This window comes from Schistocerca piceifrons, chromosome X (genome assembly GCF_021461385.2).
Source record: "Schistocerca piceifrons isolate TAMUIC-IGC-003096 chromosome X, iqSchPice1.1, whole genome shotgun sequence".
Taxonomy (NCBI): domain Eukaryota; kingdom Metazoa; phylum Arthropoda; class Insecta; order Orthoptera; family Acrididae; genus Schistocerca; species Schistocerca piceifrons.
The window spans coordinates 515105684-515249862 of NC_060149.1; the positions used below are offsets into that span (position 1 = coordinate 515105684).

The window sequence follows — 144179 nt, forward strand, 5'->3', positions numbered from 1 at the left end:
CAGTTCTAAGCTGGTGAGGTGTTTCTCTCATTAACAACTCTTTAATTTTTGTAAGTACATCATGTCACATGAATCCTGTCAAGCAGTGCTAAAATTTGATACAGATCACACATGGGAAACAGGCCGCTTTATGCAGAAATATTATAAAACACTCTCAGATGTAGAATGTGAACTCGCCACTATGTTGCAGGAAGAATGGTATGAGATTTCCTTGACAACCAAACAGGACCACCATTCATCCATTGTGAGATGACTGGAAGTGGGTTTGAATGCCAACAGGTTTCCTACAGCATATTAGGAATGCTAATGCGTTGTGTTTTTGGTGTTTCCATATTTTTGTCCAACCCTAGATTGCTGTTGGCAATCCTACAATTTGGATGCTTAATAATAAAATTGTCAGATACTAACCTGAATTAGTCTGCAGATGGTAAAAATGTTATGCTAACTAAAGAGATTAGTAATGTTTTGGAAACAGTAACCAATTAAATGTTAATTCTTTTAACCACTACAACATTATTAAAATTATGGAATGGCTTATCACAGTTCAAAATCTTTGAGAGACATCCACCCATAGAAAAGATGTTGATATGACCCCACTAAACTCTTTGGAATAAAACTTCATAACGAAGTCATTTAGACAGCACTTACCACAGAATTACTGAAACGTTAAATGGAACCCTTATCTTCAATGTAGATTTTGACAGATATGAGACACACAAAAGAAACATTATGATGCTTTGCTCATTCTTATTTCGTGATGTTATATAGTATTGTGTTTTGGGAGTACACTACAGTTCAGGGTAAAAAGTGTTCAAGTCCATAAGCATGTAATACAGTTAATGGAGGGTATAAATTGAATATTGTGTAACAGAAGCTTGCTCAAAGGACACTGTTACTTTCAGTGCTTTTGTCTTAAAGACTAGTGTCATAAATAAGTTATCCCAGTTTGCAAACAACAGCTCAGTTCATAGAAAAAGTTCTAGAAGATAAAAGAAATGTACAATAAAATATGAGGGTACACACTTTCCATAAATAATTTATGTCATGTAGAAATAATTTTCCATAGATTACAAGAAATGGTAAAACGTTTGGTGAATAATCAAGTACAGTGTATGAAGTATTTGTTTTGTTCAGTTATGGCCAACTCCTTCCAATCTGTAGAGGCACTCCTCTGCATAAATAACTGATGTATGTACATACTCATAATAGCATTATGTAATGTGAGTTATTTGTAGCATTTTACCTCTGCAGATTTTATATAGACTAATATAATTACTGTATGTAAATATTATAAGTACTTTTCCATGTACAGTAAATAGCTACAACAGCCAGGATATTAACTTGCATGTCATTTATTTGTTTATGGTAGCTATTGTATTAATCTACAAATGAAAATGTGTTGAACATTTTGAAGTATTCCGTATCTCGGCAATTCACTTCACTGAGACTATGATGAATTCACAGAAAACCTAAGCATATTACTACTTGTGTGATATACACATTTATTGCCATTCTACATTTTCCTGAAATATTCTCCAGAATGTACAACTGGTTTTGGGTATATAAAATACATAGAAAGGCATAGCCAAAAGGAGACTTAGCTAAAATGAGAATTTGGATGGTATTTTTGTTCTTGAATTAATACTAGTGCATACAGCTTTGATTAAATGACATACTTGAATTAACTGGGTTGAAAATTGATGAAATTTATATTTCACTCATTTTTGATGGAGTGTACAGTCACTCATTATAATTAATAACTGATGGCACAGTATGAATCCCATTTACATAGCTGTCCCTTTTTGGGAATATTTGCAAATGAACGTTGCAAATACTACCCAACTTAGCATCCACATAAATGAAGCCCTAGCACCTCTCTGAAAGAATGCATAAGTAATTCCATAATTGACTGCTGTTTAATAACTGCCTTCTTTCAGAAACCCTATATATTCTGCACATCTAAAATGAACTAATGGGAAAAAATTGTAATAAAATCCATGTGATGTAGTGATTGATGATGTATTTATTGCCTTTTATTTTAAGTATACATTACATTTTACTTCCTTGTTACTCAGTATCAACAGACATGAGTGATATATGGTAACAGGACTGAATGGCTGTGATGATCATGTCATGTGTCTGTTATAGAAATTTGTGTTTATATTAAAGAATAAATGAACCATTTAATATTCTATGTATTGTATAGCTAAAAAGTTCATCACTATGAACCTTTGTGGTTTATTAGCATAAATGTCAAGTTTAACTGACCATAATTACATGGTTGAACAAAATACAATAATCAGTCTAAATTATTTGAGATAATTTATCATGTCTTGTACCTTTAAAACATTAAAAATAGTGCTTTTGAGGTGCTGTTTACATCAATTTGCAAGTAGCCTTTGTGGAAGAAAACAGATAGTTAATATCATAAACTCTAATAACATTGTTCACTAAAAGTAAAACTAAACATTGATTGTTGCACAGAGCTCTATTATAAATTTTATACTTTCGACACTGACCACCTTTCTGAGCACATAACCATGCTAATTTTTTATGTCTCAGTAACACAAAAATTCTAACACCCATGGTAAAAGCTTACTTTAACTGTAACTGAGAGTGTTTGTTGTGTAAAAGTTTATTTTGAGGGACATATGATGTTAATAAACACCAAAAAGTCCTTCACTAGGATCTTTTGCACTAGTTAAAAGAGTGTTATATCTCACCTATTAATACATGTTGGTAGAAACAGTATAAATACATCATATTTAATAGACTGCATATCAACAACATATTACCCTGGCAATTGCATATAAGAATAGTGGCAAAGAAATTCATTCACTTACTGTGATAAGCAAGAGATATAACAGACATCCAAAAGCATGTCATCTGTGTTCTACGCCTGTCTGATATAATGTATGGCCTGAGTATCAGAGCAAATAGCTTGAAAATCAAATCATTTTAATATAAAGAAGAAAGCAGTAAGAGTGATGAAAGCAAGTACACCAGTATTTATAATAGCTGAAAATAACGCCACAGTTTTTTTTCTTTGTATTGTCAGTAGTATTTATTACACGTTATAATCTTCCATGAATATCAGACAAATACACAGATAATAGCTTTTATTATGTTAGAGAAAGGAGTCAATTACTGCACTATTTAAAATTGTATGTAAAATGAGGAAGATTAGTGTTAAAAATAGGCAGTCTCATTCCATGTAACTTTATAAAAGTCAAAACTCTAATGTAGTTTGAATGTCATACGAATAAAAGTACCGGTAGTTAAATTAATGCCTATGCTCCCTTAAAGGAACTCCCAGACGCTAACTTTGTCTTTAATTCATGTGTTCTTTAACTATCCATAAGTTATGTTGAATGACTGCTTATTTAAGTACTGTAATAAAGTTCCTCAAGACTAGAATCTTGCATTTTAAGTAATTTTTTGGTTTTCATTGTTAGTGATGTACAGTAATTAAGATTTATATCCATCAATAAATGTGAAATGTAATAAACTCATGTATTAACATATACATTATATCAGCTGTACCATTTATCTACTGATCTGATCTGTCTAATAAATAATAGCTGATTAAAAATGAAGTGAATTGTCTACTTCAGAATGACTCAGTAAATCCACATAAAATGTAACAGAAGTATACATTTCTCTGTTTGGGTGCAATTGTAGTTCTTTATATGAAGGAGGTGGCATTAGTACATATCCAGTACCTATGTATCAGCTTCAGTTCTTTAAAATGTGCAACTTATTTTCCATTAAAGCAAAATGTGGGTGAAGGAATTATAACACAAACAGGCAAGCTCAGCGTGTCCTGATGTTGCTGTGTCCCTTTAGTCTCCTACCTCTGAGTGTTATGTATGCTCTAGGATTCTGGTTTCAAAGTGTCATCAAATCATCTCTGTTTTGAGCTTTCAACGACATGTAGCATCTGTTACAGTGTGCCTTCCTATGAAACTTTGTAAAATAAAAACTGCTGATTGTTCTGTGATATTTCTCGTTTGTAGTGATGAAAAACATATTATTTTCAACAATATTAAACTGCTGGTAATGTATTTATTAACCTACCTCAAGCATTTCGTGCTATGCCAAAATATCTTAGATTAGATTAGATTAATACTCATTCCATAGATCATGAATACGACACTTCGTAATGATGTGGAACGTGTCAGGTTAATAAAAGATGTCTGTACAAGATATTAGGTTACACAAAATATTGCATGACACTAATGTTTAAGTTAGGTTTTTTTTTTACCCCCTCCCTTAATTTATATCCAAAAATTCAGCCAATGAGTAGAAGGAGTTGTCATCTAGAAATTCTTTTAATTTATTTTTAAATGTTGGTTGACTATCTGTCAGGCTTTTGATGCTGTTTGGTAGGTGACCAAAGACTTTTGTGGCAGCATAATATACCCCTTTCTGTGCCAAAGTTAGATTTAACCCTGCATAGTGAAGATCATCCTTTCTCCTGGTGTTATAGCTATGGACACTGCTATTACTTTTGAGCTGGGTTGGATTATTAACAACAAATTTCATAAGTGAATATATATACTGTGAGGTTACTGTGAGGATCCCTAGATCCTTAAATAGATGTCTGCAGGATGACCGTGGGTGGGTTCCAGCAATTATTCTAATTACACGTTAAACAACAAGCATAATAAAGATGAGTATATGTAACTTAAAATGTGGGTTAGAAGCAGCAGCAAGAATCATAACTAGAATGTAAACACACAACAGCAAACGAGAGTGTAGCACTGGAATATTTGATATAGTAGGTAGACCCTGGGATAATAAAACCACTGATTTAATTTAAGGCATAAAAACACGTTACTAATCAATAAAGAGAGTAGTATATCTTTTAAAATAGGCTGGATAATATGGCAGACAAACATGATCACAAAATGTTCCACGGACTAGGCATACACCATATTTACACAGATCTAATATGCCCTTGAATGTAATGTGGACCCCGATTTTAAAACCTGAAGTCATAAAACAAGGGTTTGTTGGCACTTCATTGGTAAGCTAAATTTATTTTACATGTATGAACTACAAAACAACAACATATGTAAAGGGACACAGTCATTGTTAAAAACGAACACCTTTCTTCGTTACCTACATGATGTGGAAACAAATATACCATAAATTACAGGTCCTGCTCATCATTATTCACTAGTGTCTGTCTACATTACTGGTATCCTCAGAGGAGTCTACATCAGAAAAAGCTTCATTTCCTCTTTTCCCGTCATTGTTGTTTCAGCGCACGTCATCTTCATTGCCATCCAGAGAATTTGAAATACGGCATTACTTGACTGGTTTTGTGGTCATTGGTGCTTCAGTGCTTTTCCACCCAATGAGCAATAATGTTGAGTGTGGAATGCTTAATTTTTCCTGTTGGAGTCAATTCATGGTTTGGTTCACAAAACGATTTTTTGTACTGCTCTTGAATGTAACTTTTATTTGTACTAATGTCCAGGGTTTGTTACACAGTAGTCATTCCTCCAGGAAGAATAAGGTCATTGGCTAGGCTGTGGATTCAATTTTTTACGTTGTCAGTGAGATAATCGCGAAATGCACCAGCAAAAAACATTTATGGTAGTTAGGAAATCTCACCAGGACAGAGTTCTCGTACTTTGTAGAGCCAGTCCAGCATTAAAATTTCAGTCACCCATTCCTTTTCTTGATTTTGAACAATGATGCCATGAGAATACAGATTTTCATTTTTAGGGGTCTTGGCGCCTGTTTTCCACATTCAGATTAAGAATGTAGGAAGTCTGTTCCCATTTTCTGTGAGTGCCAGTATTACAGTTATGCAGTGTTTCTCATACGCTTACGGTTTGATGTTAACTTCTCTTGTTCCTTTCTCATCAGTCATGTCTTTACGTGGAATACCAAACCAAATTTCTGTCTCATCAGCTTTTTCTGTTTGGCCCACTAAAAACTTGTCTTTCTGAATTGTTGTGTTATACTGCTGATATTCTTGATGTTTTTTCTCACAATCCCGTTGAAGCTTTTGGCATATTGTTCTGTGGCGTCATAGAGAGAAGCTGGCCCATTTCATAAAGCGATCAACTCATCCATGGCTAGCCCTGAACATTTGTCTCGGTGTATTAAGAAGTGCAGACATCTCTTTTGCTTTGTATCTTATGGAGTAAGTGCTCACAGATTGCTCATTCTTCATCCTTTTATACACAAATTCCAAAACTTTTATTCCAGTGTCAGAATGTCTTTCTTTCTGAGGGACAGTGTAATTCTTTCCGGTAGTGGTAATTTTAAATAATGTCGATTTCTATTTCTTCCATAAGCAATCGATATTCTCAGCTACATTAAGATCTCACCCTGTCCTATTGTTATCACATTTTTCAGCGTAAAGAATTGCTTTGTGCTTGAAAGCAGCACCATACAATGTTCTTTGACTGCCATCCATTTCATGACTATTTAATGCAAATGCACTACGCAGTAATAAGACAACAGTAAAGTAACAAAGTTGAGAATTACAGCAATACATTATGACATAAAGATTCAAATGCAATAATGTTGCTGGTGAAGGGTGGTTTCAGATTTTTACTCGAATGTATTCCGCCACTGCATGTTATGTACAACGAATCTTGAATACTGCATATGGTAGGCCTAATAGAAATTGCGCAGTAGATTCATTTAAATTCAATACTTACGATATTTATATATAATAACTTTGGCTGTAAGCACAATGACATGGATACCATTGCATACACTAACAAAAATTAAATACTACTTCTAAGCGAACACTGGTCTAAACCGTGTTCATTAATTTGTTTGATACAGTAATAGCTCTGTGTGAAATAACTGCGATACCTGAGCAACGTATCTTTCTTTTTTCACACATCATTTAGTCATCACAGTGCAGTTCATGACTGTTTTGAATGATGCATTCACATAAAAGTCACATATGCATATACACAGAAGTACACAGTCTCCCATCTTCATGACTTTGGTTCTTCTCAAATAAATTTTCGTTAAGTATGGAATGAATACAATGTCTCATTAAGTTTAAGCTTCTGATTATCTCAATAATATTGTTTTTACTCTCTTTGAAATATTTAAATACAGAAGCCCCCAAATGTCTTGAAAACTGACAGAGCATTACTTGTGACAAATCTTCTATAATGTGCTGACTTGACAGCTTGGGATACAGTTGAACATAAAATGAACACATTTCACTACAAAAAGATTTTTAAGGTATGTAAATGTACATTTCCATTTCTGGTTTTTGTAATGCTAAACTAAAATTTCTATCTCACATGTTGCATCTTAACTCATGTTATGGCACATACATATTCCATGTGTGCGCACTTTGTTACAGAAATGAAGATGACAGCAAAGTCTGTCAAAACCGGTTGTCTAAAATGAAGAAATATTTTATGAGAGCTAGCTTGTTGAATGTTTTTAGGAACTAAATCAGATCGCTCCTTCAGTAGGGCCTACTCTTAAAACGAGAAAATTCAACCATTATTCTACAACTCGTTTTCCATTCCCCTGTTTGGTGGCATAGTTCTTATATCTCATCATTAAAATGATCAGAATCATAATCCCAAGCATAAATTTATGTTGCGGTCTGTTAACTTCTTCTTGAAATTGTAATGCATTATTATCGGAGGTACATTCACTTCCTTTTGTGTGATGAATGTGTGACTCTTGATATGCATAAGCCTTTTAATGTTCCTGTAACTTGGCAGATTATGTATCAAGGTTCTTAACAGTTCACTGTAGGTAGAGATGATAACAGTATGTTGACTGTTGTGTCAGATACGATTTGTATTGTAGAATATGAGATACTAAGGAGGTAGAGGACGAAATCCAATGCTAGCACAAAGCCTATTCCTTTTGAGTTGCATCAAAACTGCCTCCAGACATTACATGCCCTGAAAATTAATGTGTCCATTAACAGTATCTGACGCTTCCTGTCTTAGAAACAATAGTGGTAGATTGTAAATCTGATGCATGACATTGTTCTCGCAATGTGGTGATCAGGAACTGTTTGTCATCCATTACCTCACCCCATCACATTATATAAACACTGATGAATTTTTTTCGGTAACGAAACCAGGTACTGCAGAATTGAGTGTCACTACATTACTGTGTGTCAGTTACCGCATCTGTGTAGGTACGAATGTAATTAGTGAACTACAGAATAATTTACTCTTTATTTGCAGAAACATAACAACATATTATAACAATCTTGTTAATGTGGGTTATAGTGGGTAGCCCATCTGTTTGTTCATAATAATTTCCGTCGAACAGAAAGTAGGTTGACGTAAGCAAGATTTCAAATAACTTTGTTAGTGCTGGCCCAAGATTTTCTCCTATAAGGCTTATGGAGTCTAGTAGAGGCACCGTTGTGAAGAGAGATACCATGTTGAAGCTGACCATGAGGTATTCTTGGTCGAGCCGGAAGTTCTGGAGCTGCTGAATAAAATGCCCCGAATTTCGTCTGTGAAGCTGGCATTTGCCCACAAAGGGGCTGAGCATCGCTGTCAAGTATTCCGTTAATTCATATCTTGGTGCGCCAGTGTTGCTAACGATTGGAGGTAAGAGACATTTCTTGCTTGTAGATTCTAGGTAGACCATAAAGTCAATGTGGACGAAGTTTCTTAACCGTCTTCTTGTCTGGGAATGTGTACTGGAGAAGCTCGATGATGTTCCTCTTCATTTGGTTGGTGGGATAGTCTTCATTTCTCCTGTATGTGTCGTCCTCTAATAGCTCGTACAACTATTGTTTGTTAACATGACTTGGTAGCAGGACCGCAGCATATCCTCTGTCTGCTGGAAGGATGACTGTCTCAGAATCTTCTCGTAGCCGCTTAAGCTCTTCTCTCTCTTTCTTGAAGATTTTCGACTTCGGTGGAGCTGCCCTGATAAGTGTACAGCATCTTTCACGTCTTATTTCCTCTGCACCATCCCTCAGAAGTCAAAAGCAACCTATTCCACAGCGCTAATAGATTCCGCTGTTGGTGTATTCGTCGGTGCCGGCCATGGTGGCCGAGCGGTTCTAGGCGCTTCAGTCTGGAACCGCGCGGCTATTACGGTCGCAGTTTCGAATCCTGCCTCGGGCATGGATGTGTGTGACGTCCTTAGGTTAGTTATGTTTCAGTAGTTCTAAGTTCTAGGGGACTGATGACCTCAGCTGTTAAGTCCCACAGTGCTCAGAGCCATTTGAACCATTTTATTCGTCGGTGTTTGTGCGAAATTTAGCCCCTTTCCTGGTACAGACAAGGTAACATCGTCACTTAATTTCTGTGTACAGTTAATGACAGTTTTTCCAGTTTCTTGCTACGGCTTAGCTGCAAGGCGTTCGTATTATGCAGTCTGTCTGCGGGTGGCTGATTGCCATGCCTTGCTGGCTTGAGACCAACTAACTTCATCTAGCCTCTCCCACGAGTCAGGGGAGAGCGTCAGCGCCAACTGCAGGTGGAGTAAGAGGAGTTCTCTCGAGGTGTACCACGTCACGGCTACAAACAGACCCATTAGAGGACGACGCATACAGCAGAACTGAAGAAGAACTTTTTAACTGAGTGAAAAGGAAGATCATCAGCTATCTCCAACATACATTCTCAGACAACAAGATCATGAAGAAACTTCGTTCGTGAACAGCAGCGTCACTTAGACTTAACAGGCTACCTAAAGTCCACAAGCAAGAAATGTCTCTTTGTGCAATTGCTAGTAACATTGGCGCACCAACATAAGAATTAGCGAAACAGCTGACAGTGATGCTCAGCCCCTTTGTCGGCAAATGCCAGCACCACATACGAAATTCGGCGCATTTCATTGAGCAGTTCCAGAACTTTCGGCTGGGTGAAGAACACTTCATGGTGAGCTTCTACATGGTATCTATATTCACAAGTGTGCCTCTAAGAGACTGCTTAAGCCTCATAGGAGAAAAGTTTGTGCCACCACTAAGAAAGCTGTTTGAGTTCTTGTTTACGTCAACCTATGTTCTGATCAACGGATATTACTACCAAAAGAACTAATGAAGTCGTGATGAGCTGCCCACTGTCACTACTGATGGCCAGTGTGTTCATGGGGACATGTGGAAAAGAAGGCGTGCTGTAGGTAGTTTACAAACCCTTCTTCTTTTTTCGATATGTAGACGCCACATTCGTAATCTGGCCACGTGGAAGACGTCACCTACAAGACTTTCTGCAACACCTGAATTCGTTACAGCAGAACATCAGATTCATGTTGGAGACGAAAGCCATCAACTTCCATTTCTGGATGTGCTCATCAAACTGAGACCAGACGGCACGCTAGGACATAGTGTCTTCCGAAAAACGAAACTTGCAGATTTGTGCTTGCATACCTCCAGCTCTCATGCCCCTTCACAACGAAAACGTGTTGTAAGCAGAATGGTGCACAAAGCACGCTAAATCTCGGACCGTGATAGTCTAGCAGATAGACTGCAGTACTTACAAGCAGTGCTCTGTAAAAATGGTTACAGAAACCGCGATGTGCAATCTGCCTGAAAACCGAAGAAGCCAAGACTACGGGTGCTACAGAGATTTTTCCTTACGTCGGGAACACATGAGCAAAGGTCGGAAGAATACTCCGAGAACACAGCATGAAGTGAGTGTCTCGTTCACCATCCAAGGCGAAAACTTTATTAGGATCGTTCAAGGACGACCTAGGGTCCCTGAAACCTGAAGCCTACCGCATCCCTTACCAGTATGCAAAAACGTATGAGTGCCTGGTATCTGACCAGTACAGGAGAGATGCAGTAAGCATAAACGTCACGCAGACATTCAGCCGACGAAGTCCGTTGTGGCAGAGCATTGTATCTCCCACAGAGATACCATGAAATAAGGCAAGACCAAGTTGTTACCACAATCTAACACCTTTTTCGAATGTATTCTCAAAGAAGCTGTGGAGATGCGGCTGCATGATGGACAAATAAATGAGTACAGCAGTTTGCTATTGAGCAAGGACCTGGACCCAGCCTTGCACATGACTAGAGCTCAGCGACAGTCTACGTTGATGTCCAGAAGATGGCAATAAGTCAATTTGCCAAACTATCCCCCGTTTTAGACGACGCCACACGGCAGAATATCGACACTGGAAAAATCTAAAATCACAGCAACAGGATTAATGCAGGAAGGACGGTATCTGATGTTCTGTACCTAAAATTTTATGGTGTCAACTAACTCCATATAATTTGATCCATATTATGGAAGATTCTGGGTGTTTCTGTGTTGTATCACCTTGTCTGTAATACCCTTACACATATCCTGCACTTAGAAAAAAGATCAATTCTTATTAAAAGACTCTCCTGTTAGCCCCTGCTTTCTAAACATTTAGGATTCTTTGAGGATTTGGGGGACGGGGAGAAATATCTTCTTTCTATGTTGTTGATACTAATGTTTCCCCCGACATAATATGTTAGTTTACATCACTATTCTTTGGAGTTACCCATGTCATTATTAGTATCAAGAACTTATGGTATAAAAGTTTCTACAGTGTAAGAGAGATTTTGGAGATACATTAGAATTATACATATATAGTATACTAGAATATACGCTCTAAGACAAAACAAAACAGCACACCACAAACAAACAGTCCATATGCGATGGATATCTGTAGATGTGATATACAGTCTGTGACAGAATTAGTGAGGGTAGCGACTGATGATGGTCGAAGTAGAGAGGATATAAAATGTAGACAGGCAATGGCAAGGAAAGCGTTTCTGAAGAAGAGAAATTTGATAACATCGTGTATAGATTTAAGTGTCAGGAAGTCGTTTCTGAAAGTATTTGTATGGAGTGTAGTGATGTATAGGAGTGAAACATAGACGATAAATAGTTTGGACAAGAAGAGAGTAGAAGCTTTCGAAATGTGGTGCTACAGAAGAATGTTGAAGATTAGGTGGGTAGATCACGTAACTAATGAGGAGGTATTGAATAGGATTGGGGAGAAGAAAAGTTTGTGGCACAACGTGACTAGAAGAAGGGATCGGTTGGTAGGACATGTCCTGAGGCATCAAGGGATCACAAATTTAGCATTGGAGGGCAGCGTGGAGGGTAAAAATCGTAGAGGGAGACCAAGAGATGAATACACTAAGCAGATTCAGAAGGATGCCGGTTGCAGTAGGCACTGGGAGATGAAGGAGTTTGCACAGGATAGATTAGCATGAAGAGCTGCATCAAACCAGTCTCAGGACTGAAGACCACAACAACAACAGCGACGAACCCATGCACGAGAGCAAGCTTGGAGTGTCTGTGCTCTGTAAATAACAAGGTTTACCTCCCGTTCAGTCACATCATCAACGGCGCCTAGATGCAACTTTCACCTCCACTCGGCAGTTTGCGACTGCGCTCCCACCCGATCACGTCAGTATGTGTGTCTAGGTGAACACGTATTTGGATAGGAATTTCTCAGAGATCAAGTATGAAAGGGATGTAGCCGCCGCATACCTGAGGGGACCTGTGTGTGGTTTGACAGCTGATGGCCACGTGACTTGGCAGGGGTTGCCGCTAACCTCCTATGCGCTCCAGTGGACAGGGGACGGTGTCTGCATACGTTGTTTGCATGTCTGTTGCATTATTTTGTGAGCAGGTCTGTAGGTTGTGCTATGCATTATTTGGACAGGTTACCAGTACTGTTCATGTCTACACATCAGTGTACTACATTATTTACGAGTAGTCTGCAAGTGTGTACTGAAATTATTTCGTTAATTTAGGAGTTGTTTGCGTGTCTGCTATGTAGGTTGGGCTCAACAAAATATTTTCGCATTCGGAAGAGAAAGTTGGTAACTGAAATTTCGTAAATAGATCTTGCCGCGATGAAAAACGTCTTTGCTTTAATGACTTCCATCCCAACTCGCGTATCATATCTGCCACACTCTCTCCCCTATTACGTGATAATACAAAACGAGCTGCCCTTTTTTGCACCCTTTCGATGTCCTCCATCAATCCCACCTGGTAAGGATCCCACACTGCGCAGCAATACTCTAACAGAGGACGAACGAGTGTAGTGTAAGCTGTCTCTTTAGTGGACTTGTTGCATCTTCTAAGTGTCCTGCCAATGAAACGCAACCTTTGGCTCGCTTTCCCCACAATATTATCTATGTGGTCTTTCCAACTGAAGTTGTTCGTAATTTTTACACCCAGGTACTTAGTTGAATTGACAGCCTTGAGAATTGTACTATTTATCGAGTAATCGAATTCCAACGGATTTCTTTTGGAACTCATGTGGATCACCTCACACTTTTCGTTATTTAGCGTCAACTGCCACCTCTCACACCATACAGTAATCTTTTCTAAATCACTTTGCAACTGATACTGGTCTTCGTATGACCTTACTAGACGGTAAATTACAGCATCATCTGCGAACAACCAAAGAGAACTGCTCAGATTGTCACCCAGGTCATTTATATAGATCAGGAATAGCAGAGGCCCCAGGACGCTTCCCTGGGGAACACCTGATATCACTTCAGTTTTACTCGATGACTTGCCATCTATTACTATGAACTGCGACCTTCCTGACAGGAAATCACGAATTCAGTCGCACAACTGAGTCAATACCCCATAGGCCCGCAGCTTGATTAGAAGTCTCTTGTGAGGAACGGTGTCAAAAGCTTTCCGGAAATACAGAAATACGGAATCTACCTGAGATCCCCTGTCGATAGCGGCCATTACTTCGTGCGAATAAAGAGCTAGCTGCATTGCACAAGAACGATGTTTTCTCAAACCATGCTGATCATGTATCAATAGATCGTTCCCTTCGAGGTGATTCATAATATTTGAATACAGTACATGCTCCAAAACCCTACTGAAACTGACGTCAATGATATAGGTCAACACACATTTTGCCGCCATCTTGTATTACGGTACTTGCGTCACCAGCTGATGTCACGGTAGCGCCCTCTGGTGGTGGCACTGTGTACTAAGTCAGTTGGGCTCTGGACCTCATGACGAACACCCTGTTTGGTGCTATCTTGGATTACATCACAGATGAGAGTGCCTTCTGGTGATGGCGATGTGTACTAAGTCAGTTGGAGTGAAGACCTCGTGGTGAACACACCGGTTGGCCATACTGCATGGAATTGTTTAAATAAAGACTTATGTCCAAGTCATTTTCCCACGAATCCTTAGGAGGTGGTGGCGGTCGGACGTGTGACGTTAGTACAAGTGTCTTTTCTTTTGTGCCATTTCCTTAGCTTAGTAGAGATATGCAAAATTACATTTGATTACTGCCAAAATTCAAACTTGATGCCAGTTTGTAGGAAGAGGTGATGGTCGGGTGGATGTAGGCCAAGTGAGCCCTCTGGCAGCGATTTTCCCTGCTTAGTAGAGATAACCGGGGTGTGATGTATTTTCCTGTTGGAATTCAAACTTGGCACTAGTTCGTAGGAGGAGGTGGTGGTCGGGTGACTTAGGTTAGTACAAGTGACCTATCTTCCCGCCATTTTCTTATATTAGCAGTGAAACCCCAAGTGAGCTTTGTTTACTGGCAAAATTCAAACTTGGTGCCAGTTCATAGGAGGAAGTGGCGGTCGGGTGACAGGTTAGAGGGAGGGAATGGGGTGCGCGGCACTTTCCCGCCAAATTCAAACTTCCCACCTTCGGATGGAGAGCAATGTTCTGGACAGAGAAAATATGTTTCTCCTGCTTTAATATAACATGTCTGTATGATGCTTATATCGTCTTTGTCGGAGTCAGAATTACGAATCTCAACGTAGTTTAGAGGCAGATAATTAAAAACGTCTGCAGACACAAGATAGCTGATGGGCTTTTCTCCGTCTTGAGTATCTGGAAGATTACTTGTACACCAATAATTTTGTGGGTGTTCTTATTATCGCAGTATACAAACTGCAGAAGGATATTAAACACAATACAACAACGGTTCTGTAGGTTATCTTTTAATTGACGCAACACGGAAAAAAATGGCACAGAGTAAAGCGGAGCACATTGTAAATACTGTTTGTTGGTGTCTAATTTACACATAAACACTCGTGGACAAGGCTGAATACACTATGCATTCTGTAGTTGTATATTGTAGCCTCCAACCTGGTAATGTCATGCTGCTTAGCCAAGGAAGACCTGAAAGTTTCTCGTAGACGTATGTCTGGATACTTGAGTTGGAATACTCTGTGTAATGCGGTTAAGCTCCAACTGTAGAGCAAAGATATATAACAAATTTATATGTCAAATCACAAGTTCAGGAGTGAACAAATATATTGGTAACCACATGATATATTTTATAAGGTATCGAGACAGGGATCTATGAGAAACTTTCAGGTCTTCCTTGACTAAGCAGCATGGCATTACCAGGTTAGAGGTTACAATATACAACTACAAGATGGATCGTGTGTTCGACCATGTGTACGAATATTTACGTGTATTAGACACCAAAATACAGTATTTACAATGAGCTTTGCTTTACTTTGTGCCACTTGCTTCCGTGTGGCGTCCACCGCACATTACATCCATAGTGATGTTGTGGTGCAGTTCCACAACACGTCACATTCGGACTAATGTTTGAAGGTGGATCTGCTGCACATTATATCTGGAGCAATGTTGGGATGCAGATCCACAACATACCACATCCAAGCTAGCATTCGAATGTTGATTTGCCACACATTATATCCAGAGTGATGTTCAGAGGCAGATCCACACTTGGAAGATGACTCTGGCTTACTCTGGGTCATGGGAGCCATGCATGACACATGCATAGACACAGACACACAGAAAAAGGAACAAACACACAGCAAATGTAGAATGTGTGGTTGGGAGTAATTAGATGCATTCGAGTACAGTGCAATACTATGCCGCCCGATCAGAAAAATAGTGCATTTCCGCTAGGTGTAGGCAGCTCTGCTACATTTAAAAGCAATTTTAGAATATGGGAAGAGAAAGGAAGTCATGATCCCACGTGTAGAAGTGACATAAAATTGGCAAAATTACGAAAAAGACGAAAAGTACGTATAAAGTGATGGAAAATACGCCGAAATGTGGGGAAATCGAGGGAGTACTTGCATGTCATCTGCTTGGCGCTGAACAATTCTCGTACATTGTAATGTGTATGTAGCAGCAAGAGGAATATGAGAAATCGATGACATGGAAGGGCCAGAATCCAGGAAAACTGTATTGTTTTTTGTCGAGGCAATGTTCTACTGTATGCCTACTCAGGCAATAGTAATACACGTGATTTGACTGCTGTCTTTGATGCTTTTCTGGAAAAAACAGAACCATCTGCCTCGAAACTTACTTGCATCTGTGTTAAATGATGACAGAGAGTGGATGGAGTGACCAGTTGAGATGGAGTTGTAATGAGGTAAATAGATGCTGCATTCTAGAGAGAGAGAGAGAGATGTTGCTGCAGATCATTTGACCATTTTTTCCCATTGTTATGACAGGATGCATCAGTCATGTGACATAGCTTGCATTCGAATTGTGTACAACCACATGTTCTGTGTGTGGCTTAGAGCATTGTCTACTTGCGATCGTTAACTGCAAACCTCTCGGTCTCAGAGGACTTGCATCTCATGTGTGATGAAACACGACCGTCATGTTTCGACACATTCTTCTAAAGGAATGAAGATTTATGCGACGTACCTTACTCCCCTGCCACATCTTGGGTATAAAATCGAGTCTTCAGTTTCATAACTAGGGTGATACTAAGTTAATGACTGGTGTTTGTGAGGACTGCAATCCCCATGGATACATGTGCTTGACAGACGTCCTGTTTGCAGAGTTAGTGACAGCATGACGTGTAATTTCGCATGTCAAACACTGCTGCTAAGCGTTTTCCTCTTTCTATGCAAGGGACAGTCTCCGTTACTAACGATCATTTTATATAGGACTGGTGCGAGCATAGTATAATTTCTGAACCGTGATCGGATGTGAACAATGGGCTCTATACACCTCAAATAGGAAAGCTTCACTGTGAATGTATCACAAAGCATCGATGTTTTAAGGATGTAGTTTTTTATTTTAGAGTTTGTGACTATAGTTTATCGTAGAGAAACCCGCAAGGAGAATGTGTGCCATGGGCTGGAAATATATTGCTTACATTGGGATAGTAACAACATTGCATTCCATGTGACGAATAGGTTGGAAACCGCAACGATCCAACATTACCGCCTGTTTTTAAGTGGAGAACCGTGTAGCCTTAGGAGTCCATGTGCCTATGATCTCTCATACCAATATCTTTTTGGTACTGACCCTAAACACTACAACAATACTTCAGAATTGATAGCGCTTTGAACTCTGTCCATCTGGAGCATAATGCATAAGAACCACCTGTTTCTTGTTCTTAACTGTCTATTATATCATCACAACACTTCCATATCTACTGTACATGGAGGAGGGGTGCTAACCTCTTCGACACGAGCGAATGTGGAGAAATATTGTGCTCGTGGATGGGTGCTGGACAGCAGTTTTGGACTCGATCCGCTCTGTCCCTTCACGAAACATTGAATGTAGTGGTCTACTTCTTGTCAGCTGCAGATTAAATCGGTGATAGTGTTGCAGGGAGCATTGGTCAGGGACACGCTGAGGACAACTTCCAGTCTCTAGCTTTGGTCTACGAATGCGAGAATGATCTGTGACTCTCATCTGCATAGGGAAAGTTGGGAAATCGTAATCGTAAATTACACACTATCATCGAAGTGCTAGAAATATGTAGATCACTGTCTGATATACTTTGGTGCATACATTCGAGAATTAACAATGAATGGACCTACTGCACAGTCATCTACACTATGTGATCAAAAGTATCTGGACACCTGGCTGAAAATGACTTACAAGTTCGTGGCGCCCTCAATCAGTAATACTGGAACTCAATATGGTCTTGGCCCACCCTTAGCCTTGATGAAAGCTTCCACTCTCGCAGGTACTCTCGATCAGGTACTGGAAAGTTTCTTGGGGAATGGCAGCCCATTCTTCACAGAGTGCTGCACTGAGGAGAGGTATCGATGTCAGTCGGTGAGGCCTGGCACGAAGTCGGCGTTCCAAAACATCCCAAAGGTGTTCTATAGGATTCACATCAGGACTCTGTGCAGGCCAGTCCATTATAGGGATGTTACTGTCGTGTAACCACTCCACCACAGTTTCTGCATTATGAACAGGTGTTCAATCGTGATGAAAGATGCAATCACCATCCCCAAATTGCTCTTCAACAGTGGGAAGCAAGGAGGTGCTTAAAACATCAATGTAGGCCTGTGATGTGATAGTGCCACACAAAACAACGAAGGGTGCAAGCCCCCTCCTCAGAATTTTACTGTTGGCACCACACACGCCGGCAGATGACGTTCACCGGGCATTCGCCATACCCATACCCTGCCATCGGATCGCCACATTGTCTACCGTGATTCGTCACTCCACACAACGTTTTTCCACTGTTAAATCGTCAAATGTTTATGTTCCTTACATCAAGCAAGGCGTTGCTTAGCATTTGCTGGCGTGATGTGTGGCTTATGAGCAGCCACTCGACCATGAAATGCGAGTTTTCTCACCTCTCACCTAACTGTCATAGTACTTGCAGTGGATCCTGATGCAGTTGGGAATTCCTGTGTGATGGTATGGATAGATGTCTGCCTATTACACATTACAACCCTCTTCAACTGTCGGCGACGGTTCAATCCCACATCCGGCCATCCTGATTTAGGTTTTCTGTGATTTCCATAAATCACTCCAGGCATTTGTCGGGGTGGTTCCTTTGAAAGGGCAGGGCTGACTTCCTTCCCGTCTTTCTCTAATCAGATGAGACTTCCCCCAAACAACCCAACCCAACTCAACTGCTAGTAGTCTCTGTCAGTCAACAGATTAGGTTGGTCTGTATGCTTTTGTGCTGTCCATGTCCCTACACGTTTCCACTTCACTGTCACATCGGAAACAATGGACCTAGGGATGTTTAGAAGTGTGAAAATTTCGCGTACGGATGTTTGACACAAACGATCCCCAATTACCTGAATACATTCGAAGTCTGTGAGTTCCGTGGATCAGCCCATTCTGCTCTCTCACGATATCTAATGACTTCTGAGGTCGTTGATATAGAGTACCTCACAGTAGGTGGGAGCACAATGCACGTAATATGAAAAAGTATGGTTTTGGGGGTGTCTGGATACTTTAGATCACATAGTGTATCTACCTTCACAATGGTACTCACAAAGTAGAGGATGGACAGTTTTACTATGACACAGAAGTTTGGAAGCATGCTGCCATGCCACTGGTCGGCGTTGTATAAAAACTGGTAAAATTGATAAAATTGATTGCGCTATCAACTGTGATGTTTATTATTGCAGTAAATTGGTGGTGTCTTTTCCATCCCACCCATCCACTTGTACACTGTTGATTACCACATAATGATTGACTGACATCACTTGTTTGAGATGGAGAAAGAGTCTTAATGGAGGGGCAACACCTTCAGGGGGTGGGTAGTACCGTAACATTGATCATGTACATGACTGCAATATGAGGAATCAATCGAAATGGTACACCAAGCCATCAGCTATCCCGTCACTGTGAAAGATGAGTTTAAATACAAAGGTCATGAATCACCTTTGGACAGCAGTTTGGTAACGCTCCACCATGCTGAAAAACTCGTCCAGTTCCCTTATGTTGTGACTCTTTTCTTTCAATCCTCCAGTGTGTGTGTGTGTGTGTGTGTGTGTGTGTGTGTGTGTGTGTTGTGAGAGCTTTTGTAGTTCGTAGGTTTTCTTTGTAAACCAACATCTGAATCGTCTATTTCTTTCTACAGTCTGTAATTTGACAAATGCAGAGAAGGTATGCTCTCGAATTCCAGTATGTATCTAATTCTTTTCCTGTAAGCTATCCCTTTTATGGCTTTAACAATTAGTTCTGCTCCATGCGGCAGTTCTTCTAGATGAGAGCATTCAATGGTTTCAGTTTTTCCTCTTGCTTTCTGGATAATATTGTTGTTATAGCAACAGCATTATTCAGGAAGTAGATGATTCAGATGTGGATTTAAGCTATAATTAAAAAATTAAATGGGACATTATTAAAACTACATCTAACAAAAATAAGGAAAGGGTTGTTTGCTGTATGTAAATATACATGGAAATGATAATAAAGATTTTGTACTAGAATACTTACTTGTCCTATTCGCTACCCTATCAAAAATCGTAATGTATTCCCTATATACGTTGATCAATGTTCATGTATTTCAGATGGTGATAGTGTGTAGTCAGGTGACCTTGAAATGTAGTTGAAAGTATAGTAACCCCTTTTCTTACCCATATGTGGGAGAGGATTGCAAGTTTCCTGAGAGGTTGAAGTGGTGGGAAGGGGAGGGGTGGGGGAACAATATGTTAAAGACCTGTCAACAGAATAAAGGATTATCTCCATGGGATCATAAACTGTCAATCAAAAAGATGGATTTTCCTCAGGGCATCATTACCTGTCAGTCAAAAGAGAGACATAGGCTTGCCCCTGAATGCATACTTGCCCCTCATGTAGGCAACCTGCAATAACAAATTGTGCTTGTGCCTCCCCTGTCTACCTACTAAAGTCTGACATACGGTTCACCGATTTTGATAAAGTTTTGGAAGGATGTTCTATATTGAAAATAAAGAGGCATGTTTCGGCTCTTTGCTAGAAACTCTCTACTTCTTTAAAAAATCAAGGATATAGTTAATTACAGAAAGTCTTGTTTTCGTGCTGCAGTTCAGTTACCCTTAATTCTTCATGAGGGAATGCTAGGACGGCGGTCGAGTAATGCCAGCATGGTAGCTCAGCCTGTTCGGAAATTTGGAGAAAAAGATGAGTTAAATATTCAACGATCAACTAGAATAGGTGCTACCCAACGTCCGTCCCGACCACCTGCAAAGGGAAGAAAGAAGGGAGAGGGGCACTGTCGAGGTGTTAGACTAAGTTACTGTGGGTTCGTGTTGGATTTGTGGTCCTTGTTCTCCTTTATTCGACATTTTTATCCAGTGTGTCTGATAACATTCTAATAACAAGAGTACTTTCCTTTGCCTTTGATTGAAGTAAAACATCGGGAGGTGTAATTAATACTCAAATAAGTATGCATTTTTAAAGTTCCTTTCATTGTACATTAAAAAAAACCATTAGTGAATTATTGTGCAAACCCCAGGTGATCATCTATTTGTGAACGTATTCACAACGAGTGGGGTGAAACTTATCATAGAAACAGGCAAGACATAAACAGGTGTCTCACCATATGCAACACACGAACGAAATCTCGCCGCAATGCTCATGGGAAACATATCTGATTCAGATTGCAAAATGTACCGCCTGATTCAGAGAGGTGAAGAAAGGTATTCCAATCATTTCAATATTGTCAGATGGACCGAAGAAAATATCGGATGAAAAAAAAAGCCATGACTAAGAACACGAACGAACCAGCAGTTTGGTGGTCTGACACCTTGAATGCCGACTTCGCCTGGCTAGATGGGTAGACCGAAGGTAGCATTCCGAATGCAGTGACAGCGGCGCTCGACAGAGATACGCGACAGAGACAAGTATCGCCTGCGATAATGACACTCTTAGTTTATATTATTTCGTATGTGAGCTCGTATGCAGGGCGCGATAAGAGTCGCGCTGTAGATCATATCCGTATCTGTCGCGCATGAAACGGTCGAGACTGGTGCTCCCAAACCAGTGGTGTCGCGTGTCGCCGAGCGTAATGGCTTTTACTAGCGAACAAAACGAAAATTGATCGATTTGGTCTGTGTCAACCCCCAGCTATATGACTTCAAATTACATGCATGCAAAAATACCCTAAAGGACAATATATGGAAAGATACAGGGAAGATACAGGGATACGGGACAGAGACAGTGATCATTATTTTTATATCTACCCACTTTATTTGCCGTTTACTCGCATTTACATAAGTATGTATAAGCATGATGTATAATTCAATAATTTTCGTAAATATCGAAATATATAGATATCTTTATATATGTTTAGTTGTAGCTAGTATTCAAATTAACTGGAAAAGTTCAGCGAATGTCAATTACGGTTATTTGTACCATTATCTTACCATGATACTCTGCCCAGTGTACTGTTTAAACTTATCTCTCGTCTCAAATCCGACATTGTTTGAAAAACCTCCGTTATGTGCCAATTCAAACAGACTTGTTGACTGACTCGGTGTTTCAATCGATAGAAAGGAGTTGGTTGACCTTCAAGACAAGCATCCCGCGGAATATTATGTAGGCAACAAGCTGTTATAATCAGGTCATCAACTGATTCTGGTAAAACTGCAGCTGTTGTATAAAACACTCTAAATATTTGAGACGACAACCCAAAGACGTATTCTGCTACTCGAAGAGCACGACACAAACGATATTTAAAAATTTCTTCATCCCGATCTAGTCGTGCAACTCTTCGAGGGTATGGCTTCATCAGTTAATTACTCAGTGCAAATGCTTCATCACCTGGTATGAAGTGCTCCATAAAAATATCACTGTTTGGAAGGCATTTAGATACAGGGAAATTAAAGTTGTTCTTGGCAATCTTTTTCCCCATCTCGAATTTTTGAAAAATACGGCTGTCACGTTCTTTGCCATTAGAGTCCATATCTACAACAATGAATTTGTAGCTGACGTACACTATTGCAAGGAGAACGATGGAAAAGTAATTTTTGTAATTGAAAAAAAAGACATCTGCTGTTTTTTGGTTCTTTTACGAGCACATGTTTGCCATCCATACTATCCATACAGTTTGGTGTATTCCATTTCCGCCAGAAATCTTGTTCAACGTGCTTAAAAGTATTTTCATTTGGCGAGGGCACAGCTATTATCATACGTTTTTTTTCTCAGTACATTCAAAACTTTCCTAACGATCCAAGAGATGTAGCGGTCAGATATGCGATAAGCGTAGTACAAAGATTTATAATGTCCCGTGATCTTCGTTGTGACTGTTTCAATGAAGTATTTGGCCCTTCATTGAAAAAATATTTGCTTGAGATGAACCTGCCGTTCCATGTCTTGCCTGTTACAGACAACATTCCTTCCCATTTTCCAGGTTTACAAGACCACATCCTTGAAGAACTTCAGTTCATGAAGATCAAGTTTCTGCCTCCCAACACCAGTCCGTCACTCCAGCCTATGGGCCAGCAGATTAATTCTAACTTTAAGAAGCTCTACACTAAGGCACTCTTCGAGTATTGCCTTGAGCTGACCGAAGCTACCAGTCTCACTCCCAGAAAGTTTTTGGAACAGCGCTTCAACATCGTTGCCTGCGTGAAGATGATCGAAAAGGCATGGGAAGGGGCTACCGAGAGAACTCTCACTTCTGCTTCGAAGAAGCTTTGGTCGGAGTGCGTCGTCGAATGTGACTCTGACGCAGTTCAGTCAGTACCTGTGGAGCCTGTAGTCAACGAGATCGTGTCTCTGGCCAAGAGCATTGGATAACAATGATATTGATGAGCATGTGGAAGATCACAGTCAAGAAATAACCACCGAAGAGCTAGTGGAGTTGCAGTTGTGTTTTGTACCAGGAAGTTGTGGAGAGAGGTTCTTCAGGGGAGATGGAGGAGGTAACAGCAAAGCAGCAATCTTCTGGCACAATAAGAGAAATGCTGAAAGCATAGGCATAGGTAGCATCATACATTGCAAAACATCACCCTAATAAGACAGTGTATACGAACGCTAGAAATTTAGCTGCCGGTAATGCTGTGTCGCATTTTCGCCAGGTGTTGAAGGGTCAGCAGAAACAAATGACTATAGATAGTTTCCTAGTAAAAAAGAATTAGTTATGGATCTTTTCATCATTTCCTTGAGAGTGATCACATTCGCATAGATACGAACACATACATCAGGTAAGGAGGCATACTTCACTCGCTCACTGGGCGTACAAATTACTTGCGTCGAGAAGAGATCCTTACCATACGATACACGTAATGCCACTGATGGCGTGCTTTGTCATCAAAGGTTTGCGGTTCCCACTCGAAGGCCACTTTCTTTCGGCTGCTAATAGAGTAGTTGTGCAGAATCAACTGTCATTAAATATCCCTTACCTTACACCTCGCTGTTGCAAACGGACGTTACACCACGACACACGCACAGATCCTACGACGGAGGTTGAAACACGAGTGGCTTGTTTGGCAATCCAATACCGTGACCACTTAACCACGACGGCGTTACTAATTTTGGCTGCTCCATGTTGCTTATCCTTGGACTCTTCACTCTTTTTATTTTGCTTTTATTTTCACAGTCCAGTACACCTACCTGTTTTCATGCTTGATCTGTGTTCAGTTTCTGACGGGCTGTCCACTGCGCCCTCTTACCACTAAAACAGAGGGGGATGTGATAGGAAGTTTCCCTTATTAGCAAGATCTTTCTTGTGGCTGCTTCGAAACCCGACTCACCTATATAGGTATACACATTTTGTCCTAAGTTTTCCGCAACATATCTCTGCTGTTAACGCATGTGGCTTTCGGCTGTAGATAGACAGAACACCGTGAGAAATATGTCCACGTTAAAAATTTAGATTCCTACCTGTTTCGTATATTCCACATTGGTAGACACAGCAGAATATTTCTATCTTTATGAATTTAATGTGAGATATGTCTCCAGTTATAGTATTTCTACAATTATTCATTATGGCTGCTAATTTAAGAGAACCCTGGATTTCACATTCCCAACATCTCTCACTCAGCGGACCCTGCACGATGAGCTTTCCACTCATTGAATTTTCATTAATAAGGAGGGTTGCAAGGGATGCGAATTTTCCCCTCAACGATCCAACCGTAATTCAGCACTCATAAAATTCATGACTGTGATGTCCAATACTAGTAAGTACCTTTCGTTCAGGGGCAGAGTCTCAGTTATAAACATTGTGCCTGTGCATACGATGTCGAGGTTCTGCGTTCAGATTAGGAAGCTTTTCCAGTATGTAGTTATTTGACCTTATAAATTACACCTACTATTGTGTTTGGTATTAACAAATGCATACCATATGTGCCCTGAAGACTCTGTTTAAGGACATTCTTTACGTTGAAATATGATGTGTCCATGGAGCACATTGACATTATGATTCGTAGCTACATTTTCTCGGTAGCAATGATGGTCTGCTCAGAACATCTGCACTTAACCAGATTTTCCATTGCCAGTGGGGAGTGAAGTAAGAACAACCTCATCCAATGTGTGAAAAGTATATTTTGGTAACTCATCCAACAGTTCTCACAGGAATTATGTGAGTCATCAGATGAAAGGATTGAGTCGATTTTTAGATATAATATTCCCTCAATTGGTTATTGGACACATAATATATGTATTTCTGAATATCAACTACACAGAAGTAGTGGGACAAGCTATGTTCTGGTGCATTTTGTTACTTCGGATGCCTACACCAGGGACAGGTATGCACTCAGGGGCAAACCTCTTGTTCACCTTTGATTGATAGATCCTTAACCTATTGTTCTGCTAAAAAGATCGTTAATTTTGTGTGACATGTTCTTAACCTATCGTTCCCCCATCTCCTCACCCACCCACACACTGAGGAAACCTCCCCACTCGCTGCTACAGGTACACTTCCAGATCTGAGTTATTGGAGTAGCCCCTCTCACACTTTTTTAAGTAGTCAATTTGATTGACTACTTAATTAATTTCATAAATTAAGTAACCTCTCCCACTTGGGTAAACCCCTCCCCACCCACCCTGGCGTGATCGGTCATTTGGAGGGAATTCGATTGTAGTGTATGAAATATTGTTTAAACAATTTAGACAGTGTAAGGAATATTATTTAGTTATTTATGGCAGTGTATGCGACATATTTTTGTTTATGCAGGGTGTTACAAAAAGGTACGGCCAAATTTTCAGGAAACATTCCTCACACACAAATAACAAAAAGATGTTATGTGTACATGTGTCCGGAAACGCTTAATTGCCATGTTAGAGCTCATTTTAGTTTTGTCAGTATGTACTATACTTCCTCGATTCACCGTGATCAAATTGTAAATTTTCACGATCAACATGTGTTGGCTGATGAGAATCCGCACGCAATTGTGCAATCACGTCATCAACACATTTTCTGTGAACGTTTGGGCAGGCATTGTTGGTTATGTCTGGATTGGGCCCCATGTTCTTCCACCTACGCTCAATGGAGCAAGTTATCATGATACTGGATACTCTAACTGTGCTGCTAGAACATGTGCCTTTACAAGTACGACACAACATGTGGTTCATGCACGATGGAGCTCCTGCAAATTTCAGTCGAAGTGTTCGTACGCTTCTCAACAACAGATTCGGTAACCGATGGATTGGTAGATCCAGTTCCATGGCCTCCATGCTCTCCTGACCTCAACCCTCTTGACTTTCATTTACGGGGGCATTTCAAAGCTCTTGTCTACGCAACCCCGGTACCAAATGTAGAGACTCTTCGTGCTCGCATTGTGGACGGCTGTGATACAACACGCCATTCTCCAGGGCTGCATCAGGGATTCAATGCGACAGAGGACATTTTGAACATTTCCTGTAACAAAGTGTTTGAAGTCACACTGATATGTTCCGTTGCTGTGTGTTTCCATTCCATGATTAATGTGATTTGAAGAGAAGTAATAAAATGAGCTCTAACATGGAAAGTAAGCGTTTCCGGACACATGTCCACATAACATATTTTCTTTCTATGTGTGTGGGGAATGTTTCCTGAAAGTTTGGCCATACCTTTTTGTAACACCCTGTATAAACTATTTAGGGGATTCAAGGCAGTGTTTATTTAAAGAATTTTTCAGGAAATCGATCACCACCCCTGCCACACCATCCCCACCCCCTCGCCCCCTCCCCTCTCCACCTCCCCACCTGTGGAGAGGAAGGATCTCATGAAGGGAAAATCAAGGGCATATTGTTTTTGTATATAAAAATCAGTTTGTGGGGTTTGGATTTCACTTGCCCATCATGCTCTACTGTTTGGGTAGATGCAGGTCTTGTAAGAAATAATTATATATATCGCATTTTTTTCCCGATTGCGCAAGGGTTACCGTATTGAAACACACATTACACGTAATTAGACACAGTTAAAAATCTTTCGATCGCAAAGCACAAATTGACCGCTGTCCCTTGCCCACCGGACTCACAGAACGCTACCGCAAACGCCCCCAGGAGTTCGGATGCAACAGCGGCCCCCGCGAGGCGAATACGCGGCCGTCAGCTGCTGAATCATGCGCAGGTGTCAGTTCGCGTCCCAGAAGGATGAGATGGCAGCATCCCTTTGATATATGACACCTGAGAAATACCTGTCGAAATACGTGTTCACCTAGATACCGTTGCTGGCGCTATGATGCACAGCTGCGGGTTCAGCACTGAGAGAAATGTAACGGGACAGACCGTCCATTATTTATCAGTCCCTTCCTGCAATTCGTAAAGTGCTGCAGCAATATTTAACTGTCGCTTTTGTAGGAGCTTTCATGATGTCTCTGCTTGCCTGCATGGAAATTCTTGCCCTAACTGTACCTGTTTACGAAAATAGCCCGGAATAACACCGAATGCATTCTTCCTGATGGGCCTAACGAGACACCACGTGTTCCCTTTCTGGAAATCGTGACTTCCTGCTTTCAACACACTTCTCAGAAACGATGTACGTTCCCAATGCTACAATCCCTCATCATGTCTGTGCACACTTGCGTAAACACTGTTAATCATAAAAACAATTGTAGTTTTTCTTTAACATAGCTTCCGCTAAATTTTGCTTCAAGTTATTCCATTGTGCTATTACTCTCTGTGCGTTCAGTATTGTCTTCTTCTTTAAACACATTTTCCACTGTAACATGTTGCACTTCTTATGTTATTTGCTGGAATTTTGATCCTTAGCAATGAGACTTGGATCGAATGTTGTCTGAATGTTTATCCTGTGTTCAGTAGGTAACCTTAAATGGTGAGTCTTCAAGTAATTCTCAGCTTCGTCAAGTTTTTCAAGAGCTCTTGGGGGATCTAGTCTATATACTCTTCAGGTCCACAGGAATACACACACTGACATGAAAACAAAACTTGCTCCTTTTTCATGCCTTATAGTCATAAGAAATTACATAGAATGTTCAAAATTATTTTCATTGTGTCTGGAAGGGCCTAACAGGGAGTACTGCATATGATACATTGGATCTTAAGCTATACAAAAGTTATAAATATGCTCAAAAATTAAGCTTGTGTGTGAAATCTGCTGAAGTAATTTCTATCATTGTTAAGGCAAGGGTACACTTTACATGACACACATCACAAATGTCAATGAGTTTAAGCTTGGGAGTTGGCACTGTGATATGTTTTTGTGCTTTTTCGACATATCTTCAGGTCTATGCTTTGAAAAACCGTTTTTTGCAGCTGTATGTGGCATTGGTACCACATTCCTCTATTTTTGTGCTTCCATTTCAACAGTCTCTTCAACTGGACCTCTCCAAACTGAGGCTCAGTTTTTGTGCACAGTAGATGCTCTACCACATGCACTATAACGTAGCAGTAGTCCAGAACACCTTTCTTTTGTAGCCCACTGATGACATGTAAGACATCCATTCTGTATTTCAGCTAGGACGCAGACAGACAGAAATTGAAGATACGAAAAAATGTTCTAATTGTCCACTCCTCTGTTTTGCTTCTAATCAAATATTAACTTTTTACTTGACCTAACATATCGACACCTCCCATATTAGTGTTGTATTGAGATACAGCACATGGTCAGTCTATTTCCACGTATTTTATTTCTCTCTTTCACACCATCATGTAAATTTATTTTCAGGTTTGAAACCAAATGTAGTTGATACTAGGTACCGGTATATCCCTCTATTATCAAAACATTTATTTATGGCAATTTTACCATCCCTCCAAACCACTCAGCTGATGATGTCATCTTCATAGCGGAATGTGCTATAAACAATATTTACTTTAGTAGCCATTTGTGCATAATAATACCTGTTGTTGTAAAATTTCATTATAGTAATTCATCAAGTAATAAGATCAAGGTAAAATATCTGTTCTGAAAATACATGACCCTGCAACAACTGTGTCACATAGATTCAACACTGCTTCCCTCCAACATCTCCTTCCATACTGACATTTGGCGTGAACAGAACACTGCTGTATTTAAGCCCATCTTTATTTTTCTTTCGTGCAGTCAATAGTTGTTGAATTGCTGTACTCAAACAAAGTTCTCTGAGTTTGTCCAAACCCTAGACCCTTCTTAAGTATTTGGTGCTCAGCAGCTTTTGCATGGCATTTCACCACAAATAGTTCTGCTGTAAAAACAGAGCCCCACATCACACACTCCGCATGAATAACATCATATTTAATAGGTCACGAATTCTAGATTTTGTTCCCATTCTTTTTAGTACTTCTGTTTTCTGTGTAGTGGTATTGTTGAGATTTTGCCCTTAATTTTTTCCTTTTTTTCTCACATGCACAGGAAACTTTCCATTTCCTCACTTCTGGAGTCACACATTTTGTTAAACGACACTTCAATCCTAGTTTTGAACTGTAATACCCATACAAGAACTCACGATTAGTAATCGGACTGAAAGCGTGAACACACTAAAGAATGGCCTGACACGATGGCAAGTGACAGTAGTTATTGTTGCCTTAGGTCTGGTTGGCACTGTTATTGCTGACTGCGGTTTAAATGTTATCTCTGGGAATTATTTATATTCATGTCATTTCGCTGTGACAAGCAATACAAGGGAATTGTCTTGTGTTTGGCCAGTATCCTACAATTTACTGTGGTACATTGTACAAGCGTTCAACTTGTCGTATGCTCCCATAATTATCATATGAGTTGAAACAAAAAAGTCAATTTAACTTCAGATAGAACAAACGAATTACGACAAGTATTAGAATCTCTTGTGCAAAGAAGAGAAAATTACACAGTATAGCAAAGACACAGTACATGCCTCATGAATTTCTTTTATACCTGTAGAATTACAAGAAGATCCTCAAAAATGTCGGAAGGATTGCTAAAACAATGGCAAATGACAAATAGATTGAAAATTCCGAACACAAATCCACAGCAATATGGGTAGTTACAAAGAATCAAACAGCAAGTGAAACTAAACAATATAAAAATATAACCTTAGGTTGTGAAGGAAAAATGATCTCTTGCCCGACAAAAATTCCAGAGGCTTTCAACAAATATTTTGCAAACATAAGTGAAGAGTTGGTGAGTGGAATCGAAGAACGTAATAAAACAGCACTTCCATCATCCAATAGCACAAGAAATGTGTCTACATCATTGTTCCTTTCACCTTCAAATACAGAAGAAATTTTATCAGCTATAAAAACCTTGAAAACAGGGTACTCATGTGGAATTGATGGCGTACCAGATGTGATTATTAAAAAATGCTGTCTTGTCTTAGCCGACCCCTTGACACACTTGTGCAACAGCTCACTGGCATCAAGAAACTTCCCTTCATGCTTAAAAACAGCAACACTGAAACCACTGCTCAGAAAAGGAAATCCAGAAGACGTTTCAAATTATAGGCCAATAGCCCTACTGCCTGTATTTTCAAAAGTTTTAGAAATTTTTTTTAATAGGAGATTGGTGGCCAAACGGTTCTAGGCGCTTCAGTCCAGAATCGCGCGACTGTTATGGTCACAGGTTCGAATCCTGCATCGGGCATGGATGTGTGTGATGTCCTTAGGTTAGCTAGGTTTAAGTAGTTCTGAGTTCTAGGGGACTGATGACCCCAGATGTTGAGTTCCATAGTGCTCAGAGCCATTGAACAATTTTTTTATTCCACTTAGAGTGCAACATTTGAATTTCTTTATAAAATCTATGGTAAACTGAATGTGAGTAGTTTGTGACAGACATAGTCTTGATTTATCCGCAGTTCTCGCCATCATTGACGATAGTGCCCTACTGCAGAAGCTTGACCAATTAGGAATTAGAGGTATATCCAATGAGTGGCTCAGGACATATATATGTGGCTGCGAACAGGTGGTTGAAGTGCAATATATTGACCATAACAAAATCACCTACTTCTATTCAGGATATCAAAATGTGAAATACGGCGTTTCTCAAGGATCAGTATTAAGGACCCGTTCTGTTTCCCTCTATGTCAATTATCTCATATACAACAGGTATTGCCAAACTACCCTCCAATTTGCAGATGATACAAGCTTCCTTATTAGTGGGAAAACAGAAGAAGAACCAAAAGACACTGCTATCCAATCAACAGTATAGAATAGTGATTCAGCTATAACAAGCTAATTATAAACAAATAAAAGACAGCAGCACTGAACTTCTAAAATCTAAAAGGAAGGCACCACCCAAACATACAAATAGAACTAAGGGACAGACCTCATCAAAGTGTTAACAGCACAAAATTACCAGGACTTTGGCTCCAGAACAACACTAAGTGGGAGGGAAAACTAAGCAAAACCTGCTAGATGATAAGGATCTTAAAAAGTTGTTGCAGCAACACCAGCCTGTTAAATGTATACTTCTCCTACAAGCATTCTGTAATTAAATATGGCGTAATCTTCTGGGTCAATGCACCAACAAATATTAAACTTTTCAGGAAGCGAAGGAGAATATTAAGAATTATTGAAGGGATAAACAGTAGGAAGTCATGCAGACTCATATTCAAAAAATTTTCAAATCTTCCACTTCCTTACATTTTTATCTATGGAACGTCTGTTTCCTTAAAACATTATACACATAGACAACCACATGTCTTATTAAAACTGAAGATGTACATGCATACAATATAAGACAAAAATCTGAACTTCATATGAAACAGGCGAGAAAGTCATTGTGCCAAAAAGGCATTCTACATATTGGGATAAAATTTACAATGATCTGCATAACCACATTAAATCAGTAAGTAAACTTAGTAGTTTTAAGGCTGAACTAAAGGCATATTTCACTAATCATTGCTTTTACAGTCTGACATAGTACCTAGAAACCAAACAACAAAAATAAATATGCAATATGAATATTGTACTTTGCATGTTGTCTCTACTGTTTGTTGTATATATTTAAATGTTAACTCGTTGGCTACGACGTTAAACAATAATTTCTCTGGAAGGGGATAAATTCGGCGCAATTTCTGGATGCTGTTGCCGTTATTGGCCGCGCTTCAGTATAATCGGCATTTAATCAGTCTTGTACTCACATGGGAAAAATAATCGCTGTTCATGTCTACACTGTTTTTATCTCTATAATTTATTATTACGATTTACGTAAGTACCTTTTAAGTATTTTCTGTTCATACTAGATTTAATGAAACGTATTTAGTTGAACAGTACCATTATTCAAACAGTACGATGCAAACGCAAACTTTTGCAAAGTGACTGGGAAACCACTTTTCACAATATTTTTTTGTATCTATTCCCTAATAACGGCACATGCTATTTAAATTATTCCAGGCACAGAATGAAATCAACAACAAGTTACGAAGCATTGCTCACTGAGAGCTGTAATCCAAAAAGAAAGGCTTAAATTTATCGCTTAGAAATTATGTAAGTAAATTACTTTCAGTGAAACACGTTACTGCAAAAATTCAAAGCTATGAATGATTTTTTAAAGTTTTTCTTCTCAATTTGTCATGACCTATTCTACATCCTTATTCCTTTCATCGTTATGATAAAAAATTTTAGTTTAGGCCTAAGCTACGGAAATTATGATAATTTTGCCCTCATATTGGTACCGTATCGAAAATCTGAGGGAATCCATCTAGTTTTTGTTCCACGTCTGTTGTAATTTCATTTAATTGCTCTGCATACTTGTACAGTACTGAAAACTGCAAATTATGTAAACTTTATATTTTTGATGCACAGTATGGTTGTTTATACTGAGCCTCTTGAGATATGCTAGAGCCATTGCAGAAATAGGAACTCAAATTTTTCAATTTATGAAAAAAGTAGTATATAGAACATAATTCCGTTTCACCTGTAAATTGAAGTATATTATAAGGCAGTGGTGCCGCTCGATTGTATAAACGGAGTATTGTGGTCAACAGGTAATGCAGCTTGTAACGTTTAAAGAAAGGTTGAGGAGAACTGGGGTAGACTGAAGACTTCTTTAGTGAAGAACTGACACTGTCATGGCTGCCATTTAAGTTTCATAATAGTTCCTACAGTGACCCCTGGTTGGACTTTTTGTTTTACATGCCATAAAGTAATCGATATTGAGCATAAAGTGTGCAAATTTGTGAGCGATTTGCAAATATAAATTTTAATAAACTCGTAGAAAAATGAATACTGCTGATAAAGGTAAAAACATAATTTCATTAATAGAAACCATTGTGAAAATTGTAGCGGTCACAATGGAAAGATACAACAACAACTGAAATGAAAGAAAAACATTTATGTGTAATGACGATCAGCGTGTACGTATAATAATAATAATTCTGTTCCTCCACATACTATGCCTGCTGTATATTTTTCCATATTATTTTTCACGTCCGTTCTTTTATTCACTACCGTAAAGTGGAATCACTTTGCCCCACTTTTGAACAGTTCTTCAAACAAATTCATGTACTGTGTCGTTGTTTTGTAAAATAGCTTTTGAAATTGAGGAAGGTGTATGCTAGAGCAACGTAAAAACCATCTAGTAATGTAGAAAGATATGACAGATTAATTTTTGAAATTTTGTAATGTTTTACAAGTTTGAGTAAAGTAGGCCCTGTGTTGGATTTCTTTGCTCCACGTAATATAAACATTATTGTAAGACAGGATGATAGTTTGAGGCAATGATACTCTTTTCAAAATTTATTTTTCTACCTTATAGGACCATAGTAAACCACCATTGGTGAAGTTTTTGGTTTGAAACGGAAAAATAATAAAAAAAGCAGTGTAGTGCACCTTTTTTCGTTCAAGATGTAAAACGGTTTCAAAAGTGAACAGAATTTAGTGTTTTTTTGCTATCAAACAAGAGGCCAGTGTTTCATTAGGTATTCAGGTGTGTCCAAATCTCAGTAACTACACCAGGAAAATATTTTCCATAAATTCATCACCATTGGCCAACTATGGCACTGAAAAAATACTTTCATTCAAATGCTTTGAAAGGTTTACACCTTCAATTAAATTCTCCCATTTGTGAAAAAGTATATCTTTAGTTAAAGGTAAGTTCCAATTACGAAAAGATGGCGTCATGATATTTGTGGTTGCACCATCTTTGCTGCTAAAACTTCCATTAACAAGATGGTAATATTCATTTTGATACTGTATAATTACAAACGCACCAGTCTGCTTGCTGATTGGCTTTAGCTTTTCCTATGATTCTGACAGAGGCACTTCATTCTCTGTGCACTCCCACTTAATTTGTTCTCTTTGTTTCCCAATCTTCCTCCAAACTTCCATCAAGAATTTGTTCTATAAGCACATCATCAGCACTGTTTAGATTTTTCTTTTCTTAGGTTGTTTACTAGTACCTGTTTCTGTTGGAGAAGCATTATGTGACATTTCAAGCAAACACCATTTCTTATGGATTCCAGGCATTATTTCACATGCCCTCTCATCCATTTACACAAAGCAACATTAATCTCTTAGCATTACTAATTTTCATCATAACAAGATTCGTCCCAATCTGAATTAGGTCTAAAACAACTTTATCAATGGTACAAAGTTGCCTCTTTTTTTTTTTTTTTCACCGCTGCTTTAGATTCTACAGCCATAAATAATGTGTTGAGTGTGACTCTGTGAGTGTGATATGATTTAGACAATGGAATTTCTATACATAAATGCATGTTATTTTTCTTCATTTTCAGTAGTTTTCCAGTACCGAAATACCACTTTATCCATACAAAAATTATCTAAATAGTTCAATAGTACAGTAGTACAGATGTGGTTAAAGGAAAATATTGATGATAGCGAGTGACAAAATAATTCCAACATATCAAATAGTAGAAACTGTTAATTGCAGGACAGAATCAAAACCATCCCCAAATGTTCATTAGGATAGGTGTTAGGCAGGACTGAATCTTTTTTTAAAAGATGGAGAGAAGCTACCCCTGCGGAGACAAATAAGTCCTGCTGTGCACTACTCTTTCCTTATGTGTACTATTCTATTTGTTACTCTTCTTTTACCCTTGATACATAACATGCTTATTGTATTTCCTAAGATTTATATCACTTGGAGCATTTAAAGTTATGTAGTTATGTTACTACTATAGCATTAATTCTCATGTACCAGTACTGATATTTTTTTTAACTGAAGTAGCTCGTTTTAATAAATACTACTATGATGAATGTAAAAGTTTAATCCTACTGGTAGGAGAAATCAAAGATATTTTACAATAATTCTGAAATTGTTGGGAAAACAATATCAGTACCACAACGTAAATAATGTACTGTATTTGAGAAAAAAACTCATTTAGTATGCAAATTTAACAAATACACATTGTATTAATATCAGAAGTTTTTATTTTATGCATTTACATTGTTTTACTTGGTACCTCTCTTAAAGTAAAGCACAGACTGTAAAAAACACTACTTATATGCAATACATTTTCGACAGACAAGTATTACATTACTGTAATTATAATGTGTTTTGGGGATCCATTAAATGTCAACTGTGCAGCCTACATCAGTATTTCTTTGGTGGAAAATTATGTGTCATTTAATGACCTATCCTTCATACAGTGGCTTACTGTGCCAATTATCAGAATTATTAAAATGGTGAATATGGTAGGGGAGATTGCAGTTAGCTGAACCTCAGGTTAACTGGACCATCACATTAATTAACAATTTAACAGGGAAATTTATTTTTCCATACCATAAAGTTGCTTCCTTGTGTTGGAAGTTCCATCTGACTGGGAATACCATTTTAACTCATATGGTTGCTGTATGTTAGCTAAATTCACAGATGTATTTAAAAATGTGAAATTGTTTTTCACATCTATTAATTCTCCTAAATTTCAAACAGCAATAATGCACGATTCTGTTTCTTCAAGTTAAATTATCTGTTTATTAGTTTGTGATAACATCATAAAATGTAAGATGTGCATGGAGCCATTTTCACACTATTTTGAAGATTTTTGGCAAGGTAAAGGTGAGGTTACTGAGCCAATAAAATGTGGGGTTAGGTGGACTGGTTCAGTTAACATATGAGTATAATGAGCAACTTCATAGAAAATCCTGCTAATTCACCCAGAATTACCATATAAGACATTGCAGCCTTGTAGGGTTAACATAATTTTTGGCTTTTATTGTTTCCACCATCCTGAAAAGCTTTAGTGTTAGCGATATTAAATGTTTCAGGTCAAACATATTTACTTACCTGGATTTTTTGTCATCAAATGCAATGGACAGACCTCCACTAATTCAGCAATAACTGCCTATGACTCACTAGCAGGAGCTTGGCAGTTGGAAATGTGGAGAATATTGGACATCGGGCAAAATCAGCAGCCAGAAATTACAGATTCTGTGCAAGTTTGCCCATATTATAAGACTGGTGCAAGGAAAACATCAAGAGGTAAAAATTAAAGATAATCAACTGTCTTTACCAGTACATCCAGTTAACCAATAATGAGATACTGCAGCAAAAGACAGAAGCTCAAAATATTTGCCAAGAAAACATACATTCAATGAAGTAAAGCCTTAGCTCGAATGCCCAGTATTGGAAGAGAGCAGCAGCAGCTCTGAAGATAATGACTGTGTCCAGTACATTGATTTCTCTGATACTGACATGTCCAGAATTGGTGATGAAAATGATTACCTTTGTTACCACTTCTGTGTCATTCACCAGCCATGGCTGGACAGACAGAGTCAAGTTTACAATAACATTACCAGTACTGCAATAAAATTAACAAAATACTGCATTTAAAACTGCAATGTTTAAGTGGGTACTATAAAAAATAAATTTAAGAATTAGATTACAATACAAATTACAACAATAAGTTGTTTATTTAGTAAAATGACAGAGTTGATGCTGTTTTCATTGGCACTGAGTTGCAGTTCAGGTAGACACTGTTCTATCAGTGAAGAAGTATTTTTATTTACTGTACAAACGTCACTATTTGTGCATACACTAAGTTTAAGTTCTAAATTGTTCAATTGGTAATGACTGAATATCTTTAGGTAGAGCGTTAAATACTTTTATGGCCACCACTGGGAAGTTGTTCTGCATCTAGTTAATTGACAACTTGGTCTGTGTATACTGTCTTTACAGTGAGTGCTGTGTTGATGAACTTCATTTCTCTTTCTGTACATCTCGTGATATGTCTTTGTGTGAACAACAAAACTGAAAATTTATTTTCTGAAAACAGTTGGAGTTCCGATTCTGGAAAAAATTTGTTTGCAATGGTCATTTTGTTTTACTTGAGACAATGATCCTCATTGCTTTCTTTAGTAACAAAAGCTCATTCTTGCAGTCTGCAGAATGACCGCACAGTAACAGCCCATAGCTAATGTGGCTGTGAAACATTGCATAGTACACTGCTAGTAGGTACTGTTGTGAAAGGGCACTTTTTAATTTCTTCGGCAGGTACAGAAACCACAAGAGTTTGAAATATATGTTCGATGTGGTGTTGCCAGGTTAACTTGGTGTCAAAGAGAAAGCCCAGAAGCTTAACAGCTGCTTTGGCACCCAGTGCTCCAGTATCACTTAGTCTGCATCTTGTCTTCATTAATTTTCATCTTCTTCATGATGAACCAGGTCTTGGCCTAGTTGAGTAGGACATCTACTTGATGAATAGCTTGAAATACATTCCCCCCTTTTGTGGACAAAGTCGTGCCATCTGCAACCTGTTAGGTGTGTCCATTGGAGCCTATGTCATTAATAAAAATTGGGAACAATAGGGGACCTATTACTGAAACAGTGAAGAAGTAAACTTCATTGTAGTCAGAGTAGAACAGAAATCTGACATGAGTGGTCACTAACATGTTGCTCAAGTCTAAAATATATGATGATGGCTGTGAAGTGAAACTTTTTTTAGTGTTGTTTCTACTACAAAATTTGAAACTGCAGGGGAAAAAGGTATCTTTTGTTGCTTGAAATCAAATAACTGCCATACTACCCAATCGAATACACGGAACTGTTGTTGCTTGAAATTAAGTAATTGTCATACTACCCAATCCAATACATGGCACTAAGGTTTGCTATGAAAACATGATTTGTTTCTAGCTTGATGTCACTAAGTTCATTGTGCGCTAGCTTTGTTGTTTCCATAATTTTTATTTATTTATTTAAGTATCAAGATGTATCTAGAATTGTTAGTAATGATGTCACAATAATTTTTTCACATAGGGCCCTTGTAATGGATCTGGGAGATGTTATTTTTTTTTACCGTATTTGTCGATACTGAATTGAAAATGTTTTCTTATATTTTTGTCAGAATTTATTATAATTTGTCTTATTATATGTTAATTTACTTCTGTTTTTGAGAGTAAAAGCATATTGATTACTATTAGAAAATGTATCGAAGAATAGCAAAGCTACTGATTGTGTAAAATATCTTTGACGTTGGAGTAGTCTTTGACTATAGTCAATCCGAGTCGGAAGCTAACTCTTGGTGTGTGTTGACGGAAGGACAATGTGAAGGTCGCCGTCATAAAATAATTTTGAATTATGTTACTATTATTTTTGTATTATCTGGAAAGAAGAAACTACATTTGAAGAAACTGTATTTGAAACACCAAAATGAGATAAACACGCTGAACCACGTCATTTTCTGCAGCCGACAACGATGCATTGTGGAATCAGACAACTGAAGCCAAGACTTACATTTGCTTGCAAACGTCTAATGGAAAAGGTACTGTCACGAAATATGGCAAATTTCAGTTTATAGAAAATAGTGACCATATTTTCAACTTGTGTAATAGCCGGGATGCCATATTTCACCCTGTAATTAATTTACTTAACTGGCCAAACATAGGGTCAAAACTCTTCTCCAGCTCTGTAAAATTTGTGTGAAAGGATGCAAAAATGCCTGTAATTTTCGTGTATGTGGTCCTCCATATTCATGAATAAAAGTTTTTAAAAGACCCATTCTTTAAGTAAGATTTCAAAGGAGGTTGTATAGGGAAAGTCTTACAACCTTTCCGGGTCAAATGTTTGCTCCCACACACCCCTGGCATTAAAGGCATACATATTTGTTCAGATGCAGACCCTTCACAGTCACAGCCCTCACCGGACATCGCTACCCTACCATCCTAGTTCAGAAGCAGATTTCCTGGGCCATCACATCCAATCCTGGTATCACTCATCCCTCCAAAAAAACAACCCAGGAGTATACCTTTTGTCCTTCAGTATCATCCTGGTCTTGAATGTATTAATCAGCAGCTTTGACAATGCTACAACTTCCTAAAATCGTGCCCTGAAATTGGGTCCATTCTGCCTGACATTTTTCCCATCACACCTACAATAGCTTTTCATCAGCCTCCCATCCCCACCCTCCACTCCCTTTAAGCACCGAAATCTTCTATTCAGGCCTCATGCTATTTCTGAACATGTTTTCTTACACTATGGTTCCTACCTCTGTCACCATCCCCAATGTAAGACTTGCCCCCCTGCACCCTCTTACCACTACCTCTGCAACTGGCAAAAAATGTACTATCAAAATACCAGTATGTATCTGTGCTTCTGATATGACATATGTAGTGTACCAACTGTTATGTTAACACTGTTAAGCCTCTTACATTGGTATGACTATCACCAATGTAACAGTCAAGATAAATGAACTTAGACAGAGGGTTTATGCTGGCAACACACAATATCATGAGACAGAGCATGCTCTACATGACAGTCGTTACCTCAGAGTGCTGCATTTGGGAACTCGCACTACAGAAGGTCCTTGATTCTCACCACCCACCTGTCCTTAATTTACATTTATTTATTTAGTCTCAGCCTCCCATCCCCACCCTCCACTCCCTCTAAGCACCTCCCTCTTGTCAGTAACTACTCTTATTTTTTCTTCACTATGTTTTAGCTTTCTACACCTTCTATTTTCTGGCATGTTCATTTTTTCCCTCCACACCACCCCAACCACATACAATTCTCTTAGTTGTCTGCTCTTGTTAACTCTTGCACAATGTTTTGTCCCTATTCTCTGTTTTGCTTGTTACCCAATCTTCCATCTTCAAGCACTTAGGTTTTTAATTTAGTCGAATGCAATCCCCAACAATCAGTCTTTCTTTCTTATCCTGTTTGGTAAGTCTCCCCTGACATGGAGTTAACAGTTGACTTTTCCACACAATCCCCATTTCCTAAGCCTTGCCAAAGTTTACAAATTTCCTTAACATCTATACATGTGTGTTCTGTGTTGCTGTTTGGTGACTATATTTCCTATCTATCCTGTTACATTAAACTTTTCCGTATGTAACATGAATATTGCCACTTAACTTCTGAGTAAAAATATCTTACAATTGAAAATTTTCTGCTATGGAAGCTTTTTGTTTGGTCTTTCCAAGGTTTATTTTGTAACTTTTTTAAATGAAATGTCTTTCCCTTTAGGTATTGTATGGAATACAATAGTGGAGAGTTGTACCTCAGAGAAGAAATTCTGTAACAGTACAATTTCTTGTTAAGATTGTAATGGTAAATCTACAACAAACGTTACGCAAGACATCACCTAATTGGTCATATCCTGTAAGGTAGATGGGAAAGAAGAAATTTTTGTGAAGATTATTTTTCACTAGTCACTGTGAGTAAAGCTAATTTGTATGCTGGTATTGTTAAAGTATTTTAAAGTATCATAAACTTTTTACCTGGGGTTTGTCTCATAAACCACATTTTTATTAATTTTTGTAGCTAATGTTTACTCATTTGTGTGCATAATTGCCACAATGTACATTAGTAGTGTCATCACAACCAATAACGTATCATTTTGTTCCAAATTATGCCTCAGTTACTTACTGAAATGTCTACAGACCTATGAGTATTAGCCCGACCCCGCAGATTCTACTGGTTCCTTTTGGAGTGATGTTAAGTGGAATTTACAGCATATTTTGCTTGAGATTCTTTGCTATGGTCTGAAATAAGTATAAATTTCTTTACATAGTGGATTTGTTCCATAACAATGTTATAATCAGTTTTTCTGTTTGCTGTTATTCAAAAGTGACTCTTAGTCAGTGATAATGATGAAAATTTACTGAGGATAAAACAGTAGCTCACGATGGTGATCTCAAGTCATTTACCCAACATAAATTGCAAATATTCTTTTGCTAGAAAATATAATATTCAGCAGTAACTAGTACACATGCCCTACCTTATTACTCAATTTTGTTAGAAAGTGACAAATTTGTTTCCGATGGCATCTGGTAGAAATTGTCAGCTAATATTTCCACCATTGCTTACTTTCCTTAAGTAGTAAAAGTTGCTATGGCAAATGTGGTAGTTATATAATGAAGTCTTAGATGTATCCCATTTAACGTAGACTGAGAATGAGACTTAAGTTATTACCAGTCCCATCAATCCTTTTTCTGTCAAGACACTTAGTTCTCAATACCATGTTGAATGAATAACACTTCTGTAGCCATGGGAAATAATTAAGTGTGGATTACGAGCCATTGTTTTCATATCGTGTGTTAACTGTGTGAGTGACACAAAAATGACAAATCACAGGATCTCATTGCATCTAATCATGGCAGTGTCATTGATGCTAGCTGAGTATGCCATGCTTTCAGCAAAGTCCTTACGGCACTAAGCTATCTACAAGCTAATGTATCAGTTATGAAATATAAGGTTCTCAATTTGCATAAAATAGCCACCTTCAAGGCCAGATGCTGCAATCAGAGATTGCAAATGTCTTCTTGCCATTAGTTGGCCCTGACTAGCAATGAACTGATGCAGTGCATCAAGTCCCTCACAGATTCATTGAAGTGTGCAATCTATTTTCTGGACACCTATACGGTTCTGAACCATATCTGTACCATTCTGCACACACAGATATTTCCATTAGTGCTTCAAAACTTTGAGCCGTGATAAAATTTAAGTAAAATACATAGTACATCTCTATAAAAAATGCATCAGAAATAATTTTCGACTGAAGACAGTTTAAGCAAGTACAGCTAATATTATTTGCATATTACTTACATAACATGAAAGGGGAGGCCTTTTGTGGTTGCCATTATTACTCACTTGCAGATAATGCAAGGGCTTGTTGGCAGTTTATGTTCACTCATTTGCTACATGTTTTGAAATTCACGACTCATTTTTCTCATGAACTGTTTCAGATGGCATGAATGAAAACTCAGCCTGGCATCAGAGGACACATTGCTTCTGTCATTTTGAGCCCTTGTGGAATCTTTCCTGCAAATATGGTCATGCTTTGGCTGCTCTATGACCATTTGACATGAATCATGCTCTCTCATAAGAAGATATGGAGCAAAGTCATTCTCCATTACCCTCACTGTCTTATGGCATGCACCCAGATGATACCACAATGTTCGTGGCTAAGGACGATCCAACAGTTACCAAGAAGCCATCTGTCTCCAATTGGTAAATAGAGTAATACTAAAACCATTAGTGGCATTACAAATAGCAATAGTATGGGAAAAGAACAGAGTTTAATGTTAACCACTGATCTTGTAATGACATGCATAGTGAGAAGTATACTCTTGGTATATGTATTGTCACATTACAGTGCAGGAGATGTGCTGTAATAAGATGTGATGTTAGTGTGGATTATTGTAATAACTGACACATAAGTATATATTCAGAATGTCATTTGCAGTCTGTTCTAGTGGGATGCTTCCAACGTAAAAGTTCTGGGTATATTGTCTCTAAAAGTAGATATCCACATTATGGTTCAATCAATGATGGAAATGGATATTGATTGAAACATAGATAGAATATTGTGCAGTGAAGAAATCGTTGATCATATTGCACTATGTAATGTAGGTTTTTGCAGACTTTCAGGTTGTATTCTTTTTTTTAATGTGCCAGCATCTGTACTAAAGCTGTTTGGTCATAGACAAAAAAAAAGAACATCAGATATTTATGATGCAGATACATGTGCTGAGTACAATGTGCCAAAGGTTTTGGGCATGAAATGTTTGCTGCAAGAAAGCTTTTCCACTTTGATTGGAAATCTCAGGTACAAAATATCCCTAGTCTTTTTTTGGCTCTGTGGAAATAGATCCTTCAGATTAATTTAGTTTAGTTATTTATATGCGTTGTAGATCTTTTGTAGAATACTATACCGTGTATGATATAATGTGAACTGATTTGTTTTGCGTGGCATTCAAAAACATTAATATTGAAATGTAATTCCATATTGATGGGTTTATGTAATATAAGTATATTTAGTAGTTCAGTAATAGACACACATAAATATTTAATCCACACTAAGTAAGCCACTAATATATAAAACACAATTCTTCTATGGGATAGAAAGAGTTGGCCAAACTCATTTTTTGATTTTTTTGTATTACTTTGTGTAATAGAGCCACTATTTGTTAGGTACTTGAAAAAAGATTTTGCTAGTTTATTAATTCCCTTTTAAGCTAAAATTAGTTTATTCCATACTTAATGTTTTACTTATGACTATTACATTTGCTTCCGAAGAAGTTTCAAAACTTTCATAAGAAAATACTTCTTATCAAATACTGTGGATAAAATTCAAAGTTACTTCATCAGATGTCTACAGTATTACAGTCAATGATTTGATGTTAGCGCTTGGAGCCAAAGTGCCTGAACTGAGCTGTTGCAGAAAGGGCAGAATGTTTCCATTCTTTTGCCATTTAAAATCCATCTCAATTTTTAAAGGAGTAAACTAGGCCACTAACTTTTCATTTAGTACTAAATTCATTGTTGACATGTTTTCTGAAATACATAAGTTATTTTCTTAGTTTCCTTTCTGTAGTTGGTCCATATTATTGACTACAAACCCCATGAGTATCTAAATGCACAGTGAAGGTGGGATTAGAATCCTGAAATCCTTTAAAGGCATTATAAATTAAAAATATAATACTTATCATGCTGCAAGCCTAATTGTGGATTGAGACTACCCTCCAAAGAGCGCAAAGTCAACCCAAAATTCCCACCATATGGAAACGACATTCATTCACAGACAGGCTCAATGAAAAATATTACCAAAATATTAAATCTCTTGGATGAAGTCTTTTTTTCTGCACACACATTCACACAAGCACAATTCATGGAAACATGGGGGCTGTCTCAGGGCGCTAGAGATCAACTGCCAGTTGGGTTCTAGCACCCTGAGACAATGGCCATGTGTGTGTGAGTTGTGGTTGTCTGAAAGTGTATGTGTTTTCTTCTCCAGGAGAAGGACTTTGTACAAAAGTTTTAATATTTGGTCAGCATTATTCATTGCATGTGTCTGTGACTCAATACCTCCACTACATGGTGAGCAGCAATCTGTTCTTTCCATATTCTTGTTATTTCAACATGTAGTTTTCATTGTTCAGAAAATGTTACCATAAGCCATAATAGAGGCAAAGGCAGAAAGTAATTGATTCTTTGTGTTTCGCAACCAGTGATGTAGATTTTTGTCAAGCTGAAGGTAGCAGCTATCAGTTTCTTCATATGATGGTGAATGTTGTATTTTCACCAATGGAATTCCATTAGTGTTTAGTCCAATAAATTAAGAAATCTCAGTACATTGATAGTTTATTATCTTGTGACAATAAAATGTCATTTAAAAAAGTTTTTGTGCAACAGAAACTGTAGGATATATGTTACTTGTATTTTGTAAGCTGCATTGCATTGTCACCTGTTATACATTTTGTAAAATTATTTTCACTATATCACATTTCTTTCACAACCATCTTCTTTGATATAAGGTTAATTATTTCATTGGGCAGTTCACATTTCATTCTTACATGTACAAGAATTATCATGCATCACAATCACAGGAAATCTATATAAACAATTCCTTTGTAAATAATAGAGTAAACGAGATTGCTCACTGAATAGCAGCAGCATTTATTCATCAACAGGCACACACAAAAGAGAAAGGAAACTTCCTGGCTTCCTGAATGATTCCATTGTTGAGCCAGAGTACACACACACACACACACACACACACACACACACACACACACACACACACACACACACACACACACCTGTGTTCCTACATTTTGCTGGCTGTAGACACGGCTGATAGAATGGAAGCACGCAAGTGTGTGATTGTGTTTTAGTTGTATATTTGTACTCAAGCTTGACAAAAGAGTTATTCCAAAAGGAAGCAAGTTATCTTTCTCTTTAATATGTGCCTGTCGATAACTCAAACACTTCTGCTGTTTCGTGAGTAGCCTCCTTTTCTCCTAAAGTGTTAACAAACGATTCATTCATGTGGATTTCCTGTAATGCTGACATGTTTTAAAACATGTAAGAATAGAATGTGGACTTTCCACTGAAATAATTAATCTTGTATCAAAGAAGATGGTTGCTATTGCCGACATAACAATTTTCCTGAAAGTACGTCACATACAGTGGATAAATTGGATTTTCTGTAATGCTGCTTGCCTGAATCTGGGTGCCAGTACTAGTCGATAACAACTTATTTTTACTCTAGCTTTTTACTGCTCTTGACCCTTACAAAAGCCTCTAAAACGACTGGTAATGAGACAGTGGATCTATAGGTGTCTACACAATCTGCTTATTTCAGTTTAGAAAATAATTGTAGCGATGAATAATTTACAACTGGAAGCATAATACATCTTAAAAAAACATTGGAGTACAGCAGTAATACATGGTGCACAGATCTTCACAAGCCGAACTGCTATTTTGTGATACGCAATTGAGTTTTGACTCCTCATTTATTTAATAACTGATTTAGTTTTCTTCTTCATATTTTGCTGTACTTGTATAAAATATAAGTGGCTAGTAGAACATCTGCATATTTGCTTTTACAAATTAAATTTTAATTTTGTTTTATGATTGTTGATAGGAAAATTTTATGAGATAATTTTTAGATATGTAGTGGATGTTTCATTTTTTTCATCTCAACTTTTGTACCAGTAACTTCTCATGGTAGTAAAGTGTAATTTATACACTTATTGTTGAGATAACTATTTCTCATGCTTCTTCTCTGGAATTGTACACTTATTCCTTGTTACCTGCTGCAACCATGGCAGGTGCAGAAACCCTCTGCTGTTCATAGTAGGGTTGCCATTTCAAAGTTCTCTGTTTGATGTATTCTCTGCAATTAATTCCATCAATTGAACCATAGCTATTGGTTTATGGAATCGTGATCTCTCACTTCCTTCATTAGCACATTTCAAATGCATTATTTATCCAAACATATTCCTTGCTTCTTCTCTTATTCTGTTTATGGTAATTCAGTAGGAAATAACTGTCAGAGAAAGTAATGAATGATAGTTCAATAAGTATTATATTATCATTCATATTATATATGTATATTATATATATGTTTTACCAAAGTTGACTTTTGACGTAGTGCTGGCACAATGTAGTTGGGTAAGACAGTGAAAGCTTTCAATGAAAACTTTTAACACAGAGTGTCAATGGCCTTGCCACAATGGTAACACTGGCTCCCATCTGGTCACAGAAGTTAAGTGCTGCCAGGTTTGGCTAACATTTGGATGGGTGATGGTCTAGATCTACCAAGTCCTGTTGGCAAGCATGGTGCACTCAGCCCTTATGAGGCCAATTTAGGAGCTACCTGACTGAGAAATAGCTGCCCAGTTCTTGAAAACTGACAATGGTTGGGAGATCAGCATGCCAACACATGCCCCTTGACATGTGGATCCACCTGAGGGTGACATGATGGTTAGTCAGTACAATAGGTCCTTCTGAGGGCTGCTCAGACAGAGTTTAATATAAATGATTATCAGGAAACACATACTCATTCATCATTATGATGGACCATCATTGAAATTACTTAATATAAGTTTTTCTGGCACTAAACCTCATGAATCAAATTTTGGGCAACACAACTTTTATAGCTTAGAGTATTTTAAATGAAAACTGTGTGACTTCAAAGGAAGACTTAATTTATATTAATTTACAGCTTACAAACGCTTAACAGACAGCTTCACATAGCTTATTGGTTGCAAAACTTATAAAAGTCATTATGAATTTTTCAGTACCATTTAGATAGCTTGGAACTTTAACAATTGGCAGTTCACTAATATCATAACACACGAGAATCCTTTGAGTTGTGTTTCTGTGATATACCCACACCGGTAATAGACGCATCAAGTACACCTAAGACTCATTTTGCTGTTAAGACATTTATTTGTACTACCACAAATAATTGCAACGTGGCCTTTTTATGATAATGAAAGAGATGCTGCTTCACAACCTATCTACAAACTGGATATGTGAAAGTCACTATCATAATTAAGGTTCCAGATAACTACCAGTATTTATGGAAACTAGTCTTGAAAATTTATACATTTATTACTGTAGGGCAGAAAACTGCAAAATATATCCCAGTAGAGCATTTCCAGTACTACTTATATATGCATAAACATATTTGTGCAACTGCAATTTCATTTCTAAGAAACTTTCTGCTTGTTCATGCACACAATGATTTGTAGCTGCTTGTGCCTGCAGCCTATGTTTTTTAGACTGGAAACAATAGGGGCCTCTGAATAATGTTGAACAACTTAAACAATTCAGTGAGTTTCATTAAAGGCTTTCACTGTTTTATCAAATTTTGGGCAACACAACTTTGCCAGCACTACATCAAAAGTCAACTTTGGCAAGAAGTATATAATATACAAATCATAAATGATAATACAATACTTATTGAACTATCGTTCATTACTTTCGCTGACTGAATTTCCATAAGCAGAATAAGAGAAGTAGTAAGGAATGTGTTTGGATAAATAATGCAATTGAAATATGCTGATGAAGGAAGTGAGGGATCATGATTCCATAACCAATAACTATAGTTCAATTGATGGAATTAATTGCAGAGAATACTGCAAACAGAGAACTTTGAAATGCCGATCATAAGGAGTTACTGATACAAAAGTTGAGATAAAAATATATAAAAACATCCACTACATATCTGCAAATTATTTCCAAAAATTTTCCTGTCAACAACCATAAAACAAAATTAAAATTTAATTTATAAACACAAATATGTAGATACAGTATTTACAAAATTGTTTGGAAGGAAATAATTTTATAACTCTCTCTATAATTGGTAAACTGTTCCATCACAAGAATCTGATTTGAAAGGAAATAATTTAATAACTATGCCTTTAGATAGTAAACTGTTCCACTATGAGAATCAGATTTCCTGGGCAACTAAGCCTTGTTCATAGTACAATGAACCAAAACACATTTACATTAATATTGTTATAACCTTTAATCACTAATAAATTGCGTGGATATACAAAAGTAGAAACACTAGCGGGTTACATGTTACTAACTTCGTATCTGTCATTCGACTGCCGTGCCATGACATGCGGCCCGCGCCGTTCATAGCCAGGTGGCGCTCCCGCGCTCGGCCGAGCTGCGGAGCGCCTCTATCGCCGTGTTCGCGTACTAACGTAGCGGCACTTTTGAATGTCGTGGCACTGTCACAACACTTTTCCCCCCTTGAAAAAAAAACACTCACTTCCTTGGAGACACGGACAGTGCGGAGACATCCATGGCCGCTTGGGAGGCCCCGAGAAGTTCCCGCGGAGAAACACGAGAGTATGGTCGAAAATGTCCAGGACGGAAGCTTGCGCGTGGAACGTGCCTCCTGGACGAGATGATGGGTGAAAACTCCGGAGCAGCATCCATAGGCGTCGTGGACCTGGGGGTGTGCTCCAGCGAGATGGGTCCCGGAGAAGGCGGCGTCGCGGCTGGGGCCGGTTCCGGTGTACTCGGAAGCGGTAGCGGTAGCGACGGCGGCGGCAGCAACACGCCCGGAAGATCGGCAGCAGCGACAGGACTGGCTTCTCGGGCCGGTGGTACCGGCGTGGCCACCACTCGTGGGCGCATCTGGTCGTAATGGCGAACAACCATGCCGTCGTCCGTACGTATTTCACAAAGCCGGCGGCCGCGAAGAGCCTGGACCACCCCTGGAATCCATTTAGGGCGAGATCCATACCCCCGTGCCCACACGTCGGCGCCCACCGGGTATTTTCCCGCACTAGGGGACACAGTAAAAGGCCTGACAGGGTGAAGCAGGTGCAGTAGGGTGCGCGGTTGGCGGCCATGCGAGAGTTCAGCAGGGCTGCGATCACCCAGAGGCGTGAAGCGATAAGAACTCAGAAATTGCAACAGAGCGTCATCTGTGGAAAAATCACTAAGGAATTTTTTCATTTGGCTTTTGAAAGTGCGGACAAGGCGCTCGACCTCCCCATTCGATTGCGGATGGAAGGGCGGTGCTGTAACATGATGAATCCCTTGTCCAGTACAAAAATCACGGAAGGCCTGCGAAGAGAACTGAGGGCCATTGTCCGTGACAATCGTGGATGGAAGACCTTCTAGCGCAAAGATTTTGGACAAAGCCAGCGTCGTCGCCGCAGTGGTGGGCGGCGGACATCGAACAACAAACGGAAACTTCGAGAAGACGTCAATCAACAGTAGCCAATAAGTGCCGAGGAAGGGGCCGGCAAAAGCAGCGTGCACCCGTTCCCACGGCTGCGCCGGATCAGGCCACGGAGAGGGCAGAGTACAAGGCGCAGCCAGTTGTTGAACACACCGATCACACGCAGCGACCATGTGGGCGATGTCCGAATCAATACCGGGCCAATAAACGTGCCTGCGGGCCAGGGACTTAGTCCGAGAAATCCCCCAATGGCGCTCATGCAATAGTTTGAGAACATCTTTGCGAAGAGAGGCGGGCACCACAACCCGTGGAGATGCACCATCCGTGGCCAGAAGAACAACACCCTCACGAACAGACAGACGAAGGCGCAAGGCATGGTAGTTGCGAAGGGAATCCGATGCCCGGCCCTTGGTCCTGTCCGGCCAACCCTGCTGAACAAAACCGATCACCTGACGCCGGACCGGGTCCCGCGCAGTAGCCGACGCGACCTGCGAACCGGTAAGTGGAAAACCCTTGACCGCACGACGTTCTTCCTCATCAATGTGGAAACAGAGTAGTTCATCTCGATCGAAAACCGGATCGGGGCCCATCGGCAAACGCGACAACGCGTCAGCGTTGGCGTGCTGGGCCGTGGGGCGATAGTGAATCTCATAGTGAAAACGAGACAAGTATAAGGCCCAACGTTGCAGGCGGTGAGCTGCCTTATCCGGAAGCGACGCCGAGGGGCTGAACAGAGAGACCAGCGGCTTGTGGTCGGTGATGAGGTGAAACTTAGAACCATACAAAAAAACGCTGAACTTTTTTAGAGCATAAATGATAGCGAGCACCTCCTTTTCTATTTGAGAGTAACGCCGTTGTGCATCGTTGAGGGTCTTGGAAGCGTAGGCGATGGGTCGTTCCGACCCATCCTCATACCGATGGGCGGGAACAGCCCCTAGGCCATACTGTGACGCGTCAGTCGCCAGAACCAAGTGCTGACCCGGACGGAATGTGGCAAGACAAGGCGCCGACTGCAAATGAGCCTTGAGGCGGACAAAAGCCTGCTCACACTCGGCGGACCAACAGAAAGGAACGTTTTTGCGTAACAGCTGATGCAGAGGATGAGCCACCGCCGCCGCGGAGGGAATGAATTTGTGATAATAAGCAACCTTTCCTAGAAACGCCTGAAGTTCTTTGACCGTAGACGGCCGGGGTAGAGCGGTAATGGCCGCAACGTGCTGTCGTAGAGGACGTATACCCTCACGGGACAAGTGGAAACCAAGATACGTAATGGAGGGTTGGAAGAACTGAGACTTGTCCAGATTGCACTTCAACCCTGCTGAATGCAGAACCCGAAACAGTGAACGCAAATTGCGAAGGTGCTCCTCAGTGGAGGCCCCCGTGGCAACAATGTCATCCAGGTAGTTGATGCAGCCGGGAACGGAAGCCGTGAGCTGTTCCAAAAACCGCTGAAAAATGGCCGGCGCGCTAGCGACGCCAAATGGTAACTGCTGGTACTGATACAACCCACAAGGAGTGTTGATGACGAGAAATTCCTTGGAAGATGCATCCAACGGCAACTGATGGTATGCCTCCGATAAGTCAAGTTTGGAAAAGAACTGGCCCCCAGCGAGCTTGGTAAATAACTCCTCAGGACAGGGAAGAGGATAAGTGTCAATGGTTTAGAAACCACCACGATGGGCGATGCCCATTCGCTGGAGGTAACAGGAAGGAGAATCCCCGAAGCTGTTAACCTGTCTATCTCAGCTTTGACAGGCGCACGCAACGCCATCGGAATAGGGCGTGCCCGGAAAAACTTAGGGCAAGCCGTAGGTTTAAGAGTAATGTGGGCTTCAAAATCCTTGGCGCGACCCAGACCAGCAGAGAACACGGACGAGAATTCAGAACACAAGCCATCCAGCTGTTGATACGGAATGTCCTCAGATATGAGGTGCACACCATCATCAATGGAAAACCCGAACAACTGGAAAGCATCATAACCGAACAGGTTTTCAGTGCCCGCATGATCCACCACATAAAACGTGAGGGGCTTACAACAGACTTGTAGGCAGTGGAAGCATCAAACTGGCCAACGATAGGAATTTTCTGCTTATTATAAGTTCGTAGATTTTGCGTAACTGGAGACAAGGGAGGGGAGCCCAACTCCAAATACGTGCGAGAATTAATGAGAGTTACTGCAGAGCCAGTGTCCACTTGCATGCGAATGTCTTTATCCAGAACACGAACAGTAACAAACAACTTATTCGTTTGAGAAAGCACACAGTTAACATCCATGTCCGATGCCTCGTCCTCGTCGACAGGAACTTTAGGGGACTGACACACAGAAGCAATGTGGCCTTTTTTCCTACATGAATTACATGTAGCCCAACGTTTTGGACACGCGGCTCTGTCATGCTGTACGAAACAACGTGGACAAGAAGGAAGGGCGGAACGAACCTGCTTCTGTGGTTGCTGTTTTCGCTGCGAGCGTGGCGGCCCAACGCGACGTTGTTGACGCGAGTGCACCGCCGCCACATCGTCGTTTCCCTGTGAAACAGGCAAATTGTCTGCGTCGAAAGTGGTTTGTACAGCGCCTACATCACACCACGCGTCTTATTTGCGCACCAGCAGCGTGAGACACTTCAAACGATTGAGCGATGCTGAGAACTTCCGACAACGACGGGTTTGGCAATTGTAAGGCACATTGCCGAACTTCTTTATCAGGAGCAAGCCGTAAAATAGCGTCCCTAACCATTGAATCAGCGTAAGACTCATGATGAGTGTCCGTGACAAACTGACATTTCCGACTCAGACCGTGTAGTTCCGCCGCCCAAGCCCGGTAAGATTGATGGGGCTGTTTACGACACCGGTAGAACGCCACACGGGCGGCAACGACATGGGTGTTTTTTCGGTAATAGTTAGACAATAAGTCACACATTTCTTGGAAGGACAGAGAGGCAGGTTCCCGCAGAGGGGCTAACTGAGATAGCAGCTGATAGATCCGTGGGGAAATCCAAGATAGAAATAACGACTTACACATAGGAGCGTCGACAACGCCGAAAGCCAAGAAGTGTTGCCGCAAACGCTTCTCATAATCCTCCCAGTCTTCAGCGGCCTCGTCATAAGGAGGGAACGGAGGCGGAGAAGAGGAAGACAGACGATGAGTAAGCGACGTCGACAACGCCTGAATAGCAGCTGTCAGCTGTGTTTGTTGTTCAATAAGCGCTTGCATAAGCTGTTCCATGTCTACCCCGACACGAACACACAATTCCACAACGCAGGAAAAAAAAAAGTCCGACCTCGTCGCCAAAAAGTGTTATAACTTTTAATCACAAATAAATTCCGTGGATGTACAAAAGTAGAAACACTAGCGGGTTACATGTTACTAACTTCGTATCTGTCATTCGACTGCCGTGTCGTGACATGCGGCCCGCGCCGTTCATAGCCAGGTGGCGCTCCCGCGCTCGGCCGAGCTGCGGAGCGCCTCTATTGCCGTGTTCGCGTACTAACGTAGCGGCACTTTTGAATGTCGTGGCACTGTCACAACAAATATATTTTTAAAAATAAACATTTATGTCACATTTGAAAATAAAAATCCATTTATATAAAACTATATACATCTTATGTATCTTTAGCACAGCTACCATTAATGCAGCTGTAAATTCTTTTGCAATGTCAGAGTTAGCACACAGTTACTCTGAAATGAATTCTCAACATTATTTAATGCCTTTAAAAAAGGCAAATGCTGCAACATTGTAACTGAATATTTAAGAACATAACTTAAAATAGCTAAAAGAATAATAGAGAAAAAGGTATGTTTCTAAAACACACTACATTTTATTAGTTACTGTTGTTATTGTTGGGACATGGTTTGGAAAGACAGGTATGACACACAATTACCAAACAATTTTATTCATATTCCACCATTTTTTCGGAGTGCATCTAGGATATTATGTACAGACATTTTGGCTGACAACTGTTGTGTAGACCAAGCGAGGTGGCGCAGTGGTTAGCACACTGGACTCGCATTCGGGAGGACGACGGTTCAATCCCACGTCCGGCCATCATGATTTCCCTAAATCGCTCCAGGCAAATGCCGGGATGGTTCCTTTGAAAGTGCACGACCGACTTCCTTCCCCGTCCTTCCCTAAACCGATGAGACTGATTACCTCGCAGTTTGGTCTCTTCCCTCAAAACAACCCCCAACTGTTGTGTACGGCTTTGTACACAACAGTAAGGAGAGGTGGGCTACAGAGTGGTGCTGCAACTGTCATCATAGGAAAGCTAGACAGAAGCAAAAATTGTAAGTGAACAAGCTAACACAACAAACAGCAGATATACTTAACTTGTATTTCTCCAAACATATGAAGACTCAGAACAAGACAGTGCAGCAATGAATGGAGTCCAGCTATCACAACATCCACAAGGAAAAGTCTCTCTGTACTAAAGCCCAAATGATGAAGCTGGAGCTGCAACCAGGCAGCATCTGCATAACATCACACTGCAAAGTGGCTCTGAGTGCAAGTAGCACTGAGTGCTGCCAATGGCCATCCTATATTGCAGTGGAAGTGGGTGCTTGAGCTACTGAGCCACTAGAAGCTTTGGTGACTCTCATGTATTCAGCTTCAGTTGATGAAAGAGCAGCGGCTCTCTACTTGTTTGAACACAATGACATTGCTGATCTAGATAAGGTGAAGTAGCAACTTGTATATGAGTTCCTATCAGCATCAGAACTTTCCCATCTGGCAGCTGCGAAACTGAAGATTCTTTTCTTATCCTCAGCATAGGTAAATTTCTTACCACTAGAGGCGTGGCTCAGGGGCATGCTCCACTGGGTCCACTGGATCCCACACAACTGTCATGAAAACTGGCAATTCCATTGCAATGATGGCTGTTGGTAGGTATTGATACATTATACCACATAAACCTTTCAGCCATTCTTAAGATGAGTAACTTGCAAGATTTTTAACACACTTCACACTGTAGAGTAAATGTGCATACATCATAAATAATACTGTTGGTAACAAGAGTCTCAGTCATAGACAAAACTTTATGCTTCTAAGATTTAAATTAACTAGGAAAAGAGTCAGTGAATCCACAGTGCTTCGAAATCACTCAGTTGATTGTTATGGATGACATATTTGTAATGTCATATGGTGGAGAACTGGAACAATATTTCCTTTGAAAGGATAGTGTAAAATGTGTTAAAAATCTTGCAAATGACTCATCCTGAAAATGTTTGGAATGTTTTCAGCTAGAATATGACTACATGTGTTAATAATTTCTTGGATGTACTCCCCAGAAAAAAGGATGGAATATTTTATCCACCAGGAAAACTTCAAGAAACAAAGCTTTATTCATAGTTTACTGTACAGAGGATTACAAAGAACCAAGAACAATACAATTTAACATCTGTGTATACCAAACATGTCACATAATTGTAAAATTTGAATCTCAAAATTCCCCCTTTATTTTAACAGGCAGTTATAAAGTAAGGCCTGGTCCTTAAGTTTGTGGCTCTACATTTGAAGTCCAAGCCTTTCAACACATTCCTAGTGTTTCAGTCCAGGGTGAACCTTTGTAAGTATATCCGCAATCATATCTTCTGTTGGCTGATATTCCAGTACGAGCAGATGCACTAATGGATCTAGGTGCATGAAGTGATATTTTATATGCATGTGCTCCATCATTCAGTGGGAAACTAGAGATTGTCACTGGAAAAGGTGCGGTGTGAGAGTTTTCCTAAACTGTGGAGAATCACTGCCCTTGCTGCTTTGGTGACTCTCATGTATTCAGCTTCAGTTGATGAAAGAGCAGCGGCTCTCTGCTTGTTTGAACACTGATCTAGATAAGGTGAAGTAGCAACTTGTATATGAGTTCCTATCAGCATCAGAACTTTCCCATCTGACAGCTGCGAAACTGAAGATTCTTTTCTTATCGTCAGCATAGGTAAATTTCTTACCAATGTTTCCTTTAAGGTGTATAAGAAACCACTTATTCAGTTGCTAGTGAAAAAAATAGAATTTCTGGTGTACTGGCTTATGTTACTGACTGCATAGCATATATCAGGTTGAGCATCGATGGTAGTGTACATTAGTGCTGCAACCAGTTCTCTGAATCAGTGTGCACCATCTTCCTACCAGCTGGCAGTCATTCATTCTGAATCGGTGTGAAACTTCTCTGATATAGCCACTCTGACATCATGTTATTTGGTCAACAGATTTATTTACTGTGATTACCAGAGAGCATTTTATGGCTCCAAGATCCTTGACATCAAATTAGGCAGGTAACTCATCATTGATTTGTTTTGTCCTTTCTAGGTCTGCTGAAGTGATTATACAGGGTGTCTGAAAAGTCTTTCCCTGATTACATAAATTGATAACTCAGGCTAGAAGTAAGATACAAGTCTAATTGTTTACAAACTATCAAAGTTTTTTTCGCACGTCAGTAAACTTCTACATGAGCAACCATGGTAGCACATAGTACATCTAGGCGATATCCAATTTCCGTCCACACATTAGCCAACATCACTGGAGGGATCGATTCAACGACTGTGGTTATCCGTTGCCACAGGTTTCAAGATCTGGTACACGTGTTTGGTAGACCTCATCCTTGAGATAACCCCATAAAAAGAAGTCTAATGGGGTTATGTCAGGAGAGCGTGGAGGCCAAACCGTTGGCCCATCATGACCAATCCATCGCCCAGGAAAGGTCATATCGAGATAGGCACGGACATCCAAACCCCAATGAGGCAGTGCACCATCTTGCTGAAACAAGACATCAGGGTGATACTGAAGCAGCTGAGGAACAGCATACAGTTGCAACATGTTCAGATACACTGCAGATGTGATGGTAGCCTCAGCGAAGAAGAATGGCCGAATAATTCGATTGTGCAATAGTGTGCACCAAACATTCACCTTTGGACTGCCTCTGGTGCACTCCATGACCTCGCCAGAGGTTGTGAACCCCAAATGCGCACATTATGGTGATTCACTACTCCACTGACAAAAAAGGTCGCTTCGTCGGAAAAGGCAATTCGTCTGAGATAACCGTCATCGTCCTCAATACATGATAGTATTTCGACTGCAAAGTCATATCGACGTGTACTGTCATTAGGCAACAAGTCCCGAATGATTTGAATTTTGTATGCATGAAACAATAAACGTTTTTGTAAAATGTCATGGAGAGAGCTTTTTGACATCTGTAATTCCCGTGAGGCCCTGCGCACCGATTTCGTCGGACTTTGCAGAAAAGACTGCCTTACAGCTTCCACCCTGTCTGCTGAGGTTCTTGGTCGATCAGACCTCGGAAGCTCAGCAACCGATCCTGTGTTCTTGAACTTCTCATATCAGGCTTTAATGCTCTTGACATCAGGTGGATTCTTTCCAAATGTTGTTTGGTAGTGTCTCTGCACTGTGGTTGGTGATGTGTCTCATGGTGCCACAGGACACACTGTGCCTTCTCCTGATTGGTTAACATGGCTTCTTGAGCACTGCACCTCATCCACTACTTACGTACTGTGAACCTAAAACAGAAAAAAAAAAAAATGATAGTTGTAAACAATTCGACAAAGTTTCATATTTGCATCTTACTTCTAGCCTGAGTTATCAATTTATGTAATCAGGGAAAGTCTTTTCGGACACCCTGTAATGTCATCTACATAAATGAGTAGTCAAACTGGAAGCTTTTTACTTTTTCCATGAAGAAACGTGGATCAGAATTTGTTGGCTTCAAGCTGGTCGATGTTAGTGTTGAGTTCAACTTGGAATACCAGTGTCAACCAGATTGGTACAATCCATAAGTGGCTTTTCTACTTTTATACATTTTATCATCAAATTTCAGTGTTTGGTGCATGTCACTTGCCTTGTTGACTATATGATTATCTTTCTGTGCATATTTCATTATTTGTAAGAATTTGACCAGAGAGTCCTCCTGTTCCCTTAATATTTCCATACCAGTTCCGTCATTGAGGAACTCAGTGGTGATATCCAGCTGAAAGATATACAAATCAAATCTGACTGACAGAACCATGTATAGTCTAAATGATGCAGTTCCTGCAGCTGGAAGTATCATTTCATCAATGTCAATTACAGTAAAGTCGTTGAATCCTCTTGCCTTTTTCCTCAGCAAAGATCCATCATTTCTGTGTGTTTTTTTTCACGAAACGCTCCTTCATTTGTTGATCTGTATGCAATGACCCAAGTGTCATTTCTCATCAGCAACCTCATTTCATCTTATGAGGGGCTTCAAAAAGTAATGCAACACTTTTTTCCAGAAAGCATGTTAGTTTTATTCAGGACTCCAGTACACCATATTCTTCTGTACTCTTGTGCCTACAAAGCCCTGTTTTTCAGCATAGTCTCTGTTCAATGGGATGACTTGACATCATCTTACTGGGAGGGTGTGTATGCCTAATTCTCATGGGAGCCAATGTCTTGTTGCATCAATAACCTCCACATCATCTATATAGTTTCCCACAGAATGTATCCTTCATTGGTTGAAACAGATTCAAGTCAGCACTCTTGTGGCTACAAAGCCCTATTTTTCAGCATAGTCTCTGATGAATGTGATGACGTTATGTCACCTTACTGGGAGGGTGTGTATGCCTGCATTGTACCTTTCTACTGGTTGTCATGGGAGCCAATGTCTTTGCTGCATCAATAAACTCCACATTATCTATGTACTGTTTCCCACAGAGTGTGTCCTTCATTGGGTGAAACAAGTCAGAAGGGATAGGTAAGCTAGGGTAGATGAGGAAGAACAGTGTAATGAAGTTTCGTGAGCTCCTCCCGAGCGCACACATTTGAGTGAGTCTTTGCGTTGCCATGAATAGGCAGAAGTTGTTTTGCGGTAATTAACGTGTTGAAGTCATGTGTTCAATTTCCTGAGGGTAGCACAATGCAATACAGAGCTGATGGTTGCCCCATGATAAGTGAATAGTGTTTTATTTGTTTCATAACATACAATTTCTAATCATATGATTAGTGTACAGGAGACATGTCAAAAAAATGGATAACACAACTTAGGCCTAATTGGTACAAAGAATTTTAACATTAATATAAACTTTTATTTTTCTTTCCTCCCTTTTGTGAAGGACAGCTACATTTACACACAAGACTATAAGTAGATTTATCGTGCTCAAATGTTCAGTTCATTCTTCATGAACTCCTCAACAGTGTAGTAACAGCGCTTGACAAGTATATCATATAGCTTTGTTTTCAGTGTCTCTAGGTTCATACTCAGAATATTCTTCCCTTTTAGCTTGTTATGAATTTTCATTGCCATATACTGAGGAGACTGCGCATATAGGTTTAAGCGATCGGTGGGAAGCATAAAATTGTCTGTGTTTCTCGTGTTATACATGTGATTGAAACAGTTTTTCTAGAATAACTCTAAATTGCTGTGTAGAAAGATGATAATATCATAGATGTATAAGGAGGAAACTGTTAATAACTGTTGTTTTTCATATAGTGGGTGACATGATGTCCTTGGATGGGCAGTACACATGTTCCTTACTATTCTTTTCTGTAACTTTAGTATGCGCAATATATTGCTTGAATTTCCCCAAAAAATTATACCATACCTTACAACTGATTGAAAGTAGCTGTGGTTTGCAATTTTCCTTGTATTCATGTCTGTTGCACCAGCTAATATTTGCATAGCCAATGCAAAGCTACATAATTTGTTTAACAGGTAGTCAACATGCTTATTCCAATTTAAATTTTTATCTAGGTTTAACCCTAAAAACTTCACAGAATCCACTTCTTCTATATCCTGATTTTATGAGTTATTTTAATTTCTTGCGGCTTTGACTGTTTTGTTCTGAATTGGACCATGTGGGTTTTGGGGATGTTCAATCTTAATCCATTCAGTTGGAACCATGTTTCTACTTTGTTCATTGTGTTTATTATGTAGAGAGGGATGTTTTGTGGCTCGTGGTTTTCAATTAATACGGATGTGTCATCTGCAAATAAATTCGATGGAGCATTTATATTGTTCGGTAAATCATTAATATAGAACAAAAACAAAATAGGTTCTAGAATCGAGCACTGAGGGACACCTTGGGTTACTGTTTTCCATTTTGAATAGTAATTTGCTGCATTTGGTGAGTCAATGACTCTTTGTTTCCTATTTGATAAGTATGAAGTAAGCCAATTTAGAACATTGTCCTTGATACCATACTTATCAAGCTTATAGATGAGCAGTGCAAGATTTACAGAGTCAAAGGCTTTTGTGAGATCACAAAAGATTCCTGCAACTTTATTATCGTTGTCTAATGATGTGCTGATCTTGTCGATAAACTTAATAATTGCGTCAATAGTACTTTTGCCACACGGGAAACCAAATTGGTTTTCCATAATAGTATAATATTTCTCCATAAAATTTCGAATCTGCATAGCAGCGGCATTTTCAAAGATTTTTGATAGGACTGGAAGGAGGGAGATGGGACGATAATTCCCCACATCCTCTTTTGACCATTTTTTGAGCAACGATTTTACTTCTGCATACTTAAGCACCTCTGGGAAGCTTCCTTGTTCAAAGGATTGGTTTATTATTTTAGATAGTGGGTATCCTATTATTTTACACACAAATTTAAGGACTTTTGCTGATATTCCATCCCAACCTGCAGAAGTTTTGTTTTTTAGTTTTAATATAATTTTTTCTACATCTATTGTTGAAACTGTTTTGAATTTTGTGAGGCATTCAGAATTATGATTTAGTCCAAAGGGACATACATTGTTCTCATAATCTGCAACATTAACCTCTGGTTTCACTACATTAATGAAGAACTCATTGAAGCATTTTGAAATTTGAGCCACATTTACTATGATCTCATCTTCAAGCTTAATTGTACTAATTCCATGTCTAGAGGCTTTGATACCTAATTCGTGTTTTACAACTGACCACACTGCCTTTGATTTTTTCTCATTTTTTAAGATCAATTTATTATTTATCATTTGCTTTGCTGCTTTGACAATTTTCTTAAATATACTTTTGTATCGTTTAACATATTCAATAAATTCAATTTTTTTTATTATGTCTTAGTTCCTCGTGTAGCTGCCTTTTCTTAGCACTGGAGATTTTTATACCTTTAGTGATTCATTTTAATTTTGTCATTTTATTAAAATAAGTTTTTTTGTGGAAACATTTCACTGAAAGCACTTAGAAAATCCCTTAGAAATGCTTCAAAATTTGCTGTGCATGAAATATTTTTAACAAAGTGCCATTCTGTCTCCTTCAGCTTATCATGGAATAGAGTCAAAGTTTCTTGGTTGAAGATCTTTTTTACGTAAGCTTTTTTACATAGGACTCCTCTCCCTGCTCTGGGTAGCTCAATGAATAATGCTGAATGATCACAAATTCCTAGATGTAGACAAAATTTATACCCATCTTCAAATACGTAATTCGTTAAAATATTGTCAATGCATGTAGTTGACTGAGCATTTTGTCTTGTAGATTCAGAAAAATTTAATTTGAAGCCATATTTTTTTTGTTAAGTCTGTAAACTTTGATACCTCACATGTTTCATTCAACACATTGATGTTGAAATCAGCAGCAACTACAAATTTTTTCCCTCTTTTCTTTACTGAGATATTCTAACAAACTCTGAAATTTACATAGGAAATGCTCAGTTGTCACCTTCCCTGGGATTCTATAATTTGATATTATAACAACATTTAAGTCCTTTAACTCAATACGGCAACCATAAAAAATACACCCTTCACTAAAACAATTGAAGTCACACCTTACATCGTAATCTAAGTCAGAATGAATGAGTATGCATGAACCTCCTCGTGACTTATTTATCCTACAAAATCCGGTAGCTACCTTGAAGTTTTCAGTTTTGTTTCAGATTTTTATGGCATCACTATGAAGCCAGTGTTCATTTAAACAAATTACTTTAACATTTAGAAATTCAGATAAAAAAACTTGTAGCTCATCTAACTTAGAGCTTCTGTCACATGAGTATTCAGCACTTAAACCATTTATATTACAATGCTTTATATAGTTACTACTAAGATCTTCAATTTTATTTTTTAAAGACCTAATATTTAATAATGAGCCATCCTCACAAAAGGGTAGGTCTGGATTCTTCTATAGCAGCCCATCAGCTTGCTCACTTGGCTTGTACATTTCTTTGTCACTTTGATATTGTGTACTTACATCCATAGTTACATTCTTGATGGCACTGGATCTGGATGGTGCTCAAGTGATTTCCCTGGTGACAGCCATAAAAAATCACTGTTCCTCTCTGGAGCTTTCCTTGTTCTGGAAGACAGACGTACAGCAGCTTGTTTGTCTTCCAGTATTTTTGTAGCTTGCAAAATTTGTGCTTCTTTTCTTTTTGGCCGAACCATTTCGTAATTTGAGTTTGTTTCCCAGCTTGAATGTTACTTTCTGGCCTATTGGTTTTAAACCATTTCGTGATTTGACACTGATTGATGGCTGTATTGTTCGCTGCATGAAAAGAAAGTTTTGTTACTTGCGATCGATTTCCACTTGTCCTGGGTACTTCATTGCTCCACGAAATACGAGTAAAAATTTTTTCTGTAAGTACCTCCTTTTCTAACGCATTCAAATGAAGACCGTGAACTGTATGGAGCCATCTCTCCAATCTGTTTATGTCAATAGCATCTACATTTACGAAGTGAGTACATATTTCACTGAAACTCTTGTTTGCGGCATGAATTTCACTGTTTACACACGACCACCTCAGTAAATCGTGACGATGTAGGATATTTACAATGATTACATTCTTGTGAGATAAATTATTGAAGCGTTTTCTCAATTCTGTGCTAGCCTTGAATGAATCATTTCTATATATGTCATTTGATCCTCCCAGCAATACAACAAAGTTATCCTTGGCTATCGCCTAACACACAAATTTTTCCGTATTTTACAATGTTAGCAGTCGGAAGTTCATCAAGCAACAGTTTGTTTACTTTTTGTGGTTCGTTTCATAACTTTTCGACTTCGGCTGGTGTGTTAATTGAATCTTCAGTAGTGAATACTCCCACATGGTCGTTATACATTCTAGTTTGACAGTTTTTATGCATTAAAGTTTCACTGTTAATACACATTGAAGTTTCGCTGCTGCTTTGAGATTGTACTTTCTTAGTGCAGTTTTTATGCATTAAAGTTTCATTGTTTATACATATTGAAGTTTCACTGCTATTTTGGAACTGTACTTTCTGAGTGCAGTTTTCTCCCGTCATTGTTTGCCACTAGTTTGCAGAGGTCGAGTCTTCTTGCTTCTTCAGCGACTCACATTTTTCCGCATGAAGTTTCTTTATGTCCAGCTTTAAAGCACCGATTATAATTCGTAAATTGGATATTCGTTCGTTTAGCTTCAAGATCTCATCCTTACAATTTACACACATATTCTTTTTACTACCGAAATTTACTTTTTTTTGCAGGGATACACGAATTACTTTTACACCCTCCGCCATCTCGATTAAGGACTTCAAACAGAATAATCCCTTCACAGTCATGGATTTTTGTTTTGTTTCTGGTTAGAAGTGATGAACCCATATTTGATTGCCTTTGATAACATTTGGCAAAAATTTGTTGTGGTCAGTCTTGTAATGCACAAGCAACTACGTACAGATGATCCTTTGTTGGTCGTTATGGTGTTCTGGTAGGTAGTGAGGAACACAGTGGGGACACACCTCTGAGAACCCCAAATGGTGGATGAATGTGTCAGCACTACCAACAGAGATGTCCAGTGTTGCAGCAAGGTGTTTGATTGTGATCCGTCAATCACCTCAAATTAGAGTGTCCACATTTTCCAACACTGCAGGAGTCAGAGCTGTGTGTAGCCATCCAGTACGCAGGAAATTGGAAGTTTGCGTGACTGTGTTGCGATGATGACAGACACCTCACCCGACAACTCAATTTATCCAGGATGGGAAACTTTTGACCAGATATAGAATGACACGTTGGGTTTTCTCTTCAACCGCTTCTCATATGGCATTCTATCAAACAATGCTTTAGTTAAGCAACAGTTTCAGATGTAGTTAGCTGTGGTATTGACTTCAGCCCAAAATGATGGTCATAGCACTGACCTGAGCAGCATATAAAAAGCCACTTGAACCACTGAGTGGTTCTTTTGTTTTGTGACATCATTCTGAAGTGGTGTGTATGGAAGTGTTAGGCACCATTGTAGTCCTGCCATGCTGAGGTTGGAGTCATTCATTCATTGCAGTGCTACCAGTATCTGACTGAAAGGGTTTAATGTTATGGTCAGTCTGGTTTTCCAGTAGATTTCTGAATGTAACAAATTTGTCAACAATGTTTCCATTATGTCAGTGGAAACAGACTTGACATTATCTGCTATGGTCATCTGTAAAGGTCACAAAAATCAGGACATCAGACGGGATTAACTCCAGAAGTTTATTTGATTTCTGTTCTTGTTAGTGAATGGAATCAGTGTGATTTTTCCTTTAAGAGAATTACTGCGTTAAGATGGATCAACATCACTGAATTTCAGAACTGCAACAAACACATGTTTGAGAATTATGATCGTGTCTCATGAATTCAAGTGGCATAATCCGACGTGTCAGATTTACAAGTCTCTTTTCACAACATTCCATTCACTAATGACAGCCACCTTTGGACAATTTTCTTGTAAATAAAACAACTTCACCATCTCTGTTTGTGGTAACTCTGACTTTACTGTTATTGTCTCATGTAACTGTGGGAGCTTTCTTAAATGTCATTGGGTGGTTGTTGTCCACAGCCTTTGCCACTGAAATAAGATTCTTTCTAAGTTTTGAATCATGTAAAGTGTTTTTCACCATTATGGGATTCATGTCAATGGCCGCAGTTGTAATGTATACATAACTTTAACCATAACTTGCATGGTGCTGTTGCCTGCAAGCATGAATTTCTCTTACATTTCTATCATATATCTGAACATTTTTGGTACATTGCAAATGTGTGATGTGCAACCACTGTTTATGCACCAAAAAACTGTCAGAGTCACGAACCATCAGAGGAGCCTCATTTGTGGGGAAACAGCAATGAGCTTCATTGACATTATTCACAGCTTGCATACTTAATTTCTTTTAGAGAAAAGAACACATCTTCATTCATCAGTGGTACATGGCGTTAACTTAAAATCCCATGGCTGGGTGATGAACAGTGATTTGTCAAGCACTGAATAATGAATAAGTACACAGTACAGTCTGGATAATAAAACAGGCAATGATAATCTTACACTATATAGTAAATAGCACAGTATATCAGGTGACTGGCATCATATCATAATTCACTGGAGGGAGGTAGAGTACATATTACTTTTACCACCATAATGGTTAGCTGATTTAAGCCAGTGAGTTCGTAAAATAAATCCCACTTACCGAGAGTGGTTGCCTTAACCACTTTGGCTATCCAATCCTACTTCCAGCACCAATACAAATTTTCATACAACACAGACTTCCCAAGCTCCCTCACAGGGAGGCACAAATGTTTTATCATCATTTATCCAAGTGAGGCATGGGTACGTTATTAATGGTTACAACATCTGTATTAAGATCACCCTGATCACAGTAAGTGGGAAAGCTAGGTTCGAGCCCAGATCTGGCATAAATTTTCATTTGACATAAATAATTGATATGAATTCAGGTCTGCAAAATACAAATCCATTTCACAGTATTTACCACGCCTATAATTGTCAGAACAGTGTCTCTTCCATCAGACGAGCACGCATGTTTGAAAGACTTTGTAATTTGAGAATAGAGATACTGCATAAGCAGATGTTCTATATGTGCTTTGGCAGGTTGAAATTATGATAAAAACATCAATGCCTTGATGGGCTGAAATGATGATAAAATCATTTGTCTCTCTCTACAGGAATCACAAAATGTGCAGACGTAAGGACTGTTGACTCTGTGATGTATGGAAATTCGATTGCTCATGCAGGCTTACTCAGAGTGCTTAAAGCTACCGCTCACGGGCTCAGGTCCTGATCCGGCACAAATTTTCATTTGTCACCAACCGCTGATATCAATCCAGATTCCCAAAATGCAGATCCATTCCATAATATTTACCACAGCTGTGATCATCAGAACAATGTCTGTTCCTTCGGACATGTGTGCATTAATGTGAAATTATGGACACTGTATAAACACCTACATTCTAACCATCATTAAAGTATGCATGCCTCAATGGGTGAAGATGATGACTAAGGCATCTGAGTCTACCTGTATGGGAATCATGAAATGTGCAAACATATTTGTCGTTCAGTCCATGACAAATGGAAGTTTTGAATGGTCTTGGAGGTCTTCTCAGATAGTCGTAGTGGTTAAGATAACCACTCATGATAAGCAGGAAATCCAGGTTCACATGCTGGTCCAGTACAAATATGCATGTGTTGCAAACAGTTCACATCAATCCAGAGTCAGAAAATGTGAATCCATTTCATATCACATAAAATTTCCAAGTAAGGTCTGCAATGTAGTTGACAGCTTCATGTGTTGGGACTACTGTGTGCACAGTATACAAGTGCATATATACTTATCAACATCACATATTCTATTCCACTATCAATAGTATGTGGCAACATGAATGATTGTGGCCTGATTGCCACTGGCACAAGCTTGGATGCTGCTACAGCATTGGACAATGTCATGAGACTGGAGGCCCTTATTATTACTAACCAGTTTCCAAGAGAAGTTTTGTGGTATAATATACCATTCTTGACCTTCGATTATGTTGAGATTTCATATTATATGAGTTTTTGCAGATATTGAATGTGTTTTTGAAATATAATACTGGTTCTTAATTCGATGGGTAAGAAGTTTTATTGTGCTATTATGTACATAAAATTTGTGAAATAATGAGTTCTCTGTGACTTGAGGTATAGTAAATACAAAACAAATAAAAAGAAAGTAAGTTTTTCATAGACACAAAATCTATTTGTAAAGAGAAATCTATAAAATGATAAAACTTTGTACTGAAATCCGTTCACATAATAGGTTACTAAAATGTTTAATAAGGTTATAAGCAAAATTGGGAATGTGTATAATTTCATAAATACTTCATAGTATAATGTACTTTTATTATAGCACTGAATTTCATACAGTATAACCAAAATAGGTACAAAAATTGCCAAAAAGTGTATGGATTGGCAACTGTCTGCTAACTCAGGATGGAAACAGAAATTTAGATTGATGTAGAAACCTTTTAATCTTGGTTTGTTTAAGCACAAAGGCGAACTTTTCTTTGGCTACTGCAACTAGATTATTAGTGTTGAATATATGTCTGCAGGTATGTAACCAGTCATTGCCTAAATAGTACTCTCCATGTGGCAAGGCCCCAGAAGTTTGATGTGTGACATACATCAGTACAATCACATTAACAATTGAATCACTGGTCTACATAGAACCAGAGGACACATCATCATTCTTGTAGAACATTCTTCCATTGGGTAATTTTGGTGCAGTATTTATAAAATAATGCACCTTCTTCTTGAATTTTTGAATAGTCCATTTCTTCCTCAGGTCTGATGGTCAATATGTCTCCTATGCTGGATGCTGAGGGGTCAGGACTAAGTAGTGTGTGTCCAGGGGAGATTTCTTAAATGACAACAGGAAGATTTGGAAAACTGAGGAGATACAGAGTACAGAGGTCACAATTAAGGAAGTTGACCATGCTGCCTGTGGGTTGGTGGAGTCATTTAGCTATTTTAACAAAGAGCAAGCAGAGGACATAATGTTGCCATGTTGGATATGGTGATCAAAGAAAGAGACAGTTCTTACTCCATCCTCTCTACACTTCCTTTTGCTGGCAACTTCAGGCTATGAGTACTGACATGTCTCACCAGTAGTATCCACCCATGGAGTCTCTGATTAGTCCAGCAATATAGGTGTATATGGAATGTGAACTTCTGGAGCAGTCTTCAAGTAACTCTCAGTGAAGGAAGCAATTAATCAGTAAAGTAGTTTGCTGGAAGAATGTAGAATTTAAAACAGTGATCAAGTAGGTTTAAAAAGATTACCACAAGATAAAACTTATGACTCAAAGTAGTAAAGTACAGGTGATTCAGGTGAGTGTGTATGGCACAAGTGGGAGTTAAAAGTTTGCTTGTCTAGAGTTTGATCATTAACCAGTGAGTCTGAAACTACACTAAATAGTTAAACAGGAAACATATGCAGGTATTTAATTTTAATTGTCAAAACAGAAAATCAAATAGATAATAACTCTGTCTATTGACCTATATAAAAATTTCATTTGTGTCATATATGTTTAAATGTCTATGCAAAAGAGTTTGGTTAAACATCAGTCGATCTAACTTCTGGGGGGTTATTTTGTACACAATTTGTTACTAAATTAATACTAAACAAACAAATACATACAGTTTACATATACCAAAATTCTTCTGACCAAGTGTATCTTTCTAATAGCTATGAGGAAGCTATATGCGAACTTAGAACTCCTTGGATAATATATAAACAGCAATTAACATGATATCACATTTACATAGAAACAATTTGATTGGTGGATAAGTTCGCAGTGTTTTTCCGTAAGTTTAATAAACACAAGGGATATGCATATGCATACGAGAGACTTTAGTCATTGATAATATATTCTCCTTCACTATTTACAACAGTGTCCCAATACTGGGAAAACGTTTTGATTCTGTGACAGTAGAAGTCACATGATTTTGAGGTTAAGAACTTGTTGAGTTATGTTAAAGCTCATTTTCATCCAGTAAGGAAATTCCGTGCAGGTTGTATGATAAAAAGTACAAAAGGTGAAAATATAGGGGAACAAGATCGGGTGAATATGGTGGGTGCAGAATTACTTCACATTCCAACTCCTGTATAGTGTTTTTTGTCAGTCTAGCAGAATGCATTATTTTTTAGTAGTGTCACTCCACGCAAACTTCCTGGTTTTTGTTTTTGGATTGGGTCTGCAAGGCATCTCAGTTGTTGACAGTAAATGTCAGCAGTGACAGTTACACATCAGGGAAGCAATTCCTAGTACACTACACTGTCACTGTACCACCAGATGCATAACATTATCTTTTGTGGATGAGTGCAGGTCTTTGTTTGTGGAGTTGCTGTTTTGTTTGGGCTCAGTCATTCCTGTCTTTTCCTTCTGTTAACATAAAGACATCATTTCTGATCACCAGTAATGATATAGGATAGGAACGGTTGGCGTTGTTCATGAGCCACTTGAGAATGACCTAGCAGAGGTGCACAAATGGTGCGCTCATTATTGTGTTTTAGGCTTTGAGCATGCGGTATCCATACACCGAGTTTTTGAACCTTTCCTACTGCATGCACATGTCACATGATGGGGGATGATAATAGTTCATCATATTTGCCAGTTCTTGAGCACATTGGTGTGAAAATCATTTTGAAACTTCCTGGCAGATTAAAACTGTGTGCAGGACTGAGACTCGAACTTGAGACTGAGTTCGACTCTCAGTCCGGCTCACAGCTTTAATCTGCCAGAAAGAATCATATCAGTGTACACTCCACTACAGAGCAAAAATTATTTCTGGAGAAAACATTTTCCTGCCATGCTCTGGGCAGTGGCATCACCCCACCCATGGTGCAATCATTTCTGGCTGCCTCAGCTGCTGTCACGCCTCTATAGAACTCAAACGAAGAATATGTTGAAAACGGTCTGATTTTTTCCACTGGGCACTCCATTTTCTAGTGTCCATGGAACCAATCACTATCTCTAGACGGAAAAATGATAATATGTAAACTCTAGCAGCAACAGCGAACAACAAATAAAACATGACCATTGATCAATAAACCCCTAGCAACCAAAATGTCAAATTACAAAGTAAAAATGCTAAGAACTTATGCACCAACCTAACAGAAATCATGCAATCAATATGTACTTATAAAATAGTGCAAGCATCATAAGGGGATTGAAATATACTGGTACCAACGAATTACAGGAACTTCGTAGGCTGTTACCACTGCTGTTTTCTAACAGAATATGAATAATAGATACTAAGTTTGCTAATGTTTTACTTACATAAAAACCATTAAAACAGTTAGTCACTACTTACTATAAAACCAATTTACTTTTCGTTTAAGAGTTCATCATGTTCCATGCTTGTGAAATGGCATGTTGACGGCTTGCTAAGTCATGTCAACACTACTTATCACTTAATTTTTCATTTCTTTTCCCTTTTGAACACATTTTACTGAAAATAAGCTAAATGTTTTGGTACTCACAGTAGTTAGGTTGACAAAAGGCATGGTTTCTTCTTATTCATTGAAAGAGGTGTGACAGAAATAAGTGTGTCACATCACGTAAATCATGTCTTGAGACTGGAAACATTACTTATGGATACTTCTTTGTAGTGCAAACTCTGAAAATTAATGCTCAAAATGCTATGTGAAAAGAAGTAATACTTTATGATACACATTATTTACAAAATCTTATAATTATTATAACTCCAGTAGTATTTTACACAGAAAATAAGTAGAGAGTCTTCTGCTTCAGACACTATTATTACACACTATGCAAGACATAGCTTGGTGTTCTGCCCAGATTGCTGTGGTTACAAAATGTCAGTGTAAATCTTTGGTTGTCTGAAGGACAAAAGGAGCATAATTTTCTTCCTTCAGCTTTTTGTGAGCTCTGCTGCTGTTGTTGACATGGAGCTCCCAGTGCCTCTCATATCTTTAGTTGTAGTCTGCATTGGATGTCTGGTGTGTTAAGGTGCCATACCATTTATAGTACTATAAGCTCATGCCTCAGTGATTTCATAAACTTTTTTCTGCACAGTGGATTATCAATTTTTTGCAAATTTATTTATGCAAAAAGTGTGTCTCTATCAACTTCACATTTGCAGTTATCATAAATTGTCACAAATAATTATGATTCACAGAGTGACCTTAAAACGTGTCTGCTTCATAGCATACAGGACTACAAAGTAAAGTCTACTTTGAGCAGCCAAAGACATTGCAAAATTCCCATATTCAGGCTGCAGATATTATTCTGCCTTTGTTTGACATATTTTTGTGACATGTTAACAACACAGTAAAAATAGTACAATACAAAATATATATGTTGTGAATATAGTTTACAGTCCTTATTTATACTCATTTATGAGAATATTATTTTCTGTGTTGTGATGAGAATGGTATGGTTAATTTGACCATGAAGTATTTTTCAGTCTGTTTTTCCAACCAGTGTTTTATAGTTTTTTTATTTTCCAAGAATAAGTAAATGATTTTTGTGTACAGTATCAGGAATAACAATGTGTAAAAGGAATTTTGGTGTGAATAGTTTCATGAATTAATTATGTTTCTAAATCAAAATGTAGGATGCAGTTTCCACATTTCAAATTTGGATGTTGTTTGTTTAGGATAGATTCAGTTAAAACTAAAAAAATATTTCAGTGTCTCTGTCTCCTAATCCTTTGAATGTGACACAAAGTTCCAATAGGCAATTTAATTCATATGAGAACGTTATTATGATTGGTATCTCTTCTCTTTTGGTTTGCTATTATAAGGGACGTGGCTGATTCTGTGTTGTTAACACACACAGACTTGGATGCACTTAATATGTATTTTTTCTTGTTTCAAATTTTATGTTTTCTGGATAACTGCATATTTTCCAGTGGATTGCAAGTATACAATGACGAAAATCTTTGATAATTGCTAAAATCTTGTGTAAGTGATGTTAGACATGTAGGCACTATGAAGTGCCTGCCAATGTTATCTACTAAATATTGTATCAGAAGATACGGTGTCAAGATACCCATTTTAAAACATAAAATTGGAAAACAAATCCTTGCTGCTTCCGTTGGTACCATGTCTGTAGTGCTACAGTGGATCGGGACTTAGCTGCAACATTCCTGTGTAACACAGTCTGTCACTAAGATGAGGTGCTGTCTCTCTCTCTCTCTCTCTCTCTCTCTCTCTCTCTCTCTCACACACACACACACACACACACACACACACACACACACACACACACGCACGCACGCTTAAATAGACATATATAGGAGTATAGGCTACTCACTGTACTTCAGGGTAACTAAAAGCCAAATAAGGCAGATTCCCTCCACAGAAAGTAAAATAACAATTATAAGCCATAAAGGAATTACGTTCTTCCAGAACTCCATTGTATGTATTAACAACAACTTCACACCATTCGCTCATTGGCACATTAGACAGATATGTATTATGCAGTTACCATAATGTGTTTCTTTCTGTGGATTGTAGTCCATGCTGGGTGCAAGCACCACAGCAGTGGGCGAGATTCACATTTCACGTAGCTTTAGCCAACCACATCTCAGATGGGTATTGACAAAGTTAAAAGTGTAGTGTGGTCTTCAGTGTGGGTTAAGGGAGGTGGAAGAGGATGAGAAGAAATGAGGAGGCAAGGATACACAATCTAAACCGAACCTCAAATGTGCAACTCATGAAAGGAGGTGGAAGTGGAGGGAGGTAGGATAAATGTATGAGGAAAGGAGGTGGAAGTGAAGGAAAGTTGGATTAATGTCTGCATCATCCACAAGTTGTTATATTGTGGCAGATGTAAATGAGGGGATCCAACCCCTGAACTGACTTGCAATATTGTGTAATTAGCCATAAATATTATGCAATTTTTCTGAGAATTTACCATTAGGAATCAGTTGCGCAGGTAATATCCAAGACTGCTTCCTGGAATGATCCAAACTTCCATATCTCACAGTCCACAACCCTTATGCTTCAACATTTTGGAATTCCCACACAGGGAGAGACAAATGCTTTTAATATCATTTTATCCAATCACAGCATAAATACATTATTGTTTTGACTGATCACAGTAAGCAGGAAATCTAGTTTAGAATCCAGGTCCAGCATAACATTTTGTGTGTCTCAAACAGTTGACATCAATCCGGAATCACATTATACGAATTCATTTCATAGTATTTACCACATCTGTAATTGTCAGAACAGTGTCTCTTCCTTTAGATGTGGATTCAAGTCTGAAGGACATTGTAATGCAAAGTCACAGATACTGTATAAACACAAACATTCTAACCATCAGTAATGAATCCATGCCTCGACAGGCTGAAATAATGATAATAACATTTGTCTTTCCCTGTGCAGGAATTGTGAAATCTGGAGGCATAAGTTTTGTGGACTCCATGACGTATGAAAATTTGGATCGGTGATGGAGGCTTGTTCAGATACCCAGAGTGCTTAAAACACTTACTCATGGGTTCAAGTTCTGGTCCAGCACATAATTTTCATGTGTTGCAATCAGCTGATGTCAATCCAGATTCTCAAAATGAGAATCCATTTCGTAATATTTGCCACATCTGTAATCATCAGAAGAATGTCTGTACCTTCAGACATGCATGGATTACTGTGAAGATACAGACACTATTTAAACAAAGATAGTCTAACTATCAAAAATGAATGCTTGACACAATGGGCTAAAATTGTGATAAAAATGTTTGTCTCTCAGTGTGCAGGGATCATGAAATGTGCAAATGTAAGGTTTGTGAATTCCATTGGAAGTTTGAATCAGACCTGGAGGCTTGCTCAGATAGCTGAAGTGTTTATGGTGGCCATTCACAATAAACGGGAAAACCTGTTCACATACTAGTCCAGCACAAATATTCAAATGGTCCAAACAGCTGATGTCAATCCAAATTCGCAAAGTGCAAATCCATTTCATAAGACCTATAATTTCCAGTAAGGTCTGGAATGGAATTCATGACCTCATCTGTTAGGATCACTGTGAGCACAGCAAGCAAACGTGCATACACTTATGAGCATCACAGAGCCTACTCCACCACCAATAGTGAGCAGCAGTGTGAGTGTTTGTGGCATTTTTGGTGCTGGGAAAAGCTAAGATGCTATCATGACATTGTGTAGTGACATGTGACAAATTGCTTTTGCTATTATTAACGAGTTTCCAAGAGACGTTTTATGGTGTATATACCATTTTTAGACACAAAATCTGGGAGTGTGGCATACTATTTGGAATTCACGCCTTCTCTCTGGAAATCTTTTAAATCTGCTATGGAGCACTTCATCCATTTCCACCACCTGGACCTGTCTATGCAGTGCATCTGCATTCTGCTGAAGTTTGCTGGATTTTTTGTGTCCTTCATAGTCAGCTCAGCTGACTTTAAAGCGCAGCATGTCCAGCAGCTACTGCAGTCTTTTAAATTTAAGCGCCATAATAGCTACCTTGGTAAACTTCCTGCTGTACAGATAATATTTATTATAGTTAACACCAAACATCAAAACTAGCAACTCCTTTTTTAGAACTATAATTAACTTCATCCTTATTGAGCTTTTAAGAAGCACAACCAATTGCTTTTTCTTCACTATCTTGCTTGTGACTCAGAATGCAACTGACACTAATATCAGAGATTTTACAGGACAGCATGAATGGCTTTTTAAAGTCTGGGTATGCCAGTATAGATGAGCTTGTCAATACGTCTTTAATTTGTTACATGATGATTTCACACTCTGTTAACCAATCAGAGGATACTCCTTTCTTCAAAAGCCTCATCAAAGGTCTGGTCACAGTAGCAGAGGCTTTTACAAAATAACGATAATAGTTCACAGGCCCTATATTAATGGGGCAGAGAAATTATCTATCATGTTGACCCACTGAGGATCTAACTTTACTCCAGGTGAACCAATAATGTATCCCGAGCACTGAACATGTGACTTAGCAAAGAAACATTTCTCTAGTTTCATCTTGAAAATAGCCTTTTGCAACCTTGCCTGTACATTTCTTAGGTACTCAGTGTGCTCCTCAGCAGTTCAGGAGAACAATATAACACCATATAAATAAACCAGGGAGGTGTGATGGGCTTCAGGCCCCAAAATAACGTTACAGAAAATAAAAACTCATATAACTGAGGGGACGACGAGAGCTGGCTTTGGCCAGTCCTGTGGGACAGTTGAAACCTGGTGGTATCTCAATTTCATGTGTAATATAGTTAAAAATTTGAAGTTCCCTAATATCTTCAGGATTTCATTAATTCTTCACAGAGAATAAATGTTAGAGGTAGTTACATTGTTTACTGACCTCATGTCTACTCATAGGCAACAGGTCTTCTCACCATTTATTGATTTTTTTGGTAAAACCAAGATTGGGGAACAACCAGGGACTAGCAGATGGCTGAATAATCCCTGCATCAGCTTGCTCCCAGTTGGTGTCTTCCACTACAGACAGTATTTGTTAAGGAATTCTGTACAGTTTCTTGGCTATTGGTCTTGCACTTCTGGAAGGTATCTCTTAGTATACAATACCAGGGCCGTGGCATAAAATGTCAGTAGCAGGCAAATGTTGCCTCTCCTCAAACAACCACAAATATTCCTCCAAAATTAGGTACAACATTCTCTGCTCAGAACCAGTTAGAAGCAAAAGCTTACTTTGGTACTGCAGTTTAAAATGTGGTGTAATTCTACATAGTGTGATTAAAAAGAACGCTTTTATACTGACAAGGCAAATCAGGCATACACAAAGGATCAGTAATCACATAGGAAGCAGAGGTCACACAGGCCATCCAGGACTACTAAAAGGCATTACCATTATTTAGTCACATGCTACAAATGCATGACCACCACAGTAGATGCTAAAAATTTTATCCAGATACCTTGAGACATACCTGATATCAACACTGCAATGAAACACAGACCCGCTCAAAGATACCTGCTTTATCTTGAAAACATCCCACTGCTGCAGCAATCCTGCCCGTGATGACCAATCCAGCAGTTGGGGAAGGTTGTCTGCAGATCAGCCCTCACTTGTCTGCTGAAAGGTGTGGAGCTCCCATGTGGGGGCTCCATCATGCTGTAATCGAATGTGGTGATTTTATTTAATCGTATGGTGATTTTATACAATATACAGTTGATATAAGGCAAATGATTTTATACAATATACATATGATGTAAGACAAGATTAAACTTTAAAGTCCGTGTTTTTCAACCAGTTAATTAAGCTGGGTGTGAGAGTGAACAAGTCATCGGGAATTCCAGTGTACGAACGAAGAGGACAGGGTTGGACTAAATGTTCAATTGTCTTGATTACATTCACACATTGGTGAACTGATCCAGCCCCATTTGTACCTGAAGTAGCTACAACAACCTTGTCCAGTCCTTAACCTGTTGAGGCGGCACCAAAGCTTCCTTGGTAGATCAAAGCCTTTTGGCTTCTTTGTGGGATCAAGGTGATGGGCTCTTGTTCCCAATGTTTTTGTTGACCGTTCATGCTTCCAGCTCTCATTTAGATCAAAATCATCCACAATGAGTTGTCCTGCATGAACACTTGCTGGTCTTCTTGACCGCAATTGTTCCTATGGCGGATGACAGAATTCCTGGTGCAGTGGTAGGGAAAGTGATGCATAGATTTTCTTCTCCTTGTGATGAATAGGCATGTCAAATGTGGTGATGGATAGGCATGAGAACATCATTCAGCATGTCTAGCAGAATGTTTCACAGGAATGAGAGATACATATGACCAGCACGTTGGTCTGGGAGAATGTACAGCCCAATGGAACAGTATCTGATGATGCCATCCTACACGATTAAGGATGAATTTGCATTGTATGGCATGCATACATGTATCATTTGGGTTCACATGTGCCCAGTTATGCACGTCACAAATGTTCATCACATCCTAGACTGAGAATGCAGTCTCATCGGCAAAGATAACACTTGCTACTTGTTGGCAGCGTATACTACACCCCTTCAAGAACACTTTCTTCTACCACAACAACTCATGTTACTCATCTGCAACCTGTATCCAGCATAAACACGTGGAATTTTGCACAGTTGGCAATGGAGGGTGGTGAATAATGTTGGCACTGCACCTTTGTATCAGGTATTTTACACAATAGTCATGTAGCTTCTTGTCCATTGCAGTTGGCTATGCCATAAGTCAAATGTATCTCAGCAATTTCATGGTACATGAAGCTAGCCATGTTACTCCCAACACTTCCATGGTGTGAATGGTGACGGTCTCCACATGCTCCACCAGTGTCTGTATAGTAATAATAAGAATAATGAAATTTTACCATCATTCAGCTCTCACAGCAATAGACAGTCAAAAGCATACATTTATTCATTAACTACTATATCTATGTAATTCAGTTTACATGAAACAGGTAAAACTAGAAGCTACATTTTAGAAAGCAGTATTTTCATCTTCAAAAAAATTGTCAACTGTGTAAAAGTGTTTACTAGTTGCTTATACAATTTAGATTTGAAAATATTTACAGGCAATTCTTTAAAATAAACTCATAGACTATTAAACATCCTTAGACCAAGGACTAGGTAGGAGTTATTTGATTTAGATAATTTGTGATATAGGATGTCTGCAAGGGTTCTCTTTCTAGAGTCATAACTGTGTGCATCACTTCTCAGTACAAAATTAGAAACATTATTTCTGACATACAATAAAACATTATAGATGAATAGGTTTACTACTGTCAGACACAACCATAAAATAAAATTGCATATGGTACATACTTTGGAAGAAAGCAAACTATACTGATCTTACAAACTTACCTGGAACATATCTTTTAAAATTTCTAATTAAATAAATAACACTTTGATATCTAACAGATATATTTGTAATACGTGGTTCACAGATAAATTTGCAGTCAATAAGTCCACATAAAAACTTAAGTTACTAATTCATGACACTTAATAATTTCTTTGAGGCTAAAATTAAATACCTGTGTTTTACTTTCATTCAATAGGAAACTGTTCACTCTAAACTGTGACGAAGAACAAGCAAGGGTATTTTCAGTTAATGTTTCCAGTGTGCTTTGATCTCAGCTTTTATTTAGAAAACTTGTGTCATCGGCATACAGTATCGTCTGAGAGTGTATGAGTAAAGGCAGATCATGAATCATTAATAAAAACAATAAATGTCCGAGCGCCAACCCTTATAGCACTCCAGCCCTAACATAAAACAAATTTGACTTCTTGCTGCCGGTGCACACAACTTGTTGGTTGTTCTCTACGAAAGACAAAAATATATTTATGCTGTTGCCATCAAACCCACAATAGACTAGCTTATTCAAAAAAGTATCATGCTCTATGCAGTGAAAAACTCTGTTCAGGTCACAGAATGTTGCCTAGGCATAGCCCCTAGCCTCAAACACATCTAGGACAAATTTCATTAGGGAATCCACTGCATCAGTTGTGGATTTATCTTTTCTAAATTCAAATTGTCTATCACTAATTATATTTGATTTATCCAGGTAAACACTAACTTGATCAGAAATAACTGTTTCAAAAATTTTAGACAGTACCGGGGATATAGGCCTGTAAGTACCAAGACTCTTCTTTTCACAACTCTAGAAATTTTTAGTATATCAGGCAGGGAATTGACTATCAACTAGATATTTATTCACACAATAAGTTAAAGGATTACTTACATAGTCAATAACATCTTTCAAAAAGTTACATGATAGATCATAGTAATCAACACTAGCTGAGATTTTCAAATTTTTCACTATTTTCGGGATGGTTTTAGGACATGCTTCTAGGATAGTAAAAGTGCCCAAGGGAGACTTTTCAGAGGAGTTACCCATGATGCTAAGTGCACTTTAAGGTTTTTTTACAGTACTATTAATCTCTTCAGTAGGCTGGATGCAAAATTTATTAATTTCTTCTGCAGTTATGGGAATATCATCCTTTTCTTTAGCGTGTGCTGTAGAGTTGATTACCATCCATGCTCTTTTACATCTGTTTTTGGAATTTTTCAATGTTTTCTATGTTATGTAGTTTCTTCCCTTCATTGATTGTCTGCCTATACTTACACTCAGCTTTATCACAAAATTCCTTATACAATTCAGAATTACGTTTTTTTGTACGGACCAGAATATAGCATTACAGTATTTTTCAGTTGCCCCAACTCTGGAATATACAATTCCTAGGTTTTTTTTAGTTACTTCTAATGTTCTCTGTGCATTTCTTCAGAGGGTTGCAGAGCAGTCTGAAGTTACATACTAAGATTAGTAAATACTACATCATGATCTGATAAAGGGTAACTAATTACATCAGAGGATATACAAGTTCTCTTAATATTTATATTCTCTTAATATTTGTGAATTTATTATCAAGACAAGCAGAGCCTGTCGTAGGTTTACAGCCAATGTAGTAAAGGTAAATAATCAAAGCACAGTTTTTTTTCCTGCAGTATTGTATTTTTGCTATTTTGGTAAAGCACTAGTGTACATTAAGATATCATCAAGTTTCTCAAGAAAGGTATGGGGATCACCATCAGGTGGCCTGTACACTGCTAGTACAACGACTACAACTAGCTTAAGACTCTCAATTACTACACGTGATATTTCAAAACCATTTCAATACAAAGTGTGTTGAGATCAAACCTACCACAGTTTAGTGGTACATATATTGCTACCCCTTATGCAAGTGATGTCCTCTGCTATAACAACTAGGTAATGTGTAATCATTCAGTACTTTGTATCCAAGAGCTTCTTCATTACACCAATGTTCAGTCAAACACAAAATGTCCAATATGTTATCATTTGAAAATTCTTTAACTACTCCACCATATCCTGAGTGTTGAGGAAGCTTACTTAAACTCTACTTTGGCATTATGTTTTTTTGCATGTTACTTACTTGATGTAAGCGCATGTTACCGTGCAAAAGTTGACAATGTTGTGTCCTTGTGATATTGGAACATCTAACCTGGTCTAATCTTGTAATTTTTTGCCATCTCATTTGAAACATAATCCAGAGTACTGATCTTTCTTCCTTCCTAAGCTTATCCAACACTACTCTGAGATTTGTGTCACTTAAAACGTGTTTACGTAGTTTTTTGAGATGTTGGCCATGCTTGGTATGCCAATCTCTGCCATAACTACTGGTGTTAACTAAGGAAACATTCTTAAAGTGCTTACAGATGTGAACATTTACATGCGAACATTTTAGGTAGATGACTTTTTACCCCCTGTTGGATGGCTCCACTTCCTTATTCACACTACCGAGGCAAATTATGTCAATGAGGCACATTGATGATAATCACATTGATGTAGGTTAACATTTCAAAAGTCTTCTTCATTGTTGTTCACACTGGCCACTACCACTACAAAGGCTTTGTCAATGAGGGCTGTGCTGTCATTCATGACATTGAATAAAGTAGCCTCTAGCTTAATGATTTCATCTATTTCAAACTTGTCCATCACAGGTCTACTTTCCATTAATGTAACTGATAACCCTCACGCATAACTGTCCATGTAAATCTTGATTTTACGTTTCTGCTTATGTATAAGTTTGCTATTTACTAAGTTTTGACTCTCGTGTACTTCCTTATCAGATGAGGATTCTGGTAAAATTCCTACATCATCTGTGTTTTGGAATGAATTACAGTTATTGCTAATTGGTGGCACAAAATCCTGCCCATATTTATTTTTGATGCGTTTTTAAGAGCTACTCTTCAATTTCATGCTGTGCTAGACCAGTAATTATGAGCCATTAAAGTCCACATGCCTTTTTTGGTAATCTCTCTGGTTCATAAATATTGAGACATACCTGATGATCGCTCTCTTCCTAGGTCTGCATGAGTCTTCTTGTAGTGGTTCACCCGCTTTGCTTATTTTCTTCATCTGTTGCCCTCAGTGTCGACTTAGTGGCTGAAAAATGGGGTGTGGATGTCAAACATGGACTACTTCAAATGATGTAGCCAACAGATACTAAGCTGCATTTCACTGTCTTTTACACTCACTTTCCACAACCTCACAAATACAATGTTAATAACAAAAACAAATTCACTCGGATGCATACTAGGTCACCACTATCACATGACTGGAACACCCTCTCACAACATTTGTGGTCCTCAGTTCCTAAGTGATAACTGCTCCTTGTTGTATGACTGATGTTTTTTTTTCTTTTTTCCACCCTGTATTTCTCAAATAGGTATTGGCTTCTGCCTACTGCTACTGTCAAGCCTCTCTTCAGGAAAGTGTTCCACATCCATGGCTATGTGCTGCATTCAGCCCAGTGTGGTTCCTCAAGGTGCTACCATGCCAGATATACCAAAACTATCTAGACACGCTAGGATGTACACTTTTGTCCCTGCCATTTTAGCTTTATGTAAACTTCTCGAAATATGTACATTAGTTTTACCAAGAACGTCATTTTGAGTGAGTGAATCAACCAAATAGATGGTTCCTTTGGGCTCTTGAGTTTTCCCAGTCAACCCAGAAATTCGTATAGTACCACCTTTCATGGCTGCGGGGATGCTTGCCCTTAACACTTTGATTTGTGGTGTATCAGTATTTTGAGGAATGGTGATATTACACACAGGTTGTTTTGAAACACATTGATTTTGCACAGTGATACGTTATAGGGGTTTATTGTACTGAGTGGGTGTTTCCAGCAATGTGCAACTCATCAACTTCCTGTTAATTCTAGTGTCTGCCTGTCAGGTTACACTGGTGAAGTCATTACATGAAAGGGACCATTGTAGCCCATAATTTCGTAATTCGTATTACGTCACTGTCATAGTTATAAGTCTGGACATAATTATTTTTTGGTTTCCACTTTATGCTCCCATTAGGTATAATATTATATTTCCTTAATAACACCATTGTTTTCTTTACCTTGTACTCTGTAGTGCTTGAAACCATTTGGATACCTACTTTATTCAATGATGCTGGTGTTAAAGGAAGTATTTGTATCTTTTCTTTAACAGAACTTCTTCTCACATTCCCCTGAAGTTTTTGCATTTTACTATTACAATCTAGGCATTCAATAGTGCCAAGTTTTTCGGATGCATTTGCACTTTTTATGCCCTTTGCTGGAATTTTCATGCTAAGTGACCAGACTTGAATTGAAAGTGTTCAGATCATGTATCTTCTATTCTGTTGATATCATTAAATAGGCAGGTTCACGTAACTAGTACTTTCGTTAGGTTTGGTCAACACCTCGAGATGGATGTGGCAGCTGCTTCTTGAAGGGATCACCTTGTAGGTCCTTCAGTGATTGTGGTAACTTGTTATATAATTTTAATCCTGTTTGCTTAAAGCTACTTTGGACCTTAGATAGCCTAGTAAAGTCTACATCAAGATTGTTTTTATATCTGGTATCATGTGAATAAACATCTGTTCTGGAGGGTAAGGTATGTATTTGTTTTTTTATGGAAAGAAGACACATTTTTATATACAGAGAAGGTAATGTTAAGAGGTTAAGTTCCTTAAAGGGCTTTCGACATGATTCTTGGCTTTTAATACCTGTAATTGCTCTAATTGCTTTCTTCTGCCACGTGAACACTGTCTGAGCACCAGTTGAGTTGCCCCATAATTTTATTTCGTACTGTAAGTGACATTCAAAGAAGGCATAATAAGAAGACAAAAGTTGTTTTCTGCTAACTAATGTTTATAGTTTCCTTAACAAAAAGACTACTCTAGACAGTCTGGTACATAACAGTTCCGTGTGCGTGTTCCATGTTAATTTCGGGTCCAGGTCTTACAGAGTCAGACTCATTTAATTTTTCCTGTAGATCGTGCAAGAAGAAATACATAGTTTCAGTCTTGCTACTGTTGAGTATCAGCTTGTTACTGTGGAGCCATATGGCAAACTTTTCAAGCATTGCTTTTGTTTGTTTCTTCACTTCCTCCAATTTGTTATCTGAGGTAATCAGGGTTGTGTCGTCAGCATATATTATTGACTTGTGAAGCATGAAAGTAGGCAAGTCATTCATGTATAGCAGGAAGAGAAAAGGTCCAAGCACTAAGCCTTGTGGCATGCCTCTTACAACTGGTAGGGTATTTGATTGTTGGCTATTTACTATAACTACCTGAGTTCTGTTTGTCAGGTATGAACTGATTAATGCCAGTTTGTTATTTTTGACACCATAGCACTCTAGTTTATTTATTAGTACTTCATGGGGTACAGTATCAAATGCTTTACTCAGATCTAGTAGTACAGCACAAGTGATGGAATTGTTCTCAAAGCCATCAAGTATGTCTGTCACAAGAGTTTCTACTGCATTTATTGTAGACAATCCTGGCCTAAAACCAAAGAGCGAGGAGGAAAAAAGATTTTGTTCAGCAAAGTAGTTGCAAAGTTGTGTTTTAATGCAGCATTCTGTTATCTTGGATAATATAGGTATGAGGGATATTGGACGGTAACTTTCAGATTTGTTTTTTTCTCCTTTTTTATAGATTGGGATGACAATAGTAACCTTAAGGAGCTCAGGAAATTTTCCAGCTGTAAAAGTACTATTGATCAGAAAGGTAAGAGGGCCAACAATAATGTCAATTATTTGTTTCAAGATGGTGTTTGAGATGCCATAGAGATCTTCACTGTATGAGCCATGAAGGTTTGTGACAACTTTGTATACAGTCTGGCAGGTCACCTGTTTCCATTTAAAGGATAAGTTATTTAGGTTGTTAATAATAAAAACAAATTCACTCGGATGCATAATAGGTCACCACTATCTCATGACTGGAGCACCCTCTCGTGACATTTGTTACCCCCAGTTCCCACATGATTACTGATCTTTGTTGTATCCCTGATGTAGATTTTTTTTTTTTATCACCCTGCATTTCTCAAGTAGGTATTGGCTTCTGCCTGCTGCTACTGTCAAGTCTCTCTTCAGGGAAGTGTTCCACATCCATGGCTATGTGCTGCATTCAGCCCTGTGTGGTTCCTCAAGGTTCAACCATGCCTGATATACCAAAACTATGTAGACACGCTGGGATGTACACTTTCGTCTCTACCGTTTTAGCTTTATGTAAACTTCTCGAGACATGTACATTAGTTTTATCAAGAATGTCATTTTGAGTGAGTGAATCAACCAAATAGATGGTTCCTTTGGGCTCTTGAGTTTTCCCAGTCAACCCGGAAATTCATATAGTACCACATGTCATGGTTGCGTGGATGCTTGCCCTTAGCACTTTGATTTGTGGTGTATCAGTATTTTGAGAAATGGTAATATTACACACAGGTTGTTTTGAAACACATTGATTTTGCAGAGTGATACGTTATAGGGGTTTATTGTACTGAGTGGGTGTTTCCAGCAATGTGCAACTCATCAACTTATTGTTAATTCTAGTGTCTTCCTGTCAGGTTACACTGGTGAAGTTATTACATGAAAGGACCATTGTAGCCCATAATTTAGTAATTCGTATTACGTCACTGTCATAGTTATAAGTCTGGAAATAATTATTTTTTGGTTTCCACTTTCTGCTCCCATTAGGTATAATATTATCTTTCCTTAATAACACCATTGTTTTCATTACCTTCTACTCTGTAGTGCTTGAAAGAATATGGAAATCTACTTTATTCAATGGTGCTGGTGTAAAAGGAAGTATTTGTATCTCTTCTTTAACAGAACTTCTTCTAATGTCCCCTGGAAGTTTTTGCATTTTGCTATTACTGTCTAGGCATTCAATGCTGCCAAGTTGTTTAGACGCATTTGCACTTTTTATGCCCTTAGCTGGAATTTTCATGCTAAGTGACCAGACTTGAATTGAAAGTGTTCAGATCATGTATCTTCTATTCTGTTGATATCATTAAATAGGCAGGTTCGCGTAAATAGTACTTTCATTAGGTTTGGTCAACACCTCGAGATGGATGTGGCATGTAGTCTGGATCTTCAACCACTCATTTAGCCATCCCTTATTGGCTATGTTGCATAGAAGGTCAAGTGACCTTACACCATGTTACACAAAGTGCTATACCTTGGATCAGCCCAAGACTTTTACATCTCCTTGCCATGGTTAAATAAACAAATTTCAACTATTTCATGACATTCTTTTTACTATGCTTTTTAAAAGATTCACATAGAGACACGATCAGTAATTTAAAAACTGCCTCTTGGCTTGAGTAATTCTTTATTGACTTGATTCATTACACAAAGCATCTCAATGTTTTGAACTTTTAATGTCAGTATTAGTCAAAGATGTATTATGAAGAGTCAGTAATTGTGGAAACAAGCAGAGGTTAAGGTTATCTTTTTGAGAATGTTGGGGAACAAATAAGATTTCTATCTAATATAACAGATATCTCCATGTTGCAAATGCAGAGTAACAAGAACTGTTGCCATTTCATGGTGGTCACATATGTCACCAGCTGAAACTATTGTATTTCTTTCAAATGACCCAGTAGACAGAACAAGCACTGTTGTAGAATGTCCAATTTGAAAACCGAAAATGATTACTGCCTCAGATGTAAATAGTGCTTGTCCCATAAAAAAAAAGAAAAAAAGAAACATATATGAGGCCTGTGGTGGCTGTGATTGTTGTTGTTGGACTAAATTGTTAATGATTGAGAACAGAGCATAATTTGTAAGAAAAGAGGATCCAGTACTCTGACCTTTTGGGCGGTGATTTTGAAATTTAGGCTTCCTAATGCACCATCTTAGAGCTTTTCTGAGCATTTTAAATGTGTGAGTTCAATATTCGTTTTACATTGCTAACCACAGCAAAAGTTCTATAATAGCACATCTCAAAACCTACAGTTTTGAGATATATATATATATATATATATATATATATATATATATATATATATATATATATATATATATATATATATATATATATATATATGTGGTTTAACTGTAAAATATTGCTTATTGTTTCTCTAATCATTACAAATGACTTAGAGCAATACTAGTGATTTCCTTCCTGGATGAAGTCCTGATTGATTATTAATAATTTATCATTGCATCTCTCACTTTGTACTTCATTTAGATGAACCGTAGTAAGTGCAGAAGGATATATTTCTACTACAGGGGTTGATGTAATGGTGTCCCATAGACTGACAGGACACTATCATTACCAATGTATATGCAGTGTGTATCCTTTGCATCAGATGTGCTATGCAACTAGTTAGAAGAAAGTTACATCTGCTTAATAATGGAAAAGAAGGTTTTCAATGGAGACTGCAATCAATAACTATTTATCTTCTGTATTCCAAATATGTTTACCGTAGTTGTGTTGCAAAATTAACTGTTAAACCACAAAGACTCGTGTTTTCAAATCTAGCTGATTGATGGTCAGCTGCATTGCACTGTCTTTTACGTTCACTTTTCACAGCCTCCCATATATACATTTAATATGGCCAGTGCACTGTTGTTTAACTTTCCATAAGCCTCATCAATAGTTAGAAGGTGAACATCCAAATACTTCTACAATAATTTACTATTGAACATCTACGAGCAATCAAAGCCTAACCACAACATTCACAGTTCTTGAAGAATACAATGGTATGTATGGAGTAGACACTGTCACTGTTTTTACACATGGCCTAATTATATAACACTTATTCCACAATTAAGTTGAAGCATTGTTATTGTTCTAACCAAACAGATTTTTCGTCTGAAACTCAGTCGTGTCTGTGACTGTCTCATGACCAAAAACTGGGCTCCTATATATCCTCACAATAATAAGTACTGAAACTTCAGATTGTTTGAAGTTTAATTTACAGAAATTACTAATAGAGCTTAATTTACAGGAAATACTATTAACACTTAACTCATTAAGCTACATCAAAAAATTCATTACTCTTGAAAGTTTCTTCTCTTACAAGCGTTAGGCCGAATTATTTGTTTAAACGATGAAATTAACAAATATCATTATGCAAACAATACTTTCGATTAAATTGTGAATTACTTTGGAATTTATTATTGGCTGGCTTGGCAAACATGTTTTCGAATAGAACCAAATAAATACTTTAAAAATGCAGTTAGTTGTTCCTCCAAATGCTTATAACTAGTACAGAATTTATATTTGTTTATACATCAACAGTAGAAATTAAGTTACAAAACAATTACTCATTTCACCCCATAACAATAGATACTAACTAAGAATAGTTAAAATAAATTAGAAAATGAATTACATACATTAAAACAAGCACATGTTATTGGCTTCTGCCTGCTTCCACTGTCAAGTCTCTCTCCAGGAAAGTGTTCCACATCCATGGCTATGTATGTGCTGCATACAGTCCAGTGTGGTTCCTCAATGTGCTACCATGACTGATATACCAAAATTATCTACCGGTAGACAGGCTAGGATGTACACTTTTGTCCCTACTGTTTTAGCTTGACGTAAACTTCTTGAGACATGTACATTAGTTTTATCAAGAATGTCATTTTGAGTGAGTGAATCAACCAAATAGATGTTTCCTTTTGGCTCTTGAGTTTTGCCGGTCAACCAGAAAATTAGTATAGTGCCACCTTTCGTGGTTGCAGGGATGCTTGTCCTTAACACTTTGATTTGTGGTGTATCAGTATTTTGAGGACTGGTGCCCTTCCCCAAATTTCCTCATGTCTGTGAGGTGCTGTCACCACAAAAATGATGGATTCCTTAACAGAATGAGACAGAAAGCTGCCAGTAATCAGTCACACTATGTAACTTGTACAGGAAATCATATCCTAGTTTGAAGACAGAATCAGGCCTTTTTTCTTATAATCTCCCATTCATATTATATTATGTCTGTACAAACTGCTACTATGGGTTTTGCTATTTTGACACCAAAGACACAAATATGTAAATGGGATCATTCATTGGCTGCTTGCTGCCAGAGGAAAGAAAACTTAAACATATAGGTGTGCCCATATCCACAAAAATCCAGTCCGGTTTTCCTTCCATCTTTCCCTTCACAATCACACTTGTCACCTTCTCTAAACCTTGGGAATTGAAGGGCATTTACTCTTTTTATTGGTGGCAAGGCTGGGTGGCTATGCCTTCTTTTGCCATTACTGTGATGGAAGTGACCATTCCCTCTGTAAATGGGAGAACCATGGTTGCCATGAGCTTGTCTATTTTGGGACCATGGGTGATGCATTCCTAAATGCTAAAACTCTGGCAGTTACGACAGTGAGATGACAAGCATTTGTTGGCTTATGACTGGCTCACTTACATACTTTAAGTGAGTCACTGGTAAACTGTGGGGATACCCATTTTACTGCACAGAGGAGGCAACAAATTGCCCTGCTTTTTCACACAACATGGCAAAATGGATTTCCTCATGCAGCAACATTGAGGAAGCCACTTTTACGTGACAACTTAGTTGTGTATTTATACCATGGATAAAAGTATCAATAGAGTGTTCTTCTGCTTCCACTAGGAGTAGTTGATTTTCGGTCAGAATCCGCCCCAAGGTATAGGTTCCACAGGAAACTGCCCTTATTAAATTGGCAAACTGTTCAGTATCTTCCCCTGATGGTGGAAAGTTGCTCATGGAAACAACCTTGTGCCTGGATGTCAAATTTGTCATCTTTATTTAATATATTAACTGGCTCAATACAGGTGTGCACATTTCTGGACAATTTTAGCCTTGTCACAACAAGTAGAAAACTCTCTGGTCATGGGTAAATGCAGTCCACATCACAAATATTATGCAAAAATATAACAACAGTCTCTGTGGCTCTTCCTGAGAATGAAGAAATAAAATTAACTGCTTTGAAGCTGTTTGGAATAACTGACTTGCTTTGCTTCTTGCTAATCCACTAAAATATCTGCAATTCATTACTGCAGGAATGACTGAGAACATATGAAAACATGAGCCGTCATGGTTTAACTGTTAATTATTGTTTATTGCTTTTCTAACTGCAGCTCAAAATTTAGAGCTACTACTGGTGATTTCCTTCCTGGATGAGATTCTTAATCATGATTAGCTGTCATGGTTGTGCCACACACATTGTGCTTTATTTCCAAGAACCATAGTTGGTAGTAAATACTGAAAGGATATATTGCAACTACAGTTATTGATTTGATGATGTCACATTGTCTGACAGAGCACTCATTATGAAAGTGTCTGCAATGTGTAACTATAGTACCAAATGTGCTATAGAACTAATCAGATATAAGTTACATCTCTATGGTTGTGGGTGGAGATGGCAATTCAGTTCTACATAGGTCCTGCATGTCAAATATTTTTATGCTAGCTTTGTTCTGAATTTAACAATGAAAGTTCATGTTTCCACATGTTTTCTCTCATTAGTTGGGCACATTTTAAGATATACTTAGGCTGATGCAACTCCTTGCTAATAAAATCAGTCAAGATTTGCTGCGGCATCATATTCATTGACAGGAACAAAGCAATGGTGAAACAGTTTGAGTTAACTTGATACATGTGTGATATTCCACACACTAGGTGTTTTGAAACAGTGTGTATCCTTTGTATCAGATGTGCTATGCCACTAGTTTGAAGAAAGTTACATCTGCTTAATAGTGGAAAGGAAGGTTTTGAATGGAAGCTGCAATCCATAACTGTATATCTTCTGTATTCCAAATATGTTTTCCATAGTTGTGTCGAAAAATTAACTGTTAAACCACAAAGACTCATGTTTTCAGATGTTATCTCTCATTAGATGGGCACAGTGTGCTTCTATAAACTCCTGTGGAGCATTATAAGGTATTCAGGACTTTTGAGTAATATATGTCTTTCCTGGTCCATTCCAGAATTTCATAAAGCAAGCTTTGAGTGTGGTAATGAATATTTTCTGACAGAGTTGTTTCTTTCCTGTCTTACTTCACCTTACTACCCAGTATTTAAAGACAAAAGACACATCTACATTATTTTAGTATATGCCTTGGCTGATGCAAATACTTGTTAATAATACCAGTCATGATAACTCATGGCCTTACTGTACAAAGACTAGTTCTCTGTACACATTATATGTCTTCATTTTACTCCATAGGTAATAGATGCAGTTTCGTAACCCTGTTCACTTCAGACATCTGTCTTCTGGTTTGTTGCTAACCATAAATGATGACATTTCATGTAGTTCTCAGTTCAGATTTTGAACTCTTCTAGATAGCTTTGGAGTATATTCTGGATCTTCAACTTTACATTCTCCCATCCGAACCAAGCTGTGTAATGTCAGGAATGAAATGATGTTACGGCATGTTTTACAATGTTTAGTGCCTGGAATAAATATAAGACATCAAACTTTCTTTGCCATGGTTATGAAAACAACTTTCAAATAGTTATAGAGATTCTTTTTTTTACCATGCAACTTGAAAGACTGTCTGGAAGTACACTCTCTATACTTTCACAAGTATGTCTTATCTTCAGTAATTTGGCATCACCTTGATACAGACTTAACATGCATATTAAATTGATTTCCCTACTACTACTACAACATCTCTTCTCATTCACCTCTGCTGAGGTGTACAGGATGTGTAACTGATTGCAGAAATGAACTGGTTGGCATAAAGTTTTTCTGAGTCAATCATACAAAGAGATATTATGAAAAATCTGTGAGGGAGAAACAAGAAAGTGGTAATAACTACTTTAAGAGAATTCCAACAACTATCTTAGTGAGCAAACAAAATTTTTATCTGACATAGTAAAAACCTGTGTCTAGCATGCTCAGAGAAGAACAACTATAGAACTGTTGCCAATTCACAGTAATCACAGTCTGTTACCAGCTAAATCTAGAGTTTCAGTTTCCAATGACTTATCAGACGGAAAAGGCACTAACATCAAAAGCACAAAAAAGTTTCCTTCCTCAGAGATAAAAAATTCACATACCACAAAAGAAAGGTCACACATGATCTGTTGACTGTAAGTGCTACTGTTACACTAGGTTTGTTATTGTTGTGTTAAGTATTGTTAATGAGAGACAACTTCTGAAAACTGTGCCTTTACGTTCTAACTGTTAATTACTGTTTATTGCATCTCTAACTGCACCTAAGAATTTAGGGAGACTACTGGGAAATTTATTCCTGGATCAAGAATCTCATTTGATGATTATCAGTGAAGAAATTGTCAATCACCTTGTGTTTAATTTGGCAGAACTATGGTTGGCACAAAGTATTGAGAGAATATATTGCAGCTGCAGTCGTTGATATAAAGGTGCTGCATTGGGCAATCTCATTTTATCAAAATGTGTGCTAAGTAACCAATTAACAGAACTTGTCACAGGTATATTACATGCAGCATGGTTGAAAATGATGGTTTGGGGTGGAGACTGCAGTCCAAATCTCTATATATGTTTACCCCAGTCACTTCGCAAAATTAACAGTTAAGCCATTAAGTGTCATGTTTTCATGTGTACTTCTGTAAGCAGCACCCATAGTAGGGACCCATATAAAGTATTCAGCATCTTTTGAGTAGTCTGTCCATTCCAGAATTTCTAAAATCAAGCTTCAAGTGTGGTAAAGATTACTTAAAGACGAAGTCATTTCCTGCCTGTCATATTTATCCTATTACCTTGTATGTAATGATGTAAATCAGATTCATATATATTATTTTGAGATATTTCTTGGCTGATGGAACTATTAGTTAATAAAATCTGTCTTGAAAACCCATGGCATTATACTACAAAGACTAGTCTCCAGTACATAAAACTTCATCTTCAGCATACTCCATACACAATATATGCAGGTTCATAACCATGTTCACTGATAGGATTCTGTGCAATGATGAAACAGGTTTGATATCACCATTATATGTGTGATATTAAATGTAATGTTTGTTTAGAATATCCATACATACTGCAGACATACTGCAGACTGATAACTGGTAGGTGTTGTACTTAGTGGGAGTTGGAAGCAGAGTGCAAGTCACCAATGTTCAGTTAGTTGTTGTGACCTCCCAATGGGTCACAGGGATGAAGACATCACCTGACTGTGTTCATTGTCGCACACAGAGGAGCCAGTACAAAGTACCAGTGTATCTTGTCACAAATCGAATACTGACAGAGAACACGTGAAAACATGAGCTTTCATGGTTTAACTGTTAATTATTGTTTATTGCTTTTCTAACTGCACCCCAAAATTTAGAGCTACTACTGGTGATTTCCTTCCTGAGTGAGAGTCTTGATGATGATCAACTGTAATGGTTGTGTCATGCACATTGTGCTTTATTTCCAAGAACCACAGTTGGTAGTAAGTCTGAAAGGATATATTGAAACTACAGTTACTGATATGATGATGCAACATTGTCTGACGGGGCACTCATTATCAAAGTGTGTGCAATGTGTAACCATAGTACCAAATGTGCTATAGAACTAGTCAGAAGTAAGATATGTCTGTATTGTTGTGGGTGGAGACGGCGATCCAGATCTACATAACTGCTGCATTTCAAATAAGTTTAAACTGGCTGTGTTGTGAATTTGACAGTTAAACTGTGGAAGTTCATGTTTTCACATGTTCTCTCTCATTAGTTGGGCACAGCATGTAATTTTAACCAGTATTCATGATAATGGGGTTTTCAAGGTATTGTGGAGTTTTTCATTACTGTACCATATTTCACAGTTTGTAAGATGCTGCAGACTAGAAGACGCATCTTAATTTTAAGCAGTTTTAAAAAAACAGCATTTTTATTATCAGATTGCAAAGCAATGTTCTTATCTTGTAATACTGAGCTGACCTTTAAAATCCAGGGCATTTTCATCTGAACTTTCTTCTTCACCTTCTCCTTCTTCACCTTCTTCTGTTTCTTCTTCTCTTAGTCATCACTACTGTTACCCTCTTCATGTATAAGATGGTTTTTATTGCCATCAAGAGCACTTCTTCAAAGATTTAACAATAATGTCTTCTCTCACTCTAGATTATGACTGTTTTATCCACTGATATACTTGTTTGATTTTGGGTCATTTTAAAATTCTCTTCTGCATTAATACATGTTGTATTTCATCCATGATCCATTTGTTCCATTCCCATCTGATATGCACTTTCATGGCCTAGTTATCGAAAAATCAATAGGTTGCAATTGTGAAGTAAGACCTCCTGGAGTTACAGCAAGCTCTGTATTTCCCTGTCTCAATTTCTCTTTCACAGAATTTTTCAAGCACTACTACACCAATCTAGAACAAGAAGATAACTCTTCTTCAGCATAGCTTCTTTCCTTCTCTCTGACATTCTGTTAATCCATAATTTCGTACCTCCCCCAACTATCGAACCCTTTTGATGTATGTAAAAAAACTACCTGGTAGTATTTCAATAGATTTTGTCATTGTTTTGCACTTGAAAATGATCATAGGATTAAGTTTGGTACCATCACCACAACATGAAAGGACAACAGTGTAGTGCATTTCCATGTCCACATGTTTTTATAAGAACAGTTATAGCATCTGTCATGGCAACAGTTCAGTAACTTGGCATATCACATTTCAGAGGAGTTTCATCCATATTCGCTATTCAGCTTAATCCCACACTGGTTTTCTTTTGATGTTGAATAACAAAGTAACGGAAAGAGAATATTTTCTCTTCATGCTCTTGTGGTATTTTCTGAGATATTTTGATTTTGGTCTGCATTCTAGATCCATGATGCTTCATAAACCTGTAGCATAAGCAACTCCACTCTAAAGTCTATGAAGTTCCACTGTAGCTCTAACTTATGAGCATGTATTTCAGTCATTTGTGAATTAATTCCAGTACCATGCTGATGGAGTCCTTGAATCCATTTCAATTTGTCATCTTCTAGTTTTGACCATTTTGCATTCAGTCCTCTACTTGCACATTTATCCCTCTCTATTTTTTTTACTTCTTTACTAGCCTGTCAGTCTTGCATGGTTTCTTCTTTTGGTGGAGGGTCAAAATGCTGCTCGCCTACTCTGTTTCTATAGTCTTCTGCATATGCTATTACTTTCAATATATAGCCCGTACCACATAAATACCTTTCATTATTTTCTATTAAAGTTAGCTGCTAACAAAACTATTGTTGCATTACCAATAACATAAATCACTTTTGATTCAAGTTCACTGGCACAGTAGACAACAATGACAAATCATAGGCTAGACAATGGTCTGGGTTTGTGATGGCGGGGTGGGAGGAAGAAAGTGTTAGCAAGCTTGTGGATCCTCATAACTCATGTTTATTCCATCGGTGCACTGCTGCTGCCAGTTAAATCCAATATTGCCAAATATAGGTAGGTTTTCTGTGGCATGGAATATATGGCCATTTTTAAAGCTGGTGGGAATTTTAAATCAAAGACTGGACATTTTTATATTGATTTTGAGTATAAGACACATTTGAATTTTAGAGCCAATTTTTTGAAGAAAAAAGTGCTTGTTAGAGCTCATAAAATATAATATGTCATTCCTGGGCCATACCACAATTTCTAAAAGCAAGCTTCAGGTGTGGTAATTACGATTTTCTGATGTATCCATTTCCTTCATGTCATACTTTATCTTATTACCAAGTATGTAATGATGTAAATCAAACATATATCCATTATTTCAAGATATTCTTAGGCTGATGCAACGTATTGTTTTTAATGTCAGTCAAGATTACACATGGCATTACTACATAAAATTAGTCTCAAAGACATATTCAGTATATCCCATACATAATATAGGAAATTTCATTACCATGTGCACAGGATTCAATGCAATGGTGAAACACCAGTATTTGCAACATAACCTAGGTCTAAAAGCATACATTTTCCTTTTCGTTCCACTGTCTACCCAATTGTTTCAAACTGTAAATGGTCTTAGTTAATTTATAGACTTTACCTTCACTTCCTTTTAAAACAAAACCATCAGGGTGCTTCATGAGAATTGTTTCCTCCAAGTCCCCATAGAGAAAACCAGTCTTATCAAAATGATAGATCTTAATATCAAGATTTACAGCTAAACTAGAGCTGTGAGAGTACTATCTCTCACGACAGCTGAAAAAGTCTCACAATAATCAATACCAAATTTTTGTGTAAACCCTTTAGCAACAAGTCTAGCATGGTGGAGTACAGTACCATCCACATTCCTTTCCAGTTTAAATGGAAATGAGCATTTGGCTTCATTGGCTGCGAGGCCCCTCACGGGACAGGTCCGGCAGCCTTGGTGCAGGTCTTATTACATTCAGAGCCACATTGGGCGACCTGCACATCGGATGGGAATGAAATGATGAGTAGGACAACACAAAACCCAGTCCCTGAGTGGAGAAAATCCCCGACCCTGCCAGGAATCGAACCCGGGCCCCTTAGGATGGCAGTCTGTGATGCTGACCATTCAGCTATTGAGGCAGACTTGAGATTAAATACTCACTTGTTACCAACAATACTTTTATCACTGTTTGGTGGATCCACAAGTTTCCAAACACCATTGTTCTAGAAACACTTAATTTCCTCTTTGATGGCCTTTATCCAGTCTTCTTTGTCACTCCTCGACATGGAATCCACCAAGTTCACAGGATATTCTCCCAAACTAGAAAAATCACTTATTAAATAGGTGACATAGTCTGGGTACTCCTTGTGTTTGGGTACACGGGCAGCCCTTATGGCTGGTTGGTCCTCTTGATCCTCTTCTGAAGCATCAGTGTCCATCAGCTGCATCTCAGTCTCTTTTGTGTCTGCCACAGACTGAGCATCTGAGATGCAGTGAGGGTATTGATCTCTGTCACTTCCAGCACTGCTGACTTCCTCTTCTTCCTCTGTCTCTCCCCATTCAGTATACTATTTATTTGACCAGAACAGACAGTAATCATCATTATTAACAGCTGGTGTCCTGGTATTGTCGGTCATGCACTCATTCTCCAGAAAAACAACACTCCTGCCTTTCACTATTTTCTTGAATTCTGTGGATCAATTAGTCTGTAACTTTTGGTCATTTCATGATAATCTACAAAAACAAGTTCCTTAGCTTTGCCATCACACTTTCTTCTCCTTTGATCTGGTATATGGAGAAGAGCTTGGCAACCAAACACGTTTGAATGGTTCAAGTGAGATACTTTTCCAGTCCATAATTCCTATGGAGTCTTACCATTAAGTGCTCTGTGTGGAACACGGCACTTTATGTAAACAGCTGTATTGCATGCCTCTGCCTGATACTGCTTAGGCAGACCAGATTCAAATAGCATGCACAGTGCCATCTCACAAATTGAGGAGGAGGAGGATATTAGTGTTTAACGTCCCGTCGACAACGAGGTCATTAGAGATGGAGCGCAAGCTCGGGTGAGGGAAGGATGGGGAAGGAAATCGGCCGTGCCCTTTCAAAGGAACCATCCCGGCATTTGCCTGAAGTGATTTTAGGGAAATCACAGAAAACCTAAATCAGGATGGCTGGAGACGGGATTGAACCGTCGTCCTCCCAAATGCGAATCCAGTGTGCTAACCACTGCGCCACCTCGCTCGGTTCACAAATTGATCTATTGGTCCTCTCCACAACCCCATTCGGTTCTGGACTGTAGAGCACACTAATCTGATGCTCTATTCCATTCTCTCTAAGGAGTAAATCAAAATTTGAGTTCACAAATTCGCTGATATTGTCAGATCTAATTGATTTTATCTTTGCACCAATTCTATTTTCTACCCAAATTTTAAACTCACAGAAAATTTCGAATGTTGGATGTTTACTCTTGAGAAAGTGACAGAATGTCCTTCTAGGAATAATTATCCACTAGTACATACATGTACTTAGCCATACCATGTGACATTTGCTCCATGGGGCCACATAAATCCATATGCACAAGGCCGAGCAACTCAGATGCACGTTGCCATCCAGTCTTCAGAAATGGGAATTTCAACATCTTACCAAGTACACATGATTTGCACTTGTGAAGAGTTTCAGAGTCACAACACTCCAACTTTATGCCACCACTCTGTAAACATAGCTTAAATCCAGTGTCAACTCTAAAATGACCAAGTCTACGGTACCTTAAGTCTTCCAGATTACTAAAATTTTTACAGACAGAGCATGCTCATCTGACAACACAGGTTCAACATTTTTTAGTTTATAAATGCCATTTGACTCTGATCCACAACAAAGTATCTCACCACCTTTGAGCATTTTACATTCATCTTTGTCAAGAACAACATTTATGCCTTTCCTGACTAAAGCAGAAGCTGACAAAAATTAGTCGCTAAGCCAGGGACAAGAATAACATTCTTTAATGAGGATATATCTGGTGCATTGACAATAACATCACCTTTCCCTTCACTCACTAATTCAACATTATCAGCACACTTTACAATTTTTTGTTTGTTATTTCCTGTTTCAAAATATTTAAGCCTATTCCTTTCTTGATGTCATGTGTGATGATGCTCTGGAATCAATTACCCACTCATTCTGGTTGAAATCTGACATACCAAGTGCACAAAACAATAACTTTTCTGTTCCCTTTCATTCTTTCTTTGACAATTCGTGCTTCTGAGGACATTTGTACTTGAAGTGACCATACTTCCAGCAACTGAAACATTTCACTTTCTTTTCTTTTCTTGTTGTCTTTTGAGAACCCCTGTTGTGATTTCTTATAATACTTTGTAAATAAGGAACTATAACTGTCATCTTTGTCCAACTTGAGGTATTCTTCCACACTAGCATTCAGCAACTTTGCTTTGATACTTTCTGGTGTGAAATTTTCGACCGTTGTACTGGACTCTATACCAATCCGGTATGGTAAACAAAATTTTGGTAACCCTCTAAGCATAATCAGTGCAATTAGCCCATCATCCACTGGTTTCCTCATGCTGTGCAGTTTGTTTGCTACATCCAAAATGTGAGTAACGTAATTTTGAATATTTCCTTTGCATTTTGATAGTGTAGTATTCAGCAGAACAACCCAGAGTTTCATCCATCTGGATTTACACTTACCAGCAAGCAGGTTTTCCAAAGTGTAATAAGCTTCCTTTGATTTTATTGTGTTTTCCACATGTGCATACAGAGATTTATACACATGCAAAAGAATAAGTGTCAAAGCATCTATATCCTCTGCATTTGTAGCAGTACTTGCACCTATGGTATAATTCATAATTTCTCACGCATTAGAATGAGTTTCATTCTGAATTTACACATGTTATAATTATCCTTGTTTCTCAGTTTGTGTGCTAAAGGAGTAGTGGTTTTTGTGAAACTTACATTTGAAGCCATTTCCATACACTTGAATTAAAAGCACTAGAATATGTGACTCATTTGTTCTGAACAACGAGAGTTCAAATGCTGATAAAGTTGACAAAACACAAATCAAAACAAGTATCACACACAATGCGGCACGTAACCTAACACATTTCTTCAGCTATTTATCTTCCTACCCATACAACAAATCCGGTTCACTGCACAGATTTACCATTCTCAGGACACAACCTGTAAGCGGAGCAAGGTTAGGCATTGAAAAATATAAGTAACAGATTGTTCATAATATTAATATTTTGATAACAACAAATTATATGTAGCACACTTAAGAGAGTGAACATAAAGAGCAAATACAGTCAACTTGTCATACTTGATGTATATAAACAAATGAACCAAGGAGTCAAATTACCAACATAACAATTTTGGATGCTGATAAGTCTCTTCTAGTTTGTGACAGACCTGTAGGTGGAGCTGGGTGTTTCACAGTAGGCAATAAAGTTAACCTGGCTTCATTTCCTATTAATTGTTCTTGTAGTGCCACATCAAAAATTGGGTGTTGGTTATCAGAGTTCACAGGTACGCTGGCTAAGCACTCTTAAATTACTTTGCACACGTTGTTTTCTTAAATCATTTAGATACATCCCATGATTAGTAAAGAGAAATCTTTTAAGGTTGTGAAGTCTTAGAAATGAGGCATTTGTACAGAGTTTAGCGACTGTTTCAAGTTCCCAGTTAGTTTGCTCCAACATTATGTTTGTCCAGGAGTAAGGTAATGCCTGGGTGGGATGCCGAATAGCATAATGTTTGTATCAGCTGAGAGTTTTAGTACCTCATTTGTTGAGTTTATCACTTGTTTTTCGTGAGGATGGTTAATGTCATTAGTTCCTCGTATTATCATTAGCCGGCCATTTTTCGTCAAATTCTGGGCTAACGGTCTCTTAGGATTTCACACAGTGAGGCACCTGGTTTAACCCATCCCGTGGCGTTTATGTCATGTCTTCATAATTTATCAGCAAGTTTTTGACCGTGGCTATCTATGAGAATAGAAGTATTTTGGTTTATCTTGTTACGGGGCTTAATGTCCTTTTTCTTAGTGTTCCATGTGTGGCAATATTGCATTTGGATGTAGAGAGATAAGCTTCTAAGCAAAAATTTGAAAGTTTTACATTCTCTTAGTGTTGTTTCCAGTTCCAGTTTTAATTTATCATATGTACATGGATATTTATTGTGGTTACATTCAGCCTGAATACGACGCAAACAAAGTGTACAAGTGCATGTTTTCAGATCTACTGTTTCGGTAACATTTGCACAGGAGAAATGAATGTTTTATTGCACTTTAAACAACAAATGCCCTTAGATACTCTTTTCATACCGTAACACAATTCATTAGACATGATGATTGTCATTTACAGTCATTAAGAAATATAAGTTATGAACAAGTGTACACAGGGCACTATTTTTGACTTCCACAAGGGTCAAAAATAAGAAAAGACATTTATCGTTTCTGTTTACAGCCACAAAAGCACCACAATAATTATGGAACTGTGTTCACAAAAGCCTGTCAGGTAATGGTACTATTGAGAACTTTAAAAATAATTTCAAAACACACAGCAAAATAATTTCAGGGACTAGCTACCCATTGCACTATCTGTAGCAGGAGGTATCAGTTAATTAAAAGATTAGACAGCTGCTGGTGATGGAGACACAGAGAGCTTTGTATTTTGTTATAAATTTTAATAGTGTTGATAACAATATTATAGAGTACCAACCAGAGGATAACTAGTTTCATTTGGTGAGCAACTGCCTTCAAATAAAAAAAAAAAGAAAAATGATTGCAGAGTGACAAAGGAAATTGAATGACACGAAACTGAAAACAAGGATGCCCTAATGTTCTACCTCTCTGTAATTGAGGATTAGTGTTTTCTAATTAGATTCCGCACTTCTGAATCAATCAACATACTTCTCCATTCTGTGCTAGGCATTCATCTTATATAGTGTCTCCAGCTTTTGGGTACACAACACTATGGGTGCTATTCTCATGAAGGATTGCCATTTGTGGAACTAGGGAGTTTGATAAAGTTTCTCTCATCAGACCATATGACATAAATTTCCTGGTCAATGCTACAATGGACCTTTCGCCTTGTGGTCTATCACTGTTCACTAGATGGCATTCTTGTTGCTGAGAGAGTGGTCATTATTAATCAAGGTGGGAAGATGCATGGATGTAATGACTGTAACACCCTCCTCCTTTACCACTTTCACATATTGTTTATAATACACCCATGCTTTCACACTTTCATGTGACTTTAGCATAAGATGCAAAAGAACAAGTGTGAAAGCATCTATATCCTCTGCATTTGTAGCAGTACTTGCGCCTATGGTATAATTCATTAGTTCTCGTGCATTAGAATGAGTTTCATTCCGAACTTGCCGGTGTTATAATTATCTTTGTTTCTCAGTTTGTCTGCTAAAGGAGTAGTGGTTTTGGTCAAACTTACATTTGAAGTTATTTTCATACACTTGAGTTAAAAGCACTAGAATATGTGACTCATTTCTTCTGAACAACAAGAGTTCAAATGCCGATGAAGCTGACAAAACACAAATCAAAACAAGTACCACGCACAATGTGGGCACATAACCTAACACGCTTCTTCAGTTATTTACCTTCCTACCTACACAACAAATATAGTTCACTGCACAGATTTACCATTCTCAGCACACAACCTATTATATTCTGATATCAATACATTACATGTAGCACACTTAAGAGGATGAACATCAAGAGCAAATATTGTCTACTTGTCAAACTTGACGTATATAAACAAATGAACCAAGGAGTCAGATTGCCAACATAACAGCTTTGGCTGCTGATAAGTCTCTTCTAGTATGTGACAGACCTGTAGGGGGAGCTGGGTGTTTCAGAGTAGGCAATGAAGTTGACCTGGCTTCATTTCCTATTGATTGTTCTTGTAGTGCCACATCAAAAATTGGGTGTTGGTTATCAGAGTTCATCGGTAGGCTGGCTATGCACTCTTAAATTAGTTTGCACACATGTTGTTTTTCCTAAATCATTTTGATACCTCCCATGATTTGTAAAGAGAAATCTTTCGAGGTTGTGGAGTCTTAAAAATGAGGCATTTGTGTAGAGTTTAGCGACTGTTTCAAGTTCCCAATTACTTTGTTCCATCATTATGTTTGTCCAGGAGTAAGGTAATGCCTGGGTGGGATGCCGAGTAGCATAATGTTTGTATCAGCTAAGAGTTTTAGCACCTCATTTGTTGAGTTTATCACTTGTACTTCATGAAGATGGTTATTGTCATTCGTTCCTCCTATTATCATTACCACGCCATTTTTCGTCAAATTCTGGGCTAACAGTCTCCTAGGATTTCACCGAGTGTGGCACCTGATTTAACCCATCCTGTGGCTTTTATGTCATGCCTTCATAATTTAGCAGCAAGTTTTTGACTGTGGCTATCTGTAAGATTATTTTGGTTTATCTTATGTGGAACTTGATAAACAAAAATGTTGATGCTTGGCTCCTCCTTCTCCCCCTCCCCTTTTTGATAATCTGACAAATGTGTGAATGTAAAGGAAGAAAGGTGATCAAATATTACATATGAATTATATTTAGATGTGCCTGTAAGAAATAAATTAAATAATTTTTCAAGATGAGTCTTATCCTGTATGAGTTTTACATGATAATTTATTATAAATAAATTACTTTTAAAAAATGATGTATCTTTTCAAAGGAACTAACACAGTAAGATAGGTACATTAATTTTGTTGGCAACTTATCAAATATTTTTAATAATAACGGTGCAAAATGTTACAATATGGTTTCCCACAAGAAATTATTGCTTAAATGATTTTTGGGAGTTATGCACAGAGGGTTTCATAACTGAACCAAATTAAATACTGAAAGTTGGCAAGCACCTGATATACTGTCTGAGGAGATGTTGCAAAATGCTGTCCTTACTGGGCAATTTTCTGACACATCACAGAAAAAAATTCATGTTTGACAGTGCTGGAATTGTTACATAGTTTGAGTTAGTTCTTGTAACATTCTCATTTCCACTTAATGCATTGCTGTAAATTAAAAACACAAGTCAACTAGGAGAAATCAAAGTGGTGATGGGACTGACCCAGTCTGTCGTTATGTCAACAGAAATTTTCCTAAATTCTTGAGCAAGGAGGCTCATGTGTACCATTTCCCCTTCATGGAAAATTGGTCATGTGAAATTAGATTCCCATTTTTGTATTAATCAGTCTGTATCTCCACTACGTGCAAGGCCGTTGCTTTAAGAAGTGTTACAAAACTGTTGTTAACTTGACTGCATTGAAGGCTGCAATGTTTGTAGTTTTTCTCGTAATCTACTCGTATATACTCCTTGTTGCTGACTGTCTTGTACCTTCAGCAGCACCTTTTGCAAAGCTGAAAGAGCTCTTCATCATTTTCTCCTGGTTGCACCAGTTCTTCAGAAATGGAGGAATACGTGACTTATTTTCCAATGAAGTGTGACATCTTCAAGGCAGTTTGCTCTAGTTACATAAATTATACTTTTGCTTTTCTGAATTGATAACTCTGGTTACATATTTGTTTTCTTGATTTACCCCACAGATGATATTAAAACAGGAAGTAACATTCTGTGATCGCTTTAGCTGCACATTTATTCAGATTACCAGTTTCAGTAAAACCACGTTTCCATCTTCAGATCTTGTGCACTACACTTCAGACCATCTTGTTCATGTGTACAAAAACTTATGTCACATTATAAACAGTCATTCCAAAACCATGCATGGTATAGTGTATCAGCATGTCAAAGATAGATCAATCACTGTATTAACTGTTTTACCTTTGACATGTTGATGTACTGTGTCATGCATGTTCTTGGAATGTCTGTTTATTATGTGACACAAGTTATTGTACACATGGAGGAGATGCTATGAAGAATAGTCCATAAGGTCCAAAGATGGCTACATAGTTCTGTCAAAACCGGTAATCTGAATAAATACTCAACTAAGGTGATCATGGTGTTTTGAAGTTTGTTACTTCTGTTTTCATATAAATCTAGAATGCACCCAGAGCACCCAGAGTGGAATAATGTGAAGCATTTAGCATAGTTATTATATGTAGTTTTGTTCAATGAGAGATTTCAATAAATTGAGGATACATTTTTATCGAAGTCTTGTTCTTAGCCTCCAGCCATTCTGCACAGATAAAATAACTTTTGTATTGTCTTCTTCATATCCCACACCTTACAAAGATATATGAAGCAGTGGTCATAAATAATTGCTGTAGCTTAAAACACAAGTTTACTTATTACAACAAGAGATACTTTCCATAAACCTTACCCAGATGTCAGTACTTAATCTAGATGGGTTCTGGGACTCAGCGGAACAACATAATGATGCCCTCTAGAGGCTAGATGTACTGAGTGAGATGATGATAAAAATGTGGCCCTTATTGGGTGACAACTTGTCATAACACTAAATTACAGTTAGTAGAGGTGGGAGTGTTTTATTTTGTGTTGAATTCATAATGTTGGTATCACAAGTGTCCTGGTTTATCAGTGGTAAAATGAGAAACTATAGATACAGTCAGGACTGGATCAATACCCAGTCAGTCCTAGAATTTTAAAATGTAAGTTATTGCTCATCTCTGGCAATGTTTGAAAATGTAAAAAATGCTGTGCGGAATCACAGTTCCCAGTGTACATTAACATGTACAGCCAATAACTGGCTGGGTAAGTCGGTTCAAATCTCAGAGGAAGAAAATGCCATCCCATCTCCTATAGGACCATCCCTAGTAAAGCATTTTGGTGTTCAAACAAACCTTAAGGTTGATAACAGCCTTACTATGTTAACACATATTTTTGCTTAGCAGACTAGTTTCAAAACAAAAGTTCACTGGGAGAAATCAGTACAAAAATGGTCTTGTTCTGTCATGTCATTGTGTACACAGAAAGTTTTCTAAATCCAACTAGGATGATGACTGATAGCTGGAGATGCAGGGTGTACTACTTGGAAGTATATTTCAAACTACACATAACAATTTACCACCACCACTGGTGATCCCATGCCAAAAATGCTGATTCCAATTGCAATTTAAATTGTGATTTGTAGTGGTGTTTCCACTACACTGAGTGACTCTATGATCTATCCACCCTACAATATGTTGTGAAGTGTTTTATATTTTTGGTTTGATGTCGCCTTCAGTACTCACTAATTTGAAAAATATCCATATACCAGAATATGTATTCCTATAATCAGTTTTCATTCTGCAGATTTGTATAACTAATTCTCTCAGTTTGTGTGTAGTAGCTGTACTTTGTGATACTTGGTAAAGTTTTGAAAGGCAAACTTCATGACTGATAATGATAATCTTTTTGAATACATACGTATTCTTCTTGTCTGCCTTGTTTTGAATACCCAATACTTGTTATTTGCCAGGCACTATATTTTTAAATTTAAGGTAATTACTGACTTTGGACGTATCTTGATAATAACAATGCTCATAAAACTATTGCAATTACAACAAAAAGAGTAAATGGTCACAGCAGCATCTATGGGCATATACAGTCCTCAGATACTTTGTTTCAGAGATGTTCATTGATGGCTGCAGAAAACTGACGCTGACTCAATTTCCCCTGGTGACAGGCGATATTAAAGTTCTTATTTTCAACCGTGTAGATTAAAGAGTGCAACTATCCATTAGTCTCCTTGGTAGAAAAATGTGACAGAGTGAAAATGACCTGTGTCACTGGTGATACAGTTGATGAAATGAATGACTTAATTATTAATGAGCTCTATAAACAACAATACTAATTCCTTGCTTCCTCCACTGACTTCCTTACCTCCAAAATCAATATATGCGCAAAAATAAAATTACAAAATGGCATACACATTTGCAGAAATGTATGTATTATGAATCAAATGCAAAATACTTCAGTTTTCAAGATAAAAGTCATCAGGTGCAGAAAGAACACTTGACAAGAATAATTGAACAGTTACAGCAGATACATATTAGACAGGAAAATAATCTGCATATTCAGTTAAACAGAAGTTTTATGTGAACAGCTGTGTTTATGCCACTTGCAAATGACAATATTACAGTGAATAATTAAACAGAAGTAGAACCAGTAAATTAGAATTACATATATTTAGTCAACAGCTTTCAAAAAGCAGCTGCACAATTCTTAAATAAGTCTTTGTCATGATTTTGACAAACCAATGAAGCTAAAGGAAGAAAGAGGATTTAGTATTACATGCACGCTTTTATGTATACATTGTTGTAACAAATAAATTTGACAATTTTCTAAAATGATTATTATTCTGTCTGAGCTTACATAGTAAATTATCATATAATAAATCCCTTAAAACTTAAAATAAGTATTTTTTCAAAGGAACTACATACAAAAAGAACACTATATTAATTTTTTTGGTAATTTGTCAAATATTGCACAATAATAAAGGCTGAACAATAAAAGAAAAAGGTTTCTCATTAGACATTATTCCTATATGAAAGTTCAAAGTTTAGCACTGAGTGTTTCTAAAACTAAAGCAAATGAAATACTGAAGGTTGGATAGGACTGGATATACTATCTGAGGAGATGTTACAAAATTTTGCCCTTGTTGGATAACTCTCTACCTCATCACAGGGAATGAATTAACATTTCATAATGTAGAAAATATCATATAATTTGGGTTAGTTCTAGTAGCATTCTTGTTTATGTTTAATAAATGACTGTAATTTAAAAATAGATGTCCACTGGGAGACATTTAAGCCATGATTGTACAGTTTTCTTGTATCATTACATGTTTTCTAAATTTAACAAAGAGACAAACTGGTAGTTGAATGGGCTGGGTGTACTACTTCTCAAACTGGCTCTAACATTTTAGGTCCATTAGTGGTCGTCTGATACCAAGATGAGATTGTGAGACCCTCTTTCTGGTGGCACATACAGCAGACCCTGGTATACATTTCATATTTGTTTCAGAATCATGTTTCACAGTGTGGGTATAAGGAGTGATTTATACTGTAATGGCTGGTGTCATGAAGTCACCATTGAATGACAAGCCAGGACTATAATTTACGTAATAAAGTATAATATTAAACAATGGACAGTTCAGGATGGAGCAACAACAATGTGGAAAGGAGAGAATGCTATTCATCACATAGAGGAGGCATTGAGTCTGAAACAGGCACAAAGACAGCACTAGGTATATTAAGTTTATGGACTAAAATCCATCATCAGACCTACAAAACTCATACACCTTGGCTCAAGCACAACTCACACTCACATGGCCCCTGTCATCATGGCAGTAAGGCCCAGCTGTGACTGCATCTGAGGTGAGCAGCAATCTTTACAGGGGTGGGTTGTGGTGTACAGAAGAGCTGTGGTATAGGAAGGTGATAAGGGGAGGGAGAGCAGGATAGGGGTGGGGCAAGATGCTAGTGCTGCCTGTGGGAGAATGCAGAGATGTAGTGGGGACAGGATTGCACTGCTAGGTGTAGTATCACGTATCTGTAACAGTGGGTGGGGAGGGGGGGGGGTACAGAAGGGGATAGATGGCATGTGTAGTACTGTAGTGGGAATGGGAAATGAAGGAGATATGGGAGGATAAGTTCCCATGTATGGAGTTCAGAAAAGATGTTGTAGGTGGGAAAAATGCAGATGGCACAGGTTGTGAAGCAGTCATTACGGTCAGACACATTGTGTTGGCAACATGCTCTGCGTCTTTGTGGTCCAGCTGCCTCTTGGCCACAGTTTGGCAGTGGCCATTCATGTGAACAGATACCTTGTTAACTGCCTTGCCCATGTAGAATGCACCACAGTGGTTGCAGATGAGCTGGTGGATCACATGGCTGCTTTCGCACGTGGCCATGCCTTTGATGGGTTAGGGGATATCTGTAACAGGAGTGGAGTAGGTGGTAGTAGGAGCCTGTATGGAACTTGTCTTGCACCTATGTCTGTTGCAGGAATGTGAGGCAGGGGGTTTGGAGCAGGGGTGTAGTAGAGTCTGACAGGGATATTGCGTAGGTTGGGTGGGTCATGGATATCACAGTGGGAGGGATGGGGATGTAGCGGGGAGGACATTTACCAACTCAGGCCGTGGTGAGAGATAGTCAGAACATTAACAGAAAATGTGATTCAGTTTCTTCTATCCTGGATGTTACCGCCCCAGGAGTGCGGAGCTCTGGGGGCAGGACGTGGGTGTCTTCCTGTGTAGTGGCGTTGTGGGATGCTCGCTGGTTGATAACAGTGTGTGCTAAGAGTCCATACTGTCTGTGCAGGGTGGACTAGCGCTCATATAGTCCGCCATCCAGTGGGTGTGGGGTGGGGGGGGAAGGGGGGGGGCAGACTGGCCAACCTGCACGTGTGATATGGTGTGGCACAGAAGATGTCATCGTTGCAGTACCGGCGAAGAGGGGGTTGTGAATCTTGAGCATCTCGTCGGTGATGTACGCTGCAGCTATGGCAGCCATATCCACCCCATTTGGGATAGGGACTGTGCGCAGGATGGTGATATGTGACGTGTGTGGACCCATGTGAAGTGTCACCTATGCAGAGGACGAAGATGGATCCCTCGTGGAGCTACAAGGAAAGCTCATCATGTGGGCACTCAGAGGCATTGATTGAAATGCAAATTTCGTCGACAGTGGATGTTGGGGTCACTAGGGGGAGTGGGGGGGAAAAGTGATTTAGTTCAGGAGAAACGCTGGAACACTCTGTGGGGGTATTGGGTGCCAACACTTGGGACGGGGTAATGTCACACGCAACATGTGGTTGAGCCTGAGGTTGTGGATTGTCACACACAGTGCCTGTGTGAAACGAGGGTAGAGTATCGTCACACGCAACCACTGAGTTGCCCACAGGTGTAGGCTCGGTGGACATACGATCATGGTGGGGCGCAGGAGAGTGGGCAGTCTGTGTGAGATCGGGGTTGTCACCTGATGGAAGAACACTCGACTCGGGGGTGTGTGTTACAGATTCCTCGGTCATCCAGGCTGGTTTCACGAGTTGGAGGGAAACTGTCTGCTGGAAGCCACTGACGTGAATGTCCATAGTATTGTCCATGCAAGCCACTACTCAATGCGGGCCAGAGTAAGGTGGCTGTAATGCAGGTTTGACTGTGTCATCCCGTAACATAACGAACTCGCAAGAGTCCAGTGCTGAATGCAGGAACACCCGAGGATGGGTATGTGGTTGTGGAGGAGGCATGCGGATCATGGCTATGTGTGTCTGGACATGCTCAACTAGCATGGGGAGGTCAGATAGGTCGGCGATTGCTTCATCATTCACAAACTCTGTGGGAAGGACAGGAGCTCTGCAAGTGAAGCCTGGAGGTCTGTCTTGTTAGCCGTGTGTATTCCTAGCATAACCCAGGGAATGGCATCGCACCACTCACCACCGTGGCACATGAGTGCCACTTTAAGAGTCTTGTGCCACCGCTCAACCAGTCCATTGCTCTGGGGGTGGTAAGCCGTAGTGCGGAATCTATCCACCCCACAGAGGATGCAGAGTTTGTCAAACAGCAGAGATTCAAACTGTCTTCCCTGGTCAGTGGTGATGGATGTAGGGCAGCCAAATCGAGCTATCCAGGAGGATACGAATGTGCGTGCTGCGGAATCTGCTGTGATGTCCACCCAACGTGTAACGTGGTCAGCGATGGACAAGATATACCTGAAACTGTCAGACACGGGTAACGATCCTACGAGGTCCACATGTACATGTCGGATGCGGCCTTTCGGGATGTTGAATTTACCTAGCCTGGGTTGTGTGTGCCTGGCGACTTTGCTGTGCTGGCACTGTAAACAAGTACGAGCCCAAGTACGACAATCCCTCTTCACACCTGGCCACACAAAGCATTCTGTAACCAGGTGCGTAGTAGCCTTAGCACCAGGATGTGCCAGATTATGTAAAGTAGTGAACACATGGCGATGCAGTGCAGAGGGAACAATAGGCCGGACGGTGCCCATGGATGTATCACACCACAGTGGCCTGGCCGAGCCTGGTAGGTTGCACGAAACGACCTGAAGGGAAGTATCTGGGTCCTGTCGGAGGTTGTGCAATTCGGTGTCACTGTCCTGTAAGTGGGCCCATTCATTGAAATTAATGGGGGTCGAAATTGCACTGGTACATAATAGGTAGTCAGCCACCACATTTTCTGAACCCCGAATGTAATGGATGTCTGTTGTGTATTGGTAAATTAAGTCCATTTGCCGAAACCTACGTGGCGTAAGGTCAGCAGCGGGATTACGGATAGCCTCTACGGGCAATGGTCTGTGAAAATTGTTATATTCCTTCCTTTGATGTCTGTGCAGAAATATTTTACAGCTTCTTAAGCTGCAAGCAATTCTTTGTGAAATGCTGACCATTTACGTTGAGCTGTAGATAGATTTTTGGAAAAAAACCGGAGTGGTTGTGTCGTGTCTTTGACATGCAGTTGGAGGACTGCACCGATTGCAAAATCACTTGCATCCGCTGTAATAGAGATGCAGGCATCTGGCAAAGGGTGGGCGAGAGTGACACCATGTGCTAACACTGATTTAAGGACTTCAAGAGCTCTCACCATGTTCTCAGATCACTGTACGTGGCGACTGCCAGAGATTTGTTTCCTGGCCAATGCATCAGTCAAAGGGGCTTCAATTGCTGCCGCCATCGGCAGGTTACGACGGTAAAAATTGACAGTTCCTAAAAATTGGCGTAATTCGCGAAACGTCACAGGGAGAGGTAGATCGTGAATGCAGTCAACCCGCTCCTGCGGGTGGGGCATATACCATCCGAGGACATGGTGTTACCCCAGAAAAGTGACAGCGGTGCAGCGGACTTGTGACTTGTCATTATTGACCTCGACTCCATTACGTGTCAGTAAGTCCTGTATCGTGGCCAGGTGGATTTCATTTTTCCCGTCGGAGGGGGAGAAAATTAATATGTCATCGAGGTATGCGTAGCAATATGTGCAGTTAAACAGAAGTGAGTCTATAAAATGCTGCCAAGTTTGGGCTGCGTTTTTGAGACCATAAGGCATGTAACAAAATTCGTACAGGCCAAAAGGTGTGATCACTGCTGTCTTTCGTATGTCACTCTGTTCCATTGGTAACTGTAAATATGCCTTACGGCAGTCGAAGACACTGAAGATGCGTTCTCCACTAAGTACTCGCACAAAGTCTTGTATGTGAGGTATAGGATAATTGTATAATACCGTCCGCGCATTGAGGCGACGATAGTCACCGCAGAGGCGCACTGTGCCGTCCATTTTGGCGACTAAATATATGGGCGAAGACCAGTTACTGTCCGATGGGCGAACAATACCTGCCCACAGAAGTTCCCCCACTATGGCTTTAGCGAAGTGTAGTTTATGTGGTGGCAATCAGCGTGCTTTATGATGCACTGGTGGCCATCTGGCATGACAATTTTGTGTGTCGTACCATTCATGATAGCGTTCAGCTTGGCTGGCGAACTCGCTTGGAGGCTGTTGAGAATGGTAATCGGTAGCACACAAGAGTCACTAACCTGATGTGCCAGGGAAGCTGTCTGCGTCCGTGGCAACAGAGTTCCATGAGGTGCATCTCCGGTGTCAAATGGTGGTGGCGTTGACAGGCATTGTACGAGGCATCGTGCGACGGTATGGCATGGTTCAGTGTGGCGTTGTGAGCACGGAGATTGTCAACTGCAGGGCGTTAGGGCTGGAACTGGGCCATGGAAGTTGTGAGGCTGTCCACCAGTGAAGAGCACTCGATGGGAGCTTAGACAAAGTCGTCGGTAAGCTGAGGGGGAGGGGGGGCCGAAGAGGCGACTGAACACGCAATATGAGTGGACGAGGCGTGGTGCAATAATGAGGCCGACTGAAGATCTGGAGACAGTCCGAAGTGGAAAAGGAAGTCAGTGCCTAATACTGGATCTTCGACATCAGCCACATAGAAGGACCAAGTGAACTGTTTCCCCCTATGAGTTCAATAGATAACTTGGCCAAGCCATCGACACGAAGTGGCGACTTAATTGCTGCTTCAAGGGACAGTTTGGTTGGTGTCGTGACCTTTTCAGGAAATGTGGGTGGTATGACACTAATGTCTGCACCGGTATTGACGAGAAAATACCAGCTTGAACCTAAATCCAAGGTGTACAGACGTCCTCGTGAGGTAGGGGATCTCACAGAATGCAACATCTGTGGGTGCCCCTGCATGTATCCGCAGGCCGTGGCACCTACTTATGTTCTTAATCTATTCACTGCTCTCCATGCACTACACTGCTGATGCTGCCCTTGTGTGGTTCCCTCATTGGGGTGCAGGTTTGTACTTTGCAGAGAGTCCAACTGTAAAGATAGGCAGCCAGTCTCAGGTCAGCCTTCTAGTGGTAGTGTCCGTTGGATAAAGCTCCTCCTTGACTTGAGACAAGCTGGAGCTGCTCGGTGGTTATACATAAAGTTCCATGGATCAATTTTCTACTTTTTCCTCTCTCTTAGAATGGCTATTTTTTGTCTGGTATTTGCATGTTCACACTACTTAACAGTGATGTTGCTACTGGCTGACTACATCACTTCCAGGATTCAGAAAATCTGCTGTCGTTGACTGGCAGCACCGTGTAACATGGACTATGATTGGCTAACAAAAGCACATCACATTCTTGATTTCAATGGCTTGGAATTTACTGTGCTATGATTAGTGGAATCAGTGATTGTATCTCCATTACACGAAACTATGCAGTGTAAATGTTGCTGTGCATGAAAGATCTTTCCAAAACATGTTGATTTTTGCTGCTTTTCATTTCCTAAAGTGCCAGAAAATTGTACTCCAGTGTATAAAACCCTTAACATTCAAAGTATTGATAAGTTATACATTCAAAGTGAAAGTATATTGTCACTTAATACTGAAACAATGTAGTTTCACCCAGAGTATAGTGTATTTACACCAAGGAAAAGTGAATTTCTACCTGGGAAAAAGTACATTTTTAATTAGGATATCCAGGAAAAATTCAGAAATTTTTTCCTTGCTGTTGTATGCATTAAAGTAAAACAAGGTAAAACTTATGAATCAAACATCAAAAACTAATTACTGGAATTTGTTGAAACATTGAACTTATTCAGCACAGCAATAATGATTGAAGTAAATAATTATGTATGACTCAAAGAACACTTTGCTGATGACATAAGATCGCTGCTGTCATCTGTGTTGGATTCTTGATCATCCCATCTTCACAACTTCATTGATGGCCTTCTCCATTACCCCATCTTGTTTGTGGTACACTTGCCCCAGCTGTTGTACTTTCCACCAGTAGTCTTCCCAGTCCATCACAGTAACAGAGAGGAAGTCAGAATCAGCAAGCTTATGCAGTCTTTCCTTTGACATGTAACGTATGACATGGAGTTCCTAGAAATTGTACTTGATTTTAGCTGTTGCCACTACATAGTTCTGATCACATTTGCATGACATTAAACTTGTTTTTTGTGTCCTCTGCTGTTATCAGTTTTATCCATGAAATATCCTCCTTCGCCAGTTTGTTACCCTTAGTACAGGCTGTCCCCCTACACAGAATCATTGCAGTGTTTCTCCTTGTTACTCACACATTCTGACATTATATTTAATAGGTGTTCTGTAGACTTGTCTGCTGTGTTTTTCTTTGTTATCTATTACAATTACTGAATTTAGTGGCAGTGTTGTAACTGCTGCAGTAGAATGTGGTAAATAGAAACAGCTATCAGCTTTAAAAGAAAAACAACTATAATTTTAAAAAGGAAATATGAGCATCATAATTATGTGTGGATATAGGCCTTGTACCTAACCTGAAATTTATAGTAAGTTTTGGAACCTACCTTAGGATTTTATAACATAAAAAATAAAAATTGTGGTGATTCTGTTCACTCTGCAGAGAGGGGTGGGTAAAAATAGCAGCATTAATATTAATATTTTCCCCATTTATTCATCGTTTGCTAAATAGGCAAATGTTGTAAACTGTTTTGAATCTAGGAGAATTAGAACCAATATTTATCTGGTTCAAAAAAAGTTTTATTGTGTACAAAAACTAAAAATATTACATGAATTGTGTCTTTTTATTTTATTTTCCAAATAAAAATTGTTATATCTCTAATTATGTTATTATAAGATTAAATTGATGAACTTGATTTGTTTGTTAACACATTAAGTCAGTGATTTCATCTTTAAAAATTATGACGTCTTTGAATTTACAGATCAGCCTCTATGCTTTCCCTCAGAGTTTTTTGATGTGATGTATGTTACTTCGTATCCTTCTCTACATACTACATTGCACAAAACATCCTGTAACTAACAGATGAGTAAGTTACACATTTAGCATGCCCTCAGACATACACATTAACATTTCTGGATTATGGTGTACATCTACCCTTCCTACATGATTGGTTATGAGAACAGTTCTAAGCTGGTGAACTGTTTCTCTCATTTTGGTAAGTATATCACATCACATGAACCTTGTCATACAGTGCTAAAATTTAATTTGAGGTCTAAGTCACAGTTCCAATATTGTGTTTGATACAGAACATACTAGGGTAACATGCCACTTTGTGCAGAAATATTACAGAACAATCATAGATATAGAATGTGAATGTGTCACTATTTCAACAGAAGAATGGCATAGGGTTTCTTTGAAAACCAAATAGCACCAGCTTTCATCCATTCTGAGATGACTCAATACTGGTTTAAATGCCAGTAGGTTTCCTACACCAAATTAGGCATGCAAATATGTTGTGTATTTAGTGTTTCTGAATTTTTGTCCAGCCCTTGAATTTTGCGGATTGCCATTGGCGTTTCTTCAATTTGGTTGCTTAATAATTTTGTCAGATACTAACCTGATTTTCTTTGCAGATGAAAAAAAATATTATACTAACTAAAGAGATAAGTTTAGTTTTGGAAACGGTTACTAATTAAATAATAATTATTTTAAACCACTGCAGCATTACTAAACTATAAGTGGACTTACCACAGTTCAGACTCTGTGAGAGATACCCACTCAGAGAAAAATAAGTTGTTATGACCCCACTCAACTCTCTGGAATACAACCTCATAATGAAATCATTTAGATTGCACTTAAGTGCAGAATTATTGAAATATTAAAGTGAAACCTTACCTTCACTGTACATTTGAGCAACTGTGAGGCATAATAGAAATAGTGATAATTTGCTCATTTTTATTCCATGCTGTTATACTGTATTGTGTTTAGGGATTGCAATCCAGTTTAAGGTAAATATGTCCAAGTTCAGAAGCATGTAGTACAGTTTATGGATAGTATAAATTGAATACTGTACAATGGAAGCTTGCTCAAAATCTTGGATGTGTTCACTATTACTTTCAGTGCTTTTTTTCATAAAAACAAGTGCTGCAAAGAAGTTATCCCAGTTTCCAACCAACAGTTCAGTTCATAGAATAAGTTCTCAAAAATAAAAGAAATCTACCAAAAATTTAAGGCCACCCATTTTCCACAGAAAATTTATCTCATTTGGAAATAATTTTTAATAAATTATCGTAAATTATAAAACATTTGTGGCTCATCAAGTACAGTGTAAGAGGTATTCGTTTTGTTTAGTTGTGGGCAACTCTTTCTAATCTACTGAGGAATTTCTCATAATAAATAACTAATATATGTAACTGCTGATAATGACATCATGTAATGTGAGTTATATGTATCATATTATATAAACTAATATAATTACCCTAAGTAAATATTGTAAGTACCTTTCTTTGAAAGATAAATTGCTACAACAGACAAGGAATTAACTTACACTTCATTTACATGTTTGTGGCTGCTATTGCATTAATTTGTAAATGAGAATGTGTTGAACATTTTGAAGTAATCCATGTCTTTGCAATTCATGTTACTGAGACTGTAATGAATTTACAGAAGATCTAAGTGTATTACTACCTCTGTGATATACACATTTATTACCATACTACATTTTCCTGAAATATTCTGCAGACTGTAATGCTGGCTGTTGTACATATAAAATACATGGAAAGACCCAGCTAAAATGAGTCAGAACTTCGAGGGTATTTTTGATCTTGAATGAATACTAGTGCATATATCTTTGATTAGATGAAATACTTGGACTAACATTGTTGAAAATTAAAGAAATATGTATTTTATGCATGTCTTGATAGTGTGTACAGGGATAAGTAGTTACTGATATCATAATATGAACTCTATTTAGTTACCTGTTCCTTACTTGAAATATTTACTAGTAGATATAGCTTCAACATAAATGAAGCCTTGGTATATCTCTGAAAAAATGTATGAGTAATTCCATAACTGATTGGTGTTTAATAGCTGGCTTCTTTCAAAAACCCAATATTTTTGCTCATCTAAAATTAATTAATAGGAAAAAATTGTAAGAAAATCCATTAATATATTGTTTAATGATTTCCTTATTAAGTTTTATTTTACGTATTACATTACATTCTATTTACTTGTTCCTTAGTTTGAACAGATACAAAGAGGTGTAGCAACAAAATTGAATGGTTGTGATGTCCTGTGTCTTTTAGAAATATTTATATTTGCATCATGGAACAAAAGAGCCATTTAACATTCTATATATTCTGTACGTAAAAAGTTGATCAGTAGTGGTTTGGTAGCCTAATTTTTAAGTTTAATTGACCATAATTAAATGGTTGAAACAAATTGAATAATCAGTCTAAATTATTTGACATCATTTGTCTGGTTCCTTTAAAAAAATTAAAAATTATGATTTTGAAGTGCGGTTTACATCAGTGTAGGAGTAGCCATTGTGGAAGAAGATAGTTAAAATCATAAACCTTAAGAACACTGGTAACTAAAAGTGAAATTAAACATACATTGTTGCACACAGCTCTGTTGTATGTGTTATCCTATTAACATCCACAGTAGAAGCCTATGTTAATTATAAAAGAGAGTGGTTACTCTTTATTTTGAGCATCATATGTTGTTAATGAACACCAAGAAGTTCATTACCAGGATCTCCCACACTAGCTGAGAGACTGTTGCATATCATGTGTTAATACTTATTGGTAGAAACATTATAAACACATCAAATTTAATAGACTGCTCATGAACAACATATTACCATGGCAACCGCATTTGTGAATAATGGCTCAGAAATACATATGCTTACATTGATGAGCAAGAGATGTAACTGTTACGGACATCCAAAAACATTTCATCCATGTTCTAGTCCTGTCTGATATAATGCATGGTCTGAATGTCAGGACAAAACACTGACACTCACACCATTTTAAATATGGAGAAGAAAGCAATAAGATTGATCAAAGCAAGTACATCAGTGTTTATGATAGCTTTAAATTATTTCACTAATTTTTCTTAACATTGTAAAGAGTATTTATTCCACATCTTAATCTTTTGTGAATATTGGACATAGATTGTAGCTTGTATGATGTGAGAGGAGGGAAGCAATTACTGTGCTGTGTGAAACTATATGCAAAATGAAGAAAGTTAGTGGTAAAAAATACACAGTCTCATTCCACATAACCTTATACCAGTCAAAATGCTAATAAATGTTCTCTTAAAAGAACTCCCAGGTGCTAAGTCTGATTGGATGCTTAAGTACTGTAACAAAGTTCTTGAAGGCAAGACAATAATATTTTAAATGATTGTTGTTCTTGGTTAGTCATGTATAGTAATTAAGATTTGTATTCATCAATAACTATGAAGTGTAATTTCATATATTAACATTTACTTATATATGTTGTACAAATTATGTATTGATTTGATCTATCCATTAAATATAAGTTAATTACAATGAATTTAATTATCTCCTTTAGAATGACTCAGAGAACCCACTTAAAATGGAACAGAAGCATACATTACTCAATCAGCATGCTATTTTTGTTCTTTATATGAAGGGGGTGGCACTACCACACATCAATTACTTGCTTACCACCTTCCGTTCACATAAATGTGCCACTTATTTTCCATTATAGTAGCATGTGGGTCAAACTGTAAATTACAGGTGTTACTCATCATTAATCACTAATGTCTTGATTACTGGTATCCTCAGAGGATTATACATCATAAACAGATTCATTTCCTCTTACCTCATCTTTTTCAGTGACATTTCAGAGCATATCATCTTCACTGCCATTCTGTCATCCATAATGTTTAAAATACAATATTTCTTGAATGGTTTTATGGTCACTGGTGCTGTGATGTTTATCCAGGCATCCAAAACCAAATGTACAATAATGTGGGATGTGGCATGCTTAATTTTTCCTGTTTGAGACATTTCACAGTTTGCTTCATAGAGCCATTTTTGGTAATGTTCTTGATAATAACCTTTGAAAGGTTTATTTATACTAATATCGAGGGGTTGGTACACAGAAGTCATTCCTCCATTAATAGTAACGAGGACACTGGCTAGGCTGTGGATCTTCTTTTTTACGTTGTCAATGAGATGACCATAAAATACAGGAAGAGAAAACATCGATGTTAGTCTGGATAGCCTGCCAGGAGAGAGTTGTTATACATTTTAGAGAAAGCCAACCATTCAATTTTCAGTCAATCATGTCTTCTCTTGATTTTGAACAGTGAAATCATCGGGGTACAGCTTTTCATTTTTAGGGGTCTTGGAGCTTTCCTTCCACTTGAAGATTAAGACTGGGACAAGTTTGCACCCAGTTCCTGTTGTTATCAGTATTACAGTTTAGTACTGTTTCTCAAACCCTGACATTTTGATAGTAACTTCTTTTGTTTCTTTCTAGTCAGTCGCATAATTACGTGGCATATCAAAACAAACTGCCACCTCATCAGCATTGCTTATTTGTCTCATTGAAAACTTCCTCATCCAAAGTGTGATGATATACTGCTGAAATTCTTGAAGCGTTTTGTCAAACTCCTGTGGAAGCTTTCGGCATACAGTTCTGTTGCATTGTAGAAATAAGCCTGCCCCTTTCATAGTGCTGTCAAGTGATTTACAGCTAGCCTTAAACTGTTGCTTTGGTATGTTAAGAACTGCAAACACATCTTTTGATTTGAACCTTATGGTGTCACTAGTCACAGTTGCACCTCTTTCATTTTGTACCTTATGATGTCATTAGTCACAGGCTGCTCATTCTTTGTCCTTTCATGGACAGATTCCAAAATCTTTACTTCAGCATCAGGATGTATTCCTTTGCAAGGGCCAGAGAATTTCTTTCTGGTAGTGGTAGTCGCATATAAATGACACTAGTCTCAGCTACAATGCAGCCTCATCCTGCCTTCTTACCAGATTTTTCACCATAAAGAATCACTTTGTTTGAAGGCAGCATCATACAACGTTGTGCTCTGATAGCCATCCATTTCCTGACTACCTAATGCAAACACACTACACTGTAATTAACCAACAGTTATGTAACAAAGTTGAAAATTACAACAATGCATTGTGACTTAAGGAACAATATGTAAATTTCAATGATGTTGCTGCTGAATGACAGACTGAGGTTCGTGCTTAAATGTAATGTGCCATTGAATCTTACGCACATCACAATTTTGGATACTGCATATGATAAAATGAAGTGTGCATTAGATTCACGTAAATTCAGCACTTATGATGATTTACTAAAGCAGTAAGCACAATGGCCTAGCTACCATCGTACATATCGACAAACATGAAATGCTAATGCTAAGTGAACACTGCTCTAAAACTGTGTTCATTAATTTATTTAATAGATTAACAGTTGTGTGTGAAATAACCGTGATACCTAAAACATATCTCTCTTTTCTTCACATATCATTTAGTCTTCATAGTGCATTTCATGACTGTTTTAATTGATGTGGTCAAAGAAAAGTCACAATCCATATAATGCATATACAGTTAAATATTCAATCTCCCATCAGCATGTCTTTTGCTCTTCTCAAATACATTTTCATTAAATACTTACTTCCTATTGTGTGATAACTGTGTGACTCTTGATCACTGTAAGTCTTTTGATGTGACTGTAACTTGGCAGATTGTGTACCAGGATCACCTGTAGCTGGAAATGATGGGAGTAAGTTGACTATAGTGACACATATGATGAGAGGGTGGTAGAGTGACATAAAAATTGCCACCAGAGATAACATGTCCTCAAAAATAATGTATCATTAACAGTGTCTGAAGATCCCTGTTGTAGAAACAATAATGGGAGATTTTGTCCCACAATTTGGTTATCAGGAACTGTTTGCCATCATCTTTGCTCATCATAATAGATAAACACCCATGAGAATTTCTTCAGCAACCAATATTCAATCCAGATGCTCCTGAATTGAGTGTTCATACACTAATGTGTGTCAGTAACATCATCTATGTGGGTACGAATGTAAGAAGTGAACTGCAGAATAATTTACACTTTATTTGCAAAACCATAACTATATAATAATATCAGTAATGTGATTTGTGCTATGTTTGTGCGCCATAGTGCTAGATATAATAATGTGTTAATTATAAACAGTAAAATGAAAAGTAAGGAAGTAGCATATTGGATTCAGCATAAATGAGTGTGTGCGTTCTCCAAATACACCTTTAGCTCAGTGAAAAACCCTTATTGTTTCTCATGTTTGTGGCTTATCAGCAATAGTCCTCATGCACTACTTATTGTTTGTTTACAAACCATAAACATTTCCCCAAAGTATTTTAATACCATATTACAGTCCAATGCTATTAAATTCATTCATATTATTTACTGCATTACTGGCCTTGGGTAATTCATTTTATACATTTGCAACAAGATTTTGAATAGCTCTTGGATATTCATCTGAGTGACATCACCTAAGAGCCACAATATTTTGACAAGCTGTCTTCTTGCCATCTTCAGGCATTCCTGACAACTGCGTGATGTTGGCTGGGTGTCACCTTTATGTTGCCACTCCTCACCCTCTTGCCAGCACCATGGGATGCGGACCTAGTGAGGTGGTGGGGGAAATGGGGTATTCGGCATCAATCCAGATCCTTCTTTAGCACCACAGCTGGAGCTAGATGGGAAAACATATCTGGTAAAGTTTTTAGAGTAAATATGTGACTTCTGCTGCATTACATCAGGCAGTAGTATACAAGAGATGCTAAACATACTAACTGAAAAGCTGTTATTGTATGTTCAAAAGGTAACACTGTCAGTTGTTCTATGGTGTCAGAATTAATACACCAAGTGTTTCTAAACTTTCATGCTCATTTTCTTTTGCATTTTGAAACAGAATACTGGAGAATCAAAAGTCTCACATAATCGAACAATGTGGTTGTGCTGAAAAGCAATGCTTTCAAATTTTTATGTGAAAACTGTTAAAGCTTTTCAAATAAAACAAACATTATTAACATTCCTCATCTTTATACTTCATGTATAAATATTTATTTTTTAACATAGTCACCATGGCAACAAACACATTTCTCCCAAAGACAGACCAGTTTTTGTTGATACTTTAACTGTAGAAAGACTGACTTTGTTGACAGAACCATAACCTCACCTCCACTTGCACCATCTCATCAAAGTGATGTCCTTGAAGTTGTTCTTTAAGTTTTAGAAATAGCTGAAAGTCATATGCAGCCAAATTGGGACTGTATGCAGGATGATCAATGACAGTGAACACAAGGTGTTGGATTGTTGGAAATGTTGCAGTGCTTGTGTGTTCTGCCTTCGTCATGTGGAAGGAGAGGGTGCTCCATGTGTGGACAAACTCTTTAAATTTGATACTTCATTACAGGATGATCTCTATGCACCAACATAGATATACACTGCACATGCTATAATTCAGAGCCCTCTGGCAGCATAGGGCTGCTAATATACACATACAAAAAATAAAGATTTAGAGTGTTAATGATGTTTGTTTCATTTACAAACTTTAAGAATTTTCACATAAACAATTCAGATGTATTAATTTTCAGAATGCTCTTATACAGTATTTGTGAAACATTCAGGAAGAAATGATGTGAGTTTTTGTTAAGTGTAGTCACCACACAAACAAAGCAGTTTGGAATCTATATTTCTTTCATTATTCAATTGAGGGCTTTCAAAATAGGATTCATTTATAGCAAATAACAATTTTTTGATGATATGGTGTAGTCTATTGTATTTTCTTGTAAACTCTAAGAGGTAGGAAATATCTCACTATCTTTTTTTTTTTTTTATTAATGACACATTTAAAGAATCAGAATTCATCAGATGCTTTATCTTTGTTGACATAATGTTGAATGTTATAATATCTAGTGAGATTAGCACACTCAGAATGCTAAACAATTTGAGTGAAAGTAGATGAAAAAAGTGGATTAAACGTGGTCATATGACCCTTTTATACCCCCCACCCTCCCCCATGCCTCAATTGCTGTACCAGCAGAACAGCAGAGGGACACTTGGAAAATATTTTGCATAATTTTCTTGGTCATGTTATAGTTTTAGGTGGAGATTCTAATTTACCAGATATAGACTGGGAGACTTAAGTGATAATGAGTAGCAGGGAGAAAGAATCATTGAAAATTGTTCTAAGTGCCTTACCCAAAAATTAATTTGAGCAGGAAATCAGAGAAGTGACTCATGAAGATAACATCGTAGACTTGATTTTGACTCACTTCTTGTAGAACACGGAATGAAAGATCATAAGGCCATTATAACATTACTGAACATGGATGTAAATAGGAATACAAAGAAAGGCAGGAAGATCTTATTGTTTAGGAAGAGTGACAAGAGACAGATTTCAGATTACATGGCAGGTAAATTCAAGAGCATTAGGCAGCTCACTTTAGACAAGTGTACTGAGCAGAATTGTGAGGGATGGAAAAGACCCACCATGGTCTGACAACCTTATTAAGAAGTTGCTACAAAAGCAAAGAGAGCTTTGCTACGAATTGAAATGCAGCCAAAGCTTCACAGACGAACAAAACATTAACAAAGCCAAATTTAGCATAAGGGGGACTATGCATGAAGCATTCAATGAATATGAACATAAAACTCTATCTACCAAGCTGACAGAAAATCCTAAGAATTTCTGGTCTTATGTTAACATCTATTAGGCGCACTACGAATGTAGTGTTGTGGACATGTTGGGAATGTGGATCTCACGGGGAGCGTGCAAGGGATAAGTCCCTGCAGACGCACTATCCTCTGTGCCCGCTGTGGCTCAGATGGATAGAGCGTCTGCCATGTAAGCAGGAGATCCCGGGTTCGAGTCCCGGTCGGGGCACACATTTTCAACATGTCCCCAATGAAGTGTATCAACGCCTGCTTGCAGCTAGGGTGTCCATTTAGTTATCATTTCATTTCTAGCAAAGCTGCATGGTCATTGACGGTAACTGTTCTTTCAGGAACAGATACTACTGTCATATATAGTTATGTTAAGTCAATAAATGGATCAAAGTCATCTGTGAAAACACCCTGTGACTGTGAGGACAATGAAAGAGAAAACAACACAGAAAAGGTTGAAATACTAAATGTCTTTTTCCAAAACTGTTTCTCAGAGGAAGATCATAGTCTAGTACTACTTCAGATCATTGTGAAAATGACAAACTGACAGATATTAAAATAAGTGACCAATGGATAGATAAGCGACTGAAATCTTTCAGCAGACATAAGGCCACTGGACTTGATGGGGTACCAGTTTGATTCTAGACAGGGTATGATATGTGAAACAACCTTCCCCTATGCTAGCAGTAGAGTACTGTTGGTCTCTAAAGGAGCAAAGCATCCCTAATGGTTGGAAAAAAGTACAGGTTGTTCGTATCTACAAGAAGGGTTGTCAAAAAGATGCAAAAGGCTATAGGCCCATATTTCTGACTTTGGTCTGTTGTAGAATTTTAGAACATGTTTAATGCTCATGTATTATGACATTCCTGGAGACTGAAAATCTCCTCTGTGGGAACCAACATACGTTCTGAAAACAATGACGGTGTGAAACCCAGTTCACTCTGATTGCCCACGAACCCAAAAGGTGTACATACAGGAATCCTGGTAGAATCTGTGCTCCTGGACTTCCAGAAGGCATTTGATGCGATTCCACATGGGCACCTAATGAACACGAAATGAGTGTACGGAATATAAGACAATTTGTGTGATTGGACTGAACTGTTTCTAGCAAAGTGACACTGGTACACAAAGTAACCCTGTGGAGTGTAGATGTTGATGTAGAGTATTGAGTAGAGAGTAGAGATCAATCTTAAGGCATAAATGTAACTTTTGATGTACAAACAATACTTTTCATAGTAGATAGTATAAAAGACCTATTGCATAATATCAGAAGTTCATGTTTTTTTTTTTTTTTTTTTTTTTTTTTTTTTTTTTTTTTTTTTTTTTTTTTTGCCTATGATGCCATTGTATACAGTGAAGTAGTGTTGCCAGAAAACCATAGTAAAATACATGAAAGCTCGCTAAGGATCAATGGTTGGTGCAGGTAATGGCAATTAATCCGTGTAATGTGTTGTGACAACATGGACAGAGAGACATTTTCTTGTATAATTACAGAATTGCACATTAAAATATTTAGGGGTATGTGTACTGTGTGATTTGAAGTGGAACAACCACAGAAAATTAATTGTGAGTAAGGCAGTAACCAGACTGAGATTCATTGGAAGACTCCTCATGAAATGTAGTCCACTGACAAAAAATGCAGCTTACTTAACACTCATTCAGGCAATACTTGAACCAATAGTATGAGATCTATACCAGGTAGGACCGATACAGGAAATAGAGAACATCCATAGAAGGGTAGCACATTTTATCACAGGTTCAGTTAGTAAGCAAAGAAGCACCATGGAGATTCTCAACCAACTCCAGTGGCAGATGCTGCAAGAAAGGCCTTCTGCATCACATCATAGTTTACTGTTAGAGTCGGGAGAGTGTACGAAGTGTACATCCTGGAAGAGTCAACTGAAATATTGCTTGCTCCTATGTATATGCCACAAAAAGACTTTCAAGGTAAAATTAGAGATATTTGAGCCCACACTAAGGCATACCTGCAATCGTTCTTCCGACAAACCATATAGAACAGGAACAGAAGAGGGAAGTAACACTGGTACACAAAATAACCCTGTGGAGTGTAGATGTTGATGTAGAGTATCAGCTGCTTCCTACTTCTCCTTCAGGGAATGTAAGTTGTGCTCCTTCCTGAAAGTAAATACACAGAAATATTTATAGATAAATAAAGCAGTGCCAAAATACTGCTAATGCCCAATGTTTAAAAGTAGGGTCAAAACAATACTTACCCTAAAACAAATGTATTATTAATTTTTCTATTGTTACAGAGTAAAAATAAAATGTGACTGTAACCACCTTTCAGGTGTTTATTAATGTAAATTTTATTTATGTACTGCCACCATTAAAGAATTCTGCCAAATTTAGCAAGTGCTGTGTGTAAACCTTACAAGGTTAGCTTGGTGGTAGGACAGTGTAATGCCACACTAGGGGTATTATCAGCATCTGATGAATTTCCTGGTGCATAAACAGGATCTGCATCACTGCCATCAAAAAACTGATTGCTGTCAGTATCATTCTTGCCACCGTGCATCTCTTTGCTCTTCCACTATCTTCCACCTACCCTCTCAGTTGAAGTAAGTAAGTACTTGCAAACCACATAGAAGAAAAAAAGAATTCAGTGATCTGGAATAAAATGTAAACTTCAGAACATCTAAAATTTTTAACCAACATACTTCCCTCCATTACCAAACTGACCTGAGGATTCCTTGATGCCTAAAGCTGTGTCCAATAAATCAGTCCCATATTTCTAGTGAAGTTGTGCCATTACTTTCTTTTCTCAGGAACTTGGTTCAGTACTACCTCATTAGTTATTCAATCTACCCACACAATTTTCAGCACATTTCTGTACAATTACATATCAGAAACTATTACCTTACATATATAAACTGTCAGTTTATGTAAACAACTATTTTATATGTATAAATGAACACTACCAAGACTGTGTATGCATTTGGTTGTGGTGAAGGACTGATCTGTAGCATAGCTCAAGGTATAGGTTAGTCTGGAAGGTGACAATTTGGTAGAGTAAATTAAATTGGTCCATACCTCCACAGAAATTATAGCACAGAAGGGGTCAATGGAAGTGGTGGGGCTCTGGTTGCATGGAATTGTGACCCAGTAGATGAAGTGCCATTCATCAGCTTAAGTCTACTCACAAGGTGAACTTCTGAGCTACAGCTAGCAAGTGATCATATTAACAGGTTATCCTAGTAAGACTAAGAATTCTTTAAATCTACATCTATACTCCGTGAGCCACCTTACGGTGTGTGGCGGAGGGTACTTATTGTACCACTATCTGATCCCCCCTTCCCTGTTCCATTCACGAATTGTGCGTGGGAAGAACGACTGCTTGTAAGTCTCCGTATTTGCTCTAATTTCTCGGATCTTTTCGTTGTGATCATTACGCGAGATATATGTGGGCGGTAGTAATATGTTGCCCATCTCTTCCCGGAATGTGCTCTCTCGTAATTTCGATAATAAACCTCTCCGTATTGCGTAACTCCTTTCTTGAAGTGTCCGCCACTGGAGCTTGTTCAGCATCTCCGTAACGCTCTCGCGCTGACTAAATGTCCCCATGACGAATCGCGCTGCTTTTTGCTGGATCATGTCTATCTCTTCTATTAATCCAACCTGGTAAGGGTCCCATACTGATGAGCAATACTCAAGAATCGGACGAACAAGCGTTTTGTAAGCTACTTCTTTCGTCGATGAGTCACATTTTCTTAGAATTCTTCCTATGAATCTCAACCTGGCGCCTGCTTTTCCCACTATTTGTTTTATGTGATCATTCCACTTCAGATCGCTCCGGATAGTAACTCCTAAGTATTTTACGGTCGTTACCGCTTCCAATGATTTACCACCTATGGCATAATCATACTGGAATGGATTTCTGCCCCTATGTATGCGCATTATATTACATTTATCTACATTTAGGGAAAGCTGCCAGCTGTCGCACCATGCATTAATCCTCTGCAGGTCTTCCTGGAGTACGTACGAGTCTTCTGATGTTGCTACTTTCTTGTAGACAACCGTGTCATCTGCAAATAGCCTCACGGAGCTACCGATGTTGTCAACTAAGTCATTTATGTATATTGTAAACAATAAAGGTCCTATCACGCTTCCTTGCGGTACTCCCGAAATTACCTCTACATCTGCAGATTTTGAACCGTTAAGAATGACATGTTGTGTTCTTTCTTCTAGGAAATCCTGAATCCAATCACAAACCTGGTCCGATATTCCGTAAGCTCGTATTTTTTTCACTAAACGTAAGTGCGGAACCGTATCAAATGCCTTCCTGAAGTCCAGGAATACGGCATCAATCTGCTCGCCAGTGTCTACGGCACTGTGAATTTCTTGGGCAAATAGGGCGAGCTGAGTTTCACATGATCTCTGTTTGCGGAATCCATGTTGGTTATGATGAAGGAGATTTGTATTATCTAAGAGCGTCATAATACGAGAACACAAAACATGTTCCATTATTCTACAACAGATTGACGTAAGCGAAATAGGCCTATAATTATTCGCATCTGATTTATGACCCTTCTTGAAAATGGGAACGACCTGCGCTTTCTTCCAGTCGCTAGGTACTTTACGTTCTTCCAGCGATCTACGATAAATTGCTGATAGAAAGGGGGCAAGTTCTTTAGCATAATCACTGTAGAATCTTAAGGGTATCTCGTCTGGTCCGGATGCTTTTCCGCTACTAAGTGATAGCAGTTGTTTTTCAATTCCGATATCGTTTATTTCAATATTTTCCATTTTGGCGTCCCGTGCGACGGTTGAAGTCAGGGACCGTGTTACGATTTTCCGCAGTGAAACAGTTTCGGAACACTGAATTCAGTATTTCTGCCTTTCTTCGGTCGTCCTCTGTTTCGGTGCCATCGTGGTCAACGAGTGACTGAATAGGGGATTTAGATCCGCTTACCGATTTTACATATGACCAAAACTTTTTAGGGTTCTTGTTTAGTTTGTTTGCCAATGTTTTATGTTCGAATTCGTTGAATGCTTCTCTCATTGCTCTCATTGCTCTCTTTACGCTCTTTTTCGCTTCGTTCAGCTTTTCCTTATCAGCTATGATTCGACTACTCTTAAACCTATGATGAAGCTTTCTTTGTTTCCGTAGTACCTTTCGTACATGATTGTTATACCACGGTGGATCTTTCCCCTCGCTTTGGACCTTAGTCGGTACGAACTTATCTAAGGCGTACTGGACGATGTTTCTGAATTTTTTCCATTTTTGTTCCACATCCTCTTCCTCAGAAATGAACGTTTGATGGTGGTCACTCAGATATTCTGTGATTTGTGCCCTATCACTCTTGTTAAGCAAATATATTTTCCTTCCTTTCTTGGCATTTCTTATTACACTTTTAGTCATTGATGCAACCACTGACTTATGATCACTGATACCCTCTTCTACATTCACGGAGTCGAAAAGTTCCGGTCTATTTGTTGCTATGAGGTCTAAAACGTTAGCTTCACGAGTTGGTTCTCTAACTATCTGCTCGAAGTAATTCTCGGACAAGGCAGTCAGGATAATGTCACAAGAGTCTCTGTCCCTGGCTCCAGTTCTGATTGTGTGACTATCCCATTCTATACCTGGTAGATTGAAGTCTCCCCCTATTACAATAGTATGATCACGAAACTTCTTCACGACGTTCTGCAGGTTCTCTCTGAGGCGCTCAACTACTACGGTTGCTGATGAAGGTGGTCTATAGAAGCATCCGACTATCATATCTGACCCACCTTTGATACTTAGCTTAACCCAGATTATTTCACATTCGCATTCGCTAATAACTTCACTGGATATTATTGAATTCTTTACTGCTATAAGTACTCCTCCACCATTGGCGTTTATCCTATCCTTGCGGTATATATTCCATTCTGTGTCTAGGATTTCGTTACTGTTCACTTCAGGTTTTAACCAACTTTCCGTTCCTAATACTATATGCGCACTATTTCCTTCAATAAGAGATACTAATTCAGGAACCTTGCCCTGGATACTCCTGCAGTTTACCAATATTACGTTAACTTTTCCTGTTTTTGGTCTCTGAGGACGGACGTTCTTTATCAACGATGATAATGTCCTCTCTGGTAAGCCGTCAGGTATTTTATCGTTTCGCCCAAGGGGGGGTCCCTCTAACCTAAAAAATCTTTGACTACAGTGACAAGTAAGAAAATCAGCATGTGAAAAACTGGCACAGCTGCTGCTAATGGATGAAGCACACAGGTTATCAGAAGGTGACTGCAAACTGAGGTTGGCACCCCTTTGGAATGAAGTGGTAGACATGCTTAGCACTGAGAACTGGAACTGAGTTTCTCTGGAGGTGTCAAGATCTAACAAATTTATATGTAGCGTAGCATGTTCTATATGTTTAAGCTGTATTTAAGGCACTTCTTGTTGTAAAAACTAAAATGGCAGATGAATTCAAAGTACCAGTACTGGGTGATATGCAATTCCCCAATGAGTGTTTCATTACATGTACACATACTGTGTATAAACTATAAAAAATGCAAGAGCACATTGCGCTATGTGACTTTTAACCACATATGGAACTTCTAATTTATGTCAGGATAAACAGCTGAGAACATGTCAGGAATTGTCATACTACCTCCAGTATATCACGGCCTTTTTCTTTTTCTTTTCTTTTTTTTTTTTTTTTACAGTGACTGAAATTTAACTAATGTCCATACTTGACCATTTTTTCATGTTTAGTGTTGCCAATACAAATTTGTAGACAAATTATTGAAAGAGGAAAATGTAGCTTTTCAATGGAAAGTGCTACAAATATGTGATTATATTTATTTTAATAAGGAGTTGCAAGAAATAAGTATCCATAAACTGTATGAAAACAAAGAAGGTACTACGTGAGAGTCTGCCAGAACAGGAAAAGTTTCAGGATGGAGCAGTGGTTTTCTTATGGCTGGTTCGAAATAAATCACTTTGCTGACAGCATATTTACAGAACGCAATCAGCTGTAAGTACATAATCTCCTTATAACCGAAGATTGTACAATCAAAGGAAGAATAGTGATGTGCTGCCACCCAGTTCTACCCCTTTGTAATAATTACTCTTATACATAAATATCAGGTCATAAAAAACTAAACTGAAGATCTCAATAGTCAGTTATGTGTAAACAACAAGACTATATTACAAATTAATGAACTCTGACTAAATGAACATCAGGAGAGTATAAATATAGATTGTGAGTGTTGTTACTCTTTAAAGTCTTACCGGCTGCCTCTTGAACTAATATTAAGAGAAATTTTGTAGTTTCCATTAATATGGATTTCTTTGCTGTTGCTAGCTGAAATCTGGAAGGTCAACTTACTGCAATGTAATGAAAAGTACTTCTTCTTAAATATAATTATATTGTTCTATTTTTTGGTATTGGAGTAAATCGAGAACACTTCATACACAATTGGTGCTCATACACATGATATGACTTTGCATTAATTCTGTTTGTCAGTAACGAATGACAGGTCCTTATCAGTCTGACGGCTAACCAAGTGTCAATTGTCTTCCATGATGTCTGCACCATTAGCACAATGTGCACTTTTACTCAGTGGCACACCCCATTCTTCCTAGCTAGGATGTTGTAACATGGAATAACTACCAAGCTGTAGTACAAGTGCTGTAACACGCAGAAAAATTGGCATTATTGTTCCATCTAGATCACACACAACTTCTGTTCGCAGGCATAAAGAGCAACCGAATTTCCAGACAGTTTGTAACTCTAAAGTACTAGACTAACTAAAATAAATTTAACTGTTGCAATCATTATTCATTGGTTGGGCAACACATCACTTTGTTGCTGTTGTGCTCTTCAGCCCAAATATCAGTTTGATACAATTCTCCATGCTACTCCATCTTGAGCAAGCTTTTTCATCTCTGAATAACTACTGCAACCTACATCCTTCTGAATCTCCTTACCGTAGTCATGTCTTAGACTCCCTCTACAATTTTTACCCCTCCAGTATTAAATTGATGATTCCTTGATATCTCAGAATGTGACCCACCAATCGATCCCTTCTTCTAGTCAGGTTCTGCCACAAATTTCTATGCTCCCCAATTCTATACAGTACCTCCTTATTAGTTACATGAGCTACCCGTCTAGTCTTCAGCATTCTTATGTAAAACAACATTTCAAAAGCTTCTAAACTCTTCTCGTCTGAACTGTTTATTGTCCATGAGTCACTTCCATACATTGGTACACTCCATACAAATACTTTCAAAAAAGACTTCCTGAGACTCAGTGTAAACAAATTTGTCTTCTTCAGTAACAGTTTTTGTTCCATTGCCAGTGTACATTTTATATCCTCTCTACTTTGACCATCATCAGTTATTTTACTGACAAAATAACAAAACTCATCTACAGCTTTGAGTGTCTCCTATCATAATCTAATTCCCTAAGAATTACCTAATTTGCCAGCCGGGGTGGCAGAGTGGTTCTAGGCGCTGCAGTCTGGACCTGCACGTGACAAATACGGTCACAGGTTCGAATCCTGCCTTGGGCGTGGATGTGTGTGATGTCCTTAGGTTAGTTAAGTTTAAGTAGTTCTACGACTGAGGGGACTGATGACCTCCAAAGTTAAGTCCCATAGTGCTCAGAGCCATTTGATTACCTAAAGTAATTTGATTACATTCCATTATCCTCATTTTACTTTTGTTGATGATCACCTTATATCCTCATTTCAAGAGACTGTCCATTCTGTTCAACTGCTCTTCCAAGTCCTTTGCTGTCTCTGACATAATTACAATGTCATTGACAAACCTCAATGTTTTTTATTTCTTCTCCTTGAGCTTTAATTCCTACTCCAAATTTTTCTTTCATTTCCTTTACTGCTTTCTCAGTGTTCAGATTGAATAATTTTGTGGAAAGGCTACAACTCTGTCTCACTCCCTTCTCCACCACTGCATCCTTTTCTTGCCCTTTGACTGTTACATCTGCTGTCTAGTTTCTGTATAAGTTGTAAATAGCCTTTTGCTCCCTGTATTTTACTCCTGCTTTCTTCAAAGAAAGTATTTCAGTCAATATTGTCAAAAGCTTTCTCTAAGTGTCCAAGTGCTATAAACGTAGGTTTGGATTTCTTTAACTTATCTTCCAAGAGAAGTCATAGGATCAGTATTGACTCATCTGTTTCTACATTTCTATAGAATTCCAACTGGCCTTCCTCAGGGTCAGCTTCTAAGAGTTTCTCCAGTCTTCTGAAAAGAATTGGTGTTAGTATTTTGCAACCATGACTTATTAAACTGATAGTTCAATAATATTCACAAGTCTCCACACCTGCTTTCTTTGAAATTGGAATTATTTTATTCTTCTTGAAGTTTGAGGGTATTTCAACTGTCTCAAACATCTTGCTCACCAGATGGAAGAGTGTTTCCATGGCTGGCTCTCCAAAGGCTATCAGTAGTTCTAACACAACGTTGTATACTCCAGGTGCCTTGTTGCAACTTAAAAAAGAAAAAGAAAGAAAAAAGTATTGGACCTCCCATCTCATCGTCTACATCCCCTTATATTTCTACAATGTTGCCCTAAAGTATGTCTCCCTTATATAGTCACTCCATATACTCCTTTCACCTTTCAACTTCCCTTCTTTGCTTAAGACTGGGTTTCCATCTGAGCTTTTGACATTCATACACCTGCTTCTCTTACCTCTGAAAGCCTCTTTAATTTTCCTGTAGGGAGTATCTATCCTTCCCCTAGTGATATATGCTTCTAAATCCTAACATTTGACCTGTAGCCATTCTTGCTTACCCATTTTGCACTTCCTATCAATCTCATTTTTTCGATTTTTGTATTCCTTTTTGCCTTCTTCATTTACTGCATTTTTATATTTTTTCCTTTCATTAATTATATTCAATTTTGCTTGCATTACCCAAAGGTTTCTACTAGACTTCATCTGTATACCTATTTGATCCTCTGCTGGCTTCATTACTTCATCTCCCAAAGCTACCCATTTCTCTTCTACTGCCTTCCTTTTCTCTGTTCTTGTCAATCGTTCCTTAATGCTCCCTCTGAGACCATCAACATCCCCTGGTTCTTTCAATTCCTACAGGTCCCATCTCTTTAATTTCCTAACTTTATGCAGTTTATTCAGTTTTAAGATGCAGTTCATAACTAATGAATTGTGGTCAGAGTCAACATCTGTCCCTGCAAATGTCTTACAATTTAAAATCTTGTTCCAAAATCTGTCTTATCATTATATGATAAATCTGACACCTTACAGTGTGTCCAAGTCTCTTCCATCTATACAAATTTCTTTCATGATTCTTACACCAAGTATTAGTGTTGATTAAATCACACTCTGTGCAAAATTCTACCAGGCAGTTTCCTCTTTCATTCCTTTCCCCCCGTCCATATTTACCAAAGATTTTTTCTTCTCTTTCTTTTCCTACTATCAAATTCCATTCCCACATGACTATTAAATTTTCATTTCACTGAATTACCTGAATAATTTATCTTATCTCACCATACATTTCTTCACTCTCTTGATCATATGTGTAGCTAGTTGGCATATAAACTTGTACTACTGTGGTCGGTTTGGGCTTTGTGTCCATCTTATGTACAATAATGCGTTCACTATGCTGTTCACAGTAGCTTACCTGCATTCATATTTTTGTATTCATTATTGAACCTACTCGTGCATTACCTCTATTTCATTCTGAATTAATAATCCTGTGTTCACCTGACCAGAAGTCCTGTTCCTCCTGCCAGTGAACTTGACTAATTCCCACTACATCTAACTTTAACTTACCCATTTCCCTTTTTAAAATTTCTAGCCTACCTACCCAAGTGAGGGATCTGACATTTCACGCTGAGATCTATAGAACGCCAGTTTTGTTTCTCCTGATAGTGACATCCTCCTGACTAGTCCCCACCCAGAGATCTGAAGTGGGGACTGTTTTACCTAATTACTGGAATATTTTACCCAAGAGGGTGCCATCATCATTTAACGATGCAGTTCAGCTGCATCCCCGTGGGAAAAGTTTTGGTTGTAGTTCCACCTTGCTTTCAGCTATTTGCAGTACCAGCACAGCAAGACTGTTTTCGTGGATGTTATAAGGCCAGATCAGTCAATCATTCAGACTGTTGGCCCTCCAACTACTGACAAGGTTGCTGTCCTTCTTTAGGAACCACACATTCACCTGACCTCTCAACATATAACCTTCCATCGTGTACAGCTATCTGTATCGATGAGGCATGCAAACACACTGACCATATTAAACAATTTAACTGTGTCTGTGCACTGTACACCAGACAGTAATAGTGAAGTATTTGAAAAGTGAGACAAATTATCTTTCTTCTTCTAAAACGATCTAGACCCAAGATATATCATCTTGGAGACATAAATGTTGATCTAAGAATCAAGGCACCCATGTAATTTAATGTTCTTAATATGATAAGACTGTGTGACTTGTATTACTTTGATGATTATTCAAACCATGTGACCTACCAAATAATGGCAACAGCTAGGCAATGTTCTGTGTGGGCATGACCACTAACAAGTTGCCTGTCTGCTTGAATGATCACAGCCAACACATAGCCAAGAAACAGCTGGACGAAGGATTTGTTGAGCATGCTGCCCAACATGATGTTCTGGACTTCAACAACTGCTTAACTGCCTGGGCTTTCTGGATTCTTTCGACCAACACCAGCTTTTCTGGATTGCCTGGAGAGAACTCTCCTTGCAACATGTCCGTCAGTCTCTTAAATTCCATTGGCCTCAACCTGCACTACTCCATGTCTTTCACTTGCCTCTATCCCCTTCTCTGCTTCCACTCCAGCCCAACAAACCCTTCTATCCCACTGGTGCACCTGCACTGTCTGTTCCACTCTTCCACTGTCTCTACCCTCGGGCAAATTTCCCCTCCCCCGAAAAAATAACCACCTAATGCTGCAAATTGTGGCTCACCATCCTATCTCCACAACATTCCTGTATCCTCCCACAGGCAGCACTAGTACTTTCCCCCAACCCGACACTGTGATTCCCACTCCTCACACGATGTCTGTCTGTTGCAAGTGTGTATATATATATATATATATATATATATATATATAAAATAGAGGGAAACATTCCACGTGGGAAAAATTATATATAAAAACAAAGATGAGGTGACGTACCGAACGAAAGCGCTGGCAGGTCGATAGACACACAAACAAACACAAACATACACACAAAATTCAAGCTTTCGCAACAAACTGTTGCCTCATCAGGAAAGAGGGAAGGAGAGGGAAAGACGAAAGGAAGTGGGTTTTAAGGGAGAGGGTAAGGAGTCATTCCAATCCCGGGAGCGGAAAGACTTACCTTAGGGGGAAAGAAGGACAGGTATACACTCGCACACACACACATATCCATCCACACATACAGACACAAGCTTGTGTCTGTATGTGTGGATGGATATGTGTGTGTGTGCGAGTGTATACCTGTCCTTCTTTCCCCCTAAGGTAAGTCTTTCCGCTCCCGGGATTGGAATGACTCCTTACCCTCTCCCTTAAAACCCACTTCCTTTCGTCTTTCCCTCTCCTTCCCTCTTTCCTGATGAGGCAACAGTTTGTTGCGAAAGCTTGAATTTTGTGTGTATGTTTGTGCTTGTTTGTGTGTCTATCGACCTGCCAGCGCTTTCGTTCGGTAAGTCACCTCATCTTTGTGTGTGTGTGTGTGTGTGTGTGTGTGTGTAAGGAACTGATTAATTTGAATGATTAGTTCCACCTATTCAGTCTGTGTAAAATTACACAGACTCATTAGGAGGAATATGTCATTCAGATTAGTCAGTTCCTTACACACACACACACACACACACTCATACACATAATCACACGAGACATACATCATGTGGATAGTGGGAATGACAGCAGTGTAGAGTTAGGGAACTTACTATTGCTGCCTGTGGAAGGGTGCAGGAATATTGTGGATATAGGATAGTGAGCCACAATTTGCAGCATTAGGTGGTTATTTTTTTTTTGGGGGGGGGGGGGGGGGGGGGAGGGGAAGGTTGAAAAAGTTTAGAGAAAGTAGAAAAGGGAACAGGCAGTGCATGTGCACGTGAGAATGAAGGACATGTTGAAAGGTGAGTTCTCTCTGTGCAATCCAGAGAATCCAGTGTGGGTGGAAAGAATCCAGAAGGCCCAGGCAGTTACGCAGTCGTCAAAGTCCAGAACATCATGTTGGGCAGCACACTCAGCAACTCTTTCATCGAGCTGTCTCTTGGCCATGTTTTCTCAATTGAAACATTCTTTGATAGGATTGGTATGACATTTGAACACCAGGAAACTGCTAGCTGCTATTTCCTCTTTTTAGTATCTAAATTTACTGATCAACCTTAAACATTAATCTTCACATTTCACATGAGGGATTTCTGAATGTTTATACAAACAGTTTTCGTCAGTTCTACATCAGTGCTTTCGGTGCACATAATTTGATATTCTACCAAAATAGGTGTGCAACTGTAGGCTTTTTGTTAACATATGTTGCACGATACAGTTTCTGGATTCTGCTGCCTCACAACTGCAATACTGCAGTTCCTGTATTATGAACTATGGTATGCAGAATTGGGAAGTTCATAATACATTATGCTTATTCATTTCTTGTGTGTTGTAACTTTATTTAAAACAAATTTCAGTTATATGCTCTTCAGATATCTTGGCGGGATGTTGCTTCATGTGCATCCATTCATAAATTTTTGGTTGCCTGTTAGTAACAGTACTGTGGTCATGTATCTTATTGTACATATTTGATTTATTTGGATGGTATATAGAAAATAAAAAGTAAATGTAAAAATAAATATACCGTTTTGTACTTTTCTGGAAATAATGTCCTGATGTGAGGTCCTTCCTACATAATATTACATTTAATTAATCCAAAGTTTTTGTAGCCCTTTGTCTGAGGTACATATTTCAAACTATTTGTGATGTACAAAACCTCCATCATATAGATATGGCATGTGTGATAGCCCTCCTTCACAGCACTAGTGTTCTGTTAATGTGTATACTAATCCAAAAAATACTATTATTAGTAAATTACTAGACATACTTTATTGATTTGGATGGAAAACAGAAAACAAAAAGTGATAGAGAATATAAATATCTTGTCAAAAGAATGGGATTATATTTGACCCAAGAGAATGGTAATCCATACACAAAATAAAATTAAAAAAAAAAACTGGTGACAAACACCAAACAAAATCAAGACCGTTTGTTTCTCAAAGATTATTTTAAACCAGAGTCTTACATAAATGAAGTGAATGGTTTCCTGTACTTGAAACTAAATAAATTCAGTTATTGCTTTTTAACTCGGTGCTTCAGCGAACTCATACCACTTGTATGTAGTATACTTAATAACTTCATTGTAAGGTGTGCATATTATCATTGTGTGAAGGTATTTAGCTCCCATTCATGGTTTTAGGCTGCTCACGTTGCCTTAATGATAGACTTCTAAATGTCTGAACAGCTATTCCTACAGGCACATCTGGTATATAGCGAAGAGAAGTCTTTACAGAACTGACTTATACCTCATGTGAATTGTTCACGTCATGCAATAAAAACGAACACTTAAATGTCAATGAACATATTGCATAGTAAGGCATTCAGTATTGCAGTTTTGGGTATCCTATTTTCCAACTCGACTGTACATTGCTACAAAATTCTTTTTGTACGTCTCTCACCCTTAGTTGTGTGGGTTGTCACATTTACTATTTAGTGCCCCATTAGGTAGCTTTAATTCATTATTAGTAACTCTATAGCTGTCTGTTCAGTTAAAAATTAAAGACACTATGAAAAGTTATTGACATAGTAATACTGCTGATATTCCTTGATAACACTATACTTTTGAAGCCCCGTTCTCTGAAATTGATTAGAATTGTAATCTAGTAGTACAGTGGCAGAAATACCACTGTTGTTTTAAACTAGAGATTATTCACATTTATTAGTTTTGAAACATATAATAATGGTCATTAGCTTCTTCTATTAATTATTCTTATAGTTTGGATAGACCACATCAGCGACAACAGTGGCTGAACTCTAAACAGTGGCTATTTACTTACACAGCAGAGGTACCTGTGATATCTTCAAACACAATATGTATACAAAACACCTTCTGAAGGAAAATAAAACTGATGGTCATATGTAGTTCTCAAAGTGAGCCACCAAAAGAAATGGAAAATGCTGATCTAAGGAGTAGAGATAGAAAATGGAGTTATTCCACTTTCAACCTCACCTGCACAGTAGGAGCATATGGCTTCTACTCCCTCTCCTCATACCCAAAAGTAGTGAGTCTACAGTTCCAGACACAAAATGGTGCATTTAAAAGAGTGTTTAGGAAATTACTGTTGATCATTTTTGCATTGTAGATATCTCTAGTACTGTCCTCTCCCATGGACACTGTATCTTCTACAGAAGATACAGGATGTAACAGTTTTTGTACACTTTCTTATGAGTGGTTTGTCAAAGGTCGGTCTAGGCATAATGTACAGAGGAGGCAAGGACCAAGGAAAACTCACAATGGTGCATCCATATCCCTGTACCAAGAGGAATTTCAAACATTTGTTAAAACTAAAGATTTATTACACTTTTATAATTTTTTACATGCAAGCATAAGAATTTAAAACAAAAAATAAAAAGGTAGAAAAATATAAAATTAAAATATTTCACAAGAATCATTATATCCAGTCAGTCAAATTCAAAAACACAAAATTAAAAATCATTCACAAGAACCATTTATTTACACGACAATAACTCCTTGTAAATTTTCTAATTTCTTTTATGCTCTTGTAAAATTACCCTTTTCTATTTTAAATCATAAGCTAATCCTCTAAACAAAGCCCATGAGTAATCCATAAGTATTAAATAACAATCTTTGAAGAGTAAATAAATATTCAATACTTATAATACAATCAAATGCCATGACAGTGGCTCAGACAACTACAAAATCGAATACTGCCCCCAAGTAAGGTATTTTCCTATGATCAAACCTCAGTCAACATAATCTATTGGCCCTAGTCTGCTGTGAGCCTAGTATTGCTGCTAAGGCTCCCCAGTCAGTGCCAACTGACATCAGATTACTTCAAAGTCAAACATTAGTCACTGCAGCTTACAAGATAATGAAAATGACAGCATTGACAAAGATTACCTCATTTTGAATTCACTCCTCATACTAATCACATTACGCTGTTGATAATCAGGTAACCTTTTCACTGCTACAGGCATGTACACTGCAGTTCATGCTGGGTGTGGCTTTGTGGTCAGCCTATAATACTGCCTTGAGCTGGGAGACTTGTTCCAGCCGCTACCCATGGACTGGTCCTGTTGCATGACCCACTCCCTTGTGTCGAATATTTCTGGAGTGCTCTGCATGACATCCTCATCTGCCACTCTGGGTTTCACCACTTTTGATACATGATAGATACGGTTCCTCCAACAACCAAAGTTTTTCTTTTTAAAGTTCTTGTAGAAATGAAATACTGCACAGACAAAAATATAGGTATGTCAACACTGTTTCACGAATAAAAACTGCAACTTTATTTAGTTTTTAGAAGGATTTTAGTAGCATATAATGAAAGTAATGAGTCGCTTGAGATTCACCTCAGTAACTTAGTGATCTTTCATAGTTACTCTTCCATAATACATGTTGTCCTCTATATATTTGTCACTGTATTAACTCAAGGAAAGTATGAATCTTTCTCTGATATTTTGTTAATCTATTGGCAGTAACTGCAACCGCAGTGATAACAAGTGGCAGCTCGTGGGTATACATTCTGTGTGTTCACAAATTTTTTGATTCAGAAAGATTTGAGAGTGGGAAATTAATAGCATGTTTATGCTTGTCAACAAGTTTATACAACTACAGTCATTGCCAATATAACAACAGTAATAATAATAATAATAAAATGCTTAGTTTATCTGACGAAAGAATCGTTTTTGTGAAATTTTGTTGTCATGACATAATTAAGTACAGTTTAGGGCAGTAAGGAAATAATGTGCAAGCTTTTGCAACTCTCCATTTTGTGCTTTTTTGTAAGTGGGAGTTTTCATGCTTTTCCATTTTTTCGGATAAATATACAAATCTCTAAATGATGTATCAGTTCACGAAATTACCTCCGGGCTGAAAATCAGATATTTTTATGCAGCACCCACACAACAAGTTGTGATAACTGTAAGCAGCCTTGTTAAATGTTCACTTTTATTCACGCCCATTTGGTTTCGTCACTCTCTCAATCAAAGGCTCTGTTCTCGGAGGCCCTAGTTGCTTTGTGGCTAACTTATCATGGTAATTTACTTTTCTGCTCCCAGAATGAGATTTTCACTCTGCAGCAGAATGTGCACTTACATGAAACTTCCTGGCAGATTAAAGCTGTGTGCTGGAGTGAGACTCAAACTCGGGTCCATTGTCTTTCACGGGAAAGCTCTCTATTGACTGAGCGACCTACGCACGACTCACAGCTCGCCCTCACACCTTTACTTTTCTGTTGGCATTTAAAATAGGTTCAACACAGTTCATGTTTACACTGCGCATGAAAGCTGATTCTCGCACAGTAAACCATCAACTCCAAACACAAAGTGCCGTTTGTGGAAATCTTTAAACTCAAGTACTAATGTCTACCAACATGGTCACTTGACTAGAATACAAATGAGGCGATGAGATCCATAAAGACCTAAAGCACACTGGTGTGAATATCAGTGACTATCAGAGAAACCACTGGTACAGCTTTTCGTGAATTTGCATATATACAGTGTGGGCCCACAGCAGAGATAAACCTGATTCATCATAAGATCAACAGATTTCAGAAATATGAATAAATGCTACAACCCTACTATCGATGGTGATGTGCTTGAAGCCCTCATGATTCTCACAGAGGAAAATAGCCATCACACCCCGGTCAGATTTAGTGTAAAAGGGCCCAGTGGACAGCCAGTAAAAAACTGAACACAGATCAGGCATGAAAACAGCAAGAAGGTGTACTGAACTGTAAAAAAAAAAAGCAAAATAAAAACAGTGAATGTTCCAACCTCAGGAAGTAGAGCATCGGCTACAGGCTAAGAGAGTAATGGGACAAAGTTCATTTCAGTCCATTTTGTTAGTGCAGGTTCCCTACATAATGGGCAGGTATGCACTCAGGGGCAAACCTATTGTTCGCCTTTAACTGGCAGGTACTTAAACTATTGTTTTCCTTTGATTGATGGGTACTTGACCTATCGCTCTCCTTTGATTGACAGGTACTTATCCTATTATTCTCCTTTGATTGACAGGTCCTAAACTTATTGCTCTGCTAAAAGGTTCATTCCTTTTGATTAATAGGCACTTAACCTATTGTTCCCCTGGTCCAGTCCCCCCCCCCCCCTCAACTCCAACCCACCCCCTCCCTCTAGCTGCAACAGGTGCACTTACAGGTCTGAGTTATTGGAGAACCCCTCTCACTCTTATCGATTTAATTGACTAGTTAATTAAATTGATCAATTATTTAACCTCTCCCCCTCTGGTAAGCGCACCTTCCTCACAGAAATTGGCAGAAAAAAAGACTCAGCTGATCATTCATTTTGAGGGAAATTGATTGCTGCGTATGGAATATTGTTTAAAAAATTTAAACAATGTGTCGAATACTGTTTATTTAAAAAGTTTTAATGGATTCAAGGCAGTGTATGGCATATATATGGAAACTAGTGGAGAGGAAGGATCTCATAACAGGAAATTCAAGGGTGTACTGTTAATTTATAAAAAAAAAAAAAATCAGTTTGTGAGGTTGGATTTCTCTTGCTCATCATTCTCTGCTGTTTGGAAACATGTAGGTCTTGTAAGAAGTGATTACATGGGGCAAACATGTTGCATAACCTAATGTTCAGCACTGTACTCTGGATGTCTTAACCTAGTACTGTAGAACAAGAGCAAACAGGTGCTTTTTCATTCATTATTTTAATGTTCGGCCCTTTGTCAGCACCTAACGTATTGTTCTGTTAAGTGGTTTGCCATGTCACCCCCATTTCCTTAAACTATTGTACCACGTTTGATACCAAATTAAGCAATTAGTTATGTCCTCCTACCATTTTCTGGTAGACTTTCCGAATTTCACATGCTTGTGAACGACATTTCTGTGGCATTCTTCTTTGTCAGCCACCCCCTTAAACTATTGTCCTGCATTTAACATAAAAATTATGGAAATTCACCTGTTGTTCTGCACTTAACCTGCTATTCTGATCCGTGTCACCCACTCAAGCTCACCCTCCCCTTAACTGTTGTACAGCTAGCACCACGTTGCTATAAAAAAATTATGCAAATTAATTAAATCTATATTCTTCATGTATGGGGTAGTTTTTCTAAATTCACAGCATCCTATTGGTTGGTGAAATCGATGGAATATAGTTTAAACAAAAGATCGCTAGCAAAAAACACATCCCACCACCAGACACCGTCGCCGGAGTCCAGGTGCACCAGCAGTGCTCGCAAAGTATGGATGCGGTCATCAGCTGTCAGTTCGAGTCCCGCAAGGATGAGGCAGCGGCATCTCTTTCGTACTTGACACCTGAGAAACTCCTGTCGAAATACGTGTTCACCTAGTTACCATTGCTGCCATGATGATTCGTAGCTGCAGTGTGGGCTCTGCACAGAGAGAGATGTTCCAATGTTTCCCAGAATAGCACAGGATACATTGTTCCCAGCGATCCTAATGGGACAGCCTGTTCATCACTGAATTTACCTGCCAAACTGCTGCTGCTGCCAGTATGGGAGCACCGTCCGCCATTGTTTTCTGCAGACGAGACTTCCAGCGGTAAAACTATTTTGTACAGAGCGCTACATTACACTGACATTAAATCCTGCAAAAGTTGTCTACAGTTCATCAAATAAATATGAGACTCACAAGAATATTGGGAACCAGGAACATATTTACCAGTGTAACTAGAATTAAATATTAAGATCGCTGCTGCAGTCTGACACCGATCGATGTACAGGTAATGTCTCCTCTTGACAGCTGTGGTTCTGGAACAAATCTCCATATCTACAGCGCACATAATTTTCCATGTAAAAATCTCTCTCATACCCTTGCAGTTATCAACGCGCTGAATCTATACATCCCTCACGGTAGGACACACATTCATTTTCTCTGGTCATGCCACAATATAAGCCACAGTAACATTACACTGCAATATATAAACTTTTCACACAAACAGAACAGTCATCTTTTACATCTCTACAGCGTCCAAAAAAATTATGCCTACACTCACATCAGTTATATGTCTCGATTCTCCTCAGTCCTTGGAAATTACCTGACAAAGTCTTCGAATCAGCGCTTCTGGAAGGTGCTGCATCCTGCCGAGATTTTCTCAAACAAGTGCTATGAACGACAGGCGTCCAGCACTATGTGATAATGAATACCGCACCCGCAGACGTCATGCTCAGAAAGACATGACGAATGCATGTTGGTGTACTGTAATCAACAACGCCTAGAGGTCAACACGGTAAAGACAGCAACATTCCAACACTGCAACAGGCCTCTCCATTTGGATGGCTCTTACTGTTAATGGGAAACGTGAATCATTCCCACCACAGGTCACCAGGCGCCGCATGGCAAGCACAAACAGACAGAATCATCATAGGAAAAAAAAACAGTCTTATATATATTTTATCCTCGTACTTACAACTGAATGTTACGATTGCGGTCTCAGTTGAATGATATTCGGCAATAAGTGTAGTATCGAAAATACACCCTGTTGATGGCTGTGACTCTGGAAATAGTAATATCGGTACCGTTCTTATGACTTGACATACTCTTCCCTTTGCTATCACAGTACTCCATGTCAAATCCATACCATCCTTACAACTGGGCATAGTCATTTCCTTTGCACATGTTGATAATACTTCATCAGTAACTGATTGCAGGCAATACAAAATAATACTGGCCTAAAATCAATGATGGGTGGACATGTCTCAAAAGCTTTTCTTGCTAGTGCTACCACAGTGTCTTGGGAAGAGTGGCATGATTGTCTTACAGACCGCTGTATGTTAAATAAAACACAATCATATTACCATCACAAGCAGTCTCGGTTCTTCAGCTGCACACAATTATCCATGTTAAAAGCTATACCGGCTTTATAAATCCACATATGACATTACCTACAAATGACGTGGTTTCTCCAGACAAATACCAAGACACTCAGTATAGAAAGTGATTGCCAGAGTGTATGTGATCAGAGCTGCAGTGTGGTTATGTGTCACAGATGGTGCACCCTTGTAATAAAATTACCAAATTTTGAAAGTGATCGGCTAAGGAGTGTGGTATGAACCAGCTATCTGCAACTCCTTCACACCGCCTCCACTACATATTTCTGCAGTATTTGTAACGTATTGTATCTCGTGCCACATCATAGGTTCTGCGATACATCCACTGAGTTATAGACGATGATTGATTGAGAAGGATCGCAAACAGTAGTAGATGGTGTGATGATTGAGGTCGTAAGAAATGTACACTAGCTTTTCAGATCTCTAGTGCTACGCTTTCAGTAGAAATGATGTCTATGATTTGGAATCAAGTCTTTGTATTCAACAACATACCTGCGTTGGATACTATGGAGAAGTCCTTTAATGATTAAAGCCACTAGTGAATCATATTTCTGGCACTCCCATATCTAGAAACGAGCCACCTTCATCGAACGTATCTGATACAGTTAAATTCCAACATGGTTTTAGGTAGCCCCTATGAATTTTGCAACTACCCCTCAGTCTCTATGCTACCGACCCTGCAGCTTTCGCCATGTGATTATTCCAATATAAGTCGCAACTGAGTACAAGCTAGAGAAAGATTTATCTACCACCTTCTACAACGCGTGTAGAAACACGCCAAGCTGAGTTACTGCGACAGAACTGTGTTTTGACCATTCGACGGAAATGAAGCCGGCTCCTGCAACACGAGGTAGTATAAAAGACAGTACGGGAACTGAGGGAAAGACATGGATTTTGCTACTGCATTGAGGTGCTTCAGCAAACTACAAACAAATACTACATACGTGCTGGCACTGAGCACATGTAACGATCCAATTAATTTTACAGCTATCGATCCACTGCACAGACCAGTACCTGTACTGTTGAAGGATGACCGTATCCCACAGACTATGCTGGAAGTCGCTAGACACACTCCCTGTAACCTTGCGTCGCTGTTTGGAACATTGTTTTTTTCTGCTGTAACATGATTTCTACACTGCCATACATTTTGTTTTACTACCATGACTTTGAGGTCTGTGACAGGTTCTAAACTGACATTAACACGTTCTGATCCACTGCCTGTTGCAGAAAACTAGAAGTCATGTTGCTACTGCGGCTAAAATAACACACCAGACACAGGATGATTTTAAGTAAAAGAGAGTTACAATATAAGGAAACTGGAAGAGTTTGTCGGCATTTGGAGACTTTCCCAACTGCTGTCCGAAAGTGATTGACAACCTCTACATTGAAACTCATCTGTCACAGTGAGGGAATAGCTGATAGTTCTGCATTCCGTTTCGACTGATTCCTCTCATTGTAGTCATGTACATGATCGCCATTTCAGTGCTATCCATCTCAAGAAGGTGTTGTCCCTCCACCGAAACTCTTTTTCTAATACAAACAAGCGATGTCAGTCAATCATTATGTGGTAACCAACGGTGTCTGCGACACATGCACATACACAGATATACAGAAAACAGAGCAGTCACTCTGCAAATGTGGAATATGCGGGGTGGAGGCGACTGGATACAATCAAGTACAGTGCTATACTATACCTTCCAATCAGTGCATTTGCGCTAGGTGTTGACAGCTGTACTACATTTGCAAGCAATTTTAGAACATGGAATGAGAGGTTGTCATGATTGCATGGGAAGAACTGACATAAAAATCGATAGAATTGCGGAAAATAACGTATATATTGATGGAATATAGGCCTACACCGAAATGCAGGGAAATTGAGGAAGTACTTGAATGTCTTCTATTTGGAGCAGAACAATTTGTACAAGGGAACAAGCATGTGATAGCAAGAGGTATCCGATAAAACATCGAAATAGAAGCCAAGGGAACCAGGGAAACAGTCACTTTTTTTCCATTGAGCCAGTATTCTATTGCATGTCTATTGAGGAAACAGTGATACGCGTGAATTGACTACTGTATTTGGCGCTTTTCAGTATGACAGAGAACCATCTGATTCTAAACTTACTTGCTTCTGCATTACAGGATGACATATAGAGTGGATGGATTGGTCAGTTGAGATGGAGTTGTAACGAGGTACG

The 144179-nt window shown here is 38.5% G+C and overlaps 1 protein-coding gene across 1 annotated transcript; it reads left to right on the forward strand.

Annotated features, from left to right (window-relative positions):
* Positions 1 to 38584: 38584 nt before the first annotated feature.
* On the forward strand, positions 38585 to 103786 carry LOC124721764. The gene is made up of 5 exons (XM_047246874.1): positions 38585 to 38635; positions 40336 to 40525; positions 42057 to 42321; positions 82428 to 82499; positions 103611 to 103786. Exons 3-5 carry the CDS (start codon positions 42183 to 42185, stop codon positions 103703 to 103705), a joined length of 306 nt encoding a protein of 101 aa, XP_047102830.1. The 5' UTR covers positions 38585 to 38635; positions 40336 to 40525; positions 42057 to 42182; the 3' UTR covers positions 103706 to 103786.
* Positions 103787 to 144179: the final 40393 nt, after the last annotated feature.

What these genes read in the sequence shown, in the direction of transcription:
- LOC124721764 (XM_047246874.1), top strand. Translation starts at nt 42,183, where the DNA reads ATGCTCTCTCATAAGAAGATATGGAGCAAAGTCATTCTCCATTACCCT. An exon ending in AAGCCATCTGTCTCCAATTG is followed by an intron (nt 42,322 to 82,427) that starts GTAAATAGAGTA and finishes CCTTTTTTATAG; the next exon opens with ATTGGGATGACAATAGTAAC. An exon ending in AAGTACTATTGATCAGAAAG is followed by an intron (nt 82,500 to 103,610) that starts GTAAGAGGGCCA and finishes ACTTTGTTTCAG; the next exon opens with AGATGTTCATTGATGGCTGC.